Consider the following 127,373-nt stretch of genomic DNA (forward strand, 5'->3'; position numbering starts at 1 on the left):
TCACCCCTAGTTTATATATTGATAGACAATATGTCTTAGTGACTTACCAATATATCTTTGATTCTATCATCCAAATTTAGCCATGTGTCACTCTTTAAACTTGAACACCCCTCTCTCATTCTCCACTTTGTGTTTTTAACCCACTGTCACAATTACTTTCAACCTTAATTAATTGTTCTGATCTTTTGCAACTCTTATGTAGTCTTCCAGATATATTCTCCTTGGCCACAGTCCTTCAACTTTCTTTTTCAATCTCACTCTTCAAAATTTTGAGTGTGAGCAAAAGTGTTATACTTGTGTTGTTAAAGTTTTAAATTCCATTTTTCAAGAGTTTACAAAGTAAATTTGTGGGCTTTATTCTCTTTTATTAAACTATTTTTGTAAAGAGATTGAGAGTTGTTAAGATTTGTTCTTATTTATTTGGCTTGAGGCTAGTTAAGACTTTAAGTTGTCTAAATCTTTGTTCAAGATAATTGAAAACTCTAGGGATTATGTTAGTTTGATCTACTTAGTATTCTTGACTTGGCTGTTAGAGGGCTGTTGATTTTTGTTTGATGTTTGTTGTCAAGTGTAGGTAAGGTTCAATGATGGTATGTGGAATCTTTGTGTTCATATGAATTGGATCGATTAGCTTGTTACATGCCTACAATGTATTTGATTGAGTTCCTAGATGGTATTTGATTTTTTCTGTAAGATGTAATGACAATTTTTTTAGATGTAATGACTAGAACTAAACTTGAAAGTGATATTTATGTAATTTTTATTAAGTTACCGATTTACTGGCTAAGTGTTGGCTGATTTATTACGTTGTTGATTGTTAAGTTACCAATTCTCTGAGTTGCCGATTCTTTGAGTTGTGTATTGTTACGTTGCAGATCTCTAATTTGTTGATTTTTAAGTCGCCGATTCTTTGAGTTATCGATTTTATAACTTGTTGATGTTCAAATGAGTTTATTGACCTTTGATTAAATTCTTATCGGTTACGTGAGAAATGAAATGCGATAAGCGTGTGATTATTATTACTAGCTTATGTGATTATTGACATAGCATGACAATTTTATTTCAAAAACGATTTGCATAGGAAGATATTGTGTACTGGATGTCGATTCTTGAAAATGAGAATGTAAAGAGTTAAGAAATAGGTATTGATTTCGTTGTTGATACAAGGAAGATCATATGATTATAGTGTGATCATGTGCATAGCTATTATATGATTATACATGGAAAGTATCATGTTATATTTTTTCATTGCCCATATATTAGTAGTGACCATGCTTTGTGTGCCAGGATGCCTCGTATGTCGAGATGTTCCATGAGTTTGAATGCCCCGAGAGTATTCGGGATGCCTTGAAGTTTAGATGTCTTGTGTGTAGGGATGCCCCGTGAGTTAGGATGCCCCGAGAGTATTCAGGATGCCTTGTTAGTCGAGATGATTTGCCAGTAACAAGTATGATATATGTATATAGATGTGCATATATAAATAAACTAATAAATAAATAAATAAATAAATAAATATATATATATATATATTCACACGTGCACATCGATGAACTACTGTGGGATAGTTGTGCATCACATGCATTAAGTCGAGTCATTTGCTTGCGTTGGAATAAATGTTGTTATGCATCAATGTTTAGTGGTTTTCATTGGCATATCATGATAGAGAATATAGTGCATTTACCCCTTTAATTGCCATACGTAATCATTTTGTACTTACATTGAATTTATGTTATTTTATTGATACCGGGTTGAGTGATAAGATGATCTCTTATCTTAAATTTAGAGATTTCATTCACTGAGCTTTGGCTCATTCTTTATTTTCCCAAATTTGTAGGATGGATCCACCACCCGTTCTATGTTTTGGAGTACTTGTGTAGAATGGAAATACCAAGATATATTTGTGCCGGGGTTTGAGATATTGTATGTTAAGTATAGTTTCACCGTCTAGATTAATGTAGGACTACCTGAGTTTCTTCCCATCGTCTCATCGCTGGGTACACTAATGTTAATGGTTAGACAGTGGGATCTTTGAGAGGGTTCAACGGTCCTCCTGGCTTCGTTGTTGTCGACAATATGTCGATGGTCGAGGTTGTTGATCCATAGGATAGTGTTTAACTTTTGTATAGGCAAGTTTTTGGTGTGGGAGTAGAGATGCAGTATTTACTGTCGACCCAACCGTTTTCCCTGGATTAATGCGTTGTAATCGTCTTTTTTTTATGCTTGTATTAATACTTGTCAGAGTAATATTAAAGGAAATATGCATATGCAAATTACTTAAAACTTGTCAATTTCCTTTCTCGTATGATGTGATTATTTTATTATGCTTCTGCGTGTCTAAAAGAAAAATAAAAAAAATTCATTGAAAGATCTCGTGTCTCACATAACATTATGAGGCGTCACAGAATCGGTGATGTGAGACTAGGGTTTTGAGATCTTTACACAAGGAAGGGTAGGTTTTGAGATCTTTACACAAGGAAGGGTAATCAAGTTATTTTAGCTGGGTTGAGGTATGTAATTATATTTTCGAGAAATAGAGGTATTCATTTTGATATGGAGTAAAAATTGAGACATAGTTTTGGTACTTTTCTATAATATTAGTAACTTTTCTTGGTTTTTACATAGTTCATTTGGCAATCTCTATTTATGAAGCCGCTACTTCACACACAAAGGTAAAATCCTACAAAGAAAGAGACCCGATTGCCATGGCGTAAGTCTTATTCCTAAGCTCCATAATTTCTAAATCCTACCACTACCTTCCGCCGTCAGCCGTCGCCCCACCACCACCTCCGCCCAGAATTTGTTCCTAAGGCAGATGTTGTCCCAGGTTTTCTCCATGGCTTCCTTGGACCTTAACTGTCGGCAACTTCAAGCTACAGAGACTGAACAGAACTCGAAGCAACAGACACCGTCCGATAAAATGACTTGTCCAATCCCATCTTTCGAATCAAAATTTCAGGTGGGTGACACATCAAAACGCCCCCCATCATCTCTCCTTTTGATCTTTTCTTTTGGGCAACACCAAGATTATCTAATGATGACGAGCAAAAGTGCCACCTCTTTTATTGAAAATTTTCCCTCTCAGAATCATCATTCATTATCATCATCATCATCTGGCCATCGCCATCACTATCGCCATCGCCCTCTCTCTCTTTCTCTCTCTCTACCAACCATCCATCAAGTGCCGTCGACTTCCGATCTGGCCCCGCTCGTACGAAGAGATTATGATGATATGATATACAGCTGTGAGCGTAGGGCCCCGCATTCCCTTTTGGGCAAGACAAACCCTACCTTCCCTTCATGGGCATAGGGATCTCCATCTCCATTTCCACGAGCCCCTGTCGGGCGGATCGAGTGCATGTGCTCTCTAGTGCTGCTGCATCACAGGAGTTTTGACATGATGCTCTTCGTGTTCATTGATCGGGATGGAAGGAGGGCAGTGCATTGTGTTCTGATTCAAACGAGAAAAGGTTCCCTCTTAAGTCTCTGTAAGAGATGGGACGATTTTGCTTAGTGGTATATTGATGTGCCATCGCCTGAGAAGCATACTCATCGTTAGTTTTATTTGAATAATTGATTGGACATAAAGTTCGGAGAATGATAAGCGGAGACTAGCACGCTCGCTTGAAGGGTACACATGTAAAAATTCAGGCACGATTTTAATTGGCTAGTCACTTGACTGATCTTTTTGAAAGAATGGACGTAAAGTTATGTATATCGAAATTTGAAAGTCGAGTGGCCTTTACGAAAGTAAGTCAAAGTAATTACCATAGAGTTTTAATACCTTGAAATTTCGAAAAAACTAGGGGCTTATTTAATTAATGAGAATGCTTGTAAGGGAATGGAATTGGATCCTCATACCCATGCTCAGGTCTTTTTGGTAGAGAATGGACATTAAAACTAGAGGTAAAAGATGTTTCATTATTATATTTTTATTAACAGGGAGGAGGTTGTGTGAGATGGAATGAATGAGCCCAAAACCCAACAAAATTGTAGGTTTGTAAATCTACAAAAACTAGGCAGCATGATTATTGCAAGCTCATGAGGTTTAAAGTGCGATTAAAAAGTATTTTATACAATAGTCGCAGCGCATGTTACAGAAAAGAACAATTAAAATTTTTAAATTTGGATGGGCTTGTTAAAGGGTCGTTAACTTGACTAGGCCCGCAAATCAATTAATACTTTTTCGACGATGGACGAAGACCGAATAAGTTACATTCAACACAAGAACTGACTCGGCCCGATCCGACTTGTTCGATAATGCGCTCTAAACTTTTTTCTTCGTGCTATGATCACACCTCCTGTTGGAAAAGGAAACATCACACGTACTTCGAGAACATATGTATAGTTTTTCGAGAAAAATTTGGATTATTAATTCACCTCCCGTTCGATGATAGGCTAAAGATCAAATTGACTTAGGGTTTCATCCCAAGAATCGACTCCACCCGATCCTGGCCTGTTCACTGTTCAGCGATCAGCTCTAATTCCGTGTCTTCATGTTATGATCACCTCCTGCGGGGAAAGGGAAACATCGCGCACACTTCGAGAACATGTTTATACTTTTTTGAGGAAAAAATTTCGATATTAATCCAGAAGAGGAGAAGAAGGAAAAGAAAAGAAAAGAGAAGAGAAGTGGGCTAGGGTTTGTCTTTATGAATTCACTCGTGTGTACAGTGAAAGGTGGGAGGGAGTTGTCAGCAACTTCTGAGATAAGCAATCAGACCTGGCTGAGGGTCTGGGACTTCTTCACAGGTCAGGAGAGGAGAAGGGGAAGGACTGAGATTCTTCCCTTTTTAATGCTACGTGGGGAATGCACTGCCAAAGTCCCCCAAGTTGGAGCCCTCCTCCTTCGACCGCTGATGTCAAACCCCCATGCCGATGCGCTATCGAAGTCCGAGTCCTCCCTTTTACCCCCCCTTCTCTCTCTTTCTCTCTCTTTTTCTGTTCTGTTTACAAGGAAATGTCAGCCATTCTTCTTGTTCCTGTTTATCCCTTTTAATTTGGTGCTCCCGATCTGTGTTTAACAATGAGATGAGTGCACAAAAGAGGAATTAATGACACGTGCCGAACCACCTGGGTATTCCGTGTGGGAGTTGCGTTGGATTTCCGATACTTTGAGTTCCACCTACAGCGAACTCGAGATTTGATTGGGGCTTTTAAGCATTTCGAATGATGAACCCTTTCGTTCTCATTCTTTTTTTTAGCAGCGTTTTCCCCTTAACCAAGTTATCCTTGATGGTCCTGTGAAAGGAAATTTCTCGGCATATTTCTTTTTTCCATGTCTGACAAAACTTAGTGCAAGTTTCGATTGTAGGAGTAGCTCAGCCCTCCTCACGAGAGTCATACATTTAGGGAAGGAAAAATGACATGAATGATCCATGAACTTTAAATTAATGTGCAATGTCATTCATGAACCTTTGATTGTTCTATGTGATCTTTAAACTTTAATCCAGTTGTGTTGAATATCTTAAGAGGATAATCCATGTGTAACGAATTATTTTTTTATCCACCGTTCAAACTTACCGGCTTGGAAGCCAAATTAGTCAATTTCGTTAACTTGAATTAATGGAAGAATAATATTGGATATTTTAATCTATTCTAGGGACTAAATCAAACATTTACAAAAAATTCAGGGACCACATTCAACAAATTAAAAGTTTATGGACGATATTGCACATTAAATCAAAGTTCATGAACCTTTTGTGTAATTATCTCTATAAGAAATTTAATTAGACTTTTGTTTTTTGTGCACAATCATTACAAATAGTTTGTCCTACAATAGGATTGAGAAAAATGATCTGTAGCTTTTATTTCTAGATCCAACTAAGTGGCTAGGTTATGGCTTAGTGGAGACAATCGTGGGATCGGCGGCTGATTGGGTACAAGCTAAATCGGCCTAAAGTGCAAAATGGGTGGATCTGGGGAAGCATTGCCCTAATTCCTTGGCCCTACTTCCCCGTTATGCCTACTTTTGGCTAGTCAAGAATTAATCACTTTTGTTACTACTAATGCGAAAGCGCAAACATGTGAAACCATTCGAGTAAAGAATAAACTGTATAAATAAAACTTGAATACAACGCATTTATGTGGTTTGTCGGTATGCCTACTCCACAAAAAGAGATCGATGATATGGTTTCACTATACTCGGCCAAAATGAGATCCCAATCATTCGATCACACTCACTATAAGTGTTTTTTAATCCTAGATTAAAATTGAACCCACAAAATTCGATCACAAGAAAAGAACTTTCTCACATTCTCAAGTCTTTTGGTACACAGTTCTCGATGCTTTATCAGTCTTTGGCAAGTTTTCACACATATTAAGCACACTTACTCTGCACACCATACCAAACCCAACAACATAATATCTCTATGCAAAAACCTATGAGCCCTTTTCCCATGTCAACATGGACTTTATCTTCGATAAAGAAAAGAAGTTTAGTAGGAAATTAATTTCCGTTTTTGCATCACCCATGATCTTGTTGGCAAGAGTTCAATTGGACTTCCGAATTTAGCCCGAGCTTCCGTGTTATTCAATTGTGGGCCCGGATTCAAAATCAATCAGGATTAACTTTGAGTAATAATCAACAAAGTTTATATAGAAAATTCAATTTTTTTATTACGAGCGAGTCTAGAAAATAATTTCAGGTTTGTCCAAAAGCCTGGCTACACATCGATAAGATCTAAGGCTTAGTTTTCTTGTAGTTGTTATAGTTGATGTTATTACTATTGTTGTAGGCATCGTATCCCCAGATAAATATTTTTGTTGCCAATCTGTTTGTGAAAAAAAAAATTACATACACTTACCGGAGTTTCAGTGTAAATCCTATTTTTAAGGATATCAATGACGAACAATTGGCAGTAAAGCCAGAATTATAAAACATGTAACACTTGTGTATTGCTAGAGTAAAGTAATTACCATGCGATACTGAATGCCTCATGAAAAATAAAAGTCATTGCACTCTATAACAGATTTACTTCCACTGGTTTCGTGATGGAGCGATGGTGACTGGCTCGCTCAAATGAGTAGTAGGTATTGGTCAAATTAAGCAAATCCGTCGCCAGGATGCAACTCCTCTAATAATGCTCAAGTGCAGTTGGAAAATGCTAGTCGCGGTTTCTCATTTTTTTTTATATCCATAACAAGGAAACGTTTTCATTGGTCGCCTTTTCTCATCCTTATTTATAAGTAACGGAGACTCGACATGATGTTAGCATCCATTGTTACATGGGGAAACATATTGCTTTACCTTATCTGCTACTAAGATATGCTCGACCAATTCCTATGAAGTTCTCACACACTGGGTGTCGAGAAATAAAAGGCTTTTCTAGCAAAATGTGCTAATAATATGCGTGCAAAATTCCTTTCAAGTGCTTCAAAGAGGCGCAAAAGTGACGTGATATATATAAAACTAGCAAAGATGCCCCGAACATTGCATGGGTCTGAGACTACAATTGTATTATTCTAAATGTTGTCGTCGACGTGAATTTTGCAAGAGAAATAATATGTAGATAATTGTAGCATAATAAATATTCTACGCACGGGATTAGTGGAGTTTTATTTAAAGTGGATCCAAATGCCATCATGTAGGTTTATCCATAAAACTGTCAATCTTTTTCTAATCACAACATAAGTAGATATAACATTTTGAACACGCAAGATAATATGGAACGATATAACATGAAACGTAAGAATGTAAATTCCCCTCTCTATCTCCACTTTTGTGCCATTGACTTGGTGTCTTGAAGGTGAGCAAGTTATGTGTTAGAATTTTCTTGAGAGTAAAATGATTTCTTCTCTTTTCTCCATTTGGCCCTCTCTAAATAGAGTTAAAGGCGATTTTTTTAAAGATCATCTTCCGATTCCATATATTTCAGTATCTTCTTTTAAGGAACTTCTCCATTTTTTTTTTCTAATTAGTTTATGTCTGTCGTTTTATGTTGACAAGAGTTGATGGATATCTCATCATCTATGACAATGTAATTATAATTAATCAGAAACTAAATTTACAAATATCTTGCGAAAAAAATGTAATATTCAATTTGTATATTTGAAGAAATTCACAATATACCTTTCCCCGAAAATACATATTAGAGTTCCCTTGATTTATTTTCGGAATCTGTATATTGACATATTCCTTCATTTTCTTGTGAAAATCTTGGGGCCAGCAGTTGATTGCTAGTATACTTTGCATTTATTGATGCTTCAATTTAATTATTTTTCCCAACTTTGTAAACCTTAATATGGTTATATCATGATTTTCGTTACTATTTTCTACTTACGTTATTAAATTTAACATTTTCTATAGACAGTTTGGCGGGCACCGCATTTTGACATCTCTATAAGAAAAAATCGATACTAAACTAAAAGGAGCATGACATAATGTTTTGAGTTACTGTAAAGTTTCAATAAGATATCTCTTAAATTGTGATGTGGACTATACTTTGAACTTATTACTATTGTAAAAAAGATGTTAGGAATGGTAATATCAGTTAAATAAAAAACAACTGAATATAGTAAAAGAATCACCATAATGCCAACAAATGACTAAAAATATTTTTATGTGTTGACGAATTCCATTGGACACATTTATTTTTATGTTGATCAATAGACAATATTATCTCAATCCTTTATAAAATTCATTTAAGTGTTTTATTTTTCCTTCAATGAGTCCAAGTACATATCTGTTTGCTTAATATATCTTAGAGAAGTAGCTCCTATGATGAATTAACAACATGAAGATTTAGTTGTCATTGCCAAATGTAGCCAGGTTGAGAAGACGCTAATAAAATATTTATGCTAATCAAAGCTAGGTACGCATTTTTCGTTTATAAATTTTTGAAATCAAGTAATTGTTGATTTTCTATTGATTTTTGTCCTTTTACTAACTATAGTATATTTTGTCATAAGAATTTCTTCGAGACTTGTTGAAATTCATATAAGATAGGAACTCCTTCAAAATGTCATTCGAAAACTTATTGGGGTCCTTAACTCCAAATTTATTCTCACTAATTGCAAATTGATAGTAATTATCTTCGTTGACCGTAAAGTGATATGAATTATCTTTGATAATTTGTTTAATCATATATACATAATTTTAAAATTTTAAAGTAGCGGGTCTATGATGTTGTTTTTCGTGCTTGTTGATGTATAATTTTTAAAAAAGTATATACAAATTATTTCATTTACAGTTATCTTGTAATGATGAATTTCATCACAAGAGTAATCACTAATCATCCATTTATTGATATTTATTAATAAAACTAATGGATATTAAAATTCATGTATATTTTCAAAACATTTTTCCTTTATAATATTATGTTACAGCAGTCGTATATTTTTGAAAATTGATTTCCATATATATATATATATATAACATTAATTTTTCAAAACAGCGACAAGTAATTTTTTCAAATAATCCTCTAATCTCATTTGTTCAAGAGATACAGTGTAATTTAGATGAGTATATGCGCAATTATGAAATTTCACTTTATCATGGAACGTGACCTTTTTAGGCATCTAAGTTTTTTTTTATATCTTATATGCAGGAATTTATTCCATCAATGTTTTCATTCATCGGCTTATTACAGGTTATGTAACTTTTTTTCTTTGATCGAACAGGCTCTGTAACTTAGACGCAAGACTTTGTTCTCATTATCTTGAAAATCATTTTAATTTTTGTGATCATAATTTTAGGTGCCAAATATGTCAAACATGAGACATAACCTTTGAAACATTTAACTTTTAATCTATAAATTAGATGCATGAATTTGTTTCATCAACTTAAAAATTCAGTCCATAGATATTTCAATATAGAATCTTGTTGGGCTGGGTCCGCCTCTTGTGGGGCTCGGCTCATCATCTTAATAAAAAAAAGAAAACGATATGGCTGAATCCGCTCGATTTAAGAGAGAAAAAGAGCAATTGTTATAGCACAAAAAAAAGGCAGAAAATTTTGCTTTGAAGAGGAGAAGAGGCAGACCAGATTCAACGGCGAAACTTAGTTGGAATTGATTGAAATTTCAGTATGTTGTTCGTGAGTCCAAGATGTATAAGTTGATTGGTTTTGGCTGTTGAAATCCTTCTCCAAATTGTCTCTCAATTTTCTCTAGCAGCAATTAGAGCTTTCTTACTTCTTTGTGTTAATCCACCTTTGCGGGGTTGATATATTGCTATTTTGCCAATGTGAAGAGCCTCTATCTGTGTGAGTAGAGATGAAGTATTGTGTATCTTGCTATTCTTGGTGATTAGCGGAAATTTTTTTAGCGAACTTGTGGTCTTTTTGCATTGGGATTTCCACGTAAAATTTGTGGTTGTTGTTTCTGCCCCTCTTTAATTTTCAACTCTATATTTATTGCTTCGGGCTTGATACTGCTAGAGTATTGTGACTGGTTCTTGATAGGGTTAATTCTATATTAGTTGGTTGAGTTTTGTGAAATATAATATTTTTGAATAGATATAAGCAGTAGATTCTTGCCCTTTTTACCCAACAAATCTACATTATACATTATTATCAAGATATGCATAAGAATTAGAGATGACATCATAGATTTGTTAGGATTAAAGATTTGTTAAAGTGACTAGAAAGGTAGACTTAGTGGCCAAAACTCGCATGTGAGGATGTCACGTGACTCAATCTTGCGTGACTCAATCTTGCGCAAACTTTACTCGCTTATGCAGTAACCATGCATCTCTTTGAAAGCCCTTTTTGCCTTTTAATTTACAATCAATTCCCAAGCTTTTGTTTTTGGCCAAAGCTTGTACAAAGCAGTATTAGAGTACTTATGTATCGAACCATACCTTTGCTAGGTAATAGATTATATCGTTGGGACCAATGACTGTTTAACGATAACAAACTCACTCTTTCTATCCTAAGAAACTATTATAAACTCATTGCTAAAACGAATGCAGAAATCACAGTACAAAAGTGATGCTAAGTTAATTCTCGTCGTTAGAAAAAGGAAATCAATATGCAATAAACCTCACATATAGTACCTTTTCTTTACGAGTGCCTCCGAAACATTAATTAATAAAGTCGATCTTTTGGTAAACATACTATGAATCTACCTAATAATATTTTCCTTGTTATTCCTCTCTCTCGCACGCACACACCCGAACACACACACACACACACAAGTGATAGGAGAGCGATGAAAAGGTGCGGTAGACTCGGATCCTGTCGCTTGAGAAAAAAGCTCATCGACACTCCCCATCTCCTTTTCAGCTGCAATATTTGACTCTTTCTCTTTCTCTCTCTCTCTCTCTCTCTCTGCTTTGAAAACCTAAATCAAGACAGAAAACAACGATGGACGACCAGTACGGACTGCCGGATCTCCGGCAGCTCATAGCCACTCGAACCACCCAATTCTCCTCCCTCCTCCACCTCGAGCCACCACTGCCACCGCCCCCTCCACCTCGAACCGCTATTCACACCAGCTTCTCACCTTCCTCTCCACCATCTTCTTCACACTATGAGCCCACCGTCAACATGTTGAGCACGGCCCTCGCTAACGCGAACGCGAACGCGAACGCTCACTCCACTCACCCTTTCGCTACCGCCACTCCTCCTCCTTCGGCTCTGACTGGTGGCTTCGACATATTTGAGTGTGGAAGCTACAGGAGCGACATGATTGGAGGTTCTGGGACGAGCAGCATCGGCAGCAGCAGATGGCCCAGGCAAGAGACGCTCACTCTTCTGGAGATCAGATCTCGCCTGGATCCCAAGTTCAAGGAGGCCAATCAGAAAGGACCCTTGTGGGACGAAGTCTCCAGGTAACGAAAAAAATTTATGATAGGAATTCACTAAAACAAATTAAACCCCATTTTGATTTGCAGAAGTCCCTTATGAACGATAAATTGGGTCAGGAAGAAGAAAAAGAGAGGGACTGCTAGTAGTAAGCTCAAAAACCCTACTGATAAGTATCAAGATTTTGCTTCTTCTTGATCTTGGCACTGTTTCAAAAGTGAGAAGCTGCTGTGAAAAGCTTCTCTCTCTCTCTCTCTCTCTCTCTCTCTCTCTCTCTCTCTCTCTCTCTCTCTCTCTCTGTGTGCATCTAACGATGCTCTGGTAAGGGGTTGACAAAGACAAGCCATTGAACTGAGAGTCTCAGGTGTCTTATTTACCCATTTCATTTGCCTTTTCAAAGAAAGAACTTCTGCAACCCCTCTTCCTCCTCAGCTGCTCTCCATCAATTTTTCCTTTTTATTGTGCTTTCTTTGCTATGAGCCTTGGCCTGTGTGTGCGCTACATGGATTCCCGAGAGAAAAAGCTTTTCTTGACTGGAAGTTCACTGTTTGCACGAACCCAACATGCCCATTAATCAACGCTTTTAGCTCAAGCGACAGTTTTTTTTTTCGCGTGTTTCGAAGTATAGTGAGTTTCATATATAAATCAAAATCTGCTTGCTTCAGAAGCAAGCAAGGACACATGATTTTACATTATATTATACCTTCAAACTAGGACAACCACATCCAAACTATATACTTCGGATGACATCCATTATTGGAATATTCATTTTTCAGTAATTAATTTAAGCAGAAGTGTATGAGGGAAACATTTGGAAACAAGCTTCTAGGGTTTATCTTATTGCTCATTATCTCTTCTCTCGTCCCATATCTCTAATTTGCGTTCAAGGTTTCAACTTGCTTCTCTCTCTCTCTCTCTCTCTCTCTCTCTCTCTCTCTCTCTCTCTCTCTCTCTCTCTCTCTCTCTCTCTCTCTCTTAATGCAGGATAATGTCTGAGGAACATGGGTACAATAGAAGCGGCAAGAAGTGTAGAGAGAAGTTTGAGAACCTGTACAAGTACTACAAGAAAACTAAGGAAGGCAAAGCTGGAAGGCAGGATGGGAAGAACTACAGATTCTTTCGCCAACTTGAAGCAATCTACGGAGAATCGACCACCGCTAACCGCAAGCCATCTACAGATAATTCATCTCTTGTCTCCAACATTAATTTCTACCCGGCACCGAACAATATTAGTAGTCATGCAATCCAAGATCAAGCTCTGCAACGCGAAATGAGCCTCAGTTTCTCAAACTCATCATCGCATGAGCTCGAAACGGCCTCTTCCTCTGAAAACAACGAAGAAGATCTCTCAGCGATCGCTTTCATGATGAATAGCAGTCATTCGTCAGAGAAGAAGAAGAGATTGGTAAGTGAGAGCGACAGCTCAAAAAGGAGTAAAAAGGGGTGGAAGGAGAAGGTGAAGCACTTTGTGGATTCACAGATGAGGGACATCATAGAGAAACAAGAGGCTTGGATGGAGAACATGTTGAAGACCATTGAGCTAAAAGAGCAAGAGAGGGTTTGCAGAGAGATGGAATGGAAGAGGGAAGAGACGGCACGTTTCGACTGCGAGCGTGAGCTTTGGGCCAAGCAAAGAGTCTGGATCGAGGCTCGTGACACGGCACTCATGGAAGCTCTGAGGAAGTTCACAGGGCATGAACTAACAATCCAGTCGCCACCAAAGGACCGAAATATTACAAAAGAGGAAGAGCAAAGCACGAACTCATTCTCGGAGCCGGAGATGTTAACTTTGATTCAACTGATAACGAGCTTGGAACCGGGTTTTCAAGAATGCGGTTTTTTAAGGGAAGGATTTTGGGAGGTAATATCGGCGAAAATGGCATGTTTGGGATTTAATCGGAGTGCGGGTGAGTGCCAAGAGAAGTGGGAAAATGTGAGGAATTCTTTTAGAAAGATCACTGAATGGAACAAGAAGCCAAGAGAAGACTTTTCCAGGAGCCAGAATCTATTCTTTCACCAACTCCACAATTCCTAGAAATTATTATGGAATTTCCTAGAAAATAATTTAGCCTGATCAGAGTTGGAGGAAGATCCAAAACAGAAATCACAGGCTTCACATCCTGGTGAAAGTGCAAGATCAATTGGTTGGACGGTCTCGTGTATTGACGCTTTTAGGACAGCAACGACTTGTAAGTTTGGTAAATTTCAGTCCCTTTTTTTATTTGTTTTGAGAGTCGTGGAGTCAGTGAAGCTCAGGAGGGGCAATAACTTGTAAGTCTAGCAAATTAGCAATTTCAGCTTTTTCAGTTGTACTTTTGGTTTGACTTGATTGTTGAGAATATGGAACTGATGGTAGTTTTTGTGATTGGCTTGGTTATTTGTGTAAGAAAGCACCTACTAGCTAGGTAGGAATTTATTCTAGGATGATTTCTTTGATAGTCATTAAGCTCTGGTTCATTTGTTTAATTATCTCTATAAAGACATGAAAATGCTGTTTATTGGTGACTTGAGGATTATGCAAGAGACATGCCTTTCACTGGATAAACAGTCTCCAAAATGGCAGTCGATGGCTGCAAAACTATATCGTTCATTGAAGAAATGTTTATTACAAACTTACAATCGATGTATATTATTTTGATTAGTGATTAAGCCCGGTTGTGATGAGAACCTCATTTGTTCTTCTGGGAGGTGGTGTGTGGACACAAAATCCATAATGTCTATAGCCCTTTTTTGGTTCTGATTAACTGAGCTAATCAGCTAGTGGGAAGAAAATCTTATGTCGGAAAACTCATGTTCAGAAATAATTATAATGTGATAGTGCATATGGAACATCATGATCGAGTTTAGTCTTCTACTTCGATCCTTCTCAATAAGACAAAAAAATCTCAGCTGGTATGAACATCTGATCTAAATAAAAATTTGGCCTTGTATGAACATTCTTTGAGGTTTACGCGACTCCATTTGCCTGAGGCTTCATGTTTGTTGACTGAAAACACCCAACCAGATTTCAATCTACATCTTTTGGTTACAAGATTTCAGTTCATACATGCTAAGCTACCATGCATATGTCGAACTGTACAGATATGGGAAATACTCTTTGAATTGGAAGTTCTTTCTCAGGGTTTTTGGCAGTTCGTACATTTGCCTGGAATATGTTAATATATCTGGAAGGCGTGAATCAGATGCAAACGCACATCACTTCGTGTCTATTCGGGAAGTGGCCTGCGCACAATGATCTTCTGCATATGCAAAATCTCAATGGAATATGCTGTGAAAAATTAGCCAGTCTAAGCTAAACATCTTTTGTCTCAGAACTATCCTCGTATGTCATTCGTGGTCATGTGATTGAGTTGATCTAGAAAAGTGCTGTTCTCGTGAAAGGAGTCTAGGCAATTTTTCTTATCAAATGATTTGTGTTGGCCTGACCAATGACTTGACATTTAACCATATGACCTATTTGAACTAACTAGGGTTTCTTTTAGGTGGGAGAAGTCACAAGGTTGTATCACGTCACGATCTTTACTATTCATTGGCCAAATGACTGATGAGTCTTAATCACCTTTGTAATTATGATTATTTGATATAACTACAATTTTTGCTGAAATAATATATTAAAAAAATTACCTAATCGGTCATAAACATTTCAATTTTGCCAATTTAGTTCTAGACCTTTGTGTGAAATCCCAACATAGTCATTTCGATCAATTTTCGTTGGAACTGCCGAAGTAACGGTCTAGTTATCGTTGTTTGTCCTATGTAGCACACTGCCACATTAGCGATTTTCTACGACAATTGGTCGGAATGACGACATTAGAATTTTGCGCAATTAGGACTAAACTGGTAAAATTGAAAAGTTTAGGACTAAATTGACATTTGTATAGTACGTTTAGGATGGGAAAATTACCAAGGAAGTTCTAAACCTCTTGAAATTGTGCCAATTCAATTCTAAACCTTTTAATTTGGCCAATTTAGTCTTAAACCTTTTGACAATTAGCCAATTCAGTCTATTCGGTCAATTTTGGTCGGAAATCAATGACGTTGTGTCGCCGGCGCTAACATGGACAATTTTATAATTTTTTAACAATTGCATGAATTTTTTTATTTTTTTATTATTTCCTTTTTTTTCTTTGTGGTCGGCGAGGTCGATGGCCACGAGGGCCAACCTAGCGACCTCTGACGAGACATGACTTTGTCGTCGCTATGCGAGGTTGACCTTGCTAACGGCTAGGCTGGCGAGGGTCGAGCCTTGCTAGATCCGACAAGTTTGTGCCTTGCCTAGCCCCTGATAACCCTCACCAGAAGCTGCCAGGTCAAGGCCAGCTGAAATCTTTGAGGTCCTGCTTCTGCATTGTACGTTGGCCAGTTGAAATCTTTGATTCGACATTGATAATTAATTTGAGGATTGCTAGGGGCCGGCGAGGCTTGACCTGGCGAGGTGGCCCTTGCCTAACTACGACGAGGTCAAGCCTCACCCAGCTAGCTAGGGTCACCAGTGATCTCGCCGGCCATAACGAAAAAAGGAAAAAAAAAGAATAAAATAAAATCATAATAAAAAATTCATAAATTTTTTAAATAATTATAAAAATTGTCCATGTTAATGTCGGCAGCGCCATGTTAGCGATTTCTAGCCAAAATTGGCCAAATGGACTAAATTGGCAAATTTTCAAAAGGTTTAGAACTAAATTGGCTAAATTAAAAGGTTTAGAACTGAATTGACACAATTGCAATGGGTTTATGACTTTTTTAGTAATTTTCCGGGTTTAGGATTGATTGAACAATTTCCCCATAATCTATATATAAGGTTGAAGTTTCTGCATATTGGCAAAAAAAGCAATAGTATGTTTGCTATTAGTCTAGCTATTTGTAGGTGAAATTAACCTAGTCATTCGACTAAAGGCAAATAAACTTTGCTAGACAAGGTTGAATATACAAGTCCCGATAACAACTTTCAAGATGACAGGGACTCATATCTATAGATAATTTCATCACGTGAAAATATGTTTAGATGTTGGAGAAAAATCAACTTCATATGTATTCACGAATAAGGTCATAACACGGGGGACATCACCAGAAAAGAAAGACACATACAAGGTTTCAAATAGCATTCCAAAGAGAACATGATAGCGACAAAAAGCGTTAGAAGAGATAGGATGGAACATCAGATATTATGACCCGAAAGGGTAAATCCCCGAAACTTTCTTGGTAGTTTGATATACTACTCACATACTTTCAATTTGGTGAAAATAACCCGTTCCTTTTCACGGTTACATGAAGAACCCTTTTAATCAGTTTTTGGAAGGTTTAATATCGTAAAAAATCCGACGTGACATATTGTAAGCCGCTGTGGCAGCTGAACAATAGTAAACCTAAATTACAGGGGCTATGAAACACCTATTCCGAAATGTGTCGTTAGAATTCGGTTGGGCAAAACTCCCCTCTGTCTATTCGATAACAAGTTGGATATTTAGTACAGTTGTCCGGCAATAGGCAATCTTTGAAACTAGATATGACCTCCAAGACCCTCGAATTTGTAGTGTCTTACTATTTCCGATAATAAACCCACTTGAAAACTTACGCGACCTATATTCACCGGGATTAAAAGTGTCCGCGGCGGGAGTTGGTCTAGCTAGATAAAAAAAAGGGATGAGGGATAAGGGGTGGTCGGACAATTTTACCCCGGAAAGAATCTTCAAATATGGCAAGCTCCTAGCTGACGAGCCCTGGTTGAGTGCATTTTCGGGAAGAGGTCATGGAAGGTCTAAAGCAAAATTTCCGATCCTTCTTCGGCTAGAAGTTGAACCATGCTTTCGTTACTATTCTTTTCCCCTCAGTTATGACTGATAAATCCCAACACGCAAAGGAGGGAAAGAGAGGGAGTCGGCAGGTGTCGATTTGAGTACCTCTACGAGTGAACAAATGGGAAAAACTACCAAAAAGAGTAGAAAAGAAAATGGTATTGTATCATGGCCGAAGCACATGGGGGTAGAATGAGGCTCAAAATTGTCTTCAAATCATGCTGCTTGACCTAAGCAAATGGTGCACATTCAAGTTCCCTAGTGATTGATTAAATTTCATGTGCTCGACGTGGGTCTAGCCCAAATAAACACGGGTCGGGTCCAAGAAAGATGAGCTTCTATATTTTACTTACTAAAGTTCCATCAATCTTTTCGTAATGAAATTTATGCACCGAAAAGATTAGATACTGTCATTCGGAGAAAATATTCGGTGGTTAGCAACCACCGCATTATTGACTGATGTGGTGCGCATTTTACTCTCACAACCATTGAACAATTGAAAGTGGATGCTGACTTGGAATTAAATAAAAAAAGATAAGAATTGTATAGAGTACAGCCGTGAAAGTTCGGCCATGGAAGTTTCACTGGAGTTGTCAGCGATGGAAGTTCCATCGGAGTTGCCCCTCGCCGTCACCAACGGTGGAGTTGCCGGCACTACATCCTTCGCGTCCAAGCTGAGCCATCCTTTTCAGCATCACTTGTGGTTGGCCCGAAACAGATCTGGACGAGCATGACTCCAAATCTAGATATGCATCTTGAGTTGTGCCTCTGTCATTGCTCCTCCATGACCGCGAGCAATGAATCGGGCGACCACTGTTCATCCACAGATCCCGCTGAGCCACCCCTTCGTCGTCGCTTGCGGCTAGGTCTGCTTTTCCTTTTGCTTGCCAAAAATGAAGGGTTAAGCCTCGGAAATGGACAAGCAGGTGAGTCCTGTATTGACCCACCAAGCATCAACCAGACGAAGAAGAAGACTACCCCAGAAAGAATAAAAAAGAATTATTGAGGTAGTCTTCTTCTTCGCGGGTCATTACAAGACCCACCCTCTCATGCCTCTCCTTTTCACCTTTCATTTACCCTATCAAGCCTCTCCCTTTCACCTTTCATCTCTAGAAGACTAACCCTACTAAGAATTTCAAAAAAAACAAAATTTGCTCCTTTTGTCCATCTCTTTCCAAATCAATATAACTCCAAAAGACAACTGGAAGCTTGTAAGGTTGTAGTTCCATGGCCGAGTCGCTCACGGTCGAGCTACAAAGAAGACGGAGGAGGTGGCAACTGGGCACAGTGCGGAGTGCTGGAAACTCCGTCAGTGGCGACTGTGGGCGGCGCGGGGGTCTACTGGCTGTGGACAGAGGAGGAGGACGAGAGAAAATGGAGCTTTTTAATTTTTATTCCAAGTCAGCTGTTGATGTTGCACTGTGATGTGATACTTTGGACTCGCATAATATTTTTAGTGGTTGCGAGGAAAAAAAAATGCCCACTACATCAGCTAATGATATAGTGGTGGCTTATCACTGAATATTTTCTCAAACTTTTGAAATGGACTTTTTATGCATAAGAACGATGTAACAAGAAGATTGCATTTTCAACCAAATAAGTTGCTTAGAATTTCTACCTAGTGATCACTTGATATCTCTAAAGATTTAAGCCAAACATGGATTTTCTCTTACCATTTACGTTGACATTGTAATGCAATATAAGTTTAAAGAGAAAGAAAGTAACATTTGGCCAAAGAAAATGAATAAAATGGTAAACCAAAAAAATTTAAATACCTCCACTAAAAACTACTGTTGGTGAAATTCCTTATTTGTCCTTATGAAATCAATTACATCCTTGCTCTCGTTTCCCTTTTTAAATATAGAATAATTGTTTGCTTTTTATAAATGAAAGAACAACAATGTCTACATTCTACACCAGAATTCGTATATATAACGGCGAAAAAAGAAGATTACGTCCAATACCGGAAACTAGTTTTAAATGGAACAGAGAAATTAACATGTTGAGATTGCACAGATTATCATCATGAAGTTAGTCAAGATGTTTGCGCGACAAAAAGTTTCTCGCGATGAAAATGAACGATGATGCCCTAGAACAAGTGCGCTTGTGCGGTGTTTCTCCAAAACAATTTTGTGTCACGGAAAATATTCACATCCCGACACTCATTTCACTTCACAAATGCTAAAATAGAACGATCAGAAATTATAATGTTTAAGGGTGAATTTTTCGGGAATCATTTGATTTTCTACAATGATGCTTAGACAAATTCGGAATTCATATTGCAAGCCCAAGGTTCACCAATCGATAGGCCCAACGCCCACCAATAAATTATCCAAACTAAATTTGACCCATTTTGATCAATTGGGCTGTAGGTCTTTCTCAACTTCACCACGCCTAACTTTCTCTTGTGGACATCTCGGTCGAGTCGTGTCCTCAGCGTTCATGTTCGTCAAGGACTTAATTAGGCTTTTCAACGTCCCAGCTCGAGGTGCACGAGGATTGTCTCCTTTATTTCGAGATGCAAAAAGGTATTTTGCAGGAAAATTATTAGATGATGTAGATCTTGAAACCTATGGTTGGACGAATGTGGTTTCCTAAACACGGAAAGTGGGAAAATTGCCAATTCAGTCTTAAATCTATTATACAGATGTCAAATTAATTTTAAAATTTTCAATTTTACCAATGTAATCCAAAAATTTGCGCGAAATTCCAATGTAATTCTTCCGATCAATTGCCATTGGGAATTGCCGACGTGGTGATCCACAAGTTACCCACTTCAGTGTGCTACGTAGGACAATCGATGATGATTGGATGTTATGTCGGCGATTTCTGGCTGCAATTGGTCGGAAGGATTACATTAGCGAGATTATAAAGTTTAGAATTGAATTGATATCCATACAATAGTTTTATGATTTATTGAGTAATTATCCTCATGAAAAAGTGAAGACCCTTCACGTTTTATTGAAGACTTCTTTCCGAGAGACTTGCCAAATAATTTATGAATTTATAGAACGTAAAAAGCACAATAAAGAAGAAGAAAAATACATCTTTGGTTTTGTGATAAAAGAGGCGAAACACACTTAAACACAAAAAATGTGTTGTTGTTGCTTTATCACCCGCTAGGTCACAAATTGAATCCCTAGGAGGAAAACAAAGAAAAAGCATCCACTTTAGATCTGATGCCGTGGTTTGCGAGCCACTCAGCCAATTTATTTCAACTCCCACTCTTTACGGAAAAGTCAAGTGATGTCTTCAAGTAAAGCCGAGTTTTTATGTGCTTGTCATCACCAATGGCTTCATTCAAAGTGAGATAAGAACAACATGAGTGTCATAACTTTTGTATAGCACTTACTGGAGTGTCATAACTTTTTTTACTCACTTAAGTATCATAAGTTTGAAAAATTGATCACTTAAGCACCATCAACGATTTGCCTAGTTGGAAAATCTGATGTGGCATGCCAGCAAGCTGAAGTCAACAATTGAGATGCTAAACAACGCATGAGGATTCATCTAATTAAAGAGCCCTAGCCTTCTTCAATAAATTGGGGAAAAATTCAATTTTCATCTTCAAGAACCCTAACCCTAACCGAACCCACCATTTCCAATTCTTCAAATTGGGGTAAATCATCTCATCAAATTCGCAACTCCCTGTAGACCAAGGTTCGTTGCGCGACAAGCCCTAAGTTTTCCCTCAAGGCTATTGCCTTGTTTGTCTTTGTCCAATGAGAGAGGATGACGAGTAATAGAAAACTCGACAGACAGATAGTGAGCAAAAGTGAAGATCGAAGTGTTGAGGAAGATCAAAGCCCTAATTTTTTTTATTAAAGAGAGAGATCAATTTGCAATTTTGGGTGTACTAAGATTCAGGGACAAACAAGAGGAAGAGAGTGCAAGTGAGAGCTCGATTTGCTTCAAAGATGAAGTGTTGAGAAAGATCGAACCTCTAATTTGCGATTAGAGAGAGAGAGAGAGAGAGAGAGAGAGAGAGAGAGAGAGAGAGAGAGAGAGAGAGAGAGAGAGAGAGAGAGAGAGAGAGAGAGAGAGAGTTGCATAAAAAAGACGTCGTTTCTCTCCAAGCAGACAAAAATTCCACGTCGGAATGGAAAATTAAGCATAAAATCTATGTAGAACGAAATGCTGGAAATGGCACTCAAATGAACGATTTTACTCTGACATGGAACTTAAGTGAGGGAAAAAAAGTAATGACATTTAAGTGAGTACCGTATGAAAGTTATGGCACTCATGCTGTTCTTATTCTATTCAGAGTTTCCATAATGCTCTTGAAATCCAAGTCGAACAATTATCTTTCTGTAGCCCTCCGGAAGTGCATGTTAATGCCATACTAAAGTGGGGTAAGTTTGCCTGAATCCCCACCTTCATATCTAAGTATTCTCCCTTGTAACGACCATCCCGGAGTTTCTCTTAGAGATCCCATCTGTGTTTAGTTTGATCAACTTGAAGGTGGTGTATCCTATCCAGGCAACATATTTAAAAGAGAAAACACACAAGTAGTTTCTACATTAAGCTGATCACATGTCATATTCAGACATCCTTGTTGGAAAAATATAAAATTGATTATCGGTGAGATTAAGCACATTGGTTGTTGGATGAGAAGGTTGCGAGCATCAAAGAAGAGCCATAAAGACTTCAAGAGTTGTTTTGTTTTCTTTATTAATGATGTGTAGGCCGTTATTTCTTCTTTGCTAAATGTTATCATTGGCATTTGTGAGCTTCAATTCCTATATAAAGGAATGGAATCGTAAGTTGAAAATCAAGCCATAAGCATGAAGTCAAAAAGAGAAAGCATTCTTAATAAGAAGTTCTCCCTCAAATTTCTATTTGTGCTCTTATTCCACGTTTTCAAAGTTTATATTATTATTTTTGTTTCAACATTTTGTATCGGAGCTAGAAATGGAATCCACTAGTTACGTTCAATTGCAACTTCAAAGTTGATCGAGAGGAATTTCAATAACTGATTCATCTAGATGAAGGTTCTTTTCAAATGGCAAGATTTGTGAAATCTGGTGGAGAATGGCTACATTGAAGTGGCCAATGCTGAAGCATTTGATGCTTTAAGGAAGGAGGAGAAAGATTCTTTGGTGGAGTCTCGAAAGGAATATTTAGAAAGCATTATTTGCAATCTTTCAAGCCGTAAATGAAGTAATATTTGAAAAAATATTGAGCGCGGAGACCACAACAGCGTGGAATGTTTTGCAACAATCCTACAAAGGCAATGATCTTATCAAATGGGTGTGGCTTCAAACACTTCAAGGAGATTTTTAGTATTTACGCATGAATGACTCCGAATCATTCTCAATATATTTTGATCACATGCAAACTAGTGTTAACCAATTGAGGGTTAATGTTGAAGAACTCCAAGATGTGAAAGCTATAAAAAAATCTTGAGGCCTTTGATTGAAAGATTTGTCTACGTTCTTGCGGCAATCGAAGAAGGGCAATGTCAACCATGACGTTGGAGCGGGTGCTGGGTCAAAGAATGGGTCAAAAGTCCATCCTTCGAATACCGAGCAAGCATTGCAGAGGCAGGTCGCTCAATCAAGCTAAGGAGGCTGTCAAGGTGGCCGAGGTTGTATAGGTGGATGAGGACGCCGAGGTGGAAATTTAAATTCCACCGAAAAAAATAGAACATGTGATAAATCAAAGGTCAAGTGTTTTCAGTGTAGCAAATTCGGATATTACAAATCCGAATGTCAAGCAAAGGTGGCATACAAGTATGTACAACAGGCACAAACCATCAATACTGACGAAAACGTGGCGCTAACGTGCAAGAAGGATGACTTAAGCACTGTGGACACTAGGTGTAGTAATCATATATTTGGTCAAAAAAAGTTATTCTCGCAGTTTGACAAGATGGTTAACGGTGAAGTTAATTTCGGAAATAAATCCAAAGTTTTCATAATGGGCAAGGTTATATTAATATCAAGTCAAAATATGGTACTAATGTTACTGTTGCAGGTGATTACTTTGTGTTGGACTTTTTTGGAATTTGTTAAGTGTTAACCAACTTTCCGAAAGAGGCCATGGAGTACACATTGAAAATGGAGTTTGCACCATCAAAGACGTAAACAATAAGATGATTATGACTGTGCATATGACGAAGAACCAAATGTTCCCTCTGGCTCTTCAGACGAAGAATCTTTTAAGTTTTCAAGCGATTATGAAAAAGATGGTGACTGGCGTGCCTTTGATTGATAGTCTAGATCACTCATGCGAATGATGTCTTATCGGGAAACAACAACGAGAATCATCTCAAGTTGGAAAAATTAAGAGAGCAAAACAACCTTTGATGTTGAGGTGGAATCATTCGGACAAAAAAGGTACATGTTAATTTTTATGGATGATTTTACTAGAAAAACATGGGTATTTCCTGAGAGAAAAATTTGAGGCTTTTGGAAAATTTAACGAATTTAATATCTATGTTGAAAAAACATGGCGGCTTTAATCTAAAGACGTTGAGATCGGACAAAGGGGGAGAATTCACCCCAAATGAATTTGACAAATATTGTAAAATTCATGGGGTAAAATGTCAGTTGATTGCCAGATATATTCCTCAACCAATTGGTATAGCAAAAAGCAAGAACGGGACAAGCAGTGTTCCAAGAAGTTTTGGGCAGAAGCCCTTGCGTGTGTTGTATTTGTGTTAAACGGGTGTCTAACAATGAGTGCTCTTTGAAGAAACCTAGAAGAGGCTTGGAGTGACATCAAGCCAGATGTTTCGTTCTTACGAGTAATTGGGTGTGTGGCATATCCTCATATACCAAATGAACGAAGAAAAAAAGTTGGATGACAAAAGCCAGAAGTGCATCTTCATCGACTATAGAGACATGACTAACGGTTATAAGCTGTATAATTCAGTCACTGAGAAAGTAATTATCAGCATATATGTCCTGTTTTTTTAAGATGAAGCCTGGGACTTGAACTAGACGATTGACTAGAAAAGCATCGCATTGAAGATGAACCATTAGTGGAAGAGAGAAAAATCCTCAACTAAAGATACATCATCTTTGCCTAGTACTTTATTTTCTTCACCATAAGCAGTTTCACAACCGTCCATACGTCGTTCACAATGATTGCGAGAGACGCATCAAGATTGGAGGATTATGTAGTCACAATGATAGTGATGGGGACGCAATCACTGATAAAACTATTGCAAATTTTTGTTTATTTGAAGAAAGAGAGCCCGTATCTTATGATGATGTGGCAGAAAAATGAGAAGTGTTTCCAAGCAATTGATGAAGAAATCCATTCCAATGAAAACAATGAAACATGGGAGCTAACTTCTCTACCACTTGGTAAGAAGCCCATTGATGACCATTGGGTGTACAAGCTAGATGGTTAGGTGGATCAATATGAAGTCAGGCTGGTTGTAAAATGCTACAAGCAAAAGCCAGCTATTGATTATTTTGAAGTATCTGCACCAGTGGCTTAAATGGATAACATTTGGATGATCTTAGCACTCGCAGCTCAGAATTATTGGAAGATCTGTCAAATAGATGTGAAATCAACATTTTTCAATGGCATTCTTGAAGAGGAAATCTATGTGGAGCAACCACAAGGTTATAAGAAGAAAGGGCATTGAAAATCAAACTTATAAACTAAAAAAGGTATTGTACGAGCTAAAACAGGCACCTCGAGCGCGGTACACGAGGAATGATATGTACTTGTTAGAGCATGGTTTTCAAAAGCGCTCGTATAAGCATACACTATATATTAAGTCAAATACTAATGGCACATAATAATTGTGTACCTTTATGTTGATGATTTGATATTTCTAGGGAGTTGTCAATAGATTTAGGACTGATGTCCTATTTTCTAGGCCTTGAAGTGAACTGGACAAACGATAACATATTTATTTCACAGCATAAATAAGCTAATGATATTTTGAAGCGATTGAAGGTAGAATTGCTCAAACCAATATGGTCTCTTGTATCAGAACGGTTAAAGCTGAAGAAAGAAGAAAACGGTGAACTAGTAAATCCTACTTATTTTAAAAAGCATCGTTGGCAATTTAAGATATTTGGCTTTTAATAGGCTGGATATTACTTATGATGTAGGAATTATTAGTCGATTTATAGAGAAACCATATCAATCACATTTACATGTAGCAAAAATAATTTTATGGTACGTTGGTGGAACTCATGATATGGAATTTTATATTCGACAATTTCAATTTAGTGGGGGCAGGTGATATTGAGATTCAAAAGAGTACTTCCGAAAACACTTTCTTTCTTGGATCGGGAGTAATTTCTTGGTCCTAAAAAAAACAAGTCTTTGCACTCTCAACAGCTAAAGCAGAATACATAGCAATAGCTTTGGTGACATGTCAAATGATATGGCTGCGTAAGATGCTATGTGAATTGATGCATGCACAGATAGGTCCTACCAAAATAATGTGTGACATGGCTATGGCTTTAGTTGATTTATTGCAGGAGCAAACATATTGACATAAAAAATCACTATATTCATGAGCAAGTCAAAGATGGTGAAATTGAGCTAAATTTTCTGTAAATCAAAAGATCAAATTGCGTATATTTTGACGAAACCATTGAAAGTGGATTCTTTCAAAAAAATTAAAGACCAAGCTTGGTGTTATTGAATTCTAAAATCAATTTTAAGGGAAGCTGCTAGAATAATATAAAATTGATTATTGGTGAGATTCTTACCGGATGAAAAGGCTGCAAGCATTAAAGAAGAGCCATAAAAACTTTAAGATGGCTTCATTTTTCTTTGACATATTAAGCTATTTTGATTTCTTTATTAATGATGTGTAGGCTGTTATTTCTTCTTCATTTAAGGTTATCATTGGTGTTTGAGAGTTTCAATTCCTATGTAAAGAAATGAAGTCATGAGTCGTAAATCAAGCCATAAGCACGAAGCCAAAAAGAGAAAGCATTCTCAATAAGAAGTTCTTCCTCTAATTTTTGTTTGTGCTGTTATTCCAAATTTCCAAAATTTATATTATTCTTTTGGTTCCAACAATCCTTTACTAAGATACTTCCTAGATTTTCTGGATACTTACAGAAACTCCTCTAGTTCTCCATGTGCTTCTCAACTTTTTTTTGCCCAGTTTTAGCAAAGGCAGGAAATACTAGATCTGAGCTGGGCCTAGCCTCGGAATGGTCAACTCTGTTATTCGGCCCTAATCAAATTGCTAGCTTAATGAGCCCTCATTGCAGTTGCATCTGGCGGGTTCACAAAGAATAATATTGCAAGCAGGTTTAAACTCGTGGCCTCCGCAGAAGAGAAGGTATCATTGTAAGCCTAGGTTCAACCATTTTGGGGACTTGACACTAAACTCCACTTTAGGCTACTTTTGTATCGCGAAAAATAAAAGATTTGAAAAACACTTTCCAAAAAATGATTGCTTACAAAAATAAATGGACGGAAAATATTATAATTGTCCACGAAAATATTTAGACATAAATTGTTGTCGATGATGAAAACATTTTTGACTAATTATTTCAAGCCATTCAATAGATCATTTTTAGGAAATTGTTCTTCAAATTTTTCATTTTCCACGAAACAAACGCACCCATAAATAACTAGACTTGATGGAATTATCTATATTAGTATGAAGTGGGGTTGCTGCTATGGGATACATGGCTAAATCTCTAGAGCACTCATGCATAACCAAATATGCACATGACCTATTAGCACAAACCCGCGATGAACAGTAGAATTTGTGGAGGTTAGTGTGATAAGTGGAAATCTAGCTTCCAAGAAAAATCATTGGCTCAAAGAAGTTATGGGTTTCATCAATAGTTTCGTAAGTTATGTCTTATTTTGTTAGATCTGGTTCATAGTCCAAAAGACACAACAATGATGCATTTCCAGTCAGGGTGAAACCAACTTTTATTCTTTTATGATAAACCTTTTTGAAATATGTGAGGATTATTATAGAAAAATATTTCAAAAAGTTTGCTTTCCTTACTTTTCTCGTCTTATATTGCTTCAATAGAATTTCTCTTCTTTCACTTTATTAATAACAAGAAATAGGCATTGGATTCGCACACGTGAGCTTGGGCTGAATCAAGTGTAAAGTTAGATTTACCCTCTTGCGTGCGCAACATATGAGAGTCTCAGTCCAAGGTTTTTTTTTACCGAACTCTTATTTTCTTTTTGTGAGATCTTATCCAGAATAGCCTAATTTCGAGTAAATCATGTATGTTTTCCGAAAAAGTTACATAACGAAACACTCAGATGTTGGTCAGTTTTGCATTTTGTTCGGTGGTTCTCCAAATGTCCACAGTAAGTTTCCATCATTTGATTGATGGATTACCACATAAAAATAAAATTTGGCTTACCTGGAGGCTGGAGTATAGATAGCAGCAAGGTGGTGCACGGTGACAAGGTGGTAGATGGCCAGTGAACTTGATGAGCCAAAAGAGGACGAAACCAACAGCAAGAGACAGTGACTAGTCAATGATGGGAAACTTCTGGACTCCTGGAAAAGTGAGACTTGGTGCGACAGTGAGCCAATCTGCAGGGAACGTCGGGATTGAAGGGACCGCACTGACATTGGATCGAGGACCCGAAGGCGACGGGCACAACGACAAGGATGCTGAATGACTGCTCGACGTCGGGCCAGTTGGCTTGGTGAAGACCTAACCGGGAAGACCTGCAGGAGCACCGTGACAGGAAGAATTGAACAGGTGGGTTTACGGGACTACAGGAACAGGGACACCATCGACAGCTTGGCGAATGTGGCGGGAGCTTCGCTAGCACGATGGAAGCCGTCGGAGAACCGGCAAAGCACGACCAAATCGCCAGGCCTCGTCAGTGAGACTAATGTATTAGCCGGAAGTACGCTGGCGTTCACTACAAGTCGCAGCCAGGGGACGGGGGGGGGCGGATGGGTGGTTTGACTGTTGTGGGAAGGACTTTGCTTAGGCGGTTGTGCGTCGCCGGAATTGCTGATGGTGCGGCTGAAGCAGGCGAGCTAGTGGAACGGCGCGACGAGGATACGGCTGAGATCGTCACTGGAGGTTTACAGGGACGCCAGGACAACGTCCTGTTGCTCTCTCTCCCTTCTTATTAATATGTGTCGATCCTGCTGCTTGTAAAAGGCAAGGTAGTATCTTAGTGCGTAAATCTCTCGCCCACTCCCCTTTTGTTCATATTTCTCCTTTTCATTTCTCAAGATCTTGTGCACCGAATGAATCCTTTCCATGTTGCTGAATGATTTCCCTCAAATAATGGGAAATTCCCATCGATTTGCTTCTTTCTCCACCTTAACACACGTGCACCAATCTTCCTCCCTTTGATTTTCCCTTACTTCGTTTCCTTCGTTGAATTCCCCTTCTTTTTAGTCAATCCCCTCTGGCCGAATCTGCTCATTCCAAAGATCGTGATCCACTTCGCTCGATCATATTTCACACGTGGAATTTTGGGCCACGTCAGGAAGTTTGATGGGCTTGGCTGACATTCAAGTTTAGAACCTCCCCGCTTGAGTCCATCACTTTCAGTCCAATGCAGTTTATGTGGGCTTAATGCTAAAAACGCTCTTAACACCTATATGAAATTTAATTATTCTTTTTGTTTAGGGATTGGGGATGAGCACTAATTTTTTTATGCACTGAATTATTAATGGATCGCTAATATTTAAGTCTCAACGAGGTCAAATTATCAAAGTGGTACGCATCTCATTTCATCACGTACGCCCCTATTACTTCTGGAATTTGTATAGACTCCAAAGGTACCACGGCAATCATCATGTCCATTTACCGAGGCAACAAATGAAGAAATGAAACATTCTGAAAGAGGTTCATTGCCATTGAAAGTCGAAAAGAATCACCACCGTATCGAGTAACTTGACAAGTCTTCTTTAATAAGGTCTATTTATTTTGCGAAAAATAAATTTTACGAAAATGATCACTTAAAATAAGTAGTCAATACATTTTTTTTTATCACAATCGATGATAGTTTATGTCTAAATATTTTCATGAATGAGTGATAAATTTTTTGTTCATTCATTTTTTAAAGTGATTTAAGTTATCATTTTTAAATCATTCATTTTTTTTGGAAACAAACGGACTCTAACAACCACCTATTGAAGGAAGACTCTTCCAAATTTAGGAGCGAAAAAATTTTCATTTTAAATTACCTCCTTCAATGGGCAGCAAATCCGCAATCAAATTGACTATTCAAATCAACCCATATCACCCAAAACACTTTCAACTTTGAGGCCCTCGCGCCATCACGCAGCACTCACATGCATCCACCCATCTCAAGGAGAACATTTTTAGTTTGTCATATACGGTTACTTAGGCTCTGTTTATTTCGTGAAAAATATTTTCAGTATTTTCATCTGAAATATCAATTTTTAGCTTTCAGAAAAAAAAAAAAAACAGAAGAACGGCTATTGCAAACGCGGCCTCTTCATAATATCCATGGGGGAAGGAAGTAAATGCGGGCACTGCTGAGAATGCCAGAAAGCCGCAAAATTTTCGTATGGGTGTTCATTTACGCAGAGAGCATGCAGTACAACTTGTAACCAGAAACTAACCCCACAAGAAGTCATTGATGATCCTTGGCCATCCGATCAACTCCCTCAGTCCCACAGATTTCGCTCTCATCCCTCTCATTCCATCTCCCCCACCTCCCTCTGAATTCACCTACTCTATTTAGCATTTCATTGCACCCCATTAAAGACACCCCTCTCAGCTGTCGTCACCACCAAATTTAAGCACCTCACTCACTGCTCCCATCACTTCAGAATTACACTGTGTCTCTCAACCAGCCCTCATCGACTCTATATAGTCCTCCTCCGTACCACTTCGGTTTTGATCCAACCATACATGACACCTAGATCTGTTAAAATGGATCATAAATCCATTTCTTAACCCATATATTAGTAAATGGGTTATAAATGAATTAGTTATATTTAGTAAATGTGTCATAAATGGGTAAAAGTCTTATATTGATGTTAAATGGGTCGTAAATGGGTCATAAATGAGTTTACAACTGATTTAAACTCAACACATTTCTCTCGCCCTCACTCAATCTTGTACTCACTCACTCCGCACTCTCATTTCAGCTTGGGTATGAATTTTCCTATATTTAATTAAATATGGAAGTGTTTAGCAATATGGGTCTGATCGGGTATGGGTCAAGAAAATTCATTGCGCATAAATGGGTTATAAACGGGTTAATGGATCAATTTGGGTAGGACCATTTATGACCCGATCTAAACCCGATCCGACCCCCCCATTTGACAGGTCTAATGACACCCTTTCTCAAGTGGTAGAGCTTAAGGGTCATGAGCTTTTATTGAATCCTCACCTGCAATTTCATGCTCGCCGTTCCTTTATATCCTCCCCCATTCCTCTGAACTCTCTCTCAAAAGCCCCCATCCGCGGCAATGGATCTGTCCTCGTACTATCATCTCGTTTTCACTGTCCTGGCGGTGTTGGTTTGTGGGGTTATTTACTTCTTCTCGCGTAATGCGGGAGGGAAGGGCCTCAACCTCCCTCCGGGACCTCCCGGTTGGCCCGTCGTCGGCAACCTCTTCCAGTTCGCCCGCTCGGGGAAGCCGTTCTTCCAGTACGTGGAGGATCTCAGGCCCAAGTACGGCCCGATCTTCACGTTGAGAATGGGGACCCGGACCATGATCATCCTGGCCGACGCGAAGCTCGTCCACGAGGCCCTCATCGAGCGGGGGGCGATGTTCGCGACCCGCCCGAGGGAAAACCCCACCCGGGCCGTCTTCAGCTGCAACAAGTTCACGGTCAACGCCGCCATCTACGGCCCTGTGTGGCGGTCGCTGCGGCGGAACTTGGTGCAGAACATGCTCAGCTCGAGCCGGCTCAAGGAGTTTAAGGGTGTTCGGGAGGACGCGATGGACAAGCTCATTGACCGGCTCCGTGCCGAGGCCAAGGCCAACGGTGGCGCCGTCTGGGTGCTCAAGAGTGCGCGGTTCGCCTTTTTCTGCATCCTCCTGGCCATGTGCTTCGGCCTCGAGATGGACGAGGAAACCATCGAGCGGATGGACGAGATGATGAAGACAGTGCTCATCACCCTCGACCCTCGGATCGACGACTACCTCCCGGTGCTGAGCCCCTTCTTCTCGAAGGAGCGGAGGCGGGCACAGGAAGTGCGGCAAGCGCAGCTCGACTTCGTGATCCCATTCATCGAGAAACGGAGGAAGGCGCTCCAGAACCCAGGGTCGGACAAGACGGCGGCGTCGTTTTCGTACCTCGACACGCTCTTCGACCTCAAGATCGAAGGGCGCAAGTCGGGGCCCACAAGCGCCGAGCTCGTGACGCTTTGCTCGGAGTTCCTGAACGGGGGGACCGACACGACGGGGACGGCGATCGAGTGGGGGATCGCGCAGCTGATCGCGAACCCGGACGTGCAGAGCAGGCTCTACGAGGAGATCAGGTCGACGGTCGGTGACCGGAAGGTGGACGAGAAAGACATAGAGAAGATGGCGTATTTGAACGCTACGGTCAAAGAGCTGCTGCGGAAGCACCCACCCACCTACTTCTCTTTAACTCATGCAGTTACTGAACCGACCAAGCTAGCAGGTAAGTAAGCGAGGTTGCTACTTGCTATTTACCTTGATAAATGCTGCAGAGCCATTGATTTGGCATATACAAAAGAAATTTAGGTTTGTGAGTTTTCGTGAGTTTAATGAGATATTTCGTAAATTCGAGATTTACCTAACTTGCTTGTCGTTTTAAAATGACTTACCATATCATATTATCGCGTAGGAGTTACACGAATTCTGGATAGGATGTCATCTCAATTATGAAATCGGACACAGTATATAGTTACGACATGGCAAATGCCTCTAAAGTAAAGTCGGCTCATTAAATCTATGAATCGAATTAACTAATTATTTTCTCATAATACATAGATCATGGTTACAATTGGATGAGCCTAGTGTATGTGTACCGATAGGGCATGCTTTACTGTGTCCTAAACCAGCAAATTTCGTTTTAAGATTAAAAACTTACTAAGATAATAGATCGTAAAATTTTGAATCGTCAAATAATTAGATGAATATACTCGGTCTATATTAGGCCTAAGAAAGGTAAACATATATGAAAGATCCGAACTGGTCCGACTTAAAATTAGGAACATTAAAAAAAATACCTCTTAATAACTCAATTAGCATATTCTTGGTGAACAAGCTCGTTGTTTAATAGAAGGAAAGAGACTTTTGTACAGTATTTTCCAAGGACTAATACGTTATATGGATGGAGTGCTATAGTTATGATATGCTAATACGAATTAACGTCATAATTTTCCTTGCAGGCTACGACATACCTACAGATGCAAATGTGGAGATCTACTTGCCGGCCGTCGGAGAGGACCCGAAGCTGTGGAAAAACCCAGAAAAATTCGACCCGGATCGGTATATCTCGGGCAATGAAGATGCCGACATCACCGGGGTCACTGGCGTGAAAATGTTGCCGTTTGGCGTGGGACGGAGGATATGCCCAGGACTCGCAATGGCCACGGTTCACGTTCATCTGATGCTTGCGCGAATGGTTCAAGAGTTCGAGTGGAGTGCATATCCTCCAAACAGCAAGATCGACTTCACCGGCAAATTGGAGTTCACGGTGGTCATGAAGGACACTCTTCGGGCCACGATCAAGCCTAGGGCTTGAGCCGAGAGGCCGGGAGGTCGCGCGTTCGATCTCTCGCACTTTATGTATTTCATTTTTTTCGTGGGGTTGTTCGATTTAACTAAAACTACAGTGGCCCTGATAAAACTGGAGGATGGACCTTTTACTTCCTTTAATTACTTTAGTTTATTTATGTCAATGTCCTCTGTGAAAATCCGAGGTTCAATTGGATTTGGAAGTTGAAATATAAGATACCAATTTTACTTCTCGGTTATCTAAATTGATATTAGCATGTCATTAAAGAATTAATTAACGTAAGCATCGTACAAGAATTTTTTTTATTAACTAAAAATGCACAAAGAGACACCAAACCCCACCTAGTTTTAACATTTTTTACATGTAAGGGTTTCCTTTGCTTTCCCTTGAAGCCGCCGCCTTTCTGTAGTGCCGTTCCTAAGGGAGAGAGAGGGACCTTTCTCTCTCTCTTTCTCTCCCTTTTCCCCTCCCCCCTCTACCTCTTTGTCTCCCTCTTCCCTCTTTTAAGCTCTCTGTCTTTCTTTTCTCTCCTGATTCGTACTGCGAGTTTTTCTGTGTGAATAAATTTTGCAGCTGATCTTGAGTGTACGTGGGGACCAATTCGGTCATTTGTCTAATCGACAGCCACCGAGGAGAATGTTCATACCGTGGCTCCACCGAGGAGATTGTTCGTACTGTGGCTCCACAACTTCTCCAAGATTAGGACGCTTTCCTCTCACGATTTAGATTATGTCAAGTTTTGGGGATTTTACTCTCTTGAACTAGATCTAGATATGGATCTAGGAGCTCCTTATAGATATTTGATCTGTGCTCCTTCAACATTTTAGTGTTGGTGCCTTTATATGGCGATAGTGATGAGGGTGTTGAACCTAAATGTGCACCTCAAGTCGTTGTAAATGGAGTGAGAGATCTCGACGTGTGCTTATCACTGAATCTGGTGATCAGCCACGGTTCGTTTATGGTGTTAGATCTGTTCTTGAGGGATGAGAGTGTGGTTCTAGCTACAGACTGTGCTTTTGCATTGTTTTGAAATTATTTTGGATTTGCTAGGCTTGAAAGCCTTATTCTGATATATGAATGGCATCTTTCTTTTGACAATATATATAGCACGTAACATCTCATGCGGGTAACTGTGCAAATGGTGGTTAATTACTCAAATAGCATGGATCCACATCATCACTTCAAAGGTGAAATTTCGGTGAAAAAGTTTCAAAAAAGAAAGAGTTGTTTTTTAAGATTGGCTAGCTTGGCATATAGATGTGTGTGCATGTAAGGGAGAATTTCCCAATCAATCTTGAACCTATTGTACAGATGTCGATTCAGTCATAAAGATTTTAATTTTTGTCAATTTAGTTCTAAACCCTTGCGTGAAATTCCAATATAGTCATTTCAATCAATTTTCGTTGAAAATCGCTGAGGTGGTGGTTCAGCCATCCTCAGCCATCCTACATGGCACACCATCACGTCAAAGATTTTCAACGAAAATTGACCTGAATGACTACATTAAAATTTCATGCAAAGTATATAACTAAATTGGTAAAATTAGAAAGTTTAGGATTGAATTGACATCCGTACAACATATCCGGGATTGAGAAGAATACATAGTTAGCAGTTTTGTTCTTTACTAGAAATTACTATTGTGCAATTGTCAACATTTTCCTTATTGCTGATTCTGATCAATTGAGCATAGATCACTCTATGCATTCCTATTTTAGATAATAATTTCCCGGATTAAGACTTGTGGATGAGAAATTGAGGGGGCCATCTTCCCTATAAAGTCAATGAACCAACAATAACCATTAGTCATTGTCAATCAAAGTAAAGAGGGAGACCCAAAAATCATTATCGTCACATGACAAGGATGATCGGTCCACACCGGCTTCCCATGAAAAGCACATTTAATTGTTGTACGACGTTAAAGCATTAAAAAGCTAATTTTTCTAGATGAGCTAATCGGGCATGCCATTTAAGGCTGTCCCCTATAAAATAAAAATATACTAGGGGTAGTCAAATCGATCCAGTAGTTACCTGGAAAGGAGCATCATTTCCCATATCGGAACTACTATTCATCTTATTGGCTCCCAAAACTTCCTTCGAAACAGTTGCTCTTCCTTCTGTCGTGACAAAAATCATGCAGATCTTCAGTAAATCGTATGCTGATAATATATGCAATTTTGAGTTCCATCTTGATAATTAGTGCTTTTGATACTTGATTCGAAAGGCGTTGATTGTATGTGCTGTGTAAAGTCTGTAAATTGAAAATTGTAATCTTTTCCGTTGTTAAACAAGTAAGCCAAGATCAATGATTGCCGTTTGCTATTCGTGTGCCTTGACAGCACTTGTTAAGCAACCTAGGCAATTAAGAAAGAAAAGTGTTTAAAAAGTGCCCCGAAGGGACTTGTTAAGAGTTACTAATTATGCTTTAGAAATTTGAATTTTTCTTTTCGTAACATGCTAGTCTTTTCAAATATGTTTCTTTTTCAATTTTGCAAAAGTTTCCACATGCACTTTTACTAGTTTTAGTAGCATTAATTAAGGGTGAATTCCTTAAAAAACCCCAAACTTTAGGTCAAGTCTCAAATTTGCTCAGAACTTTTTTTTGTCTAAGAAAAAATCCTAAACTTTAGGTCCAGTCTCAAATCTGCTCCAAACTTTTTTTTGTCTCGAAAAAAATCCCAAATTTTAAGTCCAGTCCCAAATCTGCCTCGAACTTTTTTTTGACTCGGAACAAACCCCAAACTTTAAATTCAGTCCCAAATCTACCCCGAATTTTGTTTTATGTAAAAAAAATCAGCAAATTTTAATTTACTTTCAAAAATATACTCCTGTGATCCCGTCCCAACTTAACATGACACTTCCACATCATAACAAATCAACATTAGCAAAGTAATGGGGCGATAGGAACAGACCGGCGTTGCATTTTCACTTCGACAACAAATCAAACCAAATAAAAATTGTTGAAATTCTCCAAAATAAAACCAAATAAAATCATTTATTATCGACGTGGAAATGCCACGTCAAGTTGGAACTGGATCATCGGGGTATATTTTTGAAAATAAATTGAATTTTGGTGATTTTTTTTACATAAAACAAAATTTGGGGCAGATTTGGGACTAAACCTAAAGTTTGGGGCTTTTTTCAAGACAAAAAAAAGTTCGGGGCAGATTTGGGATTTGACCTAAAGTTTGGGGTTTTTTCTGATACAAAAAAAAGTTCGGGGTAGATTTGGGACTTGACCTAAAGTTTGGGGTTTTTTCTGAGATAAAAAAAAGTTCGGGACAGATTTGGGACTTAACCTAAAGTTGGGGGTTTTTTAGGGAATTAGGCCCATTAATTAATGTTCCTGGACACTTTGTAACAAGACCATTTCGAACCAAAAAAGAAAAAAACAAGACCCTTAAGAAAATTTCGCAACTTTCAATGCACTACAATTTATAGATTTTCGTGTTATGCGTAATAGGTACTTCGATGAAATAGCGTGTTGCGTATGCTTAACAACTACTGATGGTTTTAACAATTATGGAAACTCATTGATTTAACAACTTAAATAGGTGCAAAAGGAGAATTTTGCTTTTACATTTTCCACCGAGCAAATAAAATTTCTACGTAGGAAACTTATCGTGATAGTTTTTTCATGCAAGATAAATGTTATCCTAACCACTCGAAAAAACAAGGCAAAAAGCATTAATTGGGACAACAGAGAGCTCATTACTAACATGGCGACTTATTGCTTCCCATGGGCATGCGCTGTTTAAATTCTGCTGCCGTCTTGTAAAATAGCATTTTCTTGAAATAAACTTAAATTGGGGCTTGTTCAGTCTGGGCCCAAAAAGATAAAAATAAAGAAAGTTTATACAAATTTGACTATTTATGACTTGCATCTTTTAGCGAAAAAGAGAGAGAAAATACTATATAACATCACTATTTTTCTTGAATAGTACAATGACCGAAATCACTTAAACTTTTCTATGATCTAGAAATGTTATCATAATGGACTGACTCTAACTGTTTGTTGATTAAGTTAAGTATGATCACGTAAATCAATGATAGTTTTCAGTTGATGAATAAATCACATGATTATTTGACCGCATGATTTATGTGAAATAAACTAGAATATATTTAATTAAGCGTAATGCGGTAACTTTTTATTTGTGCTATTGTTTTGGAGTAACTGTGTACTTTCGCATGGCCAGCAAAACAACAGGATGCAAGCAAGCGATACCTTGAAAGTCAATCAACTGACCCGGTTTCTATGCGCAATGAATAAAGAAATCGATTAATTTTATTGTAAGTTTGACTTTTCAAAAGGCTTATGAAAGATACCCAGTTAAAATTTTACTTTTTATGAAGGAGGAACGCTGTTTTCTTTTGGAAAGAGAGACCACTATGTGCCAACATTGTGCCGACGTTCATTTAACTTGAAATAATTCATTTTTGAAGTATCGATTAAGCATGACACGAGATAGTTCGCCGCATAATTGGTGAGAGAGAGAGAGAGAGAGAGAGAGAGAGAGAGAGAGAGAGAGAGAGTCATAAATAGGTAGGTGGACGGTGAGGTGAGTGGCAGCATTCCTCTCTTCCTCTTGAGCGCCTCCCTGTGATTCAAACGTGGGTACAGAAAAGTCTCTTTGCAATTCAACGCGTGCATTAATGATGCCGTCGCCGGTCCGGTGAAACGAGCTCATGCTAAAGGTTCTGTGATGTCGTCATTCATGGCCCCTTTTCTGGCTCCCGAAGTTTGAACGGGTCCCAAAAACCGCATGCAGTTGCAGAGAGGCTTTTGTCTTGCCGGTCAAGGAAGGTAATTAAGAAGTTCTTTCCTGGCCGACCAAACAAGCAAGGAAACAGTCTTGCATACTTTATGTTCGAATGGTTTGTGTGCGTTTGTGTGGCCATTTCTTATCGTCTGTTCTTCTCGATTGGGCCAAAACTGGGGAACAGTGGTTGACATAGAACGGACCGAGAGCACTTTGCTCACATCGTACATCGCAAGTTTCTGGTTTACGAGGCAGTTTGCGGTGACTTTGGCATCTAGTCAAAAAGCCCCCGATTTTTGCCCAATACTGATGGATTTTTCGTTCTTGTTCACCACCAACTCAAGAATAAAATAATATTATGCACCCAAATATAATTCGAAAATTAGGTAGCAGGGAGAGAATTTATCGTAATTTACTCATAATGAATGACGATGGTATTTGACATGATTACTTATTTAGATTCTCTCACATGTCGAACCTGACCCAAATTAAATTGTGTATCAGGACGAAAATTGAAAGCCAAAATCTTGCAGTTCTGAAAATTGATTTCGTGCTGCAGTCGACTGTACACGGTGTTGCAGGAAAGGAAAGTCTACTGTTAGAGAAAAAGAAGAGTTAAAAGATATGGAAATCTTTTAATTCTTTTTGGATTAGGTCACGTGACAGACTGCATATATATATATTTAACTATGTACTTGTAAATTGTTCTTTTTTTGGACACAAAAGAAGTTGAAGCGCCATTTCGTCGATTAATTGGCAAGGGTTTATCTCCGTGGGTTTTATTTATGGAATTGCATCAAGAATTTTAACTGTTGAGGCTAGTTAAATATTGTTGTAAGATTTGTTAATTCCTTTTTGAGATTGAGAGATTGTTTCATGAGGGATTATTGGGCTAAATATTGTGTGAGTTATCAGGTGTAATTAGGGGTTGGCAAACACTGAGAGTATTTAGTGACTCGAATATGGTTGTAATCACCGCTGTATTATAAGATTAAAAGGGACTCCAAAGTAAAGATTGAGAAGTTTAAAGTCAGACTGGTAGCCAAGGGTTTCACTAGAGAGATGGAGTAGACTATGAAACAACTTTTTCTCCAGTCTCTTCTAAAGATTCTTTCAGAGTAATCATAGCATTAGTAGCTCATTTCGATATAGAGTTATACCAGATGGATATTAAAACTGCCTTTCTCAAGAGAGACCTTAATGAAGAAGTCTATATGCTCCCCCCGTGGACGTAGGTCATCTCGATCTGAGTGTTTGTGTTGAGGAATAAGTTTGATGCTATTGTTAGGATTAAGCAGTTCAGAGCTTTGATCGAAAAGGAGACTTGTTAAACAATCAAGAAGTTGTGAATTGACGGGAGTATGGAGTTTTGTTTAGAGCTATTAAACGACTTCTGCATGAAGGAAGGGATAGTGAGACACCGTACTAGTGCCAGTGAACCACAACAGGTTGCAGAGTTGATGAGCAAAATGTTACTAGAAATGGCCCATAAAATGCTCTCTAGTGTTGGTATGGTTAGGAGATTCTTGGCAAATGCGCTTAGTTCGACAAGCTACTAGATGAATAAATCCCCATCGACTGCAATTAGATGTTAGATTCCCAAAGAAGTGTGGTCATGTAACTTTGCTGATTATTCAGTTCTTAGAATATTTGGTTGCCTATGTTATGTTCGAGTGAGCGATGGTAAGTTCGATGGGAGGGCAAGAAAGTGCATGTTTGAGTTTAAGCACAAGGTGAGCGGGGTTATCGGTTGTGGTGCCCAGAATTAAATTCACCTATTATCAGCAAAGAAGTTACATTTGACGAGTTTTCAATACTTCTTCGTAGGAGTGTTTCTGGCGGTGTTTATACGGATCTAGATGATGTTAAGCTTGAAGTGAAGTTGCAACTAGAAACTCCTGAGGTATTGGGTACTAGCGGAGTAATCGACATAAATAATGCTTGTAGGAGGTGGAGCCTGAAGAGCCAATAGTTATTCTAAATGCTGAGTTTAACAAGATGCGTTGACAGATATGTTTGCAACAGTGGTTTTACTTTATATATGGTAAAGAAGGTTGTGTCGAAAAATCCTTTTAGAGTAGTTAAATGTGCAAGTGGAGTTTATGTTTTGATGAGGTCCACGGTTATGGCGACGTTCAAGTGAGACTTGGGCTTAGAAGATATCTGTAGCCATTGAGCCCATTTGGGACTGTGCGAGAGCCAGCGAAGTGATTGTGACTTGGCTCAAACATCATATCAAGGTGGATATTATTATAATATGTCTTAAGCTTGAGCCTATTGAGCGAACTCGACCTGAATTAAATTGTGTATAAGGACAAAAGTCAAAAGCTAAAATCTTGCAGTTCCAAAAATTGATTCCGTGTTGCAGTCGACTGTGATTTCTACACGGTGGAGTCCAAAGATGTGTTGGATTTTGACCTTGAAAGAGGACCATAAAGGGAAAGTCTACTGTCAAAGAAAAAGAAGAATTAAAAGATATGAAAATCTTTTAATTCTTACTGGATTGGGTCATATGGGCAGAGTGCATATATATTGAACTATGCAGTTGTGGGTTGTTCTTTTTCTGGACACAAAGATGTTGAAGCGCCGTTTCATCGAGTGCTTGGCAGGGGTTTTATCTCCGTGGGTTTTATTCGTGAAATTACACAAAAAATTCAAGTGTTGAAGCTAGTTAAATCTTGTGGTAAGATTTGTTAATTCATTAGCGAGATTGGGATATTATTTCTTGAGGAATTATTGATCTAAATATTGTATAAGTTTTTTTGGTGTAATTAGGGGCTGGGAAATACTGAGAGTATTTGAGTGACTTAAGTTTGATTGTAATCTCCGTTGTATCGTTTAATCTATAGTGAAATTTTTTGCTGCTCTCCTCATAAACATAGGTCACATCGACTGAACCAAGTAAATCTAGGGTCCGATTTATTTTTTTTATTTTGTCTATTTTATTATTAAATCGCTTGCTTCCACAACAAATAGCCATAAGGGGACCGAGCTCAGCCGACACTTTGATTTTTGCTTTCCCGTTTTGGCAGCTTAAACAGTGTGAGTATCCGCAGATTTGAGCATGCGGCCTTAGATTTGAGGTCATGGAGCTCTTGTATGACCTTAAAAGGTGATGGTGGCGATGATCTCCATTGGAGGTCGACTAGAGTGAGCAAGAGTCGAAGGTGGTGGTGGAGAGCGGAAGGTGACAGAGTTGAGCTGGGGCGGCGATGAAGTAATGATGGTGGGTTTTGGTAGAGGCTAAAAATTGCGTCAATGACCAAAGAGAGAAAGGACTCATGAGTTAGGCGCGGTTAGTGGCGATGATGGAACCTGGTGTAGGGCCGTGGTGGTGGCGCTAAGCACGAGTGTGTCGACGGTGGCATCCATCTTGAGCAGTAGTGGAGATGGTGTACTTAATTGCTCGATCTAAAAGTATCATAACTCAATTACAATTTTAAGTATAAGTTTTTAGAATTTTGTTGCACTTACCTCTTTCCTGTTTTCAATTATCTCTTTGATGTGGTTATGTGTACATTAGGTGTTTCAGATGTAAGACTTGACTTACATGCAATAAAATTGCTAGTACGTACGTACGTACATGCATACATTAGACCATATTGTAAATACTTGATGTGAGTACTATTAGCACACACCTCAAAGTGCTTGTGTAATTACTTGCTGGGAAAATTGTTAAAAAAGTCATAAACTTATTGCCGTTGACCCTTGTGCCAATTCAATATGAGAGCACGTCGACACAATTCTCTCGGATGACAAACACACCTAAATTGTTTGATTTGTCTAACAAATGTTAGTTCTAGTAACTTTCTCCTACAAAAATTGATTTATTCATCACATTTCATATAAATAACACAGAGGACGCATTTTACAATGTTTTAGGTGAATGTACCATTCCAAATGCACTATTTTATAGATCATTTAATTATTTATTTGTAGTTATCAAGCATTTTTCACTTCCATTAACAAGATAGTCTTCATATTCTTCGGCCTCCTGATGTGAGCCGGTGACTACAGCTTCTTTTGAACCCAAGCAACGTTCTTGAAAATCTTGGGCCAGCAAGAAAACAAGACGGGATTGACGAATAAAGAACTTGCTCGAAATGGGCTCCTGGTGAAGCCCGTGGCAACAGAGATTCGTTAAAAAAAACATGTTGACATGGTCACATAGCACGTACCTAAATCATAATCCCAGAAGATAATAGTTCAGGTAAAGCAATAATTAACTATTTGATATTGTAAGTTGTAACTTATGTCGCTTGTGCGATTGGACCATCAAAAGTTTAAGCCAGGTAGAGCACGACCCCCCCACACACACATATACATATAAAGTTTAATAAAAAAATCCAGTAGTCAAGCGATGTGAGATATATATATATATAGGTTATGGTTAGGTGGCGTCCGAGCCAACTTTTGTATACTTCGATTAGTCTACTTTCTCTAACGATTTTAAGGACACATTCTCGCACATTGGTCTGGTGCGTTCTGAGTTTTATTCTGGAGATTGATCAATGTAGATGGCCGCAAAACCTACCCCATATAGAAGATATGCCCGACTGACCAGATTGAAGGTTTTACACGTGATTGCCAAGGAATTTCCAAGAGAATTTTTTACCAGGAGACGGACGTCTAGCTGAACGTTTGAATTTGGAGGCATACAAGAAGACCAAATGATGAGCAGCACAGTGTCTGTCGACAAGTGCTTGAAACCAAGAAACCGAAGCAATTTTATAGAGTTCTTAACTCTATCTCTATAATGCTGCTTCATAGTAGATTAAGAACTTATGCAAAGACTTAGCACGAGTATCAAACATTTTAAATACACGAGAGAAGTGATTGTACTTAGAAAGTGTGAGAAGGGCTCTTTATAAGCACTTGGGAGGTGTACTTTATAATTTGAGGAATGTGTCTATTGTGTCATGCGTACAAGGTGTAAGAACAACGATTAGAGGGTTAAAATAATTTTGTTCTCTATAACGGGGTAGTTTAAGAAGATGTAGATCCTTGCGCGCAGGAGTTTTTGTACTCAAAACGTAGCGGCAATTGCATTCTGAACTAAATTAGTGGATCTCGGCTTATTCGGGCCATTAGAGTTGGAAGAGAGGAGTAGGCATATATAAATCGAACCTTCATAAATCTCGTTTGCATTCTCTCTTTCCCTAAAGTCTTTATCGCTGCCGCCATTTATGTTGTTAGTCACTTGAGTGTAGAAGCAAAATTTCTTTGAAAAAAAGATCGGTTATAGATAAATAAGTTTGAGTTTACTCGAAAAACCAACTCACCCTCTTAGATTGTTTATTTGGACCTACGAAATTTAACTCGGAATTGCTCAATAACTCACCAAGAATTTGGCCAACCGTTATGGCAGGTTCAGACAAATAAACATTTGCTTGTGGGACAAGACATCAGCATCCATGTGGTGTAAGCATTACATGAAAGACTTTCTTCACTAACAGGGTCGATGATTTGACCCTTTAATTTGGCTGCCTCTAATTTCGTGTCGAATCCACCTCGTAAAGGCTTACAATTCTTTCTAAGCTCCAATGAAATGCTGTTCTATAAGTCGTACTTGTTTATCCTTCCATGTCATAAAATGCACTCCCCGTGGTCATTTGATTGGCATGATGACAATTCACGATAACAGCACGTTTTCGTGCAGAAACGTATCGCAACTGGTAAAGGAAGGAATTAATCGTCGATTTTATTATCATAACATTTTTTTTTCACTTTTTTAATTGAAAGAATAAAAAATAAGGCTTTTTTACAGTGAATATTCAACCGAGATGCCAAAAACATCTTTTTGTCTGAAAAAATTTCTTGCAACCCAACAATACATGTCCAAATAAAATCTTCTTCATCAATTCAACAAAAAATGAAAAAATCACTTGGATTTGGATCCACCAGAAGGCTTTGTCCCACCCTTTCCTCCTTGCCCACCACCTTGACCGCCGCCGCCAGCTGGAGGTGGATCATCGTCATCTAAATCCACCGTCCTCACTTTGAACCTCTCAAGCTTCAAGGGCAAATCACCGCCTCCAATATCTCTGGAAGTTGTTCTCGGCGATCCGACGCTCAGACTCCGCCTCAATCTATCTCCCGGTCTTTCCTTCTCCTCTCGAAACAAAAAATCCTCGAGCCTCTCCGAGAACTCGGCGAACTCGTCGTGAAGCTTTGGAAACAGCTTCTTGAACAAGTCCCTCCTCCGAACGTATAGTTCTCTGAAAAACTCCAACACAACTAGCAACTGCGGATCGACGGATTTTCCGGCCTTTGGTCGATACTTGAAATTGTCATATCCACCACCCTTATTGTTGATGCATTTCCTTCCATGAAGGCCGCTCTCGAGGAGGGAGGAATCATCGAACGTGCGAGGAAACGACGAATCTCCAGTGCTTGACGATTCAGCCTCGTCGATGATCTGTGCGTCATTGGGCTTCATCTGCCACGGCATGCGGTGGCGATCCATCGACATGGTGATATATGTGATGAAGGAGGAAAGTATATAAGAAGCTAAATGGAGGGTGTTGGTATAGGATGTGAATAGAAAGTTTATGTCTTTAGGTTGAGTTAGGGATGGGTTGGCTTGGCTTTTATATATATGGTATGTATTTTTAAAATGTTTGGTGGCTTGGGGAATAATTAAGGATCAAAGTATAAGATAGTGAAGGCACGACTTGGTCATTTATTCAACTAAGCTACGCGTTGCTGAGTCGCACGTTTATTTTGTTCTCGTTTCCATAATGCCAACTAGGAAAGGTGAGGGTTGACCAACTTCAAAAGATGCTAATGCACCAAAGCCAATCATGAGACCAATTTGGTTCGAAAGATTTAGAGAAACGTAGCTGTAAGGCAGGCGTTGGAAGAATCGAGGAAATCACATAGGAATCAACAAGAAGAAATCATTCCAAAATCCATTTCTTCATTACTTTCTCATTTAACAGGATAAAAGTTCATAAATATTTGCATACTCAAACCTGTGTCGACATTTACAGTATCCATTTGCTTTAAAAACGTAAAAATTTGAGTCACGATAAGAAAGAATAAGATCCTCTAAATTCATAGGGTAAATTTATCCCTGAGAAGTTGACACCTCATCACAAGTACAATGGATGGTCCATACGTATTTCCCATTTTTTTTTTCTCTTTTCTCCTGTCACTTTTACCCCACTCTCTCTCTCTTCTCTCTGTTCGTTGCCATGTCGTGGTTCACCACCGAGCCGCTCGACCCACCTCCCCTCATGTCATGTCAAGGCCACCACCAACACCTTGCACTTAGCCCTCATCTCTCTCCGTCTAGTTGTCGTTAGACTCCGTCACTCTCCCCAGCTTTGGCCCTCACTACGGCGAAGGTTGTTGGACTCGGACGAACCAAATCAGAGGTCTCCTGAGGCAGGCAATGTCCAACCCCCGGAAATTTGCGCGGTGGCAAATCATTTTGGGTTTTGCTAGTATAATAGTTTTGGCCACTATGAAAGTAAAAACATATTATGAGCAATAAATTCTTGAAGGAATAGACCCCACAACAATTTATAATTATTTAATATTTATTTTTTTGTAATCTAGGATATGCTGTTAATCTCACAGTATATTAAAGACTATCTCTTGATCATTTCTCAATCATTTTTAGGTTGTTTTATCCACCTTGTCCTCCATGGATGAGAGCACTCACATGCCCTCTTGAAAAAGCCAAATTTTTATCACATAGAGTATTACGTTGGACCTGCCATAAATTTAGAGAAATTATAGCAGGTAAGAGCGTGCCACCATAATCTAAACAAATAATGCAGATTCATCATGAAAAATGAACTTGCTCATAAATTCATCCGTGTGAATACGATGTGTCACTGAAACTCATCCACGCACTATATTGAAAGAATCACAAATACATAAAGATCACATCATATATTAGTATGAATAAAGATTAATATAAATACCAAGAAAGAAAACATGAGGCGGTGGCCATAGAAAATCAGGAACCATGGCCTGAAGCATGCAAGTAAATTGCATAGATAAGCATGAAGAAAAAAATACCACTTATTGCATGGATATGCATGAAAAAACAAATTAATCCATGAACTCGATCTGAAATTGAAAACAAGAAAAAAAAAGAGGAAAAGAATTGGTCAATGAGAACATTCCTTTCTTTGCCTAACAAACAACGACTAAACACTAGATTTCCGCATGTAACATCTGTTAACACTTTAGATAAATCAAACGAGGCGTCTTGACTAATTATGGAAAAAGCTTAATATATAGAAAAAAAGAGTTCTTAAACGTGGGTGTACTTTTTTTTTGGGTCAAAAAACGCGGGTGTACTTGCATTCTTGAATCTATTGCAAATTTGTGTAAAATTAGATGAAAATTAGATGGGACATTACATTATAATGTAAATCATAGTAATGATATGAACTCATAAATAGAATCGTGCACGGTCGATTCGCGCAGTTCCAATCAAGATAACATATTCCAGATTGTCAGTAAATCAACTCATGGGGTAGAAAATTTCATGTGCATAGTATGAGCCTATCTACTAGTTTTGTCTAGATTGTATGGCAAGGCCTATACAAAACTTTTATATAAAGAGGGATCTCACGCAACATCTATCTTGTGAAGGATGGATTGGTATTACAGACTTGTGAAGTTATATTTCACTCACGAAGAGGATTGCTTGCAAGTTCAAACTTTCTAAGGCGGTCTTCGGTTGGACACTCGTGGCGGAAGTGTTAGCCCCCACGTCTTCCCTTTCGATGAAAGGCCTTGGTGAGGGAGTCTTCTTTTGGGCCCATCTTATCCAGAGAAGCTGCCCCCGTTTCCATCATTTTCTATTCTGATTTTTTGGAGTCATTGCGTGCTTAAATATTAGAGATTCGATCTCATCATCTAACAATAATACCTCGTTTCGTCATTAAACATCTTACATAAACAATGGACTAGCTAGTAGTCTTAAGAGATTTTTCTTTGTTATAATCCGAGGCACGAATATAGAAATCTAATTACTTGGAGGCCCGTGAAACACCCTGCAAACCTCATTAACAAGTTAAGGTTAAGCTTTCAGCTTGTGCAGGTGACCCAAATTCAGGATAGTTTGCATGCATTTACAGTACGTTTGTTTCACGGAAAATGTAACGTTTTTGGAAAATGTTTTCCGGAAAATCATTTTCTAGGAAAATAGTTAGTTTTCCTTTGTTTGGTGATATGTGATCGAAAACATTTTCTAGTGTTTGGATCTCATTTGAAAAATGTTTGGAAAATGATTTCAATTGCATGATTTTATCTCAAACAAATTTTTTTTTTCGATTTTTTAAATATTTTTATTTTTAAAAATAAGAAAAGAAAAGAAAGAAAAAAATAAAATATTAAAAAATTAAAGTGAAGCAATTCTGGAAAGTGTTTCACCTTCTTAGATTAGGAAATTCACTTTCCTAATTTTATACATGAATATTTTCCTTGATCGGAAAGTGTTTTCGGTTGACTAATCATTTTCCGTGAACCAAACGAGTAAAATTCCGGAAAACGGATTATCGGAAAACACTTTCCCTGAAACAAACGCACCCTTAGTGGGATTTAAACCGACAATCTCCAATTCTTGAGTTGGAAATCTTCCAATTCTTCAATCAATTGTGCCAACTTGAGAATTTGTTTTTTCGGAGGTTTAGGTAATACTTTGGTTCTTGCCAATTTTCACATGACGAATTTTGCTTGTTCCTGCCTAAACAGTCCACCGATTGCCTATTAACATCAAAATTTGAATTTTTTATACTTAATGTTATGAACATGCCGCGTGAATATAACAGTATCCTAACTTTGTATCGGTTCATAAAATTTGCATGACATTTACTATTCTACAACTATTTATGATTCGCGACCTCAAATGATTGGTGAGTGACCTAAAATAGGAGGTCCACTGAGGTCGCAACCTCCAGGTGCTTCACCACAGAGATTGCGGCCGCCTCTCATGGAGGAGCAATACTTGCATTATTGTGGTGCCAATGAACCCAATTAATCCTAACCGTTGGATCTTTGATATTCACGTGAAGCCCACATGATTGATCGAATTAGATCTACTGGGCTCATGTGCACCGGGATCAATTGATAGTTATGCCTGTCAAGGCCTCAAGCAACTTCTGAGGCCTTGACCTCTTTCCTATTTCGTGCTCTTGCGTAGAGAGATATATGAATATATAATTGTTCTCAATCCTAATCCCATATGCATTTCATGTGTCAGATCACAAGAGAGATGAATATCTAAATGTTCCTAATCCTAATCCCATATTCTTCCTCATGCGTCGTATCACGATAGGCGTCAATTTTGTTCACGTCTACATCACACTCTAGCAAATTTCACGTTGAAATCTACAAGATTTTTCCACGAATACAAAACCTCATTAATATATATTTGATGAGTGTTTCTAGTGAATCCAGAAACAGTTTCGCGAAAGATGAAAGTTTCTAAATATCATATCACCGCATGTATTTGATACAGACCGTAGTAAGTACTGCAAAAGACAAAGATATGAATTTTTTTTTACTTATCTATCATTTCAGGTTCTTTAGATGTTTAGTTGTCTATTAAAATATTATTCACGATACAACTTCATCGAACTCCAAAAATACAACACGGATTTACCACTAGTAAACCATTGTTTTGATTATAAAAGGTGGTGGGGGCACAAATGCATAATGTGGGTATGTCCCGGTCAACGATATTAATCCACAGATTGAATAAAACACGGGGCAAGAAATTTCGGTAAAACAAAAAAACTTATCATTACAATGTCTCTGTTGGCGCATGTCATTAAAAGGCTCCATCTTGATTTTCGTTTAGATCTCGGAATCACAGGAATGTAAAACTTTCAGAGGTTATTCATAGTCCCTAGAGAAGACAAAGATATAAGGGGAATTTATGAGAGCAGGGTCTGCGAGCATTGACACGTTAAAATAAGAAATGTATCCGTAGAGTCCGTTGTCACTGCAATGCAAACGAACATGTCATGGAGGCCTTTGTCGAAGTTTCGGCTCTCTGTTTTTTAGTGAGGTAACCTCTTAAATCATCCACCAAGGATCCAAGAGATGACCCTGATTAAGATTAAGACTTATCACAAGAATGTCGCCGTCAATAGAATCAACCGGAAGCATCTCCTTCTACCCCTACTTCTCTAATTTGCTTTTGTCTGGTATCTACTTGTCAAAGCCGAAGAAAAGAACATCTTCTAGTCACTTCTTCCTGCCACGCCACCAACTTGTCCTAAAATCGCCTCCCTAGCATGCCACGTCGCAGCCTTCTGTCCTAGTTAGCTCTCTCTGTGCCGGCGCTATATATGCCCCACCGCCACAGTGACAGGCGGTGCAAAGTTGGATCCTCAAAGAGAGAAGTGAGAGCTGGAGGAGAGAGATCATGAGTAGAGAGTGTTGGATTTTATTACGGCTCACGCGATTAATGGCCCGGCCTATATGTGATTTAAGTTTAATAATTATTATGTGCTAAATTCCTATTGGTTAACAGAAAGGCGTATTCTAATTACTATACACCCTGACAGATGGTGTGACTATAAAAAATCCAATTAGAAACTGATCCTCTCTCAACCCTAGAATAGAACGACGGTTTCTTTTCCATCAAGAACGTCAGAAAGCGAAAGGGGGTCAAGAGAGAGAAACCGATTTCTTCAAAGATTTCTTATCTACAATTGATTTCTTCACAAGGAATCATCATGGATCAAGGTATGTCTCTCGTCTTGTGAAAATCACATTGTTCTAAGATTTTGGGAATTATGTCTTGTGCAAATATTAGGATTTGATTTGCAAGAACTGTTTCAGTTTACATGTGGTATCATAGCATGGTTTGAGAACTGGTGATTTTCCATTGATTGTTTGATTTACATGAACGAGTCATAAGTCGCACCGTCATGAGAAACAAAAGCCCTAAGTTAGTTCGGCATTATGGTTATCATCGGACGTGAATTACACGGCGTAAGTTGTGGTAATTAGGATTTGCGTTTTGACGGAATTTTGCTTGATCCGGGGAAATTTCTTTGCCGTTTGCGCTGATTCTTGGATCTATGCGGTCGTGCCGGCATGATGTCAAAAACCCATTAATTATTTTGGTCTAACGTGGGTTGTCGGAAGGAGAACCGGGCGGCGGAACGGTGGAAGGCGCGGCGGAGACGACAAAATCGGTAATAGGCGCGTTGAAGAGGTCAGGCGCATTCAGCCACGCGCCCACGCGAAGGGCAGGCGCGTGCAGCCACGCGCCCGCATCAGCGGCAGGCGTGTGTGTACACGCGCCAGCGTGCAGCGCAAGGCGTGTGCGCCGCACGCGCCAGCATGAAGGAACGGGCGCGTGTCACACACGCCCCGTACCGATTCCAGTTTAATTGCTGTTCTGCCCTTCCCGTGTGATTTTCCGATTTTGGCCCTTTCCGCATTGAAAAATTCCTATTTTGTCCTTGCCGCATGAATTTTTACTATTTTGCCCTTAGATGCAATCATATGAATGTTTTATCCGTAAAATTAAATGTCCAGTGATCCGTATATAATTTTTTGCTTGATTAGAGATTAACCACAGCAACTCTAATTATCTTATATTATATACATTAAGAAGTTTTGGATCACATATAGTAAACGGACATTAATTGTATTTCATTCAATTGAAATAATTATTGTTATGATTATTTAATTTGATATCTATATTATGTATAATTCGTTAGTCACCAAAGTGGCCGAATTAGAAAGTTTCTCATAGACGTCAAATTAAATAAAATTCAATTACCCATGTTATGTGATGCTACTAATGACATGACATGATGTTATGTATATTGTTTATTATGGGTAATTTGAAGTTCATTGATTATAAAATATTTAAGGATCACCCAAAGGTTGATCGGTTAATTTTATAATCATGAACATAATAGTGGTTAATTAGTATACTTGGTTAGATATGTTTAGCATATCCAAAGATAGCAAACGTGTCTAATTGGAGTATATATAATTATCAATTATGTGAACTTAAATTTAAGCATCAATTATGTCTTATGATTGTACATTGTTGTATCACCCAAAGGAGAACTTCGATGTACAGTTAATGTTATATGTTTAAGTTATGACTCAAAGCATTAATATGTGAGCATTCGATGAATTTTGTAGCATCTGTTTCTGTTTCTCTTCATTCACAAGCTTCGTCTATTATGAAGTTCAATGGGCTTAACTTTTCTGAATGGAGTGAACAAGTCAAGTTTCACCTAGGTGTTCTTGATCTTGATTTGGCACTCATGATGACAAGTCTGCTGTTTTTACTGCTTCTAGCAGCACTGAAGAAAGGCCTTTCCATAAGGCTTGGGAAAGATCAAACGGATTGAGCTTAATGTTCATGCGGATGACAGTAGCAAACAACATTAAGTTAACCATTCCTAAAACTAACAATGCGAAGGAATTTATGAAGTTAGTGGAAAATCGTTCTCAGTCTGATTCTGCTGATAAGTCAGTTGTTGGGACATTAATGGGTACATTAACCACCATGAAGTTCGATGGTTCTTGTACCATGCGTGAGCATGTCACTGAAATGGCAAATATAGTAGCAAGATTGAGTTCAATGGGAATGAAAGTGGATGAAAGTTTCCTTGTGCAGTTTATCATAAATTCCTTGCCTCCTGAGTATGGTCCATTCCAAATAAATTATAATACTATAAAGGATAAATAGAATGTGACTGAACTGCAAAGTATGCTCATTCAAGAGGAAGCAAGGCTTAAGAAGCAAGGAATCCACTCTGTCAACCTCATGGGTCATCCAGGAGCTAAATAAAAACCAGGAAGGAAGATGGAAAGTGCAATAAAGGACCGCTAAAGATTAATGAGTCATCTGCCCAAATCCATAAGAAGGAACAAAAGAATGATAAATGTCATTTCTGCAAAAACCTGGACACTATCAGAAAGACTGCCTGAAACGTAAGGCATGGTTCGAAAAGAAAGGTAAGCCTAGTGCTTTTGTATATTTCGAATCATACTTGGCAAAAATTCCTTATAATACTTGGTGGATTGATTCTGGTTGTACTACTCATGTTTCGAATACGATGTAAGGATTCCTTACGACCCAAATCATAAGTCCAAATGAAAAGCTTATTTTCATGGGGAATAGAGTCAAAGCTCCAGTTGAAGCCATTGGAACGTATCATTTGATTTTGGACACTGGACATCATTTAGATCTTTTTCCAACTTTTTATATTCCTTAAGTTTCTCGAAATTTAGTTTCATTATCGAAACTTGATATAGTTGGATATTCTTTTAAGTTTGGAAATGGATGTTTCAGTTTAGTTAAACATAATCATTTTATTGGTTCTGGTGTGCTTTGTGATGGTTTGTAGAAATTAAAACTTGATAATTCATTTGCTGAGACTCTATTGACCCTGCATCATAATGTTGGTTCGAAACGTGGCTTAGTGGATGAAAGTTCAGCTTACTTATGGCATAAATGTTTGGGTCACATATCCAAAGAAAGAATACAAAGATTAGTAAAGAATGAAATTCTTCATGATTTGGATTTTACTGATCTTGGTATTTGTGTGGATTGTATTAAAGGAAAACACACAAAACACACAGTTAAGAAAGCAGCCACAAGAAGCACATAGCTCCTTGAAGTAATACACACTGATATATGTGGACCTTTTGATGTTTCATTGTTTGGTGGAGAAAAGTACTTTATCACTTTTATTGATGATTTTTCACGTTATGGTTATATATATCTGTTGCATGAAAAATCTCAATCGATAGACACATTGGAGGTGTTTATCAATGAAGTTGAAAGACAGCTAGACAGAAAGGTGAAAATTGTCAGATTTGACAGAGGTGGTGAGTATTATGGAAGGTATGAAGAAACTGAACAATGCCCTGGTCCATTTGCTAAATTCCTTGAAAGACGTGGCATTTGTACTCAATACACTATGCCAGGAACACCGCAACAAAATGGTGTTGCAGAAAGGCGTAACCTTACATTAATGGATATGGTTAGGAGTTTGTTAAGTAATTGTTCTGTACTCTTATCATTGTGGATGCATGCTTTGAAAACCGCAATGTATTTATTAAATAGGGTTCCTAGTAAGGCAGTTCCAAAGACTCCTTTTGAACTATGGACAGGAAGGAAACCCAATTTGAGGCACCTGCATGTTTGGGGTTGCCCAGCGGAAGTAAGGATATTCTCATCATATCTCATTCACATTCCTCGCCAGTGACCCGCGTACATGTACACGCCTCAGGTACACTGCGACCTCTTTTCATATCACTTCCGGGCCCGCGTAAACGTACACGCCTCAGGCTCAACACCTACCACCTACCGCGTAACCCGCGTTGAAGTACACACCTCAGGCTAGCAGTCTTCCGATAATACCGGGCATCGTCCCGCGTAAACGTACACGCCTCAGGACGGCACAATTTTCCACAATCACATGTCATGCCACATTTCCTTCTCACACAGGCACATGCTCAACATGTATTTACCAAACACAACTGGCCAATCACACGTGGCCCGTGCACGCATCAATTACACACAACCCATGCTGACTCAGCATTCAACACGGCCAATTTTAATAATTAAAATAATCTGGCCCACACGTGCACCCAACAAACATAATTAACTCAACCAATCGCACAATTACACATTTAATTCCACCATCCCAACTCAATTATATTCCAAACGCACAATAAACACAGAAATTGCTATTTTTCTCTAACCAAACGACGTCAAATCGATTTTGGTCCTTCACGGGACTTTCTCGCCATAAATTCTCGGTTCTAAAAATCCAACTTGCGTCCCGATCGGCCCATCACGGCCCCATGAACAGTAGCCCACAGCCACTGTTATTTTCAAATTTCCAATAAATATTGCCCAAATTAAATCCTACGGCCCGCCACAAAATTTCTACTCCCAATTCATGTAATTCCGCACCTAACTTTTACCAGATTTCGCCCAAAAATCGCCCGTCGATACCCGACGTCCTAAATTGGGTTTAGAGCGCGACTTACCCGCGTTCTAGGCTATCGCGGCTAGAACGGAAAGCGGCGGCACTTAATCGGGAACGGCGGCGACGACGTACGGCTCCCGGGTGGCGGCAATCGGCTTGGGTGGCGACGGCGCGGCTTGGGCGGTAGCTGGTGAGGCTTACGGCCAAAGGGAGGACCGAAAAGGAAGAGAGAGAGAACGGCGGGATGGGGGCGGCGTGGGGGGTGCGAGGCGGTGGGGCGGTGGTGCGGCGCGGCACGGCGGCGATTTGAGCGGCGGCGCGGCGGTGATCGGCAAAGAGAGAGAGAGAGAGAGAGAGAGAGAGAGAGAGAGAGAGAGAGAGAGAGAGAGAGAGAGAGAGTATACGGTGGAGGGGGAGGAGCTCACGGCAAGGGGAGAAATTTCAAGGGGAAAGGGGGAAAAGAAGAGAGAGGAGAGAGAGAAAGGGGGGTCAAGGGCTACTTATCCAATTTTGACCATATTTTGGCAATTTACCAAAATACCCTTGTCCTTTAAAACATGCCCTTTGATAGTTCTCAAGGGTAAAATGGTCCGATTCTCCGATTCTCATCAAAATCAAGTTTTTCTTAAGGATTCGGGCACAACAAAAATTGCATGTTACAACCGCAACGTCGTCCTAACGTCCCGTTGTGACTTCCAAATTTTCCGGTGTCCGATTGGGCTGAATTAAATAATTCAATTCTATTAAACGTAACTCGAGCGTTTCTCAAACTAACGGGCGGCTTGCTGGGGAAATTCGCTTATTCGACCCGTGACTGACACTAAATCGAGTCACGTGCAATTTATTCAGACCGTCACGACTTCGGTTGTCAATAAAATCGCGAGGATCAATTACTAGATCCGCGGGGCACGATCATTCGGTATAGGTTCAGGATCGTTCGTCAATTCATTTCGTGCTCCAGCGGTATCACCCGCGATCCACTACTGTGACAGTGGCGAATTGACCCCTGACTATCCTTAGATCGGCCAACAGTGGCTCAAAATATCACCTCGACGATTTAATGGTCGAAAGTCAATTCACGATCGAATTTTATTTAGTCGTACGAATTTAATTTCCCGATTAGCCTTTCCCTAATGGTTAGCATCCCAGGAATGATCGATTCCGAGCGAGAACTAACTACGAGTTCATTCATAAAACTCAGTATTTTACAAATCCCAAATGGACTATTTTTCAGGATGTCACAGCCTATATCCCCTTATATCTGACTTCATCCAGTCTTAGGCAGGCACCTTCTATCCTGAATTTTATCTTGATTACTAAACGTAGAGCGCGACTGTTATCACTTTCAGTGGCTTTGCTCGTACAAATTTGGGCTTGACGGTGAGGTCTCACCTTTGAGGTCTAGCTGTAATTCTAAGCTAGCGTCTTCCCATTCTCAGGCGGCTTGCTTAGTGCATCAATCAAGCTTGTGATGTTTTAGGTGAGTGGTGCCATATGGCCATGGCCGCCGTCGCCCCTCTCTCTCCCCCCTCGCTCGTCCCCATCTCTGTCTGCTCGTGTGCTCTGCTCTATCATCATGCGCTCGCGGTGGCCATGGCCAGTCAAGTTTTGTGCTAGTTGCAATCAAGAGCTTGGAGCTTGAGCGGCCATGACCGTCTCTCTCTCTCTCAAGTTTTCTTTATTCTTTGTTCTTTTTTTGCTTTTTCTTCTGTTTCTCTCTCTTTCTTTCAAATTTTCTTTTCCTTCTCATGTATGTTTTCTAATGTGGCTGTACACTTGGATGCCACCTTAGAGATCTAATGATGACTTGGATGATGATGATAGATTTGGGATTCAAATGAAAGTTGAGAATTTATTTTGACACAAAAAAAAAATTCAGGGTAGATTTGGGACTGGCCTAAATTTTGGGGTTTTTTAGGAAATTTGGCCGATTGTTTCTTGGGTGACTTGCATCGGTAGATCCGTCGTCTTCAACCCAACTACAGAATTTAAATAGCCATTTTTGAACTTTATTTTCTCACGTCTAAATTTTTAGAATTTTGATTGATTTTATTCAAATAAGGCAATAGTTATCAATTAGTTAGAATTTCCAAGTTTAATTATTTTAATTGTTTTTAGGTTTTCACTTATATCAATATACGTTATTTGCTGGATATAACTCAGATCTTGAAGATTGATTTTGAGAATAGTGTCGGGAGCATTCTCTAAATCACGGATGGGAACGTGTTGCGTTTTTATGCGTAATAGAATTTCTTTATCCTCATTTTTCGCCTATTTTCGCTGCGGGGAAAATTGTCCAAAAAGTTCTAAACCTATTGCATTTTTGCCAATTCAGTTCTAAACTATTCAATTTTGTCAATTCAGTCATAAACTTTTTACATCTGTATCAATTTAGTCCATTCAACCAATTTTGGCCGTCCGGCGTTGACATAGACACCGCCCGTCTGGCCAACGTTGATGTGGCAATTTTTTTAATATTTCAAAATTTTTTAGAAATTTTTTTATTAAATTTTTGTTTTTTTTTATTCCTTTTTTTCTTTCCTTCTTCCCTCTAGCCCGTCCAGCGACTGGCCAAAGAGAAGAAGGGCTGGAAAAAAATAGAGAAAAAAGGAAAAATAAAATAAATTCGAAAAAAAATATTTAAAAAAATTGCCATCAGTGTTGGTCAGACAGCTGGTGTCCACGTAAGTGTCGACCGGCTAAAATTGACCGGATGGAGTGAATTGGCATAAATGCAAAAAGTTTAGGATTGAATTGGCAAAATTGAAAGGTTTATAACTGAATTGATAAAAATGCAATAAATTTAAGATTTTTTGGACAATTTTTCCCTTAGCTGCGTCTTAAAATTCCAATTATCATTTTTTATAATTTCCCGTGTAACAGTAGTCTTCGGTCAATCACCTGCTGGTCTTGAGGCCTCGCTCTTCAAGAGGAGACGTAGGTTCGGCTAACGATAAATCAGATTTGTTTGTACCTATGGTTATACAATGCGTCATCCGTGATGACAAATCCACAGATGCCAAATTGGAGTCCAACTTCAACTTGGCTTTTCCCTTTGAACGAGAGGACAGATGGCACATGAAACCACACCTTCTAGACAACAGAGACAGAACTTGAAGCCGACGCTACACATTTTAAATCTATGTTTGAGGTCGAGGTTTCTCTTCATCATCCTGCACTGGCTTCTCTAGATCACTCAAATTCTCTTTCATGCGGTCTCTTGTGTTTTCTCTCCACTGATATGTAAACCCATTAGAGATGGATAACTAAGAGAGAAGAAACAAGAGAGAGACTTGAGATCAGGATGGACAATATGCAGAGACCCATCAAAGTTCTGATGTTGCCATGGCTTGCTCATGGCCACATATCACCGTTTTTAGAGCCAGCAAAGGGGCTTTCCAGGAGAAACTTCCACATTTACTTGTGTTCCACTCCTGTCAACCTAAGCTCCATCAAACCCAAAATTTCCGAGAAATATTCATCGTCCATTGGACTTATTGAGCTTCACCTCCCATCTCTGCCTAACCTCCCTCCCCATTATCACACAACCAAAGGCTTGCCTCCTCACCTCATGAACACCCTCAAAGTGGCTTTCGACATGGCGAGCCCCAGCTTCTCCAGTATCATCAAGAGCCTGGGCCCCGATTTGCTCATCCACGACTTTCTCCAACCGTGGGCGGTAGAAGCGGCGCAATCTCACAGCGTGCCATCAGTCGTCTTCTTTAGTGCTGGTGCGGGGGCCCTATCTTTTATGTTCCATGTGATCATGAATACTGGCAGTAAGTTCCCCTTCGAAGCAATTCATCTTCATGATTACGAGCGGACAAAACTCATCAAGTTGATAGACGACTCCGCAGGCCGCCTGAGCAACAAAGATAGGGCTTTACAAAGTGTTGAAAGATCCCTTTGTTGAGGAAAACTCCTATTGATTTTGAAGTTGACAAAACCTTCCATGATATTGTAAATCTGATACTTATTCTGAACTAATTTATTCCAGGTATGTATATTCTGGAAGCTCAGAAGGAAGTTATTCAGACTTTACAAGCTGGCAAATACCTTATTGAAGACCCACATAATCTTAGTTCTGAAGATTCAGACGAAGAAATTATTCAGAAGCAGACGCAGAAGTTCTTCAGATGCAGACGCAGAATTTCTTCAGACGCAGAATTCAGAACGAAACAAAACAGCTAGTGATCTGGTATGGATTTCACAGAAGGAAAGTTTTGATTGTTTCAATCTAAGGCTATAATTGATTGACAATCAAACACTACGACAAGTATGCATTACAACGGATAAAGCTCTACTTATGGAAACCAAGATTCTGATTGTATGGGCGACCAGAATCAGCGGGATTCAGAATCTGTCATCCAACGGCTACTCAATCCTTTCTATACAAATCTGTCCAAGGTGAAGATTGGTAGATGATCCTCTGAAAGCTGTCCAACGGCTAGTTTAGCAGTAGATGAGTATTTAAGGAGATCAACGAGCAACAGAAGGATATACAGAATCAAGAATTATCAAGTCCAAAGTCTGAGCATACTCCGATTATTTGTCTTGTCTTTCTGAGCTAAACATTAAGATCTTGAGGGACACTTTGTAAGAGTGATTGTGTGAGATAGAGAGTCCTATCATACACAAGAGTGATAACACTCAGAAGTTGTAATTCCTCTTGATTATATAGTGAAATCCAGTCGGTAGGCTGTAAGCATGGGAGAGTGGACGTAGGCTTGCTATAAGCCGAACCACTATAAACTTGTGTGCAGATTCTCTATCCCTTATCTCTTACTTTACATTCTGCACATCAAGAGCACCGTCTATACAATCTGTCTTGAATCTGAATTTTATTCAGACTCTTCTGTGATTTATTTTGTTTCCGCGTAAATTTATAAAAATTGTTTAAGATCACCTATTCACCCCTCCTCTAGGTGATCTTTGCTAGCTACATCAATTGGTATCAAAGCAGGTTGCTCATTTATTGAAGTGTTTTATTTCTGAGTTAACGATATACATGGCTAGCTTTAGTGCTCCAGGGCTCATTGAAGGACAGAGCAACAACAGACCACCATATTTCGATGGCAAGGAATATAGTGTCTGGAAGAATAAAATGAAGGTATTCATAAAGTCAATTGATCACATGCAATGGGATGTCATCATCAGAGGAGTCAATCCAAAATCTTCTGATTCAAAAGAAAAGGCAGATGCAAGCAAAGCAGCAGATCCTCCATTATCTCAAACTGAGATATCCAAAAGAGGAACCTTAGATTCCAAAGCAATTTATTCCTTATATTGTGCTTTATCTTCTGTTGAATATAAAAAAATTGCTGCTTGTGAATCAGCTAAGGAAATCTGGGATACTCTCCACACAACTTATGAAGGAACAGATCGAGCCAAGGAAACTCAAATCAATCTTTTGCTTGGTCAATATGAATCTTTCAAAATGATGCCTGAAGAATCAATTGTTGATATGTATGACAGGTTTACTGACATAGTAAACGGTCTTGCATATCAAGGACAACCGATCCCCGGATGCAATGAAAGTCGGCAAACTGCGAGAGGGCGACAAAGAAGTGGGATAATATCAAAACATCTCTTTGAGAGACACAAAGGATCAAGCCTCTATCAGTAAATGAGTTGATTGGAACTCTTCAATCATATGAGATTGAGCATCGGAATGAGGAGAATGAATCCAGAGGTAATAAGTCAATTGCATTAAAAACTAACATTGATTTTGATGCAGATTCTGAAGATGAAGATGTTGACGATGAAGAACTAGCTCTCTTCATAAAGAAGTATAAGAAAATGAAGATCAAAGGAAGAAACCTCAAAGGTAAGAAGCCTTTTGAGAAGAAGAAGTCTTTCGATGAAATAGAGAGATCAAAAGATGTTATATGCTTTAACTGTAAGAAACGTGGACATATCAAGCCAAATTGTCCACTTCTGCAAAAGAAGACCAAATTTGAGAAAGCAAAGAAGGCCTTAAAAGCAGAAACCTGGAGTGATACAGAGTGCGAAGACAGTGATGAAGATATCTCTAATTTCTGTCTAATGGCTAAGTCAGATTCAGACTCAGATTCAGATTCAGATTCCGATCCTAAAGTGGAAATTGAGGTAAAGCATTCTGATATGCCTATTGAAGTATCAAATTATATTGATGAATTATGTTTTGAATTTAAGACTACTATTAAAAGAATCTCTTCTTTGAAAAAGGAAAATTCATCACTGAGGCAACATGATGTTTCTCAAAAAGAAAAAATCGATTTCCTTCAAAAAGAATTTCATCAAATCAAGGAAAGTCGAGATTTTCTTTCCAAAGAAAATGCTGTTTTGAAAAATGAAGTTTCAGAAATTACTTTCAAGTTTTCAAAAGGTTCAGAAACCTTGAAGCATATCCTTTCTATCCAAATCCCTTACTATAACAAATCTGGTCTCGGATTTGTGAAGGAAAGTGATAGCTTGATTGATTTTCCAAAGGTCAAGGAGAGATTAAGACAAAGACCTCCTCGACAAGCTTATAAAAATCATTTCAAAAGAAATTTTGTTAAACCTATTGGCCGAAGTGCTCTTAAGTGCTCAAAATGTAGAGATCCACAACATTTTGAGAATGAATGTCCTAAGGTCTGGAGACCTGTTCGAAGAGACTTTGTTAAGACAACCTATACTAATCCTCAAGAACTCAAACAAATTTGGGTACCAAAGAAAATTTGAGATGTTGTAATTTTTGCAGGTTACCACGAAGAGAAAAAGAAAGTGGTACCTAGACAGTGAATGTTCTAGACATATGACAGGAGATCCGAGCATATTTGTTGAACTACAAAACCTGAATAGTGGAAAAGTTTCCTTTGGAGGAAATAACAAAGGAAAAATAGTTGGCAAAGGAACGGTTGAAATTGGAGGACTCACAATCAATGATGTTTCATTGGTAAAAGGACTCAACTACAACCTGATCAGTATAAGTCAACTATGTGATACAGGTTTCAGAATCAACTTTCAAGAAGATACATGCTCAGGAACAAGCAAAGATTCTTCTCAAACATTCACAGGAAGAAGACATGGCAATATTTATCTTCTAGATATTAATCCATACTCCACTCATTGTTTGATCTCAATCAAAGAGGATGAAGAACTATGGCACAGAAGATTAGGGCATATCAGTATGAAACAAATCTCAAAGATCTCAAACAAGAAACTGGTTCGAGGTCTACCAGATTTGAAATACAAGAAAACAGAGTTATGCAATGCCTGCACTCTAGGAAAACAAGTAAGAAGTTCTTTTAAGTCTATACATCATGTTTCCACTAATCGTGCTTTGCAGCTTCTTCATATGGATCTATTTGGACCAACCAGAATACAAAGTATTGGTGGTAAGAAATATTGTTTAGTTATTGTTGATGACTTCACAAGATTTACTTGGGTGTTCTTCCTTGCTCATAAAAATGAAGCATTTTCATATTTTTCAAAATTTGCAAAAAGAATTCAGAATGAAAAGGGCTATACCATTTCCTGCATTAAAACTGATCATGGGGGAGAATTTGAAAATCAAAGTTTTTCAGAATTCTGTGAGGAAAATGGTTTTCAACACAATTTTTCTACTCTTTATACACCAGAACAAAATGGTGTTGTGGAAAGGAAAAATCGTTCTTTGCAAGAAATGGCAAGAACTTTGTTGATTGAAAGCAAGATTCCTTTTCATTTCTGGGCAGATGCAGTTTTTACAGCATGTTATATCATTAACAGAGTTTTTCTCAGACCCATTCTTGAGAAAACCCCTATGAGCTTTACAAAGGTAGAAAGCCCAGTATCTCATACTTTCGTGTGTTTGGTTGTAAATGTTTTATTCTTAAAAATCCAAATGATCGTCCTGATAAGTTTGATGAGAAAGCAGATGAAGGATTTTTCCTTGGATATTCTACTACAAGTAAAGCATACAGAGTCTTCAACAAGAATTCTCAGACTGTGGAAGAAACAATGAATGTAAGGTTTGAAGAAAATATTCAGACTCACAAAGATGAATCTGAACCATCTCCCAACATTCAAGAGTTATCAGAAGTTCAACAAGAATCTCCAAAGATCGTAGAATATGTAGAAGAAGGAAAAGCAGATACAATACAGACTCAACCAGAACCTTCAGAGTCTGCAGATTTTCAGAAGGAACGATTTGACAAAAACTGGAAACATAAATCCAGTCATCCGAAGAACCTAATCATTGGAGAAATAGAAGATGGCATCAAGACAAGATCTAAACACAAAGAGAACATCAGCAACTTGGCGTTGATATCAGAAATAGAACCAAAAGAAGTTGGTGAAGCATTATCAGATGAAAGCTGGATCGAAGCTATGCAGGAGGAACTTCAGCAGTTCAGAATCAATAAAGTATGGGAGCTTGTGCCAAGACCCAAAAATCATCCAGTAATTGGAACTAAATGGGTATTCAGAAACAAACTGGATGACAAAGGGAAAGTCACAAGAAACAAAGCAAGACTGGTAGCAAAAGGCTATTCTCAAGAAGAAGGCATAGATTATGATGAAACATATGCACCAGTTGCAAGGTTAGAAGCCATTAGGCTACTATTAGCTTATGCTTGTTTCTATAACTTTAAATTGTTTCAGATGGACGTGAAAAGTGCCTTCTTGAATGAATATATCAAAGAAGAAGTTTATGTTGAACAACCACCTGGCTTTGAAGAACCAAGAAAGATTGATCATGTTTATAAACTCAAAAAGGCCCTCTATGGTCTGAAACAAGCACCCCGTGCTTGGTATGAGAGGTTAAGTAACTTCCTTCTGCAAAATGATTTCACCAAAGGTAAGGTTGATACAACTTTATTTATTAAAAGAAAAGGTAAGGATTTTTTACTTGTTCAAATTTATGTTGATGATATTATTTTTGGATCATCTAACGAACTGCTTTGCAAAGAATTTTCTAAGAATATGCAGAATGAGTTTGAGATGAGTATGATGGGCGAATTGACATTCTTTCTCGGCTCACAAGTGAAACAAACCAAAGGTGGTACATTCATTTGCCAAGAGAAGTATGCAAAGGAGATTGTCAAGAAGTTTGGATTGCAAAATTGCAAGAAAACAGACATTCCCATGTCTTAATCATCCAAACTGGATAAAGATGAAAATGGTAAAAAGGTTGATCAGAAGGTATATAGAAGCATGATAGGATCATTATTATATCTTACTGCATCTAGACCTGATATATTGTTCAGTGTATGTATGTGTGCAAGATTTCAATCAGACCCAAAGGAATCACATTTTTCTGCAGTAAAGAAGATAATCAAATACATTGGAACTTATCTAATGTTAGGTCTTTGGTATTCCAAAGATTCAGATTTTACTCTTACTGGTTATTCAGATGCTGATCTAGCTGGATGTAAAGTGGACAGGAAAAGTACTACAGGTACATGTTAACTACTTGGGAATATGTTGATATCTTGGTACTCAAAGAAGCAAAATACAGTTGCACTTTCTACAGCAGAAGCAGAATATGTAGCTTTGGGAAGTTGCTGTGCACAGATTTTGTGGATGAAACAACAGTTGCAAGACTATGCTATTGAAGATTCAAGTGTTGCAATCAAATGTGACACACAAGTGCTATCAATTTAACCAAGAACCCTTTTCTTCATTCACGTGCTAAGCATATTGAAATCAAGCATCATTTTATTCGAGATCATGTTCAAAATGGTGATGTGAATATTCAATTCATTGATTCTAAGAATCAATTAGCTGATATATTCACAAAACCTCTTGAAAAATCTTTATTTGAGTTCACAAGAAACAAACTGTGCATCACTTATCCATTTTCTTGAAGTGTTTGATAAACAGGAATTTTTCAGACTCAAATATTCTCAGTCTGAACATTTTTCAGACTCACAAAGAAAGGTACGTCCTTTATTCAAATTTTGGCGGGTATATTTTTGGCATTTTTGGCAGGATATTTTCATAATCGTTACTTTAGGAAGCAAATCAGGTACGTATTCTAATTTATCTGATTAATTGTGCTTAATATATTATCATGAGTGTTTGTGCTTCATCAAGTATATTTCCTTCCTACATTTTTGGAATCTCTTTTTATATTTTCTAAAAATAAATTTTCCTTCCAAAACCTATCCTCCTCCTTTATAAACTCGTCATTTTCTTTTCAAAACCCTATCGTACGAACTTTCTCTCTCCAAAACCTTTCGATACTCAGAATCGCCTTCTTCTCTTTGTTCTCCAAAAATCTAATCTTTTCACTCCAAAAGTGATCAAAATGCCGTTCAAGATGGTGGCTCGTCGAAGATCTTCACGTATTCTCGACCAAGACTCCAAGTCTACAGCACCAGCGGAATATATGGAGGTTTCAGACTCAGAATCCGACCATCATGAAGACCCTTCTGAAGCGACACCACCTTAGCGATCATTGCCACCGAAATCGTCTGGTAAAACTAATTTTCACTTTCGAAGCATCAAACTTGTGTGGAAAGTTTATCAAAGGTTGAAAAGGAATAATGCTTCTGCGTCGATCCTTCATGAATGTCTGAAAGACAACGGTTTTCAATCTGAAGCACATCTTGTGGAAAATTATTCTCTTTTTTGCTCTAAATCTGACCAAGTTCTAGCCAGCTCTACCCCAAAAGAGCATTCTTCCAGAAATGGCAAGGAGAAAGTCGGAGAATCATTGACTCCTTCTGAAAAGAAATCTGTTCCTATAAGCCCTAAGTCCACAAGTGCCTCAAAATTTGTTGTTCCTGATGATGATGCTCGATATTTTGATATTTTTGAAATGAAGGTGGGAATAGCATCTGGTGTGCCAGGTACAGGAGGATTATTCAGAAGTACTGAGCATCATGTCTATTATAAGTTGTTACTTGCTCGAGGGGTCATGAACAATAGGTTTGTGGATTTCGACTACCTAGAAAAGGCTGGCATTTCAGTAAAGCACCTGTTTGAGAAGTTAGGGATTTATGAATTTTGCCTTCAATCTGCCAATGTTTATGCTGAATTGACTGCCTACTTTTATTCCAATCTTTCCATTCTGTCACCCAACTGGATTCAATTCACTATTGGTGACAAGAAGATTGACTTAAAAGCGCATGAGTTGGCAAGGATAATTGGAGCCACACACTCCAATTTTACTCCATTGGCAGTGAATCTTGAAGAAGCTTCACAGGTGGCTTCTGAAAATCCAAACTTTGCTCACGGATCAAAGCGACATCTTTCCTACTCAGACTTGTCCAGACGATCTGTGATCTTGCATAAGATCATAATCAACTGTTTGAAGCCTAAAGCTGCCTCAAAAACTGACTTATCAAAATCAGAAATCAAGCTCATTTGGGCTATCTTAAAAGGTTAATCCTTCTCTCTCCCTCACATCATCATATTCCATATGTACAAAGCATTACAAAAGGACAAGGGTCAACTTCCATATGGTGCACTTATCACTAGAATCTTCATGTTCTTAAGGATATCTATTCCTGATGAGTTGCGCGAAAACATTATACCTTGCATGTTTGTTGGAGAAAAATGCTCTCCAAAATGAAGCAGTTTGATGATGTAAAAGACAGAGTAAGAGGAAAAGAGGCTCAACAGTCGGCGGCAAAATCTGTTGGAAAGAAAATTGAGAAAGAAAAAGAGCAAAGGAAAAGAACCAGTTCAGCCAGCAAGCAGCCTGACTCTCCTGCTCCAATCAAAGTGTACAGAAAATAAAGAAAAATTCTTCTGCATGATGAAAATGATGAAGCAGAAGCAGATCACTTTAAAACAGGAGGCCCAGAACATGTTCCCGAACAAGTTCCCAAAGTCTTAGAACCAATTCATGAAGAACATGTTTCTGAAGATCAAGCACCTGTTCAGGGGGAGAATCAACCAGAATCAGCCATAGGGTACAATCAGTCCGAGGAAGCTAATGTCCAAGGTCAGCCATCTGAAAATCAGAACATCCTTTCTATTCTGCTCGAGATTAAAGAAAAGCAAGCTGCTCTAGAACAAGATATGAAGAATCTGCAGAGAATTGTTGAGGAAAACAACAGGACTCAGCGACTTCAGGCAGCAGTAGATAAAGCAGAACTTGAGGAAACCATTGCCATGTGCTCATTCAACATGGATAAGGCTATTGGTCAATGCAGTTTGAAGATTGAGGAAGCTGTCTCTATTTTGGACAATTTTCAACTCGAGGAAGCTGTCTCTATTTTGGACAATTTTCAACTCATTCGTACCCCTTCTAAAAAATAGCCTGCTTTTTCACATTTCTCTTCAAAACATCTATTTTTTTCTTTTGGTCTGTAATATTTCTAACAATCCTTGTTAGACTGATTTTATTGCTTAGTATCAATGATTTATTCTCTCTCTCATTATTATTTTTGCTGATGACAAAAAGGGGGAGAAATTATATGCAGATTTGCAGGTTATATACAAAGGAAGAAAAAGACACAGCTATCAACAGAGTTTGCTCTTTCAATCTGTGCTTCATGAGCTTAATATGTTTATTTACTTTCAAATGAATTTCAAATTAATTCAATCTACAGGAAAGTTTTGTCACCATAAAAAAGGAGGAGATTGTTGAGGAAAACTCCTATTGATTTTGAAGTTGACAAAACCTTCCATGATATTGTAAATCTGATACTTATTCTGAACTAATTTATTCCAGGTATGTATATTCTGGAAGCTCAGAAGGAAGTTATTCAGACTTTACAAGCTGGCAAATACCTTATTGAAGACCCACATAATCTTAGTTCGAAGATTCGGACGAAGAAATTATTCGAAGCGAGACGAGGTTCTTGAGATGCGACGTTGGAATTTCTTGAGCTAATTCGAACGAAACAAAACAAACTAGTGATCCGGTATGGATTTCACGGAAGGAAAGTTTTGATTGTTTCAATCTAAGGCTATAATTGATTGACAATCAAACACTACGACAAGTATGCATTACAACGGATAAAGCTCTACTTATGGAAACCAAGATTCTGATTGTATGGGCGACCAGAATCAGCGGGATTCAGAATCTGTCATCCAACGGCTACTCAATCCTTTCTATACAAATCTATCCAAGGTGAAGATTGGTAGATGATCCTCTGAAAGCTGTCCAACGGCTAGTTTGGAAGTAGATGAGTATTTAAGGAGATCAACGAGCAGCAGAAGGATATACAGAATCAAGAATTATCAAGTCCAAAGTCTGAGCATACTCCGATCATTTGTCTTGTCTTTCTGAGCTAAACATCAAGATCTTGAGGGACACTTTGTAAGAGTGATTGTGTGAGATAAAGAGTCCTATTATACACAAGAGTGATAACACTCAGAAGTTGTAATTCCTCTTGATTACATAGTGAAATCCAGCCGGTACGCTGTAAGCGTGGGAGAGTGGACGTAGGCTTGCTATAAGCCGAACCACTATAAACTTGTGTGCAGATTCTCTATCCCTTATCTCTTACTTTACATTCTGCACATCAAGAGCACCATCTATACAATCTGTCTTGAATCTGAATTTTATTCAGACTCTTCTGTGATTTGTTTTGTTTCCGCGTAAATTTATAAAAATTGTTTAAGATCACTTATTCACCTCCCTCTAGGTGATCCTTGCTAGCTACATCACCCTTAACTTTATCTTGTTGAAGACCTTTAGAGAGCTGGAGGGGAAGTACATGGGTTATCTCTCAAGTCTCTTGGGGAAAATTGTGGAGCCTGTTGGTCCCCTTGCGGAAGACCCTATCAACGTAGAAGATGGAGATAGCATCATTGAGTGGCTTGACAAGAGAGAAAAATCTTCTACTATTTTTGTGTCATTTGGTACTGAATATTTTCTCACTGAGAAAGAAAGAGAAGAGATTGCTTATGGATTGGAGCTTAGTAATGTCTACTTCATTTGGGTCATTAGGTTTCCAGTAGGAGAGAGCACTGAGCTTGAAGAGGCATTGCCTGAGGAGTTTTTTGAAAGAGTGAGAGATAGGGGATTGGTCATAGATGGATGGGCACCACAAGGAAAGATTCTGGGGCATCCAAGCATTGGTGGGTTTGTAAGTCATTGTGGATGGAGCTCCATCATGGAGAGCATGAAATCCGGGGTCCCGATCATTGCAATGGCGATGCAACTTGATCAGCCGTTAAATGCCCGGATGGTCAAAGAGGTCGGGGTCGGATTGGAGGTGAAGAGAAATAAGAGTGGAGAGCTTGAGAGATTGGAGATAGTGAAGGTGATCAAAGATGTGGTGGTGGAGAAAGATGGAGACAGTGTGAGGAAGAAGGCAAAAGAAATGAGTGACGGTATTAGGAAGAAAGGAGAGGGAGAATTAGATGAAGTGGCTGATGCGTTGGTCCAACTTTGTGTGGGACATAAAGAACAATATGTGTCAAAACGAAGCCATGTTATAGGTATTTGAATGGGTATGGGGTGCGTCTATAGTCCCCTGACTGTAACCTTGCCATTGTTATGCTGTGCAGGTTTTTCAATATATGTTGTGACTTTTTGATTATTTGTATTGTAGTAGTGGCATTCTAATTAGATTCTATAATAGCAATGAGACAGCGGAAGAACCCATGTTTAGATATATGCATTTGCTAACGAATTTACCATTGTTATCCCGGTTTTGTGTCTGTTTACCGACGTCAAACAATCAACTTTTCTAATCGATAGAAGTGGGAGTATAACAAACTACATACGAATGGTCATAAATTGCAAGCCTTTAAAAAGTTGCACCATTGTTGCGTAAGTAAGCGATCGAACGATAAAATAGACAGAATAAAAAAATAAATTGGACACCAGATTTACGTGGTTCGGTCGTAGTGACCTACGTCCACGGGAAGAGAAGCACGAAATTCCACTATAGATCAAGCGATATAATGGAATTACAATCATGCTTAAGTCACTCAAATACTCTAAGTATTTTCAAGCCCTCAATTACACCAAATAATTTACGTAGTGTTTAGCCCCATAATTCCTCACGAAATAATATCTCAATCTTACGAAAGAATTACTCACAAATCTTACAACAAGATTTAATTGGCTTCAACACTAAAAGCTCTCAGAGTATAATTCACAAGCAGAAGCTCCTCTTTGATACTTTTCATAAAAAGTCACACTTCTTATATATAGACAAGAGCATGATCCAAAATAGGAAACTTCTTTTTAGGAAACCTTCTCCAACTAGGAAACCTTTTCCAATTAGGAAACCTATTCAAAATACGAAAGCTACTTGAATTAGGAAATTTTCCTTTTTTGGGCTCAAAATCGAGACATAATTTTAACAATCTCTACCTTGACTCGACGATTGAGTCAAGTTACAATCGCTTTGCAAAAATTTGAACTTCACTGCTACTCCCCCACAGCCCCCAATGGGCTCAACCGCCACAAACATCTTCCAAGTCCAAGCCTCGCTTGAACTTTACCATAACTGTGGATCTCATCAAAATACCAACTCCATCTGCACCTTTAATTACTCCGCAAGGATTTTCCGACATAACCTCATTTACCACAGATAAAGCAAAACCACCATTGCATCTATATGTGTCAAAAGATTGAACACGCACCTTGTTAAACTAAGCAGTTACAGCAACCATTGGTTCTGTAGGCTCCATCTCGCTACAAGCATCATCTATGTCGATAACTTCGCTAGTACCCACTCCTTCAGGAGTTTCTGGTTCCAACTCCACCTCAAGCTGAACACTGTCTAGATCCGTATAAACATTACTATAATACTCCTTGCCAAAAGTACTGGAGATTCGTCAAACGTAACTTCTCTGCTAACAATGGGTGAAGTTAATTCCGGGCACCATAATCGATAACCTCGCTCACCTTGTACATAACCTAGGAACATGCACTTTCTTACCATTTCATTGAGTTGACCATCACTAACTCGAACATAACACGGACAACCAAATATTCTAAGAACAGAATAATGAACAACGTTACTTGACCACACTTCTTCGGGAGTCTAACATTCAATTGCAGTCGATGGGGATCTATTCTTCAGGTAGTTCGCCGTACTAAGTGCATCCACCAGAAATTTCTAAGTCATACCAGCACTAGAGATCATTTTATGGGCCGTCTCTAGTAATGTTTTACTCATTAACTTTGCAACCTTTTGTGGTTCACTGGTACTAGTGCAGTGTCTCACTATGCTTTCTTTCATGTAGAATTCATTTAATAGCTTCAAACAAAACTTCATACTGTTGTCAGTCCACACATGCTTGATCATCTTACTAGTCTCTCTCTTTTTTTTTTTTTTTTTATCAAAGCTCTCAACTACTTGATCCTGACAGCAGCATTAAACTAGTGACTCAGCATAAACACCCAGGTCCTCAGCGAGTAGTCATCCACAACTATTAGCATAAATCTGACACTCTTCCTCGAATGTAACCGCGAAAACTTGTGACGAATTAACTCTACACATTCCGTGGTTTCTTTGACAGTCGCACTGAACTGTACTTTTTGTCACTAATCTAAGTTACAACACCTGCATACATTTAGTTCGTCAACAACATAACCGCATAGCAAATTTCTTTCACTTAAAACCTTCAGGCTTTTCTCGCAAATGTACCCCAAACATATATGCTACAATTTAGACTCTCGAACAGATGCATTCAACGTCTTCGCGGCGAATTTTGACACTGTCTCACCTTGAAGTTCATACATGCCACTATGCTTGATTCCTTTCATTATCACTATGGCAACTTGAAGAATCTTCAAAACTCCACATTCTGAAGTATACTGAGACCCAGCTGAATCCAAGGTACTCATGGAAATCAAATTTTTCTTCAACTCTGGAACGTGCCTCACTTCAATCAATGTCCACACAATACCATCATGCATTATGATTCTAATATCACCAATACCTATAACATCGCACTCAAAGTTGTTCCCCAACTGCACTTTACTACTATCTGTGCACTGCTAAGTAGTAAAACGGTTCCTGTTTGATGTAGCGTGAAACGAACAACCAGAATCCATAATCAATCCACTAAAAGATGAATAATCAGTGCTAGACAAAACAAAATCAGCACTATCCGAATTACTATCTGCTATAACTGCAATATCATCCATAGACTCGACTCTAATTTCCTTACTCTTCTCGTTCCTTAGTTTAAGGCAATCTCTTCTAAGTTGCACCCTCTTATCATAACTCTAACAGACAATACCACTAGTTCTACACTAACTATGTCTATTCAAGTTTAAACTACTTCTGCTAACAAGTGTACTATTTCTTCCTTTATTTTCACCTACTAAAGTAGAAGATACAGGTTCACTAGATTCTCTTTTACGGATGTCCTCACTCAGAATCAAATTACGAACCCTATCAAACGTCAAACTCGTTGACCTAAATGATTTACTACCAGTAGTAACGGTAGTATTCCAGCTATCAGGCAATGATGATAATAGAATCAAAGCACATACCTCATTTTCAAAGTCAATCTCAACTGAACTCAATTGATTAACGATTACATTGAATTTATTAATATGATCAGCAACTGACGCACCTTTGCTTATCTTCAAGTTAAACAGACATCGCATCAAATAGACCTTATTAATTGCAGAGAGCTTTTCGTACATGTTCGACGGGGCTTCCATCAAACTTGAAGTGATCGTCTCTTTCATAATGTTAAACGCGACGTTACCAGCCAACATCAGCTGAATAACACTTAAAGCTCGTCTATCCAGCAATTCCCAGTCAGCTTGCTTCATCGTCTCTAGCTTCTACCAGATAGGGGCAAATGCAGTTTCATTTGATAGAGATAATCCTCAATTTGCATCTTCCAAAAATCAAAGTCCTTCCCATCAAATCTGTTGATTTTCACTTTTCCTTCTTCTGTCACCACCGATTCGCTTCAATTCAGCCAAGACTATAAAATAGACAAAACAAGAAAATAAATCAGATACCTGATTTATGTAGTTCGATTTTAGTGACCTACGTCCATGGGGAGAGCAGCACGAAATTCCACTATAGATCAAGAGACACAATGGAGATTACAACCACGCTCAAATCACTCAAACACTCTCAGTGTTTCCTAGTCCCCAATTATATCCAATAACTCACGCAATATTTAGCCCCACAATTTCTCACGAAATAATCTCTCAATCTCTCGAAAGAATTACTCACAAATCTTAGAACAAGATTTAATTAGCTTCAACACTGAAAGCTCTTAGAGTGTAATTCATAAGCAGAAGCTCTTCTTTGATACTCTTCATAAGAAGTCACACTTCTTATATATAGACAAGAGCACGATCCAAAATAGGAAACCACTTTTTAGGAAACCTTCTCCAATTAGGAAACCATTCAATTAGGAAACTTATTCAAAATAGGAAATTTACTTGAATTAGGAAACTTTTCTTTTTAGGTTCAAAATCTAGACATAATTTTAACAATCATAATGCAAATCATTAGAATTGAGTTGGAGAATCGGCTATCCTATAAGTTTTCATATATGTTGAAAGGAATATAAGAATTTGAAATGTAGAGAGTTCGATTTTAATATCATGATTTATCTGTACTGAAAGCTTTAATTGTTATGCAACTCTTGGGGTTGAATATAGAGTCTGAGTATGGACTACGTTACTATTATCCTATTCGGTTTTCTAGGTAGTCTTCCAAAGAGATGTCAGACAAAGCCGAATATAGCCTAGGTAAATCAAAGAGATGCAAAAACTTCAGCGGACCGTGTAAAAGATTAAAAATGACCCCAAGGACCCACTCCATCTTGGCCTTTAGTTTGTGTAATTAAGTTCAGATTCTCACGAATTCAATTTGTATGTGTAATTATTTCATTTGTACGATTCAAAGTAAAAAGTAAGTCTTTGAAAATATTGTTGAGTGACCAATTTTAAAGACATGTAATACTACCAAATTCTTGTTTATATTTGTTAGGGTAAAATGTTTATTTCACTCGCCGTTCTATATATTTTTTTTTTGGTCAAATAAGTACCATTTCATTCATTCATTCAAAGCCATACTAAACAAGTGTTGATGACAAGAGTCAAGGTATAATAAATCCCAAAGTTGTTGGGATGGCTTAGATAGCCAATTACATGAGAGTATCCTTTTCCGTTTGGCCTTTGCGGTCTAATCTGCAACTTGGTTGGCTTCTCGTGAGATGTGGGCTAAGGAAACGCTTTTCAATTGAGCTAGTAAGTCTTTGCAATCCTAAAAAAAACTCCTCACCGCAGGAACCATGGGCTTTGCCTTGGTTCAGCTGAGAATTTAACAACAGATTCATTATCTGTTAGAACTCCCAAGTGCAGCACATCATTTTGCCTTAGTTCGATGGTACCCACTAGCCACACCAACGCTTCCTTCAACGCTAGAGGTTCGATCTCAAGGGCTGAAGAAGCTGCAAAATTCTTTGCGAATCCAGCCATTATTGCTCCCCAGTAATCTCGACACACTTTCGCTGCCGATCCCTCTACAGAGCTGTCGATCCAAGACCCATCCAAGTTGAATCTCCAGACCCCCTTTGCTGGTGATGACCATCGCTCGGGTAAGATTTTTTTCTCCGTCCACCGATTTGGCGCTTGTATGTTCCACCGGCGGAAGGCGTTGGTTAGTGTTTGGGCATCTTCGACAATTGTTTCTGGGTTGGGTTGTCTGTTCTGGAATACAAGTGCATTTCACGCTTTGCAAATTAGCCATAGAATTCCAACGACCCATTCTCGAGAAGGAGGACTTGCTCTTGAGATAATCAATTCATCTACCCATTTGTCTATCCTTGTGATGTTCATTGGAGATGCTTCCACATTTAGCCTTCGATCTGACCAAATTGCCTTGGTCCAGTCGTATAGGACGAAAATATGTTCAGTAGTTTCTGGGGTATTCCGACAAATCGGACAGAGCAGGTCAGGTACTACTTTCCTTTTGCACAAGTTCTCCTTCGTGGGTAGGGCATTTTGGCACATGCTCCACAAAAAAATGCGAATTTTAGGGTCGGCGTGTAGCTTCCATATCTTAGTCGATAGGGACCGAGGTGGCTGGTATGATGAGGATGCTTGTTCTATGTCTAACTTTGATAGTGATGAGAGTAGTTTGTTGTATCCCTGCTTCACCGAATACTCCCCCGTAGTGTTTCCTGTCTAGACATGTTGATCCCCTTCTGAGTTCGGCCTGATCCGAATGGCAAATGGAGAAAATATTGATATAAGAGAGGACAAATGGCTAGAGTTCGGTGTTATCGGGGGTCCATCCAACTGAGAAGACCCCCAAAGAGTTGCAGATTTAATCGACCAAAGATCGAATATGTGGAATGAACACCAATTGCAGGAGCTATTTGAAGAGAACATTGTGAAAGAAATACTCCCCATTCTATCCCGCTTCACACTTTCGTCCTTTTGCCATCCCTAGTGGCACATATTAGGGGTGAGCGTGGTCCGGGCGGGCGGTTCTTGACATGGAACCGGGAACTGCCCACTAAGGACCGGTTCCGAGAAATTGGAACCGGGAATCGCCCATTGATTCCATATATCCACTCAGAAACTGGACCGCCGGTCAGGTCCGGTTCCCAGGTGGGTCCATGGAATCAGTCCCACCAAGTTTCACGCAAATGAAGGTGACCGAGAGTGAGAGAGGGAGGTGATAAACGGCTAAAGGCGCGGCCGTGAGTTGACGGGAGTTGAGAGTCAAGTTTTAGATTAGGGATTTTATGGTTTTCATTTTTCTAAAAATGTTTTCTTTTTTTTTTTGGGTTAAAATTTTTCTAAAAAATTATATATATATATTTATATATATTACTGGTCAGATCCGGGTGGGCGGTGAGCGGTTTTATGCCTAGAACTGGGAACCGGACTGGTACTCACCGGTTCTAATAAATTAGAACCGGGAACTGGACAGGTCCTCACGGGAGCCGCCGGTTCCTGGTCTGTTCGATCCTGTTCTGGGCGATCCACGCAGTTTCTGGTTCCTTTGCACACCCCTAATACATACCCAGGAGTGGGAGTTGGATTTCCGACACCAGTGAGCTTCTTTTTCGGGCAGAGGTAGCTTTAGTTACGATGCATATGAGCCAGCTCAACTGTATAGTCGGATCAGATAGGTCCCATGTGAAACTTGTCACATGTACCAAAAGCTCCTAAGGAGCAAGTCGCCATGATTAAGTCTAATCTCACTCTTTAGCGGTGGATTATAATTTATCTACCATTCTTCTCAGACAATCATTGAATTCCCTGCGAAATCCATCTTTTACGATTCTATGAGTGGAAACCCATCAAATCTGTGTGCGGAAATCTTTGAATATTATACAAATACCGTCTTCTCTCACATGACTTGAAGTAGTTTACAAACTTTGAAATGTCATATTTTTTATGGCATCACAGGTGACGATAATCTCTCTCCCGCATATGCCATTACGTAAATGCCAAATCCTACTTGGACTCAGTCTTCTTGTTTGGGCGGAGACGAAAGTGTCTTGATTTGATATCTCATATATATGTGGAGGAAGAAATATTAAAGAAAGAAGAAAGAACCATGACAGATGATCAAATACGCCATTTTTCTATAAATAGCCATTTGAAATCAAAATGATCAAAAGCTTGGAGCCAGCAATAATCAGCTAAGAGAGTCACACACACGAGAAAAATCATATCGACCATGGCTACGACAAGAAGAACCATTAGGGTTCTCATGCTTCCATGGCTCGCTCATGGTCACATAGGTCCATTTCTAGAGCTAGCCAAGAAGCTCTCAAAGAGGAACTTCCACATCTTCCTATGTTCAAGTCCTGTCAACCTTAGCTCCATCGAAATCCCTCATGAATATTGCTCCACCATTGAGCTAGTAGAGCTCCATGTCCCATCTTTGCCTGGTCTCCCTCCTCAATACCACACAACTAGGGGCTTACCGCCTCACCTTATGCCGAAACTCAAGACAGCCTTCGACATGGCTGGCCCTAACCTCTCCGACATCATCGCTGATCGCCAACCCAATTTGCTTATCTTCGATTATCTCCTCTCATGGGCGCCTGAAATTGCGAGGTCGCATGGCATCCCGGCGGTCAACTTCTCGAGCGTGGCAGCAGGGATGAGCACATACGTGTTCCACTCCATCAAGAGGCCGGGCGATGAGTATCCTTTCAAGGCGATTCGTCTTCAAGACCATTGGATGGAAAAATATAGGAACCAAGTAGAAGAAGCATCAGAGAGTGGCATGAGCACCACGGAAAGGGTCGTGCAGTGCATGAACCATTCATCGGGCCTAATTTTCATGAAGACCTTCAGGGAATTGGAGGGCAAATACATTGACTACCTAAGTGATCTTTTGGGGAAGAAAGTCGTGCCCGTTGGCCCACTAGTTCAAGACCCTGTCCAAGAGGATGGGAATCACATAATTGAGTGGCTTGATCAAAAGGAAAGATCGTCGACCATATTCGTGTCCTTCGGCACGGAATACTTCCTCACAGAGAAGGAAAGAGAAGAGATAGTCTATGGGTTGGAGCTTAGCAATGTCAACTTCATTTGGGTGGTTAAATTTCCTGTTGAAGAGCACATCAATCTTGAAGAGGCACTTCCTGAGGGATTTCTTGAAAGGGTGAGAGATAGAGGACGTGTGATAGAGGGATGGGCACCGCAAGCTAGAATTCTTGCACATCCAAGCGTGGGTGGTTTTGTGAGTCACTGTGGATGGAGTTCGGTCATGGAAAGCATGAAGTTTGGAGTCCCAATCATCGCGATGCCGATGCATCTCGACCAGCCGCTCAATGCGAGGCTCGTTGAGGACATCGGCGTCGGATTGGAGGTGATGAGGAATGAGAGTGGAGAGCTTGAGAGAGAGGAGATTGCGAAGGTGATCAAGGCTGTTGTGGTGGAGGAAGGTGGGGAGTGTGTGAGGAATAGGGTCAAGGAAGTGAGTATCGGCATTAGGAGCAAAGGAGATGAAGAGATTGATGAAGTGGAGGATGCGATTGTGAAGCTTTGTGGAGTAGCGACTGGTAGCGTTTGACTGTCCGTTGAGTTCCTGTTGTAGCTTTCATAATTATGTATGCCGAGGTCAAAATTTTTATCGCGCTGCTCTTTCCTAGAGTAGCTTGTGTTTGGATTACAATCCAGACGCACGTCCCCATTGTATGAGAGAAGAATAAAATTCTATTTTCTGAAATTATACAATCTTTTTTCTTGTATGTTGCCTTGAGTTAATATACCGACAACAAAACGTCATGCATAATTTAGAGTTGCTACTTGAGTATTCAAAAATCACAGAATACAGATATATGCCTGCACTTTGCATGAGTTAGGCATCTAGTTATTATCAAGCCTTGGTTACAATTTGTCACATTGTTTAATATTTCAGCTTTGCGGACCAATTTGTATCTCATGGTCCTTTCCGATGACCTTGTTATCTTTTTTCATTTTGAGTACATCAGTATCTTATATTATCATGGAAATATGACCATTCCATATAGCAAAAAAGGTTAAAAAACAGAGTCAAGCTTGTAACACTTAGCCCTTTAGACCTGCTTCCACGCACGTCCATCAACGCAACGTTTCCGCTTCTGTCCCCCATCCCTCGGTCACGTTTCGTGCACATACATCCCCATGAAAAGATAGCCTCTGAATCACCGTCCTCTTCCCATATTAACCTATGCACACTTGCTGAACGTTCCGATCCTTTAACCAACCCTAGAACAAACACCCAAAAAACATAGTGAACTAGAAAAAGCAAGAAATGAGCCCGCATAGAGACACATCGACAAGCAGAGCCCAAAAGGCCAAAAGGCCCAAAAGGCATGGTGAGTAAGCAGAGCCCAAAAGGCCCAAAAATTTAAAGAATAACGATCTTATCTCATTATTGAAGTGAAAGTTAAAGATCAAGACCATCATTACTTCGGCTTTATATAAACGAAATTTTTTTATAACATTAACAAGTCGTTTTCTTCCTTTTATCTTTTTTTTTATTTCTATAATTGAGTGTTCAAATATTTATTATTGAATTGCATGTGCGAGTTGTGTTAAAAAAAATCTAAAATATAGGAATTGATGTGGTGTGGGAGCAGTTAATATGTCATAGTTAGTTAATAACTTATTGGTTTATGATTTTGAGTGAATCTGGTCTAATTGGATATGTTGATATGCTCGGGCTTGGACTCCTTCTTAGTGATCTCCTCGGATGAAGGTATCGAGTTTCTATTATATGCTCTCAATAAGTAGTATTAGAGCCAATGGTAGAGATTGGTGGGCTCCCAATCTGTTCAAGTGTTTGGTGAATATCTCAAGGAATGAATTTGATGACCATCGCGATTTTTGAACGGTGGGTGTTGCGGTGTAACAATGCGGTCCAAGTGGCAGCCTCCATAATTCGGTATAAAGAAAAAGATCAGGGATGAAGGTGGGAGCTCAAGATTTAAGTTGAGATATCTTGATGCTAAAAGATACTTGAATTAAGGGAGAACAAACTTAACAACGAGCTCACACATTAGGAGGAGATTGTTAAGTTGCAAGTGTGAGTAGTGTTAGAAAAAATCCCACATTAATGTGGTGTGGAGCAGTTAATATATCATAATTGATACATAACTCATTGATTTAAACTTTTGAGTAAATGTAGGTTCAACTGGATATATTGACGGGCTCGGACTTTGGCACTCTTTTGGTGATCTCCTGAATATATCAAGCTTTTGCTGCACGCTTACAATATTTATTCTATGAAATGTGGACTATCAAAGAAATAATGTGATCTAGATTTGAATCCAATATGCATGTATGCTTTAGTCCTACGTGTTATTGGAGAAATCAAAGTAATATAGCTGGTTTTCTTCTTTTATTAAATTAGAGAGTTGAGAGCAAGATGCCCTCAGTATTACTCTTTGGTTAAACAGGTTGAACGTGGGTTATTTCCAAACCTACTATAACTCATCATTAGTGGGTCTTTGGTTTATTATACCCATTCCTACTTAAATACTAATCATAGGCAATCCATATATCATTGAAGCCATTAAAAATGAGTTGAAATATGGATCAATAATCCAGTTTGTCACCTTTATTAAACAGGAACAAAGGCCATAAGGTCCATGACTCCATACAACACATTGTTTTTCAAAAGATCGATTTGATACCAACAGACTCAATGCAAATAGACACCAATTTGCATCCCGCTTAAGCCTGCAATTGCACAATTCAACAATTTCGAAAAGATGATATTGAAGCTCTATTTATTTCACGCAAAACATAAAATAGGAAAGAAAATAATTTTTAATTCCGTTTGTTTCGCAGAAAATAAACTATGCTGAAAGATTTTCCTCTTCTTAATTGTTTATATCACTTAGAAAAATGAGTTCACAAAAAATATTTTCATTATCAATAAAAATGTTTTACACTAAAACTGTTGAGTGATGGAAATATTGTTCATTAGGTCATATGTCTAATTGATAAAAACAACATAATTAGGAAACTTACTAATTTTTGCGTTAAAAGGAGCCTAAAAGGAAATTAAAATCACTTATTATATAATATCATCTACTCAATACTGTATCACAATCTCTTAAAGCTCGTTTAGATAATTGGTAGCTCTGTCGTGATGTGGTTGTTTCGTGACAGGTATGATTGGTAATACAAAAAACTGCAGTACCTAAAAGCTGGGTGGAGCAACTTCTCAAAAGCTGTTGGAAGTTGCCTGTACCGTGGATGTTTTACAATGCTAATTTGCTTATTAAACACCTTATAAAACTAGCAGCCGAAACCCCATGCAGAATTATATTGAATAGATTGCTTAGCATTTTACAATTGATAGAACCAAGACATTTCCTTAGGGTGACAAGTGTCAGTCAGCCGATCATGGGGGTTCTAGTTGACCTTATGCTTTTGTTATCCATCTTTCGTGAATTATGTTCATCAAAAGTGTATGATTTTGTGGATTGGACTGTATAGTCTGTCTTCAATACTAGTTCTCCTAGTTCGGAGCCATGTCTGGTTCGGATGGTCATGGAAGCAACCGTCTTGCTGATGAAGATCAAGGGATGCAGGCCTTGTGGACTAGTCTCGAGGCATCTCAATAGACCATAAAACAGGATCTGGGGCGAACTCTAGACATATCCGCAGAGTGGCTTGGTCTTGGGGCTGGATTCTCCAACTTTTGTAAACGAATTCCATTCCAAGCTCCATCTCAATTGTCAGAATCTCCTGAAGGGGCAATAGGAGCAGACTGAGTACAGAAGAGTACCCCGACGATCGAGGGATGGGGAACCCAAACGGGACTAGCGAAATGGTGCATGGCTGAGTGATGGCCGTGGCCAATTGTTTGATAGATCTTATCCCACGGTTCGTTATAGCAAGCAAGTACATGAATTCTCAGATTACGGTGAAGATAGCCATTATCATCGTCGTCTCAGAAAATTGCATGAATTTCGTGACAAGATTTCCTTATTTCAATAACTATACAAATTTGAATTTTTTTTGTTGCAGACCTAGATCTATTTTTCCATGACACATGCATACCTAAAAATCAGCAAGCAAACTCTGTGGCTTGTAGATTTAAGGGAGACGCCTCTTTTTGGAAGGATAGCTTGCAAGTGGAGCGACAGAGAAGGGAAATCCCCGGTTAAAAAACATGGCGAAAATGCGGATGTTGTTAAACTGACAATTTTCAGTGGATTGCACATGATCAAAATTTTCTATGTCCTTCTTAAAAGTTGCAGGGGCAGGAGCCAGGAAGTATCAATAGAAACTAAAGTTGAAGGAGAGAACACAGTGAGAATTTCATGGAAGTGACCGATCCGATTCCTGAGCCAGTTGGAAATAGTGTTGGAAGGTTTTGAACCGATTCCTACAAAAGGAAAAGAATGAAGCTTATGGTGGGGGTCGAGAACAAGACATATAAGCAAGAATATCATGGATCGGAAGATATTTGCTTAATGGAATGATGCAACATTTTAGAACTTGAGGTCCAACTTTTTCAAACGGAGGAAATATGATGGGGGGAATGTTTGATTTGTTGATGATTTTTCGTTTAGAATTCAAATAGACAGAATATGCCCCCGTCCTTCGTCTGTTTTCACTCTACATCGTGAAGTTTCAATCATCTATATCTTTTGTTTTATCTACGTAGCAGTAGAGTCTGCTACCAAATTACCTACTGATGTTGACGCATCGCAGTTGGCTACAACAAATCACGTTTGTCTGCTAGCTGCCACCGCCACTCCTCGGACAACTCCATCTTCATGAACTGTCGCAATGATGATGTGAATTTGTGAAGTCACGGGTCACATTGATTTGTCCCTCTCTAAAGTTGGTTCCGTGACATTTGACCTTACTCGGTGCGTAAGATTCAGCTTTTGAGAAAAAAAATTGGAAAAATGAAAGGAGTTGTAAATTAAAGGAATTTTTCGAAATATAAATAGTACTTAATAAATTATAATTTAAAAGTATGTTGGGAAGCAACTTTAATTTAAATGGTATTTGAAAAGAGCATACTTTGTAATGACTTTTGCTATTTTTAAAAAAATCTCAAAATCGACGAAGGGCTAACGATTGTTAGTTTACGCGATCTCATGCGAGGCCTTGCCGGCAGCCAGATATGGCCTCGCTGACGACCTTGAGCAAGGTGAGGGCAATTCTAGAATTATGAAAGTTTAGCGAGGGCAAAGTTGGAAGAAAAGAAATACATTTGCATTCAGGAAATGCTCAAATCTCAAAGCACCTCTGAACCTGCCTTGGGTTAAAAACCTTTGGAAATACAATTGCACATCTCCAAAACTCTTTTAGAGTAAAAAGCCCATTAGAGAAATAGTTCCCAAGTGCACCCTTAATTCATGCAAGGACTGAAAATCCTTGAAATCAAAATGCTTTCATCGTCTGATTTAGGTCCACCAGATAATCTTAACTAAATTAAAGCTCCGTTTGTTTCATAAAACATGATTGATTTGGATATTATTTTCCTATTGCTTGTATTGTTTATAAAAATAAGTGAACGAAATTTTTTTTTCATCGTTTATGAAATGTTTAGACATAAATTATTGTGACCCACCCACCTATGGGTAGCTCAGTTGGTTATGGCGTACTTGGGATTGTGTGGTTAGGCGCACTGGTTCCAGATTCGATTCCCCAGCTGAGCACTTGTGATTTAAGTGGGGGGCCATGGCGGTGGGTTGTTGTGCTAGTCTCCCCCGAGGAATAGTCGAGGTGCGCGCAAGCTAGCTCGGATACCTCGGTTACCAAAAAAAAAAAATTATTGTCCCTAATGAAAACATTTTTCAGATTCTCATAAATTTCAATTTATATGTGTAATTATTTCATTTATACAACTCAAAGTAGAAAATAAGTCTTTGAAATTATTGTTGAGTGACCAATTTTAAAGATTTGTATGATGTAATACTACAAAATGTTTTGGACCTGAGCAGATCTTTAAAAGGCTTAAAGGGAGATAGAGGAAGAAACTCTCCGGTATGGTGAAGGGATCTCCCCGTAAGTTCTCTTCGTATTCCTTCTCTCCTGGGAAGAAAAATATAGGGAGGGAACTTAGGAGCCTGTGAGCGGGGAATGTAGATTCCATGTCAGCTTCAGCTAGCTATCGCCAAGTAGGTAAGTATATTAACCTCCCATGCCTGAGGTGATGCAAGGAAGCTTCGGCTTCTACTTAGTTGACCCGTGCTTTGCACAATGACCTATAACCATCTTGCCAAGTATCCCTGGTTTCAGGTCACTGTGGCCAATTTTAAAGATTTGTATGATGTAATATCACAAAACGCTTAGCCATATTTGTTAGGGGTAAAAATGTTTATTTCTCCCCCCGTTCTATCCTACTTCACGCTTTCCACCCTTTGCCATCCCCGGTGGCACATACCCAAGCGCGGGAGTCGGATTTCCGACACCGGTAGTGTACTCATCAAAGCGGAGGATGTGCTTGAGGGGGTTAAATTACTAACCGGAGGCCATGTGTGGAATAAATTTTCATTCCAAGTTAGGAAGCTACCAGTTTTTTGACCATGTATTTGAAATTAGTTTTTTTTTGAGCTTTTTTATCTGTATACGTAATTGAAGAGGCTTTGTTGATTTCGACAACATTGAACAAGAATGGTATGTTCTTACCAAAAAAAAAAAAAACAAGAATGGTATGACATTCTGCTGGTAAAATTAAGGTTTAGCAATAAACGTTGGATTGTAACTACATATGTTCTCAAGGCTGGCAAAACCTCATTTTATTACAACTGAAGCACGCAAAAATCGAGGAGACTCGCCTCCAAAGCTTAATCTTAACACTTCCACAAACTTACAGCAACATGAGAAAATAAAGAGGATAGATAACATAATTGTAATACGAAATTTCATTCTTATATAATAGCTAGACTTTGTACACGCGATACGGGCGTGTTAGATTTTTAAAATCTAGTGTGATTGACTGTAGGCTTTGGAAATAACGCATGTGTATAGGATTCTTCTTTTTCATTCTTTCAGTGAATTATGAAGGCAAAACGTTTCCTCCACCTCTTAATTTTTTCTCAGCCTCTATAGTCCTGAGATTATGGGGTTTTGTTGACCGAACTGCAGAAGTCTACCGTCAGGCATAATTTTACATTTGAGGGTATAGAAATAATCTAGGAGGTGGACATCAAAATTTGAATGTTGGCTTTATAAAGCATAGGATAGTTAAGTAACTGGTTTGAACTTTATTGTACCTTAAAAACATAATTTAAAAAAATATATATATGTTTGAGCAAGCCTTGATCCTTCCTGCACGTTGATGATAATTGATTGAACCTGTCAACACTGAGAAGCACTTTTGAACAAGTCGTGCAACAAAAATTATATACTACTCTTCTAAGTGCAAGTTATGTAACATCTTTCTCGGGGCAGAGGCAGTGCTGGTTACGATGTATATGATCCACCTCAACTGTATAGTCAAATCTATCTCTAGAGTAAGAAAATTTTTACTTTTTATTTCTATTCCAAATCTATTTCTAGAGTTGAAATTTATTCCAGAAATAGAAAAATGAAATCGCGTTACCAAACGAATTTATATTTCAAACCTATTTTCGGGAACAGAAAAATAGAAAAATAAAGAAATAGAATGGTTATCATGCGCACTCTTAGTCTCGACTTTTCTGTTTTGCTAGAGACAAAAGAGTCTTGATTTGATATCTCATATGCACGTGGAGGAAGAAATTGATGCGGAATTTATTAGTGGTGCGTTTCTGGACAGATTGGACAAACAGAAGTTCAAACGGAAAGCGAAACGGTGATGCGATTAGATGGTTTTTTTTCTATTATTTTAGTATTTTTTTATGAGTTAATTATAAGGGTCGTTTTTGTAATTTTGCTATTTGATGCTCATTAAATTTTCTATTATGATTAGATTTCCTATTATGATTAGGTTTCCAATTCAGATTAGGTAACTTTCCTATTATGATTAGGTTTCCAATTCAGATTATGTAACTTTCCTATTATGATTAGGTTTCCTATTGTAATTAGGTTTAACCCCTATAAAAGGGTGTTTAGGGTTTGTTTTGAAGAGATAACATTATTATCATCAATACTGAATTTCGATATTTTTCTCTCTAAGCAAGGTTTTGCTTGAATTATTAGCTGAACGCTGCGTCAAGTGGTATCAAAGCCTATGGCAACTGGCGGTGGTCTTCGTGACGATGCTAAGGAGACTGGAGCCCCAACCCTTGGGGACGACGCGCTGCAACGTTTGGAGCAGCGTTTAATGGAACGCTTGGATCAACGATTTGATCAAAGTATTTGTCGTTTCGAAGAACGATTTGACAAGTTAACAGAACGATTCGAAGGTCTCGACGTTAATGTCAACCGGAATCGGCGGAACGATAGAAGGCCGGGTGCAGATCTTGCTCGCGGTGATCCTGTTGATAGGTCTATTCCTGTCCGCAGGTTGATTAACCCTCTATTTTCAGAGAGTTCGGAAGAAGAAGAAAACGATTATTTTGATGCGGAACGTGCTGATTATGGCGGCAGACGTCGTCATGGAGGATTTCAAAGAGGATATGATCGGAGAGATGGAAGACGACGTTACGACGATCGTGAAGGTAACGACTTTAAATTGAAAGTCGATATTCCTTATTTTAATGGAAGTCTGGGCATAGAAGAATTTCTGGATTGGCTTGCTGATATAGATAGATTTTTCGACTATATAGAGACCCCTGGTGAGAAAAGGGTGCGATTAGTAGCCTGTAGATTAAAGTGGGGTGCATCTGCATGGTGGGAGAGATTACATAATAGGAGGGAACGAGAAGGGAAAGAGGGAGTTCGAACTTGGACTAGAATGAGGAGGCTACTTGTCGCGACCGACCTCCCTATTTTTTTTAACAAAAGAGGGGGGTCTCGCCTGGTACGCGCTAAGTCTAGGTTCAGGACTTAACTAAGGCTCTCCCAAGCCCATACCATATCGCGACTTAGGGTTTAAGTATTTAACATGCAAGTGGTTTATACCAAGGAGTCGCCACTAATTGATTTGGGGTGGGTCGATTAGAAACTCAAATAAGGTGATGGGAGAATCACCCTATTCCTACGAACCAGAGATTAAAAGAGTTCGGAGACTTGGTTACACTAGTTGGATAACTAATGCCCTTTCGGTACCATTTTACCCTGTTCATTTTCTGAAAGCATTTGTCAAGCAGTTTGGATTGATTTTAGGACCTTTCTCCTAACATGTAAGGTGCTCAAGCGAGTGCATAATCAGAAACGATCAGCAGTCAAGGACACAACAATTCATGCAGCCTAAGGTTCTAACCTGAACTAAATCAGATGACATTCAAAACACAACAACTCATGCAATTGTATTAAAACATGCATAATAATATAACGGTAATAAAAATAACATGCAAAATGCTACCGCACAATCTCATGCTTATCTAATTTAAACAAGACAAAAACATGCATAATAATACCATAATAAATTAAAACAACAAATATATCACATAATTTGAAAAAAAAAATCTTTTTTAAAAAAAAATTTCGGAAAAAGAAAAAAAATAGAAGAAAAAGAAAAAAAATATTATTTAAAAAAAATTTTAATTTTTTTTAAAACTTTTATTTTTAAAATAAAATAAAAATATAATATTAAAAAAACCGGGTCCGGTCGGCTCGATCCGACCCGGGTCAACGGACCCGACCCCGGTCGTTGACCCGGGTCGGGTCGGTTGATTCGAATCGGGTCGGAACCGACCCGGGGCGTTGACCCGAGTCGGATCAGTTGATCCAGGTCGGGTCGGTTGATTCGAATCGGGTCGGAATCGACCCGGGTCAACGTATCCGACCCGGGGCGTTGACCCGGGTCGGATCAGTTGATTCGGGTCGGAACTGACCCGGGTCAACGGATCCGACCCAGGGCATTGACCCGGATCGGGTCGGTTTACCCGGGTCGGGTCGACCCCCGCGTGCATAGGCACGCGGGGACGCCTGCGGAGCCAAAATTGGCCTTCCGTCGGCCGACCCAGACCGGCGCCGACCTTAATCCGGCCCCTGGGAGTCGCCACCAAGCTTCGCTGCCCGCCTCGGTCGCCGTCCGATCGCATGCTTGCCGGCCGGCGACCGAATTAAAACCAGCCTCATTGAGGTATTTTGTCGAACACCGGGCGTGCGCGACCAAAAACAGGAGATCCGACCTGTTTCGAGGCCCCGCCGTCCTTAGGAAACCTGTTCTTACCTTTGGCGATGACGCACGGACGGTGGGGGACGATGGTATGGGTCGGGACTCGCGCGAAACGGTCGGCCCGGGTCCCGGCCAAACCGGGAGCAAAAACAGGGGAGAACAGAGCAGTCCGGGCCGGGAGACGACTCACCGGTCGACGACGCGTCTGGGAGGCTTCCGGCTGGTCCGCGGGCGATGGCGACGCTGCTGATTCTTCTTCTCGCTCCGACAAACTCAGTTTGCTCTCTCTCTCTCTCTCTCTCTCTCTCTCTCTCTCTCTCTATTCTCTCTCTGTTCTATCTCTCTCTGTTTCTCACTCCAAATGGCCGACCCAGGCTCTCTGGCTCCCTGAGTCGCCGCCGTCGGGTCGGCGGCGGGGATGGATGGCTGAAGCTGAGGCGCGGTGGCCGCCGAAAGCTCCCTTTCTCTCTCGGCTCACACTCTCACGCTCTCTCTGTGTTTTTCTAAAAAATGGCCGACCGAGCCTCTCTCTCTCTTTCCGGCTTTTATAGGCGACGACGACGGTGCCCGCCTGCTCCTTTACGTCTGCGTGATGACGGCCTGCACCAGCCTACTCTGGCCCGCGACTTTTGCGACCATTTAGGCCGGTGCAGAGGGGGGGCTAGTTCAGACGCGGAAGAAGAGAGGAAGAAGGGGGAGAGGAGGCCGGGTTTTCGAGGAGGACGGGACTGGCCATTAATGCCAGTCCCGTTGGCGTGCTTCGTCGGCCATCGTCTGACCTGATGGGGACAGCGTGGGTTGCTCCGCCGCTCATCGCTTCTGCGTCAGCGGCAGAGGAGAATAGGGGAGAGAGAAAAGGACCGCTCGGCGTAGGGGGGAAGAAGGAAGGAAGAGACTGGGCCAGGCCGGGCCCAGCCACGCGCGGGGAAGAAAAAGAAAAAGAAAAGCGGGCTGGGGTCGCGCGGGGAAAAGAAAAAGAAAAGAAAAAGAGAATGGGCTGGGCCCGTGCAGGGGGAAAGAAAAAGGACAAAGAAAAGGGCCGGGTCGGCCCGGCCCCGACCCGGCCCAACTCGGAAATTCTTTTTTTTTTTTTAACTCTAATAGATCCTATTAATACAAATGTGCCTAAATTCTATATGCAATGCATTTAAATAGAAATATTTTTTTGTTTTAGGAATTAAAGAAAATTAACTCCTAAATTTTGTGTAATTAATTTTGGGCAAATTAAAAATAGGTGTCAACAGCTGCTCCTCTTTGAAGGTGAGCTCGCAGAGGTTGCGCTCGTAGAGGTTACATTCAAAGATAAAAATGACACCTAAATTTGGCCCATACATGCTCAATGAATGCTATTTTTGGCGAGACTGGTGTCCCATTTTTATGATGCGATATAAGATGATGCATGCTAAAGCAAATAAAAACATACCTGGGGCTACTTACCTTGCCGAAGGGTAGAGTAATTCCAGATAGTTGATATTGTGTGTCGAGGACCCGAACCTGTCTTCGGTCTCCTTGACGGGGGGAATGGTTTGTCTAGGACCCGAACCTTTCTTCGGTCGCCTTGACGGGGATTGTTTTTGTCTAGGACCCAAACCTTTCTTCGGTCGCATTGACTGGATTTTGTTTGTCTAGGACCCGAACCTTTCTTCGGTCACCTTGACTGGGGATTGCTTTGACAAAGTACCTGGGGGTCCTCGCCCGAGGATTTGATGGTTTGCCTGGTGGGTCCGCGCCAGCAGGTCTTGAAAAGGCTCAAACGATGAGCACCTGGGGGTCCTCGCCCGAGGATTTGTTGGTTTGCCTGGTGGGTTCTCGCCAGCAGGTCTTGAAAAGGCTCAAACGATGAGCACCTGGGAGTCCTCGCCCGAGGATTTGATGTGAACAGAGGGGGTCAATCCCATGCTCAGGAGGTGAACAAAGGGGTCAATCCAATGTTCAAAGGGTGAATAAAGGGGTCAATCCAATGTTCAGAAGGTGAACAAAGGGGTCAATCCAATGTTCAAAGGGTGAACAAAGGGGTCAATCCGATGTTCAGTTGATAAACAAAGGGGTCAATCCAATGTTCAAAGGGTGAACAAAGGGGTCAATCCAATGTTCAAAGGGTGAACAAAGGGGTCAATCCGATGTTCAGTTGATGAACAAAGGGGTCAATCCAATGTTCAAAGGGTACCATAACAATCGTAGGTACATGAATTTTTTGAACCGGGCATGGGTAAAATGTACTTACCTGGGCACGTTCCTGCCTCTTAAGGGCGTGTCTCCTGTCAGATAAGTTTTTTTGTGCAAAGATATACGCATTCATCGGAGAAATAGACAACTAAGGCTATTCTGGAATATCGTATGAAATATCTTGACCAACTAGTCAAGATGCTTTTCTTTTTCAAAGAAACACCCTGTTTACCTTATGGGTAGTTTGAAAAGAAATCTGATGAAATACCTGGGATTTCTTACCCGGAGGTTTAATGCATCATCTACTGAATACCCAACCTTTTTCGGGGCATCTCTCTTGGGATGATAATGGGGGCTTCTCCAGCACCTGAATTTTTGTGTCCTATCACTGGGGATTAGAACTCTGAGTTGCAAAAGCATGCTGTGTCAATTCCGCTTGGGGAACAGAAGAAATTTTTTGTGACATCTTTGGAGACGCTCCAAAGATCATATGTTGTTTGAGTCTTTGAGGATATTTTACCTGTCAAAGAGGATTAGCGCAAACATGCATGCATTCATCAAGGATAGACAAGCTAAGCTATTCCAGAATGCGCATTTGAAAGTTCATGCATGATGATTTTGCCATGTTTGCATCGCCAAACATCTACTGAGGGCAATCAAGACAATTTTTGCTCGCTGGACGGACTTCTCGAGATGCTGAACGAGGGACCTTCAGTCAGAAAGGACTTTCCACTCACTCTCATTGAAAATGGCTATTTGTCCCGTCCATTAATGCGGGAACATCGAAAACACTCAATCTAACCGCTATCATATCAACAAGGGTCTGAGTTTTCTCGCAAGCGGTACGATGCTACCAATCTGAGAGGTCTTCCTCAGGGTCGTAATGTAGGCTTGGTCGATGGCTTAACAAAGGTGACTGTCCAAGTCAAGGCCATGAAAGAAAAATATTCCGTAACTATTTTCAGGTTTACAAGTCAAGAACCCTGCAAAAGAGATAGAAGTAGTCTTGCTCGCACTTCCTCGAGCGTTATTTATCAACATTTGAAATTCCACGTTAAATCAAGTGCCCTAGTCAGAAGAGACTTCATGAGAGATATAACGTGGGCTTGGTTTACAGGTTGAGGAACGAAATGATCGTTGGGCTCAAAAATGTGTGTGAGGGTGAGAATTGGTGATCATCTTGGCATTGTCACCAATCTTTTCTCCATCGTCAGGATCTTTTTGGAAAACTTCATGGGTAATCCTGTGCTTTGACTTCTTAGACAGATTTTTTCTTGAGGAGTTTCTGCATCAAGCATTTTCCTGGATACCATTCGATCTCTGTCCCGATTGCTTTCTGAGATTTCCTCAGCTAAAACTTCATTGTTTTTCAAAGCAGTTACCTAGAAATTAGGGACTCCTTTCTTTTCATCTTTTTCATCGTTTTTCTTCTTCTCCTTTTTTCTTTTTCTTTGTTTGTTTGTTTTTTTTATTCATGGGCATTGGCCTTGCTTTTACCAGGCACACTGCTTTTTCATGCCCCTAGTTTTCAACATTTTTTTGCTGTTCTTTTAGTGTTGTCAGGACTAGCCTAAACAAGTTTGAACAGAACAATATTGTTTGGCTCTTGGGGTCTTCATCTTCATTCGATATTCTAGGCCCTGACGCTCAAACTGTGGTGACTTTTGCCTTGCCCCGGTGTGGGGGATGATCACCAACTGGGTTCATACGAAATGAAATCGCTGGCTCAATTGGGCTAGCAAGGGATATAAGTGTATGGGATAGAAGAAGAACTGCTCTTCGTCATCCTAAGGCACTTAAATTATCGCGTGAGTTCATCTGTAATAAAAACACTTAAAGATTAATGCAAATAAGAGCAAGAAAACTTCTATTCATCTTTTCACCTTGTACGAGCTGTTGCAGCTGATGATCATAGAAAATTTTAGATATTACAAACTCCTCATCCTTCTTGTCTTGCTCAGTTCCTAGGTGAAAACATCACTGTTATCAATAAGATGTTGGCATTTTGAACAGGCTTTAGTTTGCTGCTTCTTTTTTGACAAAGCCCTGTTAGCCTCGACTGTTCAGCCGTCGATGGTGTGCTTGTCTTGGAGGATCCTGTCGAGGACCGCCGGACCCGTGAAGACGACGAGGCCGAAACCACGGGAGTGGTGATCGAAAGGGAGGGACGCTCCTCTTACTCCCTCTAAATTTGAATTCTCCCTGTGATGCTGGTTTACCTCAAGCTGCCCCAATGTGGGGTGGTTCTTGACAGGGGTGATTTAAAGAAACCTCTGAGTGTATGGGCTAAAAAATGGTCAAGCAAATGATCAACAGTAATGTATGGGGTAGAGAAATGAACTGCCTTTCGTCATTTTGACTACCGTACCTTATGCGAGAAATCCCTCTACCTTGTAGAAATGAAACTTTTTCGCTCATCTTGCAAGAGTTTGGTACGTAAGAATGTGTATAGACTAAGGATTGCCTCTCATCATCCTGACACACCTCGTTCAATACATCGGAGCAGTTCGACACCATTCGTCGAATTGTCAAAATTTTCACAGGGAATTGGTGAATTAAACAGGTAAAATTACCATGCGAAATTCTTTCCAAAAGGCATGCAATGCACTTGAGGGAGGGTTAAGCATTTATTTGCTTTAACATGTTTCCTCTTTCTTTGTTTCTTTGTACTCTTATGAGAAGAGTTTTTAGGGAAAGAGATACTTATCTATGCTGTAATAGCGAGGCAAACCTGCAGGGTAATAAGAAAAACTATGTTAATGAATGGCTTTTTGAGGGATAGGAATTGGAAACGATACAACATTACCCTTCGTGACTCCCTTCATTTGAGATTAAACTTATAACTCCTTGAGTTTTCTCGGATGTTGATAATTTCCTTCTAACACAAGCAGGAGTTTATGTTAGAAATGAGAGGATTGAGGGTAAACTAAGAACGATACAAATTACCCTTCTTCCATTTTGCCTTCAAAGCTAGCAAAGTCTTTTCTCCTCTTTACTTTGTTCAGCCTTCTCTGTTTCAGTCTGCTCCCTCATACTCTTGGTCTCGAAGCTCGAATGAAATCCTCTATAATTAGGAGTGCTTCCGAATAGAGGGTTCTATTGTCAGCGCATGCTGTGTCAATGCGGTCTCGGCATGTTGAGGAGTTTCTTGTAAATGCTCTGATTCCTGACTGCACAAGGCATGTGCAATTGCTTGCATGTGGATCTTCGCAGCAAAGCTAATCTCCGCTTTAAAGGTCTTTGATGGATGTGGGCGTCACTACCATCGAGACTTCCGTGGTTGTCAGGACCGGCCTTGACGCCATTTTGTCATATGCAAAGTCCTTTCCAACTGCTTGCACCATGAGTGTTCTTTGCTCAATTTTACCCTATGTAAAAGGAAAAAATATGTCATTTCTATGCTAAAGTGGACGAACTTTAGGAACGAAATATACCCTTTTTGATGGACTGGGGGATTGCATGCCCCTTAATCTACTCTCCCAATTAAGCATTCCTTCGTCGTGTTTCATTCGAGAGGTCCCAACATTGGTGCTCTATCCGGCTTGCTAGCACGTCAGAGTCTACCATGTTCCCCAGTTCATTATCTGCAAAAGAAAATGGATGGAATATCATTTCCAAAATTTGTTAAGGAATAAGACATGCCTTTTTCTTTCAAAAGGGGTAATCTTTTCTTGATTTGCCCCCGACTTTTGTATGAAATGATGTTTCGCTCATCATAGAATCAAGGAATGCTCAGCATTTTCTTTGACTCTCTGGGGCTGATATCACCCACTGGTAGTAATGAGATTTGCCCCATGTTTTATTTGAAGATTGGATGATCTTCGTTCGGACTGCCCCTATCAAATGAGTTGGTCTGCTAGCATCATCAGGGTCTGATGTACTCTTCAGTTTGTGTCATTTTCAAGTGTCCCCTTTGTAATAATAAATCAAAAAGGAGTATGCTCTGAGATACGAAATGAGCGAGTTAGAAAAACAAACAAGGCTATGAGCATGCATACTTTTCCACCACCGCTCTTTTTTGACCTTTTGAAAAATGATAAAACGTTTGTTTTATTTTCAAAAGCTTAGAAACGAGGAAGCATGAGGAAGTCCGGGCCTCATAACACTTTTATTTACATGGCTGGATATCATCAACGGGCCGGTTTGGGATACTTCCTCAGGCCCTCAAAACAAAACATTTGTAATTCTTTTGAATAATTCAGGCGAATTACATTTGTTGGAATGGAAATTGCAATACTAAAATTCCAAGCATAATTAAAAATTCAGAAAACTGGGAATCTTAGGAAACAGCTGAGACTTTAGAAAGCAAGAAAAGCTCCCACGTATGGGAGGATTCAAACTATTAAATATGCCTCTATTCTAAGGGAGGAAAATTGAGTCTTCAGTTTACTCAATGACGACATCCGTGCCTCCTGCTTGATTGGGTGGTGCGTTGCGGAATGAAAACATCTTTGCATCCAACAATTTCTGGACCTTATTTTTCAAGACAACACAATCATTGATGGAATGTCCCATTTCGCCCAAATGATAGTCACATGCCTTGGAGGGATCGTAGTTGGGGAAACGCTCAGGATTTTCACGCTTTGGCTCTTTAGCAAGCAACCTCTTGTCCAAAAGAATAGGTAGGATCTGAGACATAGGCAAGGGGAGTGGCGTGAACTGCTTTTTGTTATTTCGCCTTTGGGGCGGCTTGCGGCCTGAGGCTGGTTGCTGTTCACTGCTCATCTGAACCATTGGGGAAGGACGAACGGTTTGGGTGTATGCAACATCCGCCTCTGTCAGGGGTTCTTTCTCCTTCTTTATGCCGAGTTTCTTGCTTGTGGAAGTGGGGTCTGTAAACCACCCCTCACGCAATCCCATTTCGATTCGTTCGCCCACAGGAACAAGACGATTAAGGGATTCAGCAGTGGCACCAACCAGGCGGTATCTGTATTCATATGGAAGAGACTTTATGAACAACTTTACTTGTTCATGATCAGTGAGTTGTGGGGTAACCTGGGCGGCCAAGTTTCTCTATCTGGTAGCATACTCTTTGAAGGACTCACTCTTCTTCTTCTCAGCGCGTTCCAGATCGTCACGAGTAAAGGTGACGTCGAGGTTGAATTGATAATGTTTGAGGAATGCATCAGCGGCATCATCCCAAGACTTAAAAGTATCCACATCTTTCGACATATACCATGTCAAGGCTAGCCCTGTCAAACTCGCTTGAAAGGTTTGAATCATGAGGGGTTCGTTGTTAACGTACTGGGTCATCCGCACATGATACATGTGCAAATGATGTCTGGGGCATGAGGTACCATCATACTTCTCGAATTCCGGCATCTTGAACTTTTCTGGTACTTTGACCCGTTTGTATATAGACAGGTCAAGTGGGACAGCATGCTGCGGGCCTTGTAGCTGTTTCAGCATCTCCTCGACCTTTGCAAGGCGTTTGTCATGTTCTGTCATCGTTACAGCTTCAAGTTCAGGCTTCCTGACAGCAAGGGGAAGCGGATCGTCCTCTAGCGGGGGCATGTTGCTATCGCTGGCGGAGGCCTTGTCTTTTCCAGTAAATTGTGGTGATAACACCACCTCAACTACTGCAGGCGTGGGTGTGAGCTTGCCCTGAATGGATTCCAGCTGCTTTGTGAGATTTTAGATTGCGTTGAGGACCAGCTTCATCTCGTCTTCCATGTTATTGAGACGGACGTTTTCTTCAGCCATTTTTTGTAACTACTGGGGAAAACGCTGATATGAATGAGTATAATGCCCAATAAAGAATCATTCTATGACCTAGTCATATTATTATTACATATTTTCTTTATTTGCAAAGAAAAAAATGAGAAAAAAGGTTTTTATTAATATTAACATTACAGGCGGCGTCCTCGGGATTTGAACCCCAGTCGCCTCGGACCGTTACGCCACATCCCCAGATACCACTGGGCTGAAGGCCGCGGTGGTGTCATTAAGGGGCAAAAAATTTTATTTAAAGCATAAAAAACGGCCCGAGTTATATTAACATTAGTACAACCCATAAATATTTTTACAGGAGATAACCAAAACCCCTAAACATAGATACATGGAAATATAAAAGACAGGGCTTTTAACAAAAGGGTGCCCTTCCCGGATACTCATTCTATAAACGATGGGAAAATCACGGTCTCTCGGATGCGCTTATTTTTACGGACAAGCTCCGCAATAAGCGTATCCCTGGTATATAGACTGTAATCAACAGTGGCTTAACAGTAACAAATCAATTGAATAAGTAGGCCATATATATAAAAAAAAAATTGAGAAGGGATAGAATATATACTTTTCCTTGAACCATGGCAATCGCAACAACATGCACATGAGGAGCGAGGTTCGATTTCTATCTAGACTGGCTCAGCAAAATGAAATTAAAAGGGTGCCTGACCGTCGCAGTCTCGCGTTGGTGTCAAGTCCTTTTAACCTCGGCCAAATCGAAAGGAATATCTTATAGTCACGCGAATAACGGCTAAAGATATTTCTTTACGATTTTTTAGAAACAAATTTCGGGGAAAAGAAAGGCAACCTCTACATCGCGGGCTCGCGTTCGAGGTCGTATCTTTTTTAACACCATCCTAAAATGCCCTATTGCGGCCTAGGTCCGGCAACGTGGTTGTGTATGCAATAGTGTAGTGCTAAATCATTAAGGCATGCACAACAATTTATAAATAATCAATTTGAACTTACAAGAACAAATAACACATTAATGTCAGGTTCATACTTGGAGTCCTTGCTGCCAAACAAAAATTATTTAGAAACAAATTTCGTGGAAAAGAAAGGCAACCTCTACATCGCGGGCTCGCGTTCGAGGTCGTATCTTTCTTAACACCATCCTAAAATGCCCTATTGCGGCCTAGGTCCGGCAACGTGGTTGTGTATGCAATAGTGTAGTGCTAAATCATTAAGGCATGCACAACAATTTATAAATAATCAATTTGAACCGGCAAGAACAAATAACACATTAATGTCAGGTTCATACCTGGAGTCCTTGCTGCCAAACAAAAATTATTTTTGAACAGGATAAAATTTTTTTTGGCTTAAGTCCACTTTAAAAAATGCAAGTCCCCAGCAGAGTTGCCAGTCTGTCGCGACCGACCTCCCTATTTTTTTTAACAAAAGATGGGGGTCTCGCTTGGTACACGCTAAGTCTAGGTTCAGGACTTAACTAAGGCTCTCCCAAGCTCATACCATATCGCGACTTAAGGTTTAAGTATTTAACATGTAAGTGGTTTATACCAAGGAGTCGCGACTAATCGATTTGGGATGGGTCGATTAGAAATCCAAATAAAGTGATGGGAGAATCACCCTATTCCTATGAACCGGAGATTAAAAGAGTTCGGGGACTTGGTTACACTAGTTAGATAACTAATGCCCTTTCGGTACCATTTTACCCTGTTCATTTCTGAAAACATTTGTCAAGCAGTTTGGATTGATTTTAGGACCTTTCTCCTAACATGTGAGGTGCTCAAGCGAGTGCATAATCAGAAACGATCAGCAGTCAGGGACACAACAATTCATGCAGCCTAAGGTTCTAACCTTAACTAAATCAGATGACATTCAAAACACAACAACTCATGCAATTGTATTAAAACATGCATAATAATATAACGTTAATAAAAATAACATGTAAAATGCTACCGCACAATCTCATGCTTATCTAATTTAAACAAGACAAAAACATGTATAATAATATCATAATAAATTAAAACAACAAATATATCACATAATTTGAAAAAAAAAATCTTTTTTTAAAAAAAATTTCTTTTTCGGAAAAAGAAAAAAAATTATTATTTTTTTAAAAAAAATTTAAAAAAATTTAAAAAATTTTATTTTTAAAATAAAATAAAATAAAAATATAATATAATATTTAAAAAAACAACCGGGTCGGGTCGGCTGGATCTGACCCGGGTCAACAGACCCGACCCAGGGCGTTGACCCGGGTTGGGTCGGTTGATTCGAATCAGGTCGGAACCGACCCGGGTCAACGGATCCGACCAGGGGCGTTGACCTGGGTCGGATCAGTTGATCCGAGTAGGAACTGACCCGGGTCAACGGATCCGACCCAGGGCATTGACCCGGGTCGGGTCGGTTTACCCGGGTTAGGTCGACCCCCGCGTGCACAGGCACGCGGGGACCCCGGCAGAGCCAAAATTGGCCTTCCGCCGGCCGACCCAGACCGCCGTCGACCTTAATCTGGCCCCTGGGAGTCGCCACCAAGCTTCGCCGCCCGCCTCGGTCGCCGTTCGACCGCATGCTCGCCGGCCGGCGACCGAATTAAAACCAGCCTCATTGAGGTATTTTGTCGAACACCGGGCGTGCGCGACCAAAAACAGGAGATCCGACCTGTTTCGAGGCCCCGCCGTCCTTAGGGAAACCTGTTCTTACCTTTGGCGATGACGCACGGACGGCGGTATAGGCCGGGACTCACGTGAAATGGCCGGCCCGGGTCCCGGCCAAACCGGGAGCAAAAACAGGGGAGAACATAGCAGTCCGGGCAGGGAGACGACTCACCGGTCGACGGCGCGTCTGGGAGGCTTCCGGCTGGTTCGCGGGCGACGGCGACGCTGCTGATTCTTCTTCTCGCTCCGACAAACTCAGTTTGCTCTATCTCTCTCTCTCTATTCTCTCTATTCTATCTCTGTTCTATCTCTCTCTGTTTCTCACTCCAAATGGTCGACCCAGGCACTCTGGTTCCCTGTGTCGCCGCCGTCGGCTCGGCGGCGGGGATGGATGGCTGAAGCTGAGGCGCGGTGGCCGCCGGAAGCTCCCTTTCTCTCTCGGCTCACACTCTCATGCTCTCTCTGTGTTTTTCTCAAAAATGGCCGATCGGGCCTCTCTCTCTCTTTCCGGCTTTTATAGGCGACGACGACGGTGCCCCCCTGCTTCGTTACGTCTGCGTGACGACGGCCTGTACCGGCCTACTCTGGCCCGCGACTTTCGCTGCCATTTAGGCTGGTGCAGAGGGGGGGCCAGTTCAAACGCGGAAGAAGAGAGGAAGAAGGGGGAGGGGAGGCCGGGACTGGCCAGTCCCGTCGGCGTGCTTCGTCGGCCATCGTTTGGCCTGATGGGGACAGCGCGGGGCTGCTTCGCCGCTCGTCGCTTCTGCGTCAACGGCAGAGGAGAACAGGGGAGACAAAAGGACCGCTCGGCGCAGGGGGGAAGAAGGAAGGAAGAGACTGGGCCGGGCCGGGCCCAGCCACGCACGGGGAAGAAAAAGAAAAAGAAAAGCGGGCTGGGCTCGCGTGGGGAAAAGAAAAAGAGAATGGGCTGGGCCCGTGCGGGGGGAAAGAAAAAGGAAAAAGAAAAGGGCCGGGTCGGCCCGGCCCCGACCCGGCCCAACTCGAAAATTCTTTTTTTTTTTTTTAACTCTAATAGATCCTATTAATAGAAATGTGCCTAAATTCTATATGCAATGCATTTAAATAAAAATATTTTTTTGTTTTAGGAATTAAAGAAAATTAACTCCTAAATTTTGTGTAATTAATTTTGGGCAAATTAAAAATAGGTGTCAACACTGCTGAAGCAAGAATTCCTTCCACCCAACTATGGGCAGATTATGTTCCAGCAGTACCAACGTTGCCAGCAGGGCAATCGGACTGTGCATGAGTATACGGCCGAATTTATGAGATTGGTGGAGCGAAATAATTTATCAGAGATGGAGGAACAGCAGGTGGCCATATATATCTTGATGGTTTGAAACCCTTTATTTGAGATAAAATTGGAGTGCAGTTTCTGCGAAATTTAACTGAAGCCAAGAATATGGCGATGAAGGCAGAATTGATGCAACAAGACAGGGGAAGAAGAGGCTACGGAAATTATCGAGGTAGCAGTTCGAGCAGTTCGGTAGAGAAGAAGAGTTTCAATAATCGCTTTAACGCAGGGCGAAATCAGGAAGATAAGGCGGTAGAAAAGCGCCCTATGAACGAGCCGAGGGATAAGTGAACGCAAGCACAGAAAACTGCGAACCCTAACCCTTATACTAAACCAGCTGCGATAAAGTGTTACAGGTGTAATCAGCTTGGGCACCGTTCTAATGAATGCCCTCAGAGAAAGACCGTAAACGTAGCAGCAAGAGAAGAGGAGGAAAATGGATATTGCTGTGCGCCGGATGCTGAGGACGATGATTTTGAAGATGAAGAAGAGGAGCAAGTAAACTGTGTGGTGCGCAGGATGATGTTGGCCCCAAAACAGGAAGATGATTCGCAGCGCCATCAGTTATTCCGAACCAGGTGCACCATTTTGGGAAAGATTTTTGCTGTGGTTATTGATAGTGGAAGTATGGAGAATATCATTAGGAAGGAGGCAGTGAAGAAACTGGGGATACCCGTGGAGAAGCATCCTAATCCCTATACGTTAGGATGAATTAAATCTGGAGCGGAAAGCATTCAGGTGACTGAACGATGCAAAATTCCATTCTCCATTGGAAAATATCATAATGAGCTGTATTGTGATGTAGTAGACATGGATGTATGTCATGTGTTATTTAGGAGACCGTGGCAATTTGATGTAGATGCTCAGCATTCGAGAAGAAGCAATCAGTATAACCTTGTGAATGATGGAGTGAAGTATACGTTGCTGCCACTGAAGAATAAAGGAAAACATGCTGCTGAAAATAATTTCCTTACCCTTACGAGGAAATTTGAAGCTGAGGTTAAGGAGACTCGACAGATTCACGTGCTGGTCGTGAAATAAACAATCGAGACTGAGGCTGAATTACAAGTGGAGGAGCAACCTGAAGTAGTCAGGCCTTTATTGAAGGAATTTAGTGAACTGATGCCTGAAGAGATTCCATATGGGTTGCCGCCTATGCGCGATATTCAGCACCATATAGACTTAATTCCCGGTGCTAGTCCGCCGAATTTACCGCACTACAAGATGAGTCCTAAAGAGAGTGAGATTCTAAAAGAGAAGGTGGAGGAGTTGTTGCGAAAGGGGCACATTCAGAATAGCATGCGCCCATGTGCTGTTCCGGCCTTGTTGACTCCTAAGAAAGATGGGAGTTGGCAGATGTGTGTAGATAGCAAGGCCATTAATAAGATAACAGTGGGTTACAAGTTTCCAATTCCGAGATTGGATGACATGCTGGATAGGTTGCACGGTGCTAAGTGGTTCTCGAAGCTGGATTTGAAGAATGGATACAATCAGATTCAGATTCGGCCTGGAGATGAGTGGAAGACAACTTTCAAAACAAAGGAGGGGTTGTACGAATGGTTGGTGATGCCTTTCGGACTTTCCAATGCTCCAAGCACTTTCATGAAGCTTATGAATCAGGTTTTGAAATCTTTTTTTGGCAAATTTGTTGTAGTATATTTTGATGATATCCTGATTTATAGTAAGACCGAGGAGGATCATCTATTGCACTTAAGGGAGGTATTGACAGCTTTGCAGATTAATAAGCTGTATATTAATCTTAAGAAGTGCAGTTTTTTAACTAATAAGCTGTTATTCCTGGGTTTTATTATTACTGCTGAAGGAATAGAGGTAAATGAGGCGAAGGCAAGAGCAATCAGAGAGTGGCCGACTCCTAAACAGTTTCTGACGTTAGGAGTTTTCATGGGTTAGCTACTTTCTATCGGCGATTTATTAAGAATTTCAGTACTATCGCAGCCCCGATTACTAAATGTATGAAGAAAGGCAAATTTCTATGGGGAGAGGAAGTAGAGAATAGTTTTGCTATTATGAAGGAAAAGTTATGTACCGCACCTGTTCTTGCCTTACCTGATTTTGATAAACTTTTTGAAGTGGACTGTGATGCTAGTGGAGTTGGTATAGGAGCTGTTTTATTTCAAGAGCGTAGACCAATTTGCTATTTCAGTGAGAAGCTTAGCGAGGCGAGACAGAAGTGGAGCACTTATGACAAAGAATTTTATTCTATCGTAAGGGCTTTGAAGACCTGGGAGCATTATTTGATTGGGAAAGAATTCGTCCTTTATTCTGATCATGAAACTTTGAAGTATCTGAATAGTCAGAAGAGGATTAGCAAAGATATGCATGCGGGATTGTGTCAATTTTTGCAAAAATTTCCTTTCAGATTACAGCACAAGTCAGGTGTGCATAATGTCGTAGCAGATGCATTGAGTAGGAGAGCTGGCTTGTTGATTACATTAAGCCAAGACATCTTGGGGTTTGAGCAGTTGAAAGATTGTTATGCAGACGATGATGACTTTGGGCAAATTTGGAAGTCATGTGCTTCTGATCAACCTGTACAAGAATTTTATGTGCAGGATGGTTATCTGATGCATGGCAATCAGCTTTGCCTTCCTCGGACATCATTACGAGAGAAGGTAATTCGCGATTTACATGATAGTGGATTAGCTGCACATCTAGGTCGTGATAAAACTATTGCTGCAGTCCGGGAGCGATTTTACTGGCCCCAGTTGCGTAGAGATGTCAGTAGGTATGTACAAAAGTGTTATGTTTGCCAGACTGCTAAGGGTCAATCTAAGAATACAGGTATGTATATGCCTTTACCTGTTGCTAACAATATATGGGAAGATCTGTCCATGGATTTTGTGCTTGGTTTACCACGGACACAAAGAGGCGTGGATTCTGTTTTCGTTGTGGTTGACAGATTTTCTAATATGGCGCACTTCATTCCTTGTAGGAAGACTTTTGATGTAGTAAGTGTGGCCAGATTATTCTTTAAGGAAGTGGTTCGTTTGCATGGTGTGCCCAAGTCTATTACCTCAGATAGAGATAGTAAATTTCTAGGGCATTTTTGGGGGACTTTATGGAAGCTGTTTGATTCATCTTTGAATTTCAGTAGCACTGCTCACCCGCAGACTAATGGACAAACATCGGTGGTTAATAGAACTTTGGGAAACTTGATTCGAAGCATTTGTGGAGATAAGCCGAAGCAATGGGATGTTGCTTTATCACAAGCAGAGTTTGCTTATAATAATGCAGTTCATAGTTCTATTGACAGGTTGCCTTTTTCTATTGTTTATACAAAGGCGCCTCAACATACTCTGGATTTGGTACAATTGCCTAAGCAAGCGGATAAAAGTGTAGTAGCGGATCATATGGCTAAACAGATTGTGGAAGTGCATCATGAAGTCAAACAGAAGCTAGAGGAAACTAATCAGAAGTATAAAGCTGGAGCAGATAAGCACAGGCAAAAGCAGGTGTTTGCGGTAGGTGATCAAGTCATGATTTTTCTTCGTAAAGAGCGATTACCAGCTGGATCTTATAGTAAATTACAGCCAAAGAAGTATGGACCTTACGCTGTCAGCAAGAAGATCAATGATAATGCTTATGTTATAGACCTTCCACATAGCATGGGCATATCCAACACTTTTAATGTTGCTGATTTGTCACCATTTCATGAGTCCACAGAGCCGTTATATCCAGATCCTAATTTTAACTCGAGGACGAGTTCTTTTCAAGTGGAGGAGAATGATGCGGAATTTATTAGTGGTACGTTTCTGAACCGATTGGACAAACAGAAGTCCAAACGGAAAGCGAAACGGTGATGCGATTAGATGGTTTTTTTCTATTATTTTAGTATTTTTTATGAGTTAATTTTAAGGGTCGTTTTTGTAATTTTGCTATTTGATGCTTATTAACTTTCCTATTATGATTAGATTTCCTATTATGATTAGGTTTCCAATTCAGATTAGGTAACTTTCCTATTATGATTAAGTTTCCAATTCAGATTAGGTAACTTTTCTATTATGATTAGGTTTCCTATTGTAATTAGGTTTAACCCCTATAAAAGGGTGTTTAGGGTTTGTTTTGAAGAGATAACATTATTATCATCAATACTGAATTTCGAGATTTTTCTCTCTAAGCAAGGTTTTGCTTGAATTATTCGCTGAATGCTGCGTCAGAAATGTTATTGGAAAAAAAAACATGACAGATGATCAAATAAGCCATTCTTCTATAAATATCCACTTGAAATCAAAACGATCAAAAGCTTAGAGCGAACAATTATTAGCTAAGCGAGTCACACATATCGAGCATGGCTACGACAAGAAGAACCATTAGGGTTCTCATGCTTCCATGGCTTGCTCATGGTCACATAGGTCCATTTCTGGAGCTAGCCAAGAAGCTCTCAAAGAGGAACTTCCACATCTTACTCTGTTCAAGTCCTGTCGACCTTAGTTCTATCGAAATTCCTCATGAATATTGTTCCACCATTGAGCTAGTAGAGCTCCATGTCCCTTGTTTGGCCGGTCTCCCTCCTCAATACCACACTACTAGGGGCTTACCGCCTCACCTCATGCCGAAACTGATGACAGCCTTCGACATGGCAGGCCCTAACCTCTCTGACATCATCGCTGATCGCCAACCCAATTTGCTTATCTTTGATTTTCTGCTCCCATGGGCGCCAGAAGTTGCGAGGTCGCACGCAATCCCAGCGGTCAACTTCTCGAGTGTGGCAGCAGGGACGATTTCATATGTAATCTACTCCATCAAGAGGCCGAGCGATGAGTATCCTTTCAAGGCGATTCGTCTTCAAGACCAGTGGATGGCAAAGTATAGGAACCAAATAGAAGAAGCATCAGAGAGTGGCCCGAGCACCACGGAAAGGGTCATGCGGTGCATTGACCATTCATCGGGCCTAATCTTCATGAAGACCTTTAGGGAATTGGAGAGTAAATACATTGACTACCTAAGTGATCTTTTGGGGAAGAAAGTCATGCCCGTCGGTCCACTAGTACAAGACCCTATCCAAGAGGATGGGAATCACATATTTGAGTGGCTTGATCAAAAGAAAAGATCGTTGACCGTATTCGTGTCCTTCGGCACAGAGTACTTCCTCACAGAGAAGGAAAGAGAAGAGATAGCCTATGGGTTGGAGCTTAGCAATGTCAACTTCATTTGGGTGGTTAAATTTCCTGTGGAAGAGCACATCAAGCTTGAAGAGGCACTTCCTAAGGGATTTCTTAAGAGGGTGAGAAATATAGGACTAGTTATAGAGGGATGGGCACCACAAGCTAGGATTCTAGCACATCCAAGCGTTGGTGGATTTGTGAGTCATTGTGGGTGGAGTTCGGTCATGGAGAGCATGAAGTTTGGAGTCCCGATCATCGCGATGCCGATGCATCTCGACTAGCCGCTCAACGCGAGGCTCGTCGAGGACATTGGGGTCGGATTGGAGGTGATGACGAATGAGAGTGGAGAGCTCGAGAGAGATGAGATTGCGAAGGTGATCAAGGCTGTTGTGGTGGAGGAAGGTGGGGAGTGTGTGAGGAATAGGGTCAAAGAAGTGAGTATCGGCATTAGGAACAAAGGAGATGAAGAGAATGATGAAGTGGAGGATGCGATTGTGAAGCTTTGTGGAGTGTGAAGGATAGCGTTTGACAGTTCGTTGAGTTTATGTTGTAGCTTTCATAATTATGTATGCTAAGGTCAAAATTTTTATCTCGAAGCTTTTCCTAGAGTAGCTTGTGTGTGGATTACAATCCATACGCACGTCCCCATGTATGAGAGAAGAATCAAATTCTATTTGCTGAAATTATACAATCTTTTCTTGAAATTTTGCCTTGAGTTAATATTACCGACAACCAAACGTTATGCAGAAAAGGTTAAAAAAGATAGGCAAGCTAGGGACACTTAGCCCTGCTTCCACGCATGTCCATCAACACAACGTTTCCGCTTCCATCACGGGAAAATTATAAAAACAGTCCTAAATCTATTGCAATTGTATCAATTCAGTTATAAATCTTTTTATTGTACCAATTGAGTCATAAACCTTTTGCATTTATGCCAATTCAGTTCATCCGGCCAGTTTTAGCTGGCCAGCACTAACATGAACACCGGCCATTCTACGTGGCACGTTCGGTGTTGACGTGGATAATATTTAATAATATTTTAATATTTTTTCGAATTATTTTTTTCTTTTCTTTCCCTTTCTTTTTTCTTTCCTCCCTTCATCTTTAACCTCAAGCCATTCGCCGGAACAGGCGATCAGCCAGAGGCGGGGGCTGGCAAGGTTGGTGCCGCTAGTTGATGGCGAGGGGCGAGGACGAGCCTTGCCAGCCCAGCCACTGGCGACCGGCTAGAAATTGAAGATGAAGGGAGGAAAAAAAAAGAAAGAGAAAGAAAAGAAAAAAAGAAGAAAAAAAAAGAAATTCGAAATTTTTTTATAAAATATTATTAAAAATTATCCACATTAATACTGGCCCTGTCACGTAGGATAGCCGGCGTTCATGTCAGTGCCGACCCGCTAAAATTGGTTGGATGAACTGAATTAACATAAATGCAAAAAGTTTATGACTCAATTGACATAAAAAAATATTTATGACTGAATTGATACAATTACAATAGGTTTAAAACTGTTTTGGTAATTCTTCCCTTCCATCCTCCATCTCTCGGCCACGTTCCATGCACATACATCCCCGTGCAAAGGTAGCCTCTGAATCACCGTCCTCTTCCCATATTAACCTATGCGCACTTGCTGAACGTTCCAATTCTTTAACCAACCCTAGAACAAACACCCAAAAACAAAGTGAACTAGAAAAAGTAAGAAACGAGCCCGCAGAGAGACACATCCACCAGCATTCTCATGCTTCCATTGCTTAAAAGGTTAATGCCACAAAAAATGCCAAACTGATACACCTGTAATAAATTTATCCCAAACTAATTTTTAACCATAAAAAATTCCCAACCTATACATTTGTGACAATTTTACTCCAAACTAATTTTTTGACCACCAAAAATCCTAAACCGATACACTTATGACAAATTTACCCTCTATTAAATTAGATTAATATCGCGAAAAATCACAAGCTGGTAAATATGTGTTAAACATAGGAGTGAAACCCTAAACTAGCACACCCGTCAATTGTCACGTGTCATCCAACTTAGCAATTTGACGGTAAAATTCAACGGAAATTAACGGATGGTAAATTTGTCACGAGTGTACTAGTTTGGGGTTTTTTGTGGTATTAACCTTGAAAAAAACAAGAAGTTGTCATGGTGCAAAGAATTTTAAGAATAACGATCTTATCTCATTATTGAAATGAAAGTTAAAGATCAAGACCATCATTACTTCGGCTTAATATACACGAACTTTTTTTTATAACATTAACAAGTCATTTTCTTTTTTTTATTTTTTTTATTTCTATAATTGAGTGTTCAAGTATTTATTGTTGAGTTGTACAAATGAGTTGTGTTAGAAAAAATCCCAAATCGGGGAATTGATGTGGTGTGAAGTAGTTAATATGCTCTAGTTAGTCCATAACTCATTGGCTTAAGTTTTTGAGTGAAAGTGATCCAATTGGATATGTTGGTAGGCTTGGACTTAGGCTCTCTCTTGGTGATCTATTTGGGTGAAGATATCGGGCTTTTGTTGAGCGCTCTCAACAAATGGTATCAGAGTCAATGGTAGATTGGGGGGGCCCCCAATCTGTTCTAGTGTTTGGTGAATATATCAAGAAATGAATCTAGTGACCAACGTAGTTTTCGGATGGTGGGCGTTGTGGTGTAGCAATGCAGACTCGATGACAGCCTCCATGGTTTGGACCAAGGATGAAGGTGGGCACTCAAGATTCAAGTTGAGATATCTTGATGCAAAATGATACCTAAATTAAGGGGGGAGAAAACTGAACACTAGGCTCGCATATAAGGGGAGATTGTTGAGTTGCATGTGTGAATTGTGTTCGATATATCCCACATTGATGTAATGAGGAGCGGTTAATGTGCCTTGATTGACCCATAACTCATTAGCTTAAACTTTTGAGTGAATATGGGTCAAACTAGATATATTGACAGGCTCAAATTTTGGCTTTTTCTTGGCGATCTCCTCGGGTAAAGTTATCAGACTGTTGCTGCTGGCTCCTAACATTTATTCTATGAAATATGAACTACGAAAGAAATAGTGTGATTTATATTTAATAACCCAATATGTGTGTATGTTTTAGTCATACGTGTTATTGAAGAAATTAAATTAAACCCAATATGGTTTTCTTTTTTATTAAACTAGAGAGTTGAGAGGAAGATGGCCTCAGTATTACTCTTCGGTCAAACAGGTTGAAAGTGGGTTATTTCCAAACCTACTAGAACTCATCATTAGTGGGTCGTTGGTTTATTAGACCCGTTCCTACTTAAATTCTAATCATAGGCGATCCATATATCACCGAAGCCATTAAAAATGAGTTGAAATATGGATCAATAATCCATTTTGTCACCTTTATTAAACAGGAACAAAGACCATAAGGTCCATGACTCCATACAACACATTGCTTTCCTACGATCTATTTGATACCAACTGACGCAATGCAATTAGACACCAATTTGCATCCCACTTAAGCTCGCACTTGCCAATTCAACAATTTCAAAAAGTTGAATATTAAAGCTCTATTTATTTCACACAAAACATAAAATGGGAATAGAATTAAATCTTAATTCCATTTGTTTTGTAAAAAATCAAATATTCGAAAAGATTTTCCTCTTCTTAATCGTTTATCACTTAGAAAAATGAGTTCGCAAAAACTGTTTTCATTATCAATAAAAGAGTTCTACACTAAAACTGTTATGAGTGATGGAAATATTTTTCATTAGGTTATATGTCTAATTGATAAAAACAATCATAATTAGGAAAACAGTTTCCAACTTACTTGTATGAGAGAAGAATCAAATTCTATTTTCTGAAATTATACAGTCTTTTTCTTGAATGTTGCCTTGAGTTAATATTACCGACAACCAAACGTCATGCATAATTCGACCAAAAAAAAAAAACATCATGCATAAAGGGTTAAAAAATATAGGCAAGCTAGGCACACTTAGCCCTGCTTCCGTGCATGTTCATCAACACAACGTTTCCGCTTCCATCCTACCAAAACAGTCATAAGTCTATTGCAATTATGCCAAACCAGTCTCAAATTTTTTTTGTGCCAATTAGATCATAAATCTTTTGCATTTGTGTCAATTCGGCCAATTTTAGTTGGCCAATGCTGACATGGACACCGGCCGTCCTCCGTGGCGCGATCAGCGCTGACGTAGATAATTTTTAATATTTTTCAAATTATTTATTTATTTATTCTTTTCTTTTTCCTTTTTTCCATTTCTTTCCCTTTCTTTTTTTTTTTTCCCTCCCTTCATCTTCAACCTCTAGCCAGTCGCCCATTGAGGCGAGGGCCGACAAGGTCAGCCCTGTCGGCCGACGGCGAGGACAAACCTCGCAGCTCAACCTCACCAGATCTAGTAGAACCAAGACATTCTCTTAGGGTGACAAGCGGCAGTCAGCCGATCATGGGGGTTCTAGTAGACCTTATGCTTTTGTTATCCATCTTTGGTGAATTGTGTTCATCAAAAGTTTGTGATTTTGTGGATTGGACTGTATCGTCTGTCTTCAAAACTAGTTCTCCGAGTTTGGAGCCATGTCTGGCTCGGATGGTCATGGAAGCAACCGTCTTGCTGATGAAGATCAAGGGATGCAGGCCTTGCGGACTAGTGTCAAGGCATCTCGACATACCATAAAATAGGATCTGGGGCGAACTCTAGATATATTCGCAGAGTGGCTTGGTTTATGGGAAACTCGAATAGGGCTAGTGCAATGGTGCGTTGCCAAGTAATGCCTGCAGCCCAGTGTTTGATAGATCTCTTCCGGCGGTTCGTTAAACGTTTCAATTCTCAGATTACAGTAAAGATGGACATTATTACCTCTGTATAAGAGAATTGCGTGAATTTCGCCTCAAGGTTCCTTATTTAATGACTCTACGAATTTGAAGAATTTTGTTGTAGAACTAGATCTATATTTCTATTACACTTGCATTCCAAAAAATAGTAAGCAAGCTATGCTCGTAAATTTAAGGGAGACGCATCGTTTTGGTGGGATAGTTTGCAAGTAGAGCGGCAAAGAGAAGGGAAATCCCCGGTAAAAAAAACACGATGCGGATGTCGTTAACTGACAATTTTTGAGGATTGGACATGATCAAAATTCCGTGTCCTTCTTAAAAGTTGCAGGGGCAGGAACCAGGTAGTATCAGTAGAAACTAGAGTTGAAGAAGACCACAGTGGGAATATCATGGAAGTAAGAATAGCAAGAATAGCATCCACGCACTTGAAATTTCTCCCGAAATTGATTTTGATTCAGTTGATGGTTCACTTGCAAAAGTTAAGGTGATCCGTTTTCAAGAGGGGTTTTTTAAAATAGAGAGAATGTGCTGCTGGACGCAATAATCGAAATTAGACGTGGGATTTATTTTTTGATCTGTTGATGATTTTTCGTTTAGAATTTAGGGTTAAAACTACGAAAAATCTTAAATTGGTATACCTGCGTCAAATTTATCCCAACCTAATTTTTTGACTACCAAAAATCCCAGACTGGTACACCTGTGATAAATTTACCATCCGTTAATTTCTATTAAGTTTTACCATCAAATTGCTTAATCAAAAGACACGTGACAGAGTTTTGGGGTTTTACCCTTCGTTTGTCATAATGTATTAGTTTGTGATTTTTTTTATATTAATCCAATTTAACAGATGGTAGATTTGTCATAAATATACAAGTTTGGAGTTTTTGGTGGTCAAAAAATTAATTTAGAGTAAACTTGTTACAGACGTATCAATTTAGGATTTATCACGATATTAATTAGGGGTGAGCAACTTGGACCGCCCAAACTGAGACCGGATCAGACCGACGGGTTTGGTCAGGTTCTCGGGACTATCGGTCCGGTTCCCGGTTCCTAAAAGCGGAACCGGTTTTCAGGCAGTCCGATTCCCGGTTCCAAGGGACCGGACCGGACCGGACCGACTATTTAATATATATTTGCTATTTTTTCTTTAAAAAAATTAATAAAATGTGAACTAAACTCTAAGTGAACTTCATTATCATAAATTCATTGATAAAAATTAGTAAAATGTGAATTAAACCGTAAGTAAACTTCATTGATATAAATTCATTGACAAAAATTAGTAAAATGTGAACCAAATCTTAAGTGTTTAACCAAAAAAAAAAAAAACTAAACTCTAAGTGACCGGTTCCCGGTCCTAGAACCAACTGGTCCGGTTTGCGGTTCCCAAAATTGGGAACCGGTTCCCGATTCCACCTTGGAACCGGACCGGATCGGGAACCGATTACCCCTAATATTAATCGTACAATTTAAACAGTGGGTTTTCAACTTTGTTTTCTTATCTTTGCGGATTGTGTTATCGGTTCTTGTATCGTCTGTTTTCGCTCTACATCGTGAAGTCTCTATCATCTACGTCTTTTGTTTTCTTTTCGTAGCAGTAGCGTCTGCTACCAAATTACCTACTGATGTCGACGCCTCGCTCTTCAGGAGAACACGTTGTTGAGTTGGCTACTATAAATCAGATTTGTCTGCTAGCCTCCACCGCCACTCCTCGGACCACTCCATCTTCATGAACTGTCACAATGATGACGCGAATTTGTGAAGTAACGGGTCACATTCTGTTGTCCCTCTCCAAAGTTCGCTCCGTGACAGTTGACCTTACCTAGTGTCACGCCCCGAACCCCTACGAGCTCGCGACATCCCCTGCTCCAGTCGAATAGTTGCGACGTCCCAGGAACATCGCCGACCCAACCCAAACATCAGAGCCACATGCGGAAGCGGATATAAAAACCCCTGGACTAAAAGATGACGACAGCGGGGTAGAACAACAGAACAGACAAACAATAACAACAGCATTTCATACAATATTACTGCGCCACAAAAACTAACATTATATTACAAACATAATTATCAAACTAGCATCCGAGATCACCGTCATAACAAAAGATCAGGGTCTGGTTAACTTAACTTCCCTATGGGTCAACCCGATTTACACAACCCCTAAAATACCCTAGGGAAAAACCTAAGGATCGCCTTCCGATCTGCTCCTGATTCTTCGGGCTTGAGCCTCCGGACACTCACCTGCAGTTCCACTGGGCACCAAAACAGCTCCCCGGACTTCCAAAAGGGGAGACGAACTTCCCGGGTTTACGGCTGGGGATCTGAAATTGTGGATTATACAACTATGAGACGAATCTCAATAAGTGTACAACCCAAACCCCACGTAGGCACTCACGTACCGCCAGACAGAACACGCATCTCACACAACGATCAATCAATCTAACAATCACACACGAACCTACCTAGAACCCATCATGCACGTTCTTGCACATTAGACCATAATACAACCAGCACATCACAGCAAGGAATCACAGACCCGCGCGTGCCTCAATTATAAGACAGAAACCACTTGGGCACGTCCCATACCGTGCCTAGTAGTTTCTACCCCATAATTAAGCATTACATCACGCGATACAAACACACTCGCACACTGACTCACACCACGCATCACTTTCTCAAACCTCGCACCTCAAGCCAATTCCTGCTCATTCTCAACTTTTCCACCACTACCGCGCCCGCGTAAAACGCATCAGGCCAACGGTCTTCTGACCTCGTCAGGCATCGACACCCCGTCGGGTCGGGCATCGTCACCTCGTTAGGGACGGCATCGTCCCGCGTAAACGAACACGCCTCAGGACGGAATCCTATACACACTTTCCTTCTACCGCGCCCGCGTAAAACGCATCAGGCCAACGGTCTTCTGACCTCGTCAGGCATCGTCACCCCGTCGGGCCGGGCATCGTCACCTCGTCAGGGACGGCATCGTCCCGCGTAAACGAACACGCCTCAGGACGGACCTTTTTCCAACCAGTCCTACACACCTGTACCTTCGTTCCATTCATACCACACGTACCACACGACCACAGACACACAATCACACACCTCACACACACTTCACAAACACACGTTTTCATCACACGAACACATCACACCGCCACATACATTTGGCACGCAACCTCAATGCATGATAACATCGGCACACCTCACGATCACACCCATGGCACACACGGCCACACACAGCATACACGGTCACACATACACTGTCCGAAACACAATCCAGACCAACCCACAATCACCATTCGTGCAGTCATTCAATTAAGCCTAATCAAGCCATAACAATTCCAATCAATCACACAATTTAATCCTGATCGAACCACAACATCACAGCCCTAACTTAGTCTCCTAAACCTCGAAATTTCATCGCCCAATTAGCCCACAACCACCAAACAACCAGCCCCTAACTCAGTCCCCAAAAACAGCCACAAAACAGCCACAATTTTACCTAAATCGAGTCCTAAACGAGCATAGAAATACCCGAGATCCTAAGTGGCGATTGGGGAAGTCACTTACCTAATAAAAATAGGGCAAGCTGGCTGGATGGTGGCCAGAACAGAGCAGCAGCAGCAGCAGCAGCAGCAACAGCGCCGGCGACCAAGCAAGCGAGCGGCTGAGCTGCCTTGGGCGGGTGGCTGGCCGGCGGCAAACGGGTTGCTGAGGGTGGCGTCCAGGTCGTACAGGGCAGGGGAGGACGGCCAGGGGTGGCTCGGCGGCAACGGGGCTGATCGGAACAATAAAACCGAGAGAGAAAGAGGGACAGGCGGACGGTGGGGCGGACGGAAAAGAAGAGGAGCAGCGGGCGACTGGACTGGGCGGCGACCGGCGGCGGCGAGCTGGTGGCCGGCCTTGCTGGGCTCACACATGGGGAGAAGGGAGAGAGAGAGCAAGCCGATCGGTGGGGGGGTGAGGAGAGAGAGAGAGAGAGAGAGAGAGAGAGAGAGAGAGAGAGAGAGAGAGAGAGAGAGAAAGAATATATAAATCTACCCCCAATAATTCACCCCGGAAATTACCAAAATACCCTTCTCACTACTTTCCGATCCAATGGCCACGATTCAATCTCATCCAAAATCCGACGGCCCACGCTTGATCTTGCCCAAAAAGTCAAAGGGCAATCTTGTAATTATCCAAAAAGGTGAGAGGCATTCTTGTCCTTCATAATTTCGGCCACATTGGGTATTTCTCAGTCCCCCGACTTAATCCAGTCCTTAAAATTCATTCGCGGTCCCAGGGGCAAAACGGTCATTTTTTCGGTCCCGGGTCGAAATTTCATTTTTCGCCCGTACCAACCCCAAATAGATGTGGCCAGCATAATATGGCGTTGGATTCTCAAAAATAGTCTCTTAAGCCCTCGAAAATCAACTTCGAAGTCCGGAGGGCAAAATTGTAAATTTTCACTTCCGGGTTGAAATTCATTTTTTTGCAGAAATGGGTGGCCCCAAGGTTGGCCAAGCCAAAAACGTCATCGGCCGCTCGAAATTGTCACTTTCAAAATTCTCGATTCCCGAGCCCGAATTCCAAGAAATTACTAAAATCGAACAATCGCAACTTTAGCTTATCTCTGGCTAACGGGTGGCTCATTGGGATTACGCGCTCTCGACCCGTGACCGACACCAAGTCAATTCACGTTTAAGTTTACTTTACCCGGGACGACCTCGGTTGTCATATAATTGCGAGGGTCTGTCGCTAGTTCCTTTCGGACACGATCAATCAAATAGATCGGTCTCGGTTGGCTCAAAACATTCCCTCGTCAATCGATATGGTCGAAGGTCGAACTCAGGTCGAGTTCTTTGGTCGTACGAATTCAATCCCGTAATAGCCCTACCCCTAAGGTTAGCATCCCGAGAATGCGCTGTTCCGGGTGAGATCTCACTATAGTGCATTGATCAATATTCATTTCCTAAATCCCGGGAAAATGATCGAAAATTCAGACTGTTATACCTAGTGCGTATAGTTCGACTTTTGAGAAATTTGTTTGGAAAAATGTGAGGAAATTTATGGGAGTTTTTTCAAATATAAGTAATGTTTGATAAATTATAATTTAAAAATATATTATGAAGCAACTTTGATTTAAATGATGTTTCAAAAAATAACTAGCGGTCGCATGACTTCAACCGAGGGCCGTCGAAGGTTTTGCGAGCCTAGACAACGGTAGCGGGGGTTGCGCAACCTCGGGCTACGTCACCAGGGCCAGGGTCACGCGAGCTCAAGCGCGGCCTCGCCAACAACCAAGTCTAGCCTCACCAATGGCCTAAGCCCTTCGCCGACAACCTTATGTGAGATTAGGACATTTTCCAAATTATGAAAGTTTAGCAAGCGCAAAGTTGGAAGAAAAAAAAAATTAGCATTATGAAAAATGCTCAAATCTCAAAGTATCTTCGAACCGCCTTGAGTTAAAGGCCTTTGGGAATACAATTATATATCCCCAAAACTCCTTTAGAATCCAAAACCCACTGGAGATGTTCCCAAACGCATCCTTAATCCACGTAGGGACTGAAAATCCATGAAATCGAAATGCTTACTTAATCTGATTTAGGTCCAGCACATGATCTTAACCCGATTAAGGCTCTGTTTGTTTTGCAGAAAATGATTGATTTGGAAATTATTTCCTATCACTTGTATTGCTTATAAAAATGAATGAACCAAAAAATATTTCATCATTTGTAAAATGTTTTAGACATAAATTGTTATCCATAATGAAAATATTTTTTATTGACTAATTATTTCAAGTGATTACTTTTAGGAAAATAATTTTCAATTTATTCATCTTCCGCAAAACATAAACATATGCACCATAAATGAATATTCTCAGTGTTTAAGAATTAAATTTTGAGCTCCTTAGACTTTTCATTTTCGTAAGTATTAGACTTCTATTGCAATTCCCTCGACATACTGCGTTACTCTCACCAAACCAATAGGTTATCAAACTCTGTGAGGAGTACTAGAAGTAGGATCTACAATTGATTATGATTCCGTCATATTTTATGTCTATGATTTGTGATATAATTTGTATAGCAACCAAAATATTTTAGAAGGACGAAAATATGTATTTTATTCAAAGATAATGAAAACTTATTAAGTCATGTCAGTTTCGAATCAATCATGACTTATTAAATTTGAATTTCGCACTATAAATGTTTATCACGTCCGATTAGTGTTTTGAATCAATTTTTTTTCCTGCCATGTTTTTCCGAAAACTCAGATGGAGTTTTAGTTGTGGCCTCGGTTATTTATGCGTCATCCATGATGACAAATCCAAAAATGCCAAATTGGAGTCCAAATTCAACTTGGCTTTTCCCTTTGAACGACAAGGCAGATAGCAAATGTATGTTGCAGAGACAGAACTCGCAGCCGACAGCACACATTCTAAATCTATGTTGCAGCTCGACGTGTCTCCTCTTCATCCTGCACTGGCTTCTCAAGATCACTCAAATTCTCTTGGTAAAATTTCAAATAATAGCCTGAAATGCTCTTATTTTTTTAAATAAAAGCATGAAATTGATCTTGTTTAAAAAAAAAAAGGCTTGAAAAGACGGTTTCAAATAAGGGCTTGACCTCACCGATTGGCTTAATATACCGACCGATCAATGGCATTTTCGTCCAAAGACAATTTTAACCTTAATTTTTATTAAATTGGATTAAAAATTAAGAAATTTAAAAGTTTTTTAAAAAGGAAAAAAATACAGACTGGAGGGCTAGGACATCGGCCATTGCCGGTGGGGTTGCTGGCACCTTGGCGAGGGCTAGAGCTGAGAGAGGGCTACAACCCTCGACCAGACTTGTGCGATGGCTGGCGACTCTCGCCCCCCTCTCTTGGTTCTAACGAGGGCCTACCGACCCTCACCCTAGGTCGGCGAGGGTTGTCGGCTATGGCCGATGCCTCACTGACGATGGGGCAGAGGCCACAAGCAGAGGACCTGGTTTTTTTTGTGTGTGTGTGTGTGTGTTTTTTTTTTTTTAAGTTTTAGCCTTTTTTTCCTTTTTTGAGTTTTCTTCATTATGGAAAAAAGTTTTGGATTTTTTAACCTAATTTAATTAAGATTTTGTGTAAAAATTAGGATTCTAATCAAAACGACATCGTTTTTGTTGCCAACAAGGGTCACCCAAGTGAGGCCAGCCCTCGCCTGTGGCTTTCGAGGGCGGCCTCGCCCGGCCTTCTATGGGTATCGCTGGTGGCTGGTCATCGCTTGAGACCGGCCATTGGCGAAAAGGAAAGAAAAATAGAAAAAGGAAAAAAGAAAGAAAAAAAGGAAAATATAAAAAAGTAAAGAATTAAAATGCCCTTGACCAGCTGGTGAGGTGAGGCCCTTTTTTTAGACTAACATGATCACTTCATATCTTTATTTTAGAAAATGAAGACAATTCGAGCCTTTATTTGAAACAAAGTCCACTTCAAATCCTTATTCGAGAAAAACACTCTTATTTGGAATTTTCCCCATTCTCTATCATGCGATCTCTTGTGTTTTCTCTCTACTGCTATATATACCCATTAGAGATAGATAGCCAAGAGAGAAGAAACAAGAGAGAGACTTAAGATCAGGATGGACAACATGCAGAGACCCATCAAAGTTATGATGCTGCCATGGCTTGCTCATGGTCACATATCACCATTTCTAGAGCTAGCAAAGAGGCTCTCCACGAGAAACTTCCACATTTACTTGTGTTCCACTCCTGTCAACCTTAGCTTCATCAAACCCAAGATTTCCGAGAAATATTCATCTTCCATTGAACTTGTCGAGCTTCACCTCCCATCTCCGCCCGAACTCCCTCCCCATTATCACACAACCAAAGGCTTGCCTCCTCACCTCATGAACACCCTCAAGGTGGCTTTTGACATGGCGAGCCCCGTCTTCTCTGATATCGTCAAGAGCCTGGGCCCCAATTTGCTCATCCACGACTTTCTCCAACCGTGGGCAGCGGAAGCCGTGAAATCTCACGGCATGCCATCGGTCGTCTTCTTCAGTATTGGTGCGGGGACGCTATCTTTTATTTTCCATATGGTCAAGAACGCCGGCAGTAAATTCCCCTTTGAAGCAATTCGCCTTCATGATTACGAGCAGGCAAAACTCATCAAGGTGATGGACGACTCCGCAGTCCGCGTGAAGGACAAAGATAGGGTTCTACAAAGTGTTGAAAGGTCCTCGAATTTCATCTTGTTGAAGACCTTCAGAGAGCTGGATGGGAAATACATGGATTATCTCTCAAGTCTCTTGGGGAAAAATGTGGTGCCTGTTGGTCCACTTGTGGAAGACCCTAGCAACATAGAAGATGGAGATTTTGAGTGGCTTGACAAGAGAGAGAAATCTTCTACTAATTTTGTGTCATTTGGTTCTGAATATTTTCCCACTGAGAAAGAAAGAGAAGAGATTGCTTATGGATTGGAGCTTAGTAATGTCAACTTCATTTGGGTCATTAGGTTTACTGTCGGAGAGAGCACTGAGCTTGAAGAGGCATTGCCTGAGGGTGTTTTTTGAAAGAGTGAGAGATAGGGGATTGGTGATAGATGGATGGGCACCACAAGGAAAGATTCTGGAGCATCCAAGCATTGGTGGGTTTGTGAGTCATTGTGGATGGAGCTCCATCATTGAGAGCATGAACTCTGGGGTCCCGATCATCGCAATGCCGATGCAACTCGATCAGCCGTTAAATGCTCGGACGGTCGAGGAGATCGGAGTCGGATTGCAGGTGAAGAGAAATAAGAGCGGAGAGCTTGAGAGATTGGAGATAGCGAAGGTGATCAAAGATGTGGTGGTGGAGAAAGATGGAGAGAGTGTGAGGAAGAAGGCAAAAGAAATGAGCTACAGCATTAGGAACAAAGGAGAGGGAGAATTAGATGAAGTGGCTGATGCGTTGGTCCAACTTTGTGTGGGAAATAAAGAACAATATGTGTCGAAATGAAGCCATGTTAGACGTATGTGAATGGGTATGGGGTGCGTCTATAGTCCCCTGAATGTGACCTTGTCATCGTAGTGCTGTCCAACATTTTTAGGATGTCTAATAAGTTGGCGTTGGTTACTTTTATTGAAATAGTTATTTTTTTTTGATGACCCGAGAACCACCGTACAGCCGACAGCCGGCGACGTAAACCCGGGGTGACGCTAGCGTAGGACCCACCACCACGGCGCCACACTTAAGAATCCCTAACGACTACGCTGGGATTCGAACTCCCCACCCTTCGTGAGGGGCAGAGAGCGCGAAGCATTCTATAGGATCCTATAAAAGTAATGAGACAGCAGAAAAACCCGTGTTTATATATATATCCGTATACTAATGTATTTACGATTATTTCCGGAAGTTGCATCTGTTTACCTTTGTCAAACAATCAACTTTTCGTGTCGAGAAGTGGAAGTATAATAGACAACGCGCGAGTGATCATAAATTGTAATTGCATTTAATCTAGCCTTTCCAAAGCGCAGCATCATAATGCGAATTACTACAATTGAGTGCATACTCGGTGATCCTATAGATTAATAAATGTTGAATGGATTATAAGAATTTGAACTATAGATTTTGGTTTTAATATCATTGATTTACTTGTCCTAAAAGCGTAATTATTAAGCAACGCTTGGGATTAATATAGAGTCTGGATATAATATAAGTTATTATCTATGTATCCAGCTCGGCAACCGGCTAGAGGAAGAAGGGAAGAAAAAAAGAGAGAAAGAAAAAAAATTATAAATAAAATTAGAAAACATATTAAAATATGATTAAAAATTATTCACGTTAGCGCTGACCGAATCACCTAGGACGGTCGTCGTCCATATCAGCGATTTTCGATCAAAATTGGTCGGATAGACTTAATTGACACAAATGCAAACGGTTTAGGACTCAATTGACCAAAAAAAAAAGTTTAGAACTGAATTGACACAATTACAATAAGATTTATGCATTTTTTGGTAATTTTGCTTGCAAGTGGCTACTAAATATAGTAAATCACCCTGTGTGGACCACGATCAGGCTGCCTACGTAGCTAGCTTCTCTCTATTTTGGAGGCAAATACTTGTGCTCACTCCAGAAAATGACATGGTACCAAATAATTTCTTCCATTATTAATCCTAATCTCATGTCTTCAGTGTGTGGCAACCCATCAAATCAAAGTGCGTAGAAATCCTTGAATATAATATAAATGCCGTCTACTCTCACATGAAAAGAAGAAGGTTACAAACTTTGCAAAACGCCATATTTCTCATGGAATTCAAGTGACGACCGAATCTCTCCCGAATATGCCATTTTGTAAATGCCAAATCCTACTCGGACTCGTCCTTTTCGTTTGGGCAGAGACGAAAGTGTCTTGATCTGATATCTCATATATGTGTGAAGGAAGAAATGTAAAAGAAAAAAGCAAAAACCCAAGGCAGATGATCAAACACCAAATCCTGAGAGCCAACAATAATAAGCCGAGAGAGTCACACACACGAGAAAACTTATATCGACCATGGCTACGACAAGAAGAACTATTAGGGTTCTCATGCTTCCATGGCTTGCTCATGGTCACATATGTCCATTACTAGAGCTAGCCAAAAAGCTCTCACGGAGGAACTTCCACATCTTCCTATGTTCAAGTCCTGTCAACCTTAGTTCCATCAAAATCCCTCGTGAATATTGTTCCACCATTGAGCTGGTGGAGCTCCATGTCCCATCTTTACCTGATCTCCCTCCTCAATACCACACAACTAGGGGCTTATCGCCTCACCTCATGCCGAAACTCTGGATGGCCTTCGACATGGCGGGTCCTAACCTCTCTGACATCATCGATGATCGCCAACCCCATTTGCTTATCTTTGATTATCTCCTACCGTGGGCGCCCGAAGTCGCGAGGTCACGCAGCATCCCGGCGATCGGCTTCTCGAGCGTGGCAGCAGGGATGAACTCGTACATAATCCACTCCATCAAGAGGCCCAGTGATGAGTATCCATTCAAGGCGATTTGTCTTAAAGACTATTGGATAGCCAAGGATAGGAACCAAATGAAACAAGCATCGAAGAGTGGCATCAGCTACATGGAAAGGGTCGTGCAATGGAACGAGCAATCGTCGGGCCTAATCTTCATGAAGACCTTTATGGAATTGGAGGGCAAATACGTTGACTACCTAAATGATCTTTTGGGGAAGAAAGTCGTGCCAGTCGGCCCTCTAGTTGAAGAACCTCTCCAAGAGGATGGGAATCACATAACTGAGTGGCTTGATCAAAAAGTAAGATCGTCGACCATATTCGTGTCCTTTGGCACGGAGTACTTCCTCACGGAGAAGGAAAGAGAAGAGATAGCTTATGGGTTGGAGCTTAGCAATGTCAACTTCATTTGGGTGGTTAAATTTCCGGTGGAAGAGAACATCAAGCTTGAAGAGGCACTTCCTAAGGGATTTCTTGAAAGGGTGAGAGATAGAGGACTAGTGATAGAGGGATGGGCACCACAAACTAGGATTCTAGCACATCCAAGCGTAGGTGGATTTGTGAGTCACTGCGGATGGAGTTCGGTCATGGAGAGCATCAAGTTTGGGGTCCCGGTCATCGCGATGCCGATGCATCTCGACCAGCCGTTCAATGCGAGGCTCGTCGAGGACGTCGGGGTCGGATTGGAGGTGACGAGGAACGAGAGTGGAGAGCTTGAGAGAGAGGAAATTGCGAAGGTGATCAAGGCTGTTGTGGTGGAGGAAGGTGGGAAGTGTGTGAGGAATAAAGTCAAAGAAGTGAGTGTAGGCATTAGGAATAAAGGAGATGAGGAGATTGATGAAGTGGAGTATGCGATTGTGCAGCTTTGTGGAGTGTGAAGTGTTAAAAAGATATCGTTTAGACATTAAGAAAGTATCATCGATATCTCATATGTTCTGCAAGTAATTTAAATATCTAGCATAATATGTGTATCTTGTGCGTGATCGGATTTGCTTATAGAATTATAATGGAATATTCACCGAATTTTCTGTGATTTTGTTTGATGCTTATACATAGGCCACAAATGTGATATTGAATTAAGTAATTCATTCGTTCCATTATTTTTCTAATTTTTTTCATAGCTAGGCAACCTTGAGGAAATTTTGAGTGTCCTCGGTGCACAGCCGAATACCCCTGCCAAGTCAATACACCTGTTCATAACCATGCGTCTGTCTTCATAAGTTCTCTCTACCAACAGGGCCAAACAAGTCCTATAGGCCTCACCATGTACAATATCAACCTTGTCACATTGGTCATACAGTTGACATCACAAGATGTCCCTCATTGCGTGCTTTACAAACAGTGTTTCACTATTTTGAATCGTTTACTTGAAGGTTAATCCAAATCGTACTCACTTTCAAATGATGTAGTCGTCCTCTAGTATCGCTTACCTATAAGCAAAACTCCGTGGTGCTGGCTTTCAAACGATGCTAGTTATCATCTATTCTCACTGTTTACTGAAGAGCTCGTTAGGACAATACTTGCTTTTCAAACGATGTTATCGCATACCGACATCATTTATTGAAAAAGCTAATGTTGATTGCACTAGCTTTTCAGGGCACTGTCTACCCAAAAGTTTTGCAAAATTGGGTGATCCTGCGAAGTTATTTCCAAACTCAAGTTAATGTACATTACCAACTCGAGTTTGAGGGGACGTATTAAAAATATCTTTCAAATAGCATGGAAATATCACTCATACATCATATATTATGTAAATCATTCAGGTATTAGCATATTATGTATATCTCTTACGTGGTCGGATTTGTGTCTAGATTCATGAAATGGAATTTTACATTGAATATCTTTTTATCCTGTTTGATGCCTCTAAATACCCATGATTGTAATATTGAAGTTAAGCAATTCAATCATTCCATTATTCTCGTTTTCTAAGTTGAACGTGAAGAATGGAATAGTGACGTGTAACGTTTGACTGTTCGTTGAGGTTTGGTAGGTCTTGTGATTTATTCGATGATTGTGGAGATAGAGTAGCAACAAAAGATTGCACGGCAGCTTTCATACTTTTGTTATGCTGAGGTCAGATGTTTATCTCGATCTTTTTCCTAGAGTAGCTTGTTTGTTCGATTGCTATCCATTCGAACTTCCCCCATCTATGAGAGAAGAATCGAGTTCTTTTTGGTACAATAAACATGAAATATAAATCGCCAAATCCAATCATAATGATAACTTCTTATTTAAAATCACGATGATTCATTATATTTCTTCTTTTCGATATTCATCAAGACGCAGCTACACATGAAAGTGACGCTAATCACTCTTGGATCGCTTGTTCGAAAACCACAATGGTTTATATTCGTACGAAGAGAAAATGCTATCAAAATATTACGTCCACAGTTGCCAGCCGTCGAACTTGGACATATGGAACTTTCTAAACTAAAAAAGAAAAAAATCAATCTTGATTCCTTAAGCTGAAAAAAAAAATAGATGGGCAAATAAAATGAATAAAGTAAGGTAATATACTTTCACCCAACATTCGAGTGAAAATCAAAGAGAGTTTGAATAGATTCTTCGCTGGATATTCCCTACACAACGAAGCTAATCCCATAGCAAACTTTCACATTCTACACAAGTGAACTTATTAGCATACTATAAAACGACCTTAAGCGACAACTATAACTGCAACATCTTATGGAGTGTTGTCTTAAAAGTTTTGGCAATAATGCTTAAACTGTTGCCTTACATTGAAAACGATAGGCAATTGAAGATACCCTTTGAAAAGTGTTGCCTAAAGTTTTGAGCAACGCATTATTAGAGTACTAATGTTTACCTGTCCATTAGATGATGATTGGGTCCTTTTCAAGGTGGTGGTGGATTGAACTTTACACATACTTTGAACCTTGCTTTTCTTTTTCTCTATTTATAATCAGTTAAATGCATATCATAAGTTGGATGATAAAGATTTGGGGTGCACCTAGGCCTACTCAGCACCGCAAATGCATCTATTCAAATTTAGATATGGGTCGATGGAACTAATAAAACTCGCACATACTAGAAAACTTTTTTCCAACCAGTTTTTTGATCGGTGAACAGACTCATATTTGTATGTGGATGGTATTCATAACTTGTAATCTATCATTTGTTACGAATATTACATTACTACTCTCCTAACAAGTAATCTACCAATTGAATGCATAGTTGGTGAAAGTTTCCTCCAACTAGGGATGCGGGAAATATAGTCCCAAAAATAAATGTGGGGATAGCCATACTTGTATCTTAACAATTGACGATTTGTTGGAGGAAGTTTCTACCAACTAGGAATGACGGAAAGAGTCCTATTTTGTCGTAGAATTTACTAAAAAAATACTCATATCCAAACCCTAACCTTAACTCTCTCTCTCTCTCTCTCTCTCTCTCTCTCTCTCTCTCTCTCTCTCTCTCTCTCTCTCTACTTTGTCGTGGAATTTACACCAAAGTACCGACACCAGGACATTATCGATAATTTAGTTTGCTACTTAAGAATTCAAATTACAAATATAGGCATGCCTGCGATTTGCACGTTTCGGATATCTGATTATTGTCAAGCCTCAGTTACAACACGTTACATTATTTAATTTATAGTTTTGTAGTCCAATTATAGCATGTCTAGCATCAGGTCCTTCCGGATGACGTTGCCATCTTTTGTCATTTCGAATACATCATTATCCTATATTATCATGGAAATATGACATTTCCGAATGGCACAAAAGGTTAAAAACAAAAAGGTCTAAGTTCATTGAAAGTTCTAAAACTTATCATGAAAGTGCAATTGAGTCATAAAACTTGCAAAAAGTGCAATCTAGTCCTAAAACTTGTTAAATTGATTCAATCGAGTACTTTCATTAACTCCAGTCCAATTTGGCTAACGGAAAATGCTAACTTGTCTTATTTTATTGCTTTTTAAAGACACGTGGCGATGATGTGACGCCCACCAAGCATCACGTCAGAAAAATATTTAAAAAATAAAAAATCTAAACTAAAAAATGTTTAAAATAAAAAACTCACTCTTGGCTTGGCCAAGCCCTCGCCGGTGGCCGCCGCCATAGCCGCCAGGGGCCGGCAATGGTCGCCCGGGCCTTCCCGAAGCCCGGCGACCCTTGGTGGCCCTAGGTGAGGCCTTGGCAGCCTCCGGCGAGGGCCTGCTGGCCTAGATCTGGGGGAGGGCGCGATAAGACTATACTGTCACGCCCCGAACCCTACGAAGCGCAACATCTCTGCCGAGGTCGAACTTGTTCAACGTCCTAGGAAGCGTTGCCGACCCAAAACCCAAACAGAGATCGAGACACATGCGGAAGTAACATAAACACCCGTACAAATAAAACAACACGAGATCAAGGATAGCACAACAACAAACAACGGGATAACTAATATACACTTGTATTAACCAGGGAAACATATACAATATCCATTTACAGCGAGCACCAAAACCAAAAGCGGCAACGTTCACCACTAACAAAAAGGGGTAAGTGGCCCGGGTGGTAAGACTACTAACTAAGGTTGGGCTTCGATCAAAAAGGTACTGGCCCGACCTATCTGAGCTAAGGCTAACCCTAGGGAACCCAATCAGGGTCGGATCCCGAGAACTCGGAAGATGAAGAACTGTCAGACAGCTCCACCTCGGAGTCTAGGGAATCCAGCTCGGACTCGGCCTCTGCTGGCTCCTCCTCAGAGTCCATCTCCTCAGGCTCGCCCTCCGGCTCAAGGTCCTCCTCTATAGGCTCCGGCTCCTCATCCGGCTCCATCGGCTCCGGATCAGAGTCCCAATCTACTGGCTTCTCGTCCATCGGGTCAGGCTCATCCACCTCCCAAACGACAGGTCCGGCGCCAGAACTCGAACTCCCCTCGGGCGTAGCTTCGGGGCTCACTAGGTCTCCGTCAGCACACTGTGGGTCCACCTCGCCCAGCCCGTTAAACGGGACATCAAAAGTCCGAAGAGGTCCATACTCCCCGGAGTAGTCTCTAAAACACCAGGCTATATACTCATGGGTCTCGAAATGCGTTTTCCCCACATCAACCCATACCAAAGTATAATACCTAATATACATTTCCCCGTTCCCTACGGGGTACACGGACATCGTCTTCTCTATATGATGTGGAATCCCAAAACGTACCGGAACTTCTGACATCTTCAGGGCCGGGAGTCTGAAACATTGGGTTTTAACAGCAATGAGACGAATCTCAGCGAGCAAAACCCCCTAAACCTAAACTAGGCTAACATGCACCTCCTAACAGGCATACAAAGTACATACAACTAGCAATAATTGACAATCAACTGACCTAGGCCCTCGGGCCTAGATCGAGCACACAATTAACCCTGCAGGTTAGGCAGTTCATAAAAATACTCATGGTACATACGCGATCTCACTTAGTCACACATACGCCATACGCATGCTCATACTTATTAGTGCCTGCTTCACATACGAGTCACCGGTACGCACATGCACATACTCATGTTCTGGCTCAATAATGCACACTGGCATACGGTTCATTTCTCAATTAGAGTTCGACCCGCGTAAAATGCATCAGGCCTAACAATCAATACCAACACTTCATGGCCCGCGTAAAACGCATCAGGCCCGGTGTCTCTAGCCCGCATAAAACGCATCAGGCGCAACACTGATCTCCATATACGGACCAAAACCCGCGTAAAACGCATCAGGCTGGCCGTCTTCCGGTAAAATCGGGTACTATCCCGCGTAAAACGCATCAGGACTCATAATGATCACACGTTCACACCACCAATTTTATCTGAACCCCGCGTAAAACGCATCAGGGCAATTAGGTGATCACATGCTCATGTCAGGCACTCATACTCGCACAATTCCCGAATCAAGCCAATGTTCAATCATGTGAAATACATGGCCATGCAATCCAGCACTCAGGCAATCACACAATGCACAATGAACATCCAATTTCAACTCAGGCACGTAGTCAATCAATGCCAGGACATAATCAATAAATGCCACGACATGCTCATATTAATCACAATACACCCAATCAACATACTAGCATGTACATAAAGCAATTCTTTTCAATATTGCATAGCACATAATCAACGCACACAATTCACGTGATTAGAACAATATAACTTTGCACTCTTGAGGACCGACATGCTCATCAATTCTCGGCCACATAAGGCAATCGACATGGCAATCGCAAATTAACACACAATCAAGCATGAATCAACCACTCAATGGACAATTACACGGCATATTCGGGATTTCACAATTAAACCCTAAACTTCCGACTTAGGCTGATTAATCCCAATAATTTTCCAGCCATGAACAGCCCACTCTAGGGCACTAGACCACATCAAAATCAGCACATAAGGCTCCCAAATCATCTCATAATCCACCACAATTAAATCAGCCCACTAATCAAACCTTAAATCACCTAATTAACCCCTAATTAACCCTAATCATATCTAGAAATGCTTAATTAGCCTAATTAGGGTTTAGAGACTAATACTCACTTAATCACCTAAGCTCCGATTAGTGGTTGAACCAGCAGGAACGGGCGGACCGAGCGGCTCACGGCGGCCTAGCGACGGCGACGAGCGGCGGCTTGAATGGACGGCGGCCGGCGGCGATCCTCACACGCGGCCGAGGGGTTGGTCCGGCGGTCCTCACGCCGAACAAGGGAGAGAGAGAGAGAGAGAGAGGATGGACGGGATGATGGTGGTGCACGGCGGACGAGCGGCGGCTTAGGCCAGCGGCGGCGGCTGGACGGTGCTCCGGCGATCGGCGGTCCAAGGCCGAACAAGGGAGAGAGAAGGGGGATTTCGGTGAAGGAGAGAGAGAAGGGGAAGAAGTGGCCGGTGGAGAGTGAGGAATGAGGGAGAGACAAGAACATTTATTAGTCTTAGGGGGTTTGACCAACTTTTCCTAATCCCCACTTTGCCCCTCATTCACTTGGCTAAGATTATCCAAAGCCAAAATATCCAAGGGCAATTTAGACTTCAATTTTTCTGAATTATTGGCTGATCTTATCCAAATAAATTCTCAAAATAATCTCTCAAAATTCGGAATACACTTATAAGGTCTAGGGGCAAAATCGTCTTTTTCCGATTCCGGACCGAATTTCCATTTTTCGACTGTACTGATCCCAAATATAGTTGGCCACACTAAAATGACGTCGTCTTCGCAAAATAGTCGCGTACACCCACGAAATTCGACATCCAAGTCCGGATCCAATTTCGCGATCAAAATTGCTCAATTTAAAATTTTAGGGTCTCTCACTAACAGGCGGCTGTTTAGGGGTTACGCGTATTGACCTAGGGTTACTCGAGTCGTGACGGTCTCGATTACCGGGGAACGCGAGGAATTATTGCTAGTTCCGGAGGTCGGAATCGTTCGGTTTAAGTTCGAGATTTGTTCGCCACGCGCACTCTCGGTCGTGCGGAATCACCCGCGATCCGATCGTACGTCGTTGGCCAAACTAAATCCGTCACCTTCCTAGGATCGGCCCACATTGGCCCAAAATATTTTCTCGTCGTTTCTCGGAATCGGTGCCCGATTCGCGATCAGGTCCCTGGTCCACGTACCATTTTCCTAGTTAACCATTCCCTTTTGGTTAGTATCCCGAGAATGATCAGTTCCGGGCGAGACTTACTAAAATTACATGATAATAATATCAATTTCATTGATCCCGAAAATGGGTCGAAATTCAGGATGTTACATATACTGTACACAGACACAGAGGAATAAAGATATGACTAAACTTATGCAAACCCACTACTACACCCAACCTACTTTGCCAGTAAAATACTCTTTCATTCTTTTGGAAGAAATTCTACTCATTAGTGGGAAGACCAAGGTAACACCTGTCATGACCTAAATTTCTCAGGCTAATGAATTATTAAGACTAAGCCTAACTCGGGCCCTCCCAAGCCTTGCCAATTCGCAACTTAAAGTTTAAGTTTTTAACATGCAAAAGTTTTCATGCTTGAAGTCGCCACTAATCTATTTGTGGTAGGTCGATTAGAAACCTAAATAAAACATAGAGAGATATGTTTTATTCCTACGAACCAGAGATCCTAAACTCGGGGACTTGATTACGCTAGATCTAGTCTAACGCCCTTTCGGTACCTTTTCTTTTCAAAAAAATGTTTAAGTAGGCAGTCTGGGTCCATTTTATTACCTAATCACTAACATGTACGGTGTTTATGCGAGTGCGCAAACCACCAATTTAAGACCCAAGAAAGCAGTAAATAAATTGCTAAGTTAGGAGGATAACGTACCTTAAAGCAACGCAAGCATCTGCATTGTTAGTAGAAAATCATACAAACA

The 127,373-nt window shown here is 40.2% G+C and overlaps 8 protein-coding genes and 1 pseudogene across 9 annotated transcripts; 8 read left to right on the top strand and 1 right to left on the bottom strand.

Annotated features, from left to right (window-relative positions):
- Window positions 1–11,165: 11,165 nt before the first annotated feature.
- On the top strand, window positions 11,166–14,185 carry LOC115676377 (trihelix transcription factor PTL-like). Its single transcript, XM_030599279.2, has 2 exons — window positions 11,166–11,769; window positions 12,728–14,185. The coding sequence occupies exons 1-2, from the start codon at window positions 11,303–11,305 to the stop codon at window positions 13,776–13,778; spliced, it is 1,518 nt and encodes a 505-aa protein (XP_030455139.1). The 5' UTR covers window positions 11,166–11,302; the 3' UTR covers window positions 13,779–14,185.
- A 16,734-nt stretch (window positions 14,186–30,919) lies between these two features.
- On the top strand, window positions 30,920–33,397 carry LOC115675823 (cytochrome P450 77A3-like). Its single transcript, XM_030598608.2, has 2 exons — window positions 30,920–32,084; window positions 32,818–33,397. Exons 1-2 carry the CDS (start codon window positions 30,920–30,922, stop codon window positions 33,171–33,173), a joined length of 1,521 nt encoding a protein of 506 aa, XP_030454468.2. The 3' UTR covers window positions 33,174–33,397.
- A 10,290-nt stretch (window positions 33,398–43,687) lies between these two features.
- LOC115676867 (uncharacterized) lies at window positions 43,688–44,456 on the bottom strand. The gene has a single exon (XM_030599891.2). It carries the CDS (start codon window positions 44,394–44,396, stop codon window positions 43,806–43,808), a length of 591 nt encoding a protein of 196 aa, XP_030455751.1. The 5' UTR covers window positions 44,397–44,456; the 3' UTR covers window positions 43,688–43,805.
- Window positions 44,457–57,175: 12,719 nt separating this feature from the next.
- LOC130138608 (beta-D-glucosyl crocetin beta-1,6-glucosyltransferase-like) lies at window positions 57,176–57,784 on the top strand. Its single transcript, XM_056313103.1, has one exon. The coding sequence runs from the start codon at window positions 57,176–57,178 to the stop codon at window positions 57,782–57,784; it is 609 nt and encodes a 202-aa protein (XP_056169078.1).
- Window positions 57,785–67,449: 9,665 nt separating this feature from the next.
- On the top strand, window positions 67,450–68,396 carry LOC115673643 (UDP-glucosyltransferase 29-like). Its single transcript, XM_030595865.2, has one exon. It carries the CDS (start codon window positions 67,494–67,496, stop codon window positions 68,226–68,228), a length of 735 nt encoding a protein of 244 aa, XP_030451725.2. The 5' UTR covers window positions 67,450–67,493; the 3' UTR covers window positions 68,229–68,396.
- Window positions 68,397–75,350: 6,954 nt separating this feature from the next.
- On the top strand, window positions 75,351–103,955 carry LOC115673773 (UDP-glucosyltransferase 29-like). Of its 2 annotated transcripts, XR_008816940.1 has the most exons (2): window positions 75,351–76,850; window positions 103,919–103,955. XR_008816940.1 is itself a non-coding variant. In XM_030596021.2 (1 exon), exon 1 carries the CDS (start codon window positions 75,417–75,419, stop codon window positions 76,761–76,763), a length of 1,347 nt encoding a protein of 448 aa, XP_030451881.1. In that variant the 5' UTR covers window positions 75,351–75,416; the 3' UTR covers window positions 76,764–76,919. The 2 variants fall into 2 exon arrangements, 1 of the variants encoding a protein (XP_030451881.1); XM_030596021.2 differs by lacking the exon at window positions 103,919–103,955 and having other exon boundaries at window positions 75,351–76,919.
- On the top strand, window positions 102,490–103,821 carry LOC115677363 (UDP-glucosyltransferase 29-like; annotated as a pseudogene).
- Window positions 103,956–115,692: 11,737 nt separating the features above from the next.
- On the top strand, window positions 115,693–117,190 carry LOC115677212 (beta-D-glucosyl crocetin beta-1,6-glucosyltransferase-like). The gene is given in 2 exon segments (XM_030600338.2): window positions 115,693–116,628; window positions 116,630–117,190. Coding segments are annotated over 2 exon segments (1,356 nt in total). The 5' UTR covers window positions 115,693–115,704; the 3' UTR covers window positions 117,062–117,190.
- A 1,202-nt stretch (window positions 117,191–118,392) lies between these two features.
- Window positions 118,393–120,075, top strand: LOC115677222 (UDP-glucosyltransferase 29-like). Its single transcript, XM_030600350.2, has one exon. It carries the CDS (start codon window positions 118,599–118,601, stop codon window positions 119,928–119,930), a length of 1,332 nt encoding a protein of 443 aa, XP_030456210.1. The 5' UTR covers window positions 118,393–118,598; the 3' UTR covers window positions 119,931–120,075.
- Window positions 120,076–127,373: the final 7,298 nt, after the last annotated feature.

The sequence above is a fragment of the Syzygium oleosum genome, unplaced genomic scaffold, assembly GCF_021117445.2.
Source record: "Syzygium oleosum isolate NSW1041296 unplaced genomic scaffold, Sole_v2.1 Sole_v2.07, whole genome shotgun sequence".
Lineage (NCBI taxonomy): Eukaryota > Viridiplantae > Streptophyta > Magnoliopsida > Myrtales > Myrtaceae > Syzygium > Syzygium oleosum.

What these genes read in the sequence shown, in the direction of transcription:
- LOC115676867 (XM_030599891.2), bottom strand. Translation starts at nt 44,396, where the DNA reads ATGTCGATGGATCGCCACCGCATGCCGTGGCAGATGAAGCCCAATGAC.
- LOC130138608 (XM_056313103.1), top strand. Translation starts at nt 57,176, where the DNA reads ATGGACAATATGCAGAGACCCATCAAAGTTCTGATGTTGCCATGGCTT.
- LOC115675823 (XM_030598608.2), top strand. Translation starts at nt 30,920, where the DNA reads ATGGATCTGTCCTCGTACTATCATCTCGTTTTCACTGTCCTGGCGGTG. An exon ending in TGAACCGACCAAGCTAGCAG is followed by an intron (nt 32,085 to 32,817) that starts GTAAGTAAGCGA and finishes TTTTCCTTGCAG; the next exon opens with GCTACGACATACCTACAGAT.
- LOC115673773 (XM_030596021.2), top strand. Translation starts at nt 75,417, where the DNA reads ATGGCTACGACAAGAAGAACCATTAGGGTTCTCATGCTTCCATGGCTC.
- LOC115676377 (XM_030599279.2), top strand. Translation starts at nt 11,303, where the DNA reads ATGGACGACCAGTACGGACTGCCGGATCTCCGGCAGCTCATAGCCACT. An exon ending in TTGTGGGACGAAGTCTCCAG is followed by an intron (nt 11,770 to 12,727) that starts GTAACGAAAAAA and finishes CTCTTAATGCAG; the next exon opens with GATAATGTCTGAGGAACATG.
- LOC115677222 (XM_030600350.2), top strand. Translation starts at nt 118,599, where the DNA reads ATGGCTACGACAAGAAGAACTATTAGGGTTCTCATGCTTCCATGGCTT.
- LOC115673643 (XM_030595865.2), top strand. Translation starts at nt 67,494, where the DNA reads ATGGGTTATCTCTCAAGTCTCTTGGGGAAAATTGTGGAGCCTGTTGGT.